The sequence below is a fragment of the Lactuca sativa genome, chromosome 2 (assembly GCF_002870075.4).
Source record: "Lactuca sativa cultivar Salinas chromosome 2, Lsat_Salinas_v11, whole genome shotgun sequence".
Classification (NCBI taxonomy): domain Eukaryota; kingdom Viridiplantae; phylum Streptophyta; class Magnoliopsida; order Asterales; family Asteraceae; genus Lactuca; species Lactuca sativa.
Window position 1 is genome coordinate 234,521,919 of NC_056624.2, and position 144,179 is coordinate 234,666,097.

Below are 144,179 nucleotides of genomic sequence, written 5' to 3' on the forward strand. Positions count from 1 at the left end.
TACGACTAATGTAATTTGTGAGTCTCTATAAATAGAGCTCATTCTTTCTCATTTATAACAATCAACTGAAAAAAAAACACACTGCATCTTGCAATTCATATCTTGTGTTATTTCTATCATCTCTTTCTTATCTTCAAAGTTTATCTTAATACAACTGAACATCATCTCTCTTTGGAGCAAGTCACTAGTGACTTATTCACTAAGTTTGATCTCACTTACTAACTTGGTTTGAATGCATTCCTTGTTAAGAATCAACTTAAGTGTATACTTGATGTAATACCTGCTGTCTTTTATATTTCCTTTACATTTCCGCACCTAACTTACTAATTATCTAATTCTAACTTACTATTATTGTTGAGATTTTTAGATCCTTTGAGATAAACTATTCCGCAACTATACTTGTTCTAACGTTTGTTCAAGTCTGTCTCAAGTTTTTCTCTCAGCATGATTGATCAGTAACTGCAGGTGTAGATCCAGATGATCCAAGAGTTTGAACATTCGATGGAGGTAAAGCGATTCCTATAATGTAGCTCCAGAGTTCCTTGTCCAATCCTTTCAAGTAATCCTCCATTAGATCAACCCACTGATCATAGTACTCAGGAATCAACATAAGAATTTTCGTAGAAGATCCTAACAGATGAGAAAATGAAGTCATCATGTTCATGTTGAAATTCGCCATTATCGTACAGATGAGATTTTTCAGAAAAACTTGAAGAAATCTGAAATTGAATGAATGGATTGATCAGAAACTCAAAATCAATTACTCGATTACACAATTCAAACGCAAAAGATCAGAGATGATTTTCAGAATCAAACAGTGCAGAAACTTTTGAGACAAACTAGCGACTCAAAAACTAGAGATTCAATTGAAAATCAGATCTACGCAGTATTGATTCCTGCTCTGATACCAATTGTAGAAGAGTTTAATCGAGTATAAGAATCATATCAGAGTAAAACGATGTAATATGAACACACGAAGTAAATAAGATCTGTTTTAGCTCATATTACTTTCAATGAACATGAGTACAAAACTGATAGTAAAAATGGGATAACTCTACTATCAACTCTAAGTTCAGCTCCTATTTATAGGAGGCTGAAAGTACAAAAAATACTAAGGCTAGACATTATGCTTCGCTAAAATGATGCCTTAGCAAATACATATAAAACATACAAATTGACAAATACACAAACTTCGACATATTACAAGATATTTTGACTCTACATTTTCAGCGAGAATATGAGATTACTTAGGATTGGATTGATAATGGGCACACATTATGGTAGCAAAAATAATGTCAAGACGACTGGCAGTTAGATAGAGTAATGATCCTATCATTCCTCGATAAAGAGTTGCATTCCAATCAGCGCCAATGGAAGCTGATGAGGACATTGGAGTCTTTGTCGGCTTGCAATCAGAAAAACCAAACTTCTTCAACATATCTGCAATGTATTTAGCATGACAAACAAAAAATCCATCAATTAGTTGTTTAACTTGCAAACCTAAAAAGAATTTTAGTTCACCCATTAGCTCTTTTCAAACTTCTTATCCAGGATCTCACCGAATTCTAGGCTTACTTTCTCATCAGTGGATCCAAAAATGATATCATTAACATACACTTGAGCAAGAATGATGTGAGATCCTGAATGCTTGATGAACAAAGTGTTGTTAATATTTCCTCTTTTGTATCCACTTGCAAGAAGATAGCGTGCTTTCTTTAAACCATAGACCGCTTTATCAAGACGATATGCATGGTTTGGAAACTCTTCACTTTCAAACCCTAGAGGTTGCTTTAGATAGAATTCTTCTTGAAGAAATCCATGTAAGAAATCAATCTTAATGCCAATTTGATAGACTTAGAAGTTCTTAAATGAAGCAAAAGCAAGAAACAAACAAATTGCTTCAAGCCTAGCAAAAGGAGAAAATGTATCATCATAGTCTAATCCTTCTAGTTGACAAAAACCTTGAGCTACAAGTCTTGCTCTATTTCTTATGATAATCCCATCTTTATCTATCTTGTTCTTGACTACCCAGCGACTGCCAATGATAGTTTTTCCTTGTAGCTTGGGAACAAGAGTCCGCACACGGTGACATTCAAATTCGTTCAACTCATCCTGCAAAGTCTTGATCCATTCAGCTTCTTTCAGGGTGTCAACGACATTATTTTGTTCAATAATCGAGAGAGAGTTTAAAAAAATGCAGAAGTTTTTGCTGACTCTTCTATGAGTGAGAATCCAAGAATTTACATTTCTAATGATTTGAGATTCAGGATGATCTCGCATAATTATAGGATTAGAAAATTCATCCATATTATTTGGAACAAAATATTCTTGATTAGATGGCTCAACTTCTTCAGAGATGACATGCTGATTTTCAGAGTTAGGTTGGGAACTGATAATTTGATCAACATTGGGAACAAAAGGCTCAGTGTCATTTGGCAATAAATCAGGAACAAGTTCTGAAGGACTATAAGTAACTTCATTCAGTATTGATGAAGGATGATCAATCCAATCATGAATGAATGAGTCTTCATATAAAGTGAATACTATGAAAGCCTTGGATACACTAGAGTAACCTAGAAACTGATGGGTTTTAGTCCTAAGAACATCCTATGTGCTCATACAAACCCTAATGCTTGGATCTAGGTTTCTCTATTGTACATGCAAGTTATCCAAGACTATAAACCCTTATTCTAACATTTAAGTAATCATATTAACATGAGAATAGGTTTAAGATGTTACCTTGATTGGTATGTAGCAATACAATTTCTTAGATGTGATGTCTCTCACTCAAAGTACATTCCTTTGAACATCCTTTTGCATAAAAGTTTCTAATCTAGTCATAGATTTTCAATATTCAATTCCCAATATGGACACGTTTCCATATTTTCCATATGACAACTCATTCTTGATAGAATCTTATCTATTCATAATAATGTCGATATGGTCCATCTAATACCATGCTTCCAACTACTCACAAGCAACCAATCATCGTCGAACTTTGGATTTTCCTTTGATAGTTGTTTAATTATTTTAGTCAAAACCGATTCTAGTCTCTTTTCCCTCTAAATGCGCTAGACATTTGGAAAATTTTAGAATGGTCAAACATTAAATCATTTGCAATCGATCCTATACCCGAAGCGTATGGGATACGACACACAATATTTTATTTGCTATGTTCTCAAAATTCGAATTGTGAAGAGGAATGCCGTAATCATAATCGAAATTTTAAGAACACACTATGTACCTTTGGCTAAATTTATTAACATTTCTCAACCTAATCCTTTAGATTTGAAATGAAGCATAATATTCTCTCCCTTAATTATAGCAAAACAACTTTACAACCCTTACGACTTTGCAAGGTATAACTCTTGTTTTCTATAATTAATATTGCCAACTTGCAATACTTTCCTTAATAATCATACAATCATAACATTTATGCTCCCACTATCATGATGATTATTATAAACATGACACTTTTTCTCCCACTAGCTTTGACATGTATTCAGAAACAACTTAACTTTCAGAAAAACAATGCTTATTGAATATCTTAAGTTCATGTTTCTAATACTTAGTGCTTTGATAATCTTTTATCAAGGCTTCTTGAACTTATACACCTTTGCCTCAGATAGTTCATATGTGTGTGTAAACAATTGTCAAACCTCACAATTCAAATTACGGAAAGGGATACCGTAACCATAATCGAATTCGAGAATGCAATTTTACAATCACTATCTTCTTAAAATCTTTCTTAGTGAAAGCATTTCCTCACAATCATTTTCATGAAGGAGGAAATCTTATGACACTTAGATTTAAACGGTGTATTTGTTCCTATCCATGTGAATTTGTCAAAACCAAAGTTTACGACAAATTCAACCTCATATGGATCGAACTTTCTTGATCTCGATTTCTTGCCTTTATGGTAGCACAACTGCCCACCATGTCTTCCAAGTAGTTAAGCAGCTCACCTTTTCTTATCAATGTACTTTCCATTGATCAAGGTCCTTGCCTTTTATGCATTCAAATGAGAACTCATAGGACTCATATGCATAATTAACTCGATTGGATTGGCACAAAAACAAAATAATGTCAACACGATAGGTTGTAAACCTCAACTCGTGTGCTAGTGATGATTGATAAGGTTTATTTGATTTTTTCTTGAAACCTTTCAAGACCATTTAGACTCCCACTGACTCCTTGACACATAAGATTCTCTTGTCAAAACATTTCTTGACAAACAAATATTCAAGAGTTAGTGTAGCTTTTATCAAAAACTCTTCATAAATTGGTCCTAGTTGGTCTTTGACTTATCCAAGACATCACAACTTTCCACATTTTATGAATGTTACAAACCTTCTTAATACTTTTCACTCAATGTCACAATCTTAACTTTACGACTTGTTTTGGAACGAAGTATGATTGACTTCTTGATTTAACCATTTCTTCAATTCTTGATTCCTCTTCTTAGACATACAATTGTACTAAGACTCACTTAGAGGATCAATTGAGATATGGTTCTTAATCATTAAGACCTATCATAAAGCATAAAAGCTACTCTCCCTTCTTCTTAGAATGGAGAAACTTTTGTCTTTCTGCCTACTTGATTCTTCTTATTTGTTCTGCTATTGATTTAAACTTTTTCAATCAATTCAAAATTACACTTAATCTTGTAAGTATAATCATATTTACTAAACCTTTAGTAAATCATGAAAAATATATTTGTTACTCTTATGGTGGACTTGATCAACACGCAACTTTGTATATTCGATCTCCAAGTCCTTCACTTGACACTTTGTCAATGAATTAGTCTAATTTCCAAATATGAAATTTCTCATTCATCGTGCAACCAAGTTGCATGATTCCAAGTTTCTGTCCAATTGAAACTTGGGCGATGAGAAACTCTCCCTATTTGGTAAATTCTTGACTTTCCATAAATAACATAATAAGAACCAAATCCATTATTGCTAATAATAGAAACATTCAAACATCAATTTTTCATATACGCCATTGCAAGGATAAATAAATAATATAAAATCAAAATTTATTTTATTGCGGAAAAATTTGTCCTTACAATGCAATTCATTGAAAAACTATGCTAATACATCTTTCTTAGCAATCTAATTCTAACTCTAAGTAGTAGCTCAAGAATCTAATCTTCGAGAAATGCGATCGAAATCCATTCCTTCATGGTTAGATTTTGCTCACTTCTTCCCTTAAGCTTCCTTTCTTTTCTTCGATCCTACAAAACATCAATTGTAATCTTACCACATTATGTATTAAGAATCTAGAATAGAAGCTTAAAAGAGTTAGTTAATGGATTTTACCTATATTAGAGCCATACGTTTCGACTCTCCCATCTCTTAGATCTCTTAGGTAAATGGGGCAGCTTTGTTTCCAATGCCCCTTCTCTTGGCAATAAAGGCAAATAGGCTCTTTTGGAACATGACATGGAACTACTTCAGACATTGCCTTTATCTTATGATCAAACTTTTCGATCATAGCATGCCTTTCGTTGCCATTGTGTATATCCATAGAGGTCTTGAAGGCAGACTCACCAATCAACTTTGCTTTTCTATTGCGCCAAACCATTTCTGATTCAGCAGCAATAAGCATATAGGTGAGATCTATAAGGGTCACGTTGCGGTTAATTATATAGTACTCTCTTACGAACTCACTATATGAATTAGAAAGTGACTGAAGAACCCAATCAACAGCCATTTTCTCACAGACAATGGATCCCAACATTCTTAACCTATCAATGTGTGACTTCATCCCTAGGACGTGTGAATACACCGACTTTCCTTCTTTATGTTTACTTGCCAAAAGGGCTTGAGTGATTTTGAACTTTTCAAGCCTTTGAACTTTTGGGTTAGGGAGAACAATTGGAGGAGGAGGAAGAAGTGAAGCATGATTTCTTGTTCCTCGATCGAATCGTGGAATATCATCTTCATGTGGAATGCTTGTTCCACGGGATTTGGGAAGACCATAGTTGTCAAACTTTGACATCTACAAAACGGGAGAAAACAAATTCAAGTTAGTTGATTGATTGAGTCCTTAGTAAATCACCCAAATGAGATACTAAGGCTAGGACCCAACACAATATTCCACAACTCGGGAGAGGGATGCCGTAACCGTTATTGCAGAATATTTGAAGGTAAGTGAATGACGATTCACGAATTTCCACCATGAAAAACGAAAAAGAAATTTAAGTTTTAAATCTATGAAAACTCCTAGATCCTTTGAGATTCATTGAACATTTCAATGGCATGTTTAAATCTCGATATGCCCCTTTAGTTTGTGACTGGGATGCCGAGGATCACAAAGCGGGTGTGAATAACCATGCAAACTTACATGGTGCCCTCACATGTTACAGTCACCTATTCGATGTGCCGGTAAACCACACACGCTCCACCGAAGTATGACAATCATTGAGTCACCCTTTGCTACCTTTGCTTAGAACCATTTAGTGTGCCGGTAAACCACACACGCTCCACTAACGTCTTCGCAAGGGCACAAAGTGTAATTTCATGGAATTGCATCAATTCACTTTTTCCTAAGTAACTAAGATTGGGAATTTTATGAAAACATTTAGTTACTTTAATAATTCATTATACTTATAATGGAGGGTTTCGTCGTATCCTACCCGTTCGGCTAACGACCCTCCACTAGTTAAGAGTGGATACCCATTCAATCGCCATTTTATAGGCAATTTCCTTAAACACCCCTTATAGACCAGCTTCGTGAATGAGGCCTACTAACGGTAAGACAGACTTTTACTCATACATATATATAATGTTAGACTTTTAATGCTATATATATATATATATATATAGTATAGGGTGTATTTTACACTTTTAAAATACTAGGTGGTTTAATTTAACAATTATACTTTTAATTCAATTAAATTTTAAACCTAAACTTTTATGGATTTGTTAAACCTCTTTTAATTATACACCTTAATTAATTAATAAAACCATAAGGGTGTGATTTGAACCTTTTCAAAACATAACTAGGGTTTTAGAATTTAACATTCCTAATTAAACTTTTAATCAACTTTTAAATTCCAAAACTTGAGGGCAAGCTTTGAAACATTTCAAAACATTAGGGTTTAGAATTTAAATATACATCAAAATTAAACAATTAATCAAAATTTAAATTCCAAAACTTGAGGGCAAGTTTTGAAACCTTTTTTCAAAACATTAGGGTTTCAACTATTTAAATTTCAAAACAACAATACTTTTGAGCTCAAATTTAAACTATAAAACCTAAAGGGGAAAATATGAAACATTTCATAACACAAGGATCAAATAACAAATAATCAATTAATCACATAATTATCCATATTTGATTTATTTAATGATTTCTTGCAAAACAATTTATCAATTAAGTCAAAATAATTAATCAATTATCACATAAGGAAACAATTATCTTATTAATTGATAAATATCTTCAATTAGATCAAGAATATAGTCAAATATATCATAAAATCGGATTTATATTGATCTAATATGATAAGGTAACTATCCCAAAGCAAAAACAGCAAGAAATCCCGATATATGCTCCATCTGACGAGTTGACACGTCGAGTCTGCATGGACTCGGCGAGTCCAGCCTCCAAAAACCAAAAAATCAAAATTTTCAAACATATCAAGCATCAATACAATAGAAACCAGTCTAGGCTCTGATACCACTGATGGGTTTTAGTCCTAAGAACATCCTATGTGCTCATACAAACCCTAATGCTTGGATCTAGGTTTCTCTATTGTACATGCAGGTTATCCAAGACTATAAACCCTTATTCTAACATTCAAGTAATCATATTAACATGAGAATAGGTTTAAGATGTTACCTTGATTGTTATGTAGCAATAACAATCCCAAATCTCCTTGTATTGACTTTGGAAGGCTTAGAGTCACAAGTGTCACTCCTCTAATGGTTCACAAACACCATAAGCAAGAGAATGAAGAGGAGAGAGGATGGAGGCTGCCCAAAACCATCTACAAACCCTAGAGAAGTCTTAGACATGTTTCTGGTCATAAGGGATCTCTTTATATAGGAGGCAATTAGGGTTATCTAACAAGGAAACCCTAATTTGGATGCTTAAGCCCTAAGCAACCCATGGAGCCCTTTCCTTAAGGCCTTGGAAGATTTCATATGGGCTTCCCCCATAGAATTCGTCCACCTTATAATAAAAGGCAATCCATGGCCCAAATTGCAATTATCTGATAATTACAATTCCAGTCCCTTAAGTTTAATTAATCTCTTTTAGTCACAAAACTAATTACCAATTAATTCTTGACTAATATTAATTAAACAATATGATTTCTCCTTTAATATATTATTCCCATAATATATTAATAAATCATATTTAATCCTTTCTCTCCATAATTCATCCTATCAGGTTGCTTTGGTGAAGGCAACCCAAAAGGACTAAGCGATACACAAGGAAAAGCTACTAATGCAAGTAAACTATCTCTAAAAGGAATGAGTAGCAACACTTAGAAGTGAATCTCTGTAAGGAATTTGACTCTAGTAAAATACTCTTATAGTATTTTGTGTTTTGTTATATCGATATCTTGTTGTATGGATACCTTGTAAGTTTTAGGCCTGCTGTAACACCACATTCACTCCAAAGCACATGTTGGTCATGTCTCGAATGAATATAGTTGATCAGGCTATATTGACCCTAGACAAGATTACATAACTGCCCAGGTTTAACCGCAATGTCCAACATCCAAATACTTTTGTTTTGTTCTACTCATGATTACTATTTCTGGTGCGTAGGTATACTTGTATAATTCTTGTAAAAATACTTATATTTTAAAAGTATACTTTTAGTTCAGAGCGCTTCGGCCCCTGTTGGGTCTAAAATTATGGTTTATACTTTGCTTTTCTAGACAACTGTATTTTTGGGCTTTGTAATAGTGTTTGTAGCTTGTTGTGTGGCTGTACACTCGTGTACTGATGGAGGTCCTATAAATAGAGGAGTGTAAGGCTAGACAAGAGAGAGAAGGAGTGGAGCATATTGTAGAGAGAGAAAGTTAGAGAGAAGAATAGTGTGTGAGAGAGAATCTTATGTGTTGGAGCATAACTCATATCTTTGAATACATCATAGATTCAAGTTATTCTTCTTCTCCTTCTCTTCTATTTTGATCTGGCATCATCCGTTTGATTGGGATTTCGCACCATCAAACGGATCTGATTGATACACAAGCAAATTGGGGACTTACAATTGGTATCAGAGCTTGGATTGTATCAATCAATTTTGTCAGATCTGGAGCTTATTTGATCTTATTTTGAAAGGATTTTTGCGTTTTTGGATAGATTGGGGCAAAATAAGGGGGGGGGGGGGGGTTGTTCTTTGCATTTTTCCTAAAAACGTGTTTTTGATCGAGTTTTGGAGCAAAAAGGATGAAAAACGTCGTTTTTCGCGAGCTGTTGAAGGTGTACGACTGGTTGAAGGGGTGCGGCTCGGAGTGTACGGCAATCTCGTTCATTAAAAAAATATGGGGGAGTTTTGGGGTTGCCAGGGATTGAACCCGGGTCCCCAGGTTTATAATCCAAGCGCCTTACCAGTTGATCTAGCTTGCTAGACGGTACAAGCCTTCGACATTTAAGTGAAATATTAATCTTTCGCTGCCCCACTTTCGCATTTTTGACATTTTTAACCCCAAAATCAATTTCTTTTATTTTTAAGCTACATTTTCTTCCAAAATTTTAGTTTTTAAAATTTGACTTTTATTTTCGACTTTTTACTTAAAATTTTGACTTTGACTTTTAAAATTTGACCTTTGACTTTAAACTTTGACTTTCTCATTTAAATTTTAAATTTTCAAATTTAGGTTTTCGATTTGACTTTAAGTTTGACTTTTGAGTTTGACTTTTTAAATTTGACTTTTAAGGTTGGCTTTTGAGGTTTTAAGTTAAAGGGCATTTTTGGTAAACAATGAGTTCTTCAAATATCAATATCAATGAAATTTCCTTGGGAAAACTTACGCGAACACTATAAATTACTACGAAGAGAAAATGAGGACCTGAAATATGAATGATATCAACTTAGGAAAGGACAGAAACCCCTGAAGGGTGAATTAGAAGCAAAAACCAAAGACTTTAGGAAGCTTCAGGAAGAGTATAGCGCTAAGTGTGCGCATTATAGATATGTGACAGAACAAGTTGTTGAGGTAACTACCGAACTTGATGCATTAAAAGCAAAATATAAAGATGTTGAATTCAACTTTAAGAAGTTTGATGTATCAAGTGAGGTAGTCGTGTCCATGATTGACAACTGCTTAAAATTTAAAGATAACCAACAAAAGGGTCTAGGGTATGATAAAGTGCCTCTTCCTTTTAATCACACCTATCAGTATAACCCTTTGACCAAAGAAGAAATGAACAGAGAGGCACATCTCGTTTATGGCAAACCAGCTGCAATTGTGTCAGGAGGTATTCAGGTTGAAAATACTAATGTTTCCACTTCCTATGCAGATCAACCACTAAGCCAATCCAAGCAAGCAGCTGAAGAGAGTGTGTCTGATAGTAAAATTGTGTCAAAGTCTGATGACTTAAATTTTCTAGATATATTTGATGATATCTTTGATAATTCTGTCGTGGTTGTGCCAGAAAGTGTTGAGCTGAACGATTCTAATACTTCTACTTCATGTGCAGGTAAAGTAGCAGAAGATGAGAACAAGGAGAAAACTATTGAACAATCCAATGACTCCTTGAACTCTGAATCTGTTGCTTCTAACTCAGTTGCTTCTGATCAACCTGTTGTTGAGAAGTACAGGCCTCCAAATCAAGTGAAACAACCAGCCTGCTGCAAGTGTGCGTGTGGGAACAATAAGGAACAAGGCAAGGATACGCCACCAGGGGAAGGAAGAAACAATTTCACAGTGAAGAAAAAGACTTGCTTTCGCTGTGGAACACCTGGACACATTGCCAAAAATTGTCCTAATCGCGCATACGTTCCCTACTACATACAAGGGTGGTAGAACGCGCCAAGAGGGAAATTTTCCAAAAGAAACCCCTCAAGGTCACGTTTAGACAATGGCGACTGGAATGCCATGAATGGAAAGAGTTCAACTCCCAAGGACAAGAATCAAAATGCCAAGGGCAAGAAGGGAATGTCGGCCCAGAATTCAAGTCCAAGAGATGCTCCTTTGAAGCCAAGACCGGTTAGGTCAAAGTCATCTCGGCGATTGGCTTCAAGTTCTGAAACAAGTCCGGGGCACCCATAGGATCAAAAAATAAATGGGTTAAACCCAACTACATATGGGTTCTTAAGGTTCACTCTCCCAAATCTCCTAATGCTTCTAATATTTCTACATCTTATGTTTGTGATAAGCAGAATATGTCGTGGGAGAGAGTTCTGTGTGTTGATGACAAAGGTCAACCCAATTTCAAAATGGATTGGGTTCCAAAGACCAACTGATCCCACTCTGTGTCGAAGCAGCTATGGAGGCATATCATCAGACTTCGGTTTGTTGATAGTGGTTGTTCCAAGCACATGATAGGAGGAATCTCTCAACTGTACAACACTCATAACATTTTTTGAGAGTATGTGTCCTTTGCGGGAAGGGAAGAAAGGAAGTGATCACTCATGGGATTTGTGCTTAATGACATGAAGAATTTTCGGATATGTTCTGAGATTATGCGTGCTGTTCTCATACCTTCTGGATGCAAATTCAATTGGTGACTTACGGTTTGGGTTTTCTTCTCTATACTCCTGAGCTTATCTTAAACTAATTCGTTCTCAAAGACAATCTTTTCTTTCTTATAGTTTTTCATTTGTAGGGGTTGTTTTGGGAAGTGATATCAAGAAAGCGATAACGGGCAATATAAAACATGTGTAAGCGACTGAATCTAAATTGTCTAGACTCTGTGTTCAATGTATTGGTAGGCACGAAAGATTTGATAGTGTGGATTTAGATAGAATTGTTTGGACAGACCATACGATGCTCGGGTAGATTGAGCAATGAGATAAACACGGGAACCCATGGGATACACTAAATTAATACGCATCTAGAACAATGGTTCAACTTTTCTTTGATGTACGGACTTATATCCTTAATTCTGGTTTTGATAGGGCGACCGGGGGGCTTTTATAAAGTAGGTCTGTAGGAAATTATTTTCTTGCTTTCTATCTATCAGTCATATGGTACTTCCTCTGCGTGATTGGAAGAGATCCGACCTGGAATGCAACATATGCAACTCTATTTCTACGTACCTCCTTATCTATGAAATTCTTTCTATCTGTTAGTCATATGCTGTCTCATCTGCATGATTGAAATGATCCGACCTGGAATACAACATATGAAATATTCTACCTCTCAATCCCTCTATGCTAGTTAGCCATATGTTGTCCGCTCTGCGTGATTGAAAGAGATCCGACCTGGGACACAACATAGGCACCCATTTCTAAATCCGAATTCCTCCTTAATAATTGTCTATTCACCTAAAGTAAGGAGTTCTTTGGAAGTTCTTGATAATCAGGGTATATCAAGAGGTAGGGAACACGTTCTAGTGCAACTAAAATTGAACCATTTAGAGGTTGCCTATGGATCTCACTGCTTAATATAAGTGGACAACAATACCCGTGGTCGTCATCAGCTAAATGGTATATTTGGAAAAGTTTGTCAATATCCTTTGTGTTTAAGTGGACCACAATACCGGCCATTGACCAGATCTATTCATGAAGGTGAAGGTACTGATAAACAAAGTTAAGAATGTCTCACAACTTTGATCCCAAATATTTTTGTTTTTGTTAAATTTGTTCATAGCTTTTCCTATTCACAAATTTAGGGGGAGAATTAAATAAAATCAAACAAAAATTAGAAAGATTAAAAATCCAAAAATAGTGTTATTTTTGTTTTATTTCTTGTTCAGAAAAATCATAAAATCCAAAAATATTTTTGTTTTTGTTTTATTTTTTTTTTCCAGAAAATATGAAAAATCCAAAAATATTGTGTGCTAAGTTTTCTTTTAGCTTTTGCTTTGTCTTGAAAAGTAAATTCAGATGTAGATGAAACTCATGGAGTTTGTGTAGAAAATTTTCTGAGCCAAGGCTTCATCCGTGAGCATTGAAGAATTCTCATTCGAAGGAGCAAGAAATGAATATTATTTTTCCAACATTCAATCTTTCAACCCCAGAAGCAAGGTGAAGCTGCACTTCAAGATTATGTGACAAATTGCATTGAAGCCTACTCAATCACTCTGCTTCTATCTATGAAATTGCTGAAGTGATCCAGAAGATTGTTTCTCTCTATTGTTCTCTCTGAGGATTCTCAAGCTAAACGCGCCATATTTCAAGAATCTTTACAAGAAGCCTCCTCACCCAATGTGCGTTAAATGTCAAATTCTGAATAAAATCCCAACTGCTCAAGATGAATTCATTCATTGAAGATTCATCAAGTTCATCTTGATGTTGTGAAGAAATTGAAGATTAATGCTGAAGCCAAGCTCCCAATGAAGATTAACAAGAAAAGCCAGCTACTTTTTAGGGGGAGCTTGTTGGGTCAGTTAGAAAAGAAAGCTATAAACCAAGGGGAGATTGTTGGGTCTAAAATTATGGTTTATACTTTGCTTTTCTAGGCAACTGTATTTTTGGGCTTTGTAATAGTGTTTGTAGCTTGTTGTGTGGCTATACACTCGTGTATTACTGGGGGTCCTATAAATAGAGGAGATCATGTGAGGAGTGTAAGGCTAGACAAGAGAGAAGGAGTGGAGCATATTGTAGAGAGAGAAAGTTATAGAGAAGAATAGTGTGTGAGAGAGAATCTTATGTGTTGGAGCATCACTCATATCTTTGAATACATCGTAGATTCAAGTTATTCTTCTTCTCCTTCTCTTCTATTTTGATATGGCGTCATCCATTTGATTGAGATTCTGCACCATCAAATGGATATGATTGATACACAAGCAAATTGGGGACTTACAGCCCCTTTAGTGTTTATAGTTGTATACCATGTAAGGTTAGGTATACTTAGTTCACTATAAAAAATAGCTCTGATACCAATCTGTCACACCCCCGAACCGTCGGAAATAACAACGGAAACGTCCGGGGGCTGGTGACGTCACGCGTAGTATCACAACAATCGTATCATAGCAATCAAAGTAAACACAACCATTACATTACAATATGAATATTTACATGTATTTGAAAACATAGTTTGTATACATTAGTATAAACAAAAGATAAAGACGAGACTCCAAAATGGTCCGTCTTCTCCAAAAGCTGGCGAAGGTACCTGTCTATCGTTGTCCTGAGAATACAAGCGATTTTTTAAAACGTATCAGCATAAAGTTGGTGAGTTCATAAGCATGTTTTTGTATTGAAAACTAGTCACTGAATTTGTACAAATGATTTCTTTTCATTATAAGTAAAATGTCGTTTGTAGCGAAACCATTATTATCAAGTTTTGAAATATGTATGCATGCTTTCCAAGAAAATCCAATATTTCTAACGTGTTTGTTGATTACTATATGAAAAGTATGTTCCGTTTGAAAACCCTAGCTACCACCAATATGTAGTGTATGTTCTGTTAGTAAACCAAGGCTACCGCCAGTAAGTAAAGTGGTTTATTACTTAAAATAAAACCAAAGATTGTGTCCCTGGAATGCCCTCCAGTAAGTAGATAGGTAGTTTTATTAATTAAAATAAAACAATGGAAGAAAGAAATACTGTAAACAAAGGTTAGTTTATACTATTGTGAGTTCGGATAACCATGCTAATATGACCAATGAACCTCCTTGATGTTTCTTCAGGCGTCTTACGATTACAAAATTTGTCACCCCAGGCGTGCCTACCTAACTGTAGCTAACAGTTCAGGTGCTGGATTGTCAGTCCCGAATAGATCTATTCACCAATTTAACGCTCTCCCTCCAGGAGACTCTAGTTATACTAAAGGTGAGTATTTACTGGTACCCCGAAGGGCATGATGAAGAGAAGGTCTCACAATCCTGTATTAACTAGTTTACGTGTTGTTCTGTTGTTCTTGTATTCGAAATCGTTGTATAAGTTGTAGGGTATAAATAGTTATACACAAAATAATTATTTGATAGGATACTCTTGCTTTCTGTATGTAGTAATGGATAAAGTAAACCTATATTAGTTTATATGTTTGACTTTCTACGTATTTAGAATCTGTAAAACCAGAGTTGAATTTCTGAAACTATACCTATTATAGTTTGACTGGTGAGTTGTGTTCGTGTACTGTTCTGAAAACTATGCAATTACGTTTAGAAAATGTCCCTTATGCTCCACATATTACAAAAGGGATAAATAATCTAAATGTTTAATGTAAGAACTTGTTGTAATTGCATCAGTTTTTAAGTTGTGAAAACCTTTATGTTTAGCTTGTATTCTGTGACAACCCAAAATTTCTATTCTGTACAATATTTCCATTCAATAGAAGTCAGAACAGTTACTATAAATTTTCATACTTTTAGAATAAGTTTGAGTATTTTAGGATTAACACTTTAGGAGATATCAGAAGAGAGGATGCCCTAGGGTTTATTGTGCAACAATAAAGTACCGACACATCCAAATCTCAAACTCTCTCAAGTATCATCCAAGTTTTCTTCAAGATCTTCAATCTAGTAAGTGTTTCTAGCCCTTTCAAGTTAGTATATCACCTAATCTAGTGTTTTAACACACATCCACCCGTGAAAATGTTCCAAAAGGTTGATTCTTCAAGTTTCACAAAGAACACACACTAGCGTTCTTGGAGTTTTAGCTCATTTCAAACTTTTATATTGTAAGTACTTCTATCCTAGAGTATCATAGAGCTTTTTATACTTCTTTACATCAAGAAAACACAAAGAAACACCAAGATCAAAGGTGTTGACGGTGCAAGAACACCTTGGACCGTAAACCCTAATTTAGGGGCCAAAGTGACCCTAGTCCCTTCCTATGCCTTGGTAACTATCATGGATCCCTTCATTGATATGTTAAGGACTTGAAAACATCAAAATACCATGATTCATGAGGGTTTACGACGATAAACCCAAAGGGAAATGGTCTTAGGGCCGTAAACTCCTCAAAGGAGGGAAATGGTGCCCTAACTTCTTCCTTAGGCTTATACATCAAGTAGAAATGCTTCTGGGGACTTATAAACCTTCAAATCAACAAATGGTCAAAAGAGTATGAGCTTACGGCCGTAAACTCATGGGTTTACGACCGTAAACTCAATGAGTTGAGGTCGAAAAACCGTAAACTCAAGAAAGGGGTTCTTTTGAACCCTAAACCCAATAGCTTTGTCCTACAACACTTAGATGCAATCATTGGGACTTATAACACTTATATAAGGTGTTTAACTTCTCTTAGTATGTCTTAACTTTGTTAATTAGTTATTTGAATACTAATTGGACACATATATGTGTATTTATATGTTAACCAGGATCATTGTGTGTGTACAAGTCTTCACTTGACACCTAGCAATCCTATTTCTTTAGTTCATCCAAATCACTCACTACAGGTGAGTTCATACCCCTTAATTAACCTTTTAAATTTTTTTAAATGCTTTTATGGGGGGAATACTAGTTGAACAATTCTAGTTATTATATCAATCACATGTGATTAATAACTACCAAACTAGTGGATTCTTACCTTTCAAACTGTGTTACCAAACTGTTTTACTTCAAACTGTTTTACAAACTCTTTTACTTTTCAAATACTTTTACTTAAACTCTTTCATACTTATATATTGTTAAATGCATGCTTATATATGTATAGTTATATAAGTAATGTTTAAAAGGCTTAGGAAGGCTAGCTCGCTTTAATTCCTTTTCCTTGTTTGTATGTGGCTTTAGGGCATCGGTTATCCGTACGAAAGTCGTTTAAATATTAGTTGTATATCATGTATACATACATAGTCATAAAAGTTCCTTCAATCAGTTCCATACTGATGGGATTAAAAATAACCTTTAATCAATGAAGATCGATTAGATCTTGAACAAGTATGTAAATATAAAGCTGTAAGAACGCAATAATAAGAACAAGACAAGATTGAATCAAACGAGTCGAATGATTAAACAAAATCCTCAGAAGAGCTCGATTAAGAACATCAACTATAGAGGATTGGTAGGTTACAAGAACGATTAAAGAAACCTGTTATGCTCTAGATGAATCGCTATTTCGTTAATCTCTAAATCGTTAACCTAATATGCATGCAAGCATATACTTATATATTAAACATAAAAAGGCTCACGGTTGGACAGGCCCAAACCGGAATACAAAATAACTTATACTATCGAGCCCAAAAGACGCAACATCAAAATAAACTTCAGCCCAACAATCTCCCCCTTTGCGTCAATTTGGAGCGAGACCTTCACTTGTTACTTGGGCCAGCAGCTGAAGCAGGTACCTTCTTTTTCACGGTGTTAAACAGACATTTGGTGATGGAGAGGATGGTCTGCCTACACCGGATGTACCACTGGATCATATCATTGAAGTACTTGATGTCATCAGCCGAATTCTCTTTACACCGTTTGATAATTGATAACACATGCTCTAAACAGGTTGTGGTGTAAAGGTGTTTGTCAGCTAAAGCAAAGAGACATTTCTGTCCTTCTGCTCTAGTGAACATAACCGAGTTGCGTCTCGGATCAATCTTGCCCATTTGCATTTGGTTTAGATCACTGGCCGATCCCACAGGTGCTATCTTCGGTTTCTTCTTGAAAACTGTGGCGACCTCCTAATCCATTAGGGCAACCTCCATGATGTAGCAGGCTAACATCCTTTTGACATGATCTATGATGGGACCATATTCGGTTTCATCAGTCAAAAGGATATTATACAGGACAATCCAATCATGAGGATTTAGATTCGGTAGATCCGCCAGGGAGATAAGATGAGCAGTTCTTGCAGATCCTCGAATGAGCTTGAACTTAACGTTTGTGAACCTCCCTACGGCATAAGGCTTCAGCACCCGAACGTTCACAATCTTCTGGGCGCTCCAGGTAAGGTATTGAGGACGAGGAGCCTCCAGATAGAAGTCAATGAGCTCCCTGTCAAGCTCAGCGTTTGGGTGAGGGACTTCAAATATGTTAGAGAAGGCGTGGAAGATGAACACCTTTCGAGTCAGCGGCATGTCAAACTGCGAGTCGACAGTATTGTTGCAGTCGAATGATATAACCGGCTCGAGCCATAGTATGCTGGGAGTTTCTATGGCCTCTCTAATCATACGCTCCCTGGTCCAGGCAGGGAAGAGAGTCTTTCGGCTCTCAAGGAGATCGTGGGCTTCCTTTTGCTTGCGTTCGGCTTCTTCAGCCTCTCGCGCCACACGACTGGCATCATCGTCAGCATTGCGACTGTTCTTTCGTTTTAACATGTCAGCAATGGTCTCCTTGTCTTCATCTTCATCTTCTTCCTCAGCTAAGTTTTTGCCTTTGTTCTTCTCACCCGAACCCGAAGCATGACCAGTTGGAGGTGGTTCGGTTGTGTGAGTAGCTTTGGAGGAAGGAGGTGGTTTCGATCCAGTCTTCTCATCTCCCCCTTGTTTCAGAATGGACACGAAACTCGGTAGGCCTTCGATTTTGCTGAGAAGGTCCATGGCCGGAGAGAGTTTTTCAGCGAGGGTACGCCTCACCGAATGGTTAAGAATGGGATCGTGTGCTTCGAGGATGTTGGATAATGCTGCGTGGACATCCGAAACACACGTTTTGATCACCTCCCGTTCGGATCGAAGAGCTTCCAGTTGTTCTTGGGAGTTGGATAGTTGCGTGCTCTTGACCTTTAGGGCGGTTGTTTTACTCGCCAGAACGTCCATCAAAGAATTCTCAGCTGCAAGATCCTCTTGTAGCTTAGCTAGGCGGGCATCGATGGAGGCACGAAGTGCCGAGTTGTCGTCGCTTATATTTTGGCGTAGGGTAGCGAACGAAGTCAACTCCGTTGAGACGAACTTGGCCAATTGCTGAACAATCGGTTCCAAAGTTGTCTTGGTGGCGTCGGCGCTTTCCTGCATGGACTTCAGCAGGACAGAAGCGTCGGAGAATAGTTTATCGACTTTTTCGGTCGCAGCCTCACAGGCTCTGGTGGAGGCATCAATCGCAGCAGTTGCTGAGGCCACCGAATCATGTTGAGCCCTGGAGAAGGCGTCAACAATTTTCTGAAGGGCAGCTTCAGAAAGAGAGGACTGCTGGTTGGAAGAGGAGGCGAGAAGTAGGTCAACCTTCGCATTAAGCGCTTTGAGATGCTTCTTCGTTACTGGCACATCATCCTCCTCATCACTCTGAACTTGAAACGGACTATAGTAGAACGAATCAAAGTTCATGTGTTCACCACCAAGGTATTGGTTTTCGCCATCAAAGGCATCTTCTGGAGATGGAGGGGGTGGTGAAGCTGGGGGTGTTGTGGGTTTTGTAGGTTCAGGTTGAGTGGGTGTGGGATTAGTTTCGGGTGGTGGTTAAGTATGGGTAGGTTCGGTTGTATGGGTTTCAGTTTGTGGTGGTTCGGTTACTGGAGGGGTTTCGGTAACTAGTGGTGTTTCGGTTGCGGTTGTGAAAATGGGTGGTGGTATAGGGAAAGATGTTGGGGGAACAGTGGTGTTGGGGATTATGGTCGGAATGGAAGTAGGAATGGTTGGAGGAGGGGAAGGAACTGGGGAATTATGAAGTTCCATGTCTGGGGTAGGGGACCGAGGTGGTGTGTTGCCTCGTTGAGGAGATTCTTCTCCTTGAGAACCTTCAGAATCTGAACTCCCTCCCTCAGAATCGCTTGAAGAAGAGGGAATAACAAGCTTGCGCTTCGGTTGTGTCTTCCTCCTCTTCGGCTGTGAGGACTGTGCAGCCTTCGTTTGTTTCCTCTTTTTGGGAGAAGGTCCCTTTGGAGCTTTGGACGCTTGCTTCCCTTTTTCAGCCTTTTTTCCCCTGTTCGTCGGTTTATCAGCATCATGGATAGACCTGAGCATATCCGGTGTCAGTTCCCTAGGACCAGTTGGCCTAAACTCCTTGATCGTCCGAATCAATCTGCTGTCAGAGGGCATGTCTGCATACATTGTCTCTGGGATGGAGCCAATGAAAGAAAATTTCGATGCATCTGAGACGATGATCTTCTTGGTGTGAAACGTACCCACAGAAGACATCGATGCACCGGCAGCAGTTGGGATTTCAAACTTGTCCATCGCCCATTTTGTAATCAAGATCCAGAACCGGGCCAACGACACCTCAGAGTGTCGGGATGATGAAGAGAGGCTCTGGATGAGCTGTTGCCATAGGACCAACCCATAGTCCAGGTTAATCCCGTTGTAGACCCCGTACATTATTGACAGGAAGAGACGACTTGCACCGTCGGATCCTGAGCTCCGTTCTGACAGGCCTTTGAAAAGAACTGTAAATAGGCCATTCCACTGTGGCGGCAGGCAAGACTTTTTAAACTTAGCGACAAAGGTGAGAACCTCTGTGTATCCCATGTTGTAAAACATGTTATACAGAAAGCCAACCGGAATCGTCTCCGGGTTTATTCTCGATGGGTCAACAGCAAACCCAAGCATGGTGCAGAATCGTGGGCGAGAAAAGGAAGTCTTGTGTTCTGCAATTTCGAAGAACACCCGGTCGACTGCCTTGTCGTAGTAAGCAGTCGCATAAACCTGCGATAGGGCCACCATTGGCACAGATTCAATTCTTGAGAGTGCTGGAGCAAGTTGGGAGTACTTCAAACATTCTATGACCGGTGACATGTAGGAGTCGTACGCCAGTGGGTTAAGGTCAATCACCATACATTGCTGTGGGCGGATGGGGAGGATTTGTGAAGTAGCATGGACAGAAGAAGATTCAGCCATTGTTGAAGTTTTGGAGAAGATGATGAACAGGAGAGCTGTTTGGGAGTATTTGTGCTTTGGAAATTTCGGAGGCAGTAAAGAGGTAAAAGGTATGGTAGACGGCCTTTTATAGTGGGTGATATGAGAGAGGAAAATCATTTCAAATCTTCTATGGAAATAAGAAAAGGTTTCCTCTGTGACAGATGGATGATAGTTGAGGCGTGCGATGATCACGTAGGAGAGAGAGTGTCAGATTCCTAGGATCACGCCGCCCAACAAGCGCCGTTTCAGAGAGAAAACCGTTCCAATTCCTCACGCGCCTTTAATTGCCAAAATGATGACGCTTGGATGTCGCACACGCGTCCAAAATGTCAGTAAAATCAGGGCCGTTTCAAATTCACACGCGCCCCTTTTTACCGTCGTTTGAATTTTAATCCCTTTAACTCCCGCCGAGTCAGCATCCTTTCTTCTTATCCTTTTAAACGGCATGTTTTGAAGTAAATGCCCACGTGGATTGATTTTGACCACAACTCCATAATGAACCACCAAGTAATAATACAGCCTGTAAATAATTAGTAACGGAATCTTGGAAAATCAAGGATTTTCGTGCAAAGAGTGTAAAAGAAAAAGAAATAAAGCAACTCTTTTAGGGATTTTCTGTGATGTCAGTAATGACACGAAACTGATGATCCCGGGCACAAATCTCTTCCTTTAAGGTCAAGAGAGACCTTAAAGTGTTAATGTGGATTCCCGTTGAATTACGATCAAACATTTATTAATAAATGTTGAAAGGCTTCTTTTAATTAGGCTAAATAAGGGTGGCTTTCGCTTTGATTCAGCTATTCTAATCTTGAAATAAGAAAGAAAGTGAACAAAGTACTTGTGAGACCGGTGTAGTCTGTTGAACAAGTAGGTAGGAGTTTTTATTTTAAAGTGGCTTGGATAAATATAAAATCTCAAAAAAAATTAAAAATTGGATCCCAAGGGAAGAAATGTTATGGGGTTTAACAATTTCATAGGAATCACGCAAAAGAGAATTGAGATTTCATGAGGGTACATTCGTTAATTCTTTGGTGAAAGCTTGAGCAAATTAATTGTTCACCGTCAATTCTTTGGTGTTGAATTTTGGGTTTCACTCAGCTCGTAGTGACACGAAACTAAGATCATAAACACAGATGTTTTGTAACCATAAACCTCAGTGGTAATTTCTGAGAGTCTCAAGGGTTACGATGATGAACCGAATGTAATGGAGAAGTGTAATGGGGATGGTGTAAGAAAACATAGTACCTCTGCTGCGAAAATAAGGACCAAGCAGGAAACTCTTAACTCATGTGAGAAGAGAGTGAGGTAGCTCACGATTAGAATAAATGTGTTAGCCTTATTGGGAAGACAAGGTTTGTGTATACCAGGTCATGAAGGCTATTATTCAAAATCTTATGAGGCTTGGGACGCATACAGCAGCATGCTTCTAGGGACACTTAAGTAATTCATCAATAATATCCCCATAAACAAACAAACACACAAGAAAAAGTAAAAGAGAAAAATATTTTTGGGGTTTTTGAGATTTATAAAAGAAATTAAAAAAAATAAAAGAAGTTAAAAAAATTAAGTAGAAAAAAAAAATAAGACTTAAAAAAAACTTTGGAAAAAAAATGAAAAACCGAACCCGAACGTTCGGTTGGTTTCAGTTGGGAAAAAGATGAAAAACCGAACCCGAGCGTTCGGTTGGTCTCGGTTCCAGAAAATTTTGAAAAACCGAACCCGAGCGTTCAGTTGGTTTCGGTTCAGGAAAATTTTGAAAAACCGAACCCGAACCTTCGGTTGATTTCGGTTCAACAAAATTTTGTAAAACCGAACCCGAACCTTCGGTAGGTTTCGGTTTTGGAAAATTTTAAGAAACCAAGGAGTTTAGACATGCAATTTAAAAAAAAAACTTTTTACATAAAGAAAAACAATTTTGTACAAGGAATATACAACAGAGAAAAACTACCTTTGAAGTGATGAGCGAGTCAGATGGTTTAACCGAACTCGAACGTTCGGTTGTTTTCGCTTCTTACGTTTGAGGTGGAGAGGTAGTGTGAGGTACTGACTCTGATTCCATCATACCTAGCCCTTGCAATATTTTGTTGAAAGATGCTTTAGGAAGAGCTTTGGTAAAGACGTCAGCCAGTTGATCAGTGGTTCTTACGAAGTGAACTTCGACATTTCCATCTTCCACATGATCTTTGATGAGGTGATACCTCAGTGCTATGTGTTTGGTTTTAGAGTGTTGCACTGGGTTATGACAGATCCTAATTGCACTTTCAGAGTCACAATATAGTGGGATCTTCTTCATATTGAGTCCATAGTCTCGAAGTTGACTTTGGATCCAAATCACTTGTGATGTGCAGGATGCAGCGGCAATGTATTCCGCTTCGGCAGTAGACAACAACACACACGTTTGTTTCTTGGATTGCCAGCTGACCAACTTCCCGTCAAGGAATTGACAGCCACCAGTTGTGCTTTTTCTGTCGAGTCCACATCCTCCAAGGTCAGCATCAAAATAGGCTTGAACGAAGAAGCCTGAGTTGGATGGATACCATAGACCTAAAGAGGTGGTTCGCTTGAGATAGCGTAAGATGTTCTTCACTGCCAGCATGTGAGGTTCGCGAGGGTTTGCCTGAAATCGAGCACAATAACACACATAAAACATGATATCAGGCATGCTAGCAGTAAGATACATTAGTGAGCCTATCATTTGACGATAGAGCATGATATCGACAGCCGGTTTGTCTAGAGATGGGGTAAGCTTGGTGCCGAATGCCATTGGGACTTTGACTTTGGAGTCTCCCATCATGCCAAACTTTGCTAGGAGAGTCTTCGTGTAAGCTTCCTGATTGATAAAGATGCCTTCGGGTCCCTGTCTTATATTTAAACCAAGGAAAAATTTAATAGGACCCATTGAGCTCATTTCAAACTTAGTCTCCATCAACTTTCTGAATTTAGCTGTTAAGCCGGGATTCGTGGAGCCAAAGATGATGTCATCGACATAAATTTGAACTATCATAAGGTGGTTACCTTCCTTTTTGCGAAAGAAGGTTGGGTCAACCGAACCTTGTTTAAATTTAGACATCTTTAAAAATTTTGTAAGCGTTTCATACCAGGCTCTCGGAGCTTGTTTGAGGCCGTACACAGCTTTATCCAGAATATAGCAATGATTTGGATACTTTTCGTTTACGAACCCAGGAGGTTGCTCCACATACACAGTTTCTTCGAGTTCTCCATTGAGAAATGCACACTTGACGTCCATTTGGAAAACTTCAAAGTTTTTGTGAGCAGCATAATCCAGAAATATTCTAACAGATTCTTGCCTAGCTACTGGAGCGAACATCTCTTCATAATCTATCCCTTCCTCCTGACAGTATCCCTTTACAACCAGACGAGCCTTGTTCCTTATTACATTACCTTCCTTGTCCATTTTGTTCCTGAAAACCCATTTGAGACCAACAACCGAAGCATCTGGAGGAGTTGGAATGAGGCGCCAGACTTTGTTCCTTTCAAATTCGTTCAGTTCGTCTTGCATTGCTTGAACCCAATCAGAGTGATCGAGGGCAGTGTTAACTGTCTTCGGTTCAACTTTTGATACGAATGAGTTAAACATACAAAACTCGACCTTTGAAAATAAGGATGTCTGTTTGGCCTTCAGTTGTGATCGGGTCAGAACCTTTTCAGATACATCACCAACTACTTGAGAGATAGGATGATCTCTGGTCCATTTTGTAAGAGGAGGGTAATTCGGATCAAAGGTTGGATCTAGTTCAGCATTGATCATTTTTTCTGGTTCAGATTGGCTATCGTAATCAAGCGTCATATCAGCATGCTCCCCCTCAATTGATGAGCTTTGAGTAACTTGAGGTTCAGGGGTTTCTTGTGGTGCTGGACTTTCAGACTTTGAAGCACCTTCGGTTGGAGAGACACCTTCGGTTGGTGAAGGGCCTTCGGTTGGAGAAGCACCTTCGGTTGGTGAAGGACCTTCGGTTGAAGTTGTAGAACTTGGCTCCCCCTGGACTTGTGAGCTTGATTCCCCCTCGTCACGAGAGCTTGGCTCCCCCTCGACTGAAGAATTGTTGGATGGAGAGTCATCAGTGGGCGATTCTCCTTCATGCATTCTTCTTGCAGCATCTTCGACAATCCGCTTCATATGATCAACTTTGTTGTCAGCTGCACCTGCTTCTGAGAGAGAAGCTTTCTCTGGTTCGTCAAAGAGTTCCAGAAATTTATCATATAAGTTAGCGATCGAGACTGTGACTTGGCCAGTTTGAGGAAAGATTTCCCCAGCGGTGTCTTCTGTGGCCTGTAGCTTTTTGACATAGCTATCGTCAAAGGTCACGTAGTATGTCTCTTCAATCCTTCTCGAACGCTTGTTTAGGACCCTGTATGCCTTGGATGTGAGCGAGTATCCCAGAAAAATTCCCTCGTCGGCTTTGACGTCGAACTTGTTGCGGTGTTCTTTAGAATTAAAGATGAAACACCTTGAGCCGAACACGTGGAAAAATTTCACATTAGGCTTTCTGTTATTGAGAATCTCGTATGGTGTGAGCGTGAATCGTTTGTTGAGGTAAGACCTGTTCTGTGTAAAACAAGCAGTAGAAATAACATCAGCCCAAAAATAAAGAGGTAAGGAAGCGAAACTTAGCATAGTTCGGGCAGCTTCACACAGAGATCGGTTTCGTCTTTCGACAATTCCGTTCTGCTATGGTGTGTAAGGAGCTGAGAAATTGTGACTAATTCCCTTTTCTGCAAGAAACTCTTCAAACTCCCTGTTCTTGAATTCAAGACCATTGTCGCTCCTGATGCTGCGAACAACCTTCTTGAGTTGTACTTCAATTTGCTTGATAAACACTTTCAGCTTTTGAGTCGCTTCAGATTTGAGCTTTAGAAAGAACACCCATGTAAATCGTGAAAAGTCATCAACAATAACAAGAATATACTTGCTACCACCGATGCTTTCGATAGATGAAGGACCACACAAATCGATATGAAGTAATTCGAGTGGTTCAACAACTTTTGTGTTGATTACAGATGGGTGACTTTGACGACTCTGCTTCCCCATTTCGCATGCAGCACACAAATGCTCTCTGTCGAACTTGAGCAATGGAAGACCCCTAACATGACCTCCAGTGACAAGTCGGTTGATATCTTTAAAGTTGAGATGAGAGAGTCTTCGGTGCCACAACCAGCTTTCGTCAGATTGAGCTTTTGATAACAGGCATATGGCTGGGTTTCCTTTGATGGGTTTCATGTTTAGAGGAAACATTTCACCCTTTCGCTCTGACTTGAGAATCACTTTCTTTGTCTTTTTCTCTATGATTTCAGAACCTTCATCATCGAATGAGACTTTGAGACATGTACCTCCAACAAGCTGAGATACACTGATGAGGTTGTGTTGTAGTCCTTCCACATAGGCAACCTTCCTTATAGTAAAGTCACCATTTGTTATCATCCCGTATCCCTTTATGGTGCCGAAAGAATTATTTCTAAACTTGACGTTGCCACCATTTGCAAGAGATCTATATTCCCTGAGCTCCTCTTTCCTCCCTATCATGTGACGTGAGCAGCCACTATCGATGTACCATTCTTCGTCGAACTGCTCGTCACTTATAACCTGCAAAAATTAAGCAGATTTAGGAACCCAAAGTTTCTTGGGTCCTCGTGAGCTTTTCATGGGAACAGGAACAGTAAGAGAGATGTCAACTAGATATGTTCGTTTTATGAGAGTTGTTTCATCTTTCTTTTTAATGGTAAACACTTTTATCTTATTAGGATTGGATGTGTTCGGTTTGGACCCTGGTTTAGATTCATTGACCTTCTGTTTGCCCTTTTGTTCAGCGGATGGATGAGATTTTTGAGAACGAACGGAATTAGCTTTAGAGCAAGATGGAGATGAATTGGTGGAAGTAGAAGAATTAGAAGAAGTAGAAGAAGTTGGTTCAGTAGAAGAATTGGAAGTAGTGGAAGAAATGGGTTTAGATGGAGAGAAGTTCTTGGCTGCAGACTCTAGGTGATCCTTTTGCTTTTGATCATTTGAAGGACAGACCTTAGAGTTTTGATCTCTTTTAACTTCAGGACCGAACCTTTGCTTTCGGTTGAAATCGTCTTGTGAACCGAACCTTGGCTTTCGGTTGAAGTCTTTCTCAGAACCGAACGTTTGTTTTCGGTTGGTGTTATCTTGTGAACTGAACCTTGGCTTTTGGTTATTGTGACTCTCAGGCTTTCCAACAGGATTGTTTTCATACTTCAGATTCTTATCTTGATGTGAGAAGTATGCATTCTGGGATTGCCAGAATTGTCTCCTTTCAGAGAGATTCTTCCTGTATCTTTGGTTCCTTTCTCTCTTCTTATTCCTCATCTGCTTTGGTTGATGATGAACATTAGCTTTCGTTTTCGGTTTCTCCTTGGCTGGTTCCTTTTGAACTGTAGGAATTTTACTTTGAGCCGAGGGAGCAGAGGGAGTGTCTGAAGGAGTTTCACTTTGAGTTGAGGGAGTAGAGGGAGCGTCTTCTTTTGTCGAACTTTCATCCTCCTGAGGAATGTCTTTCGTACCACTGGTGCTAGGCTCATTGAAATTATCCGGCTTATTCATGGGTTCAGGTATGTATCTTCCTTTACTCATCCAGGAGGTTCTTTCAGATAAGCCAACAGTTTCGTTTGCATTATCTATTGGAGCTTCCCAGAAGTACTCATCACAGCCATCAGCATTGTCTTCGTTCACAATAGTTGTGAGTTCAGCTGTTTGATGTTCGGTTACTCCAGTTACCTTGTATACTTGATTCGGAGTGGTCCTGACCTTTTGATACACAACTGCTTTCTCTGCTAATTTCGGGGACTTTTGTTGGGACAATCGAACGAACTCCACAGAATTTTCAGAAATAAGATTTTTGTGGTTTTCAGGTTCGCTTTTAACAAATTCTGAGCAGTCAACCGTGTCCTCTACAGAAATTTCACTCATGTTGTCGTCCTCGTTAAGCTCAGATGCATTTTCAACATCAATTTTGTTTTCTAAGCTTACGTTGGCGTTTAAAGAGTCAAATTTTTGTATGGTTTCGGTTCTCAGTTTAAGTCTATCATTTTCATCCAAAAGATTTTTGAGCATGTCCTTGTGGTCCTTGGATTTAATGAAGGACTCAATTTTGTCCAGTCCATACATGTAGGTCGGATTGATATCATCAGACGATATCACACTCTCACAATTGTAGGCTTCGGCATCGATTTCATCCTCCTTAAACTCTAGGAAGGGCAAAATCATGCGATGGATCTTTTGGCCTATTTCACAGTCTAGGTGAAGCTGAGTAATATTAGAATATAGACGTTTTGCAATTAAACAAAAAACATTCCGCTGTTTTAACAATTTTAAATTATCTCTTTGCAAGTAAATGTTTTCATCTTTAACTTTAACTAATTCAGACTCCTTCAACTCGATCCACATTCTCCGCTCCTCACTCTTCGACGCCACCCTGCTTAATTGATCAGTTAGGTTAGAATTGGTGACTCGAGTTTGAGTTAAGCTACTATCTAGATGAGAAATTCTTGTATTAACGTTTTTTAGTTCTTTCTCATTTGAGGATGGTGGTACTTTAGATGAAATAAAAACAGATTGTACCTTCTTTATCAGTTCATCGAGCTCATTGAACTGCTGGCTGAGTGGTTTGGCCGTAAAGCACATGTCCTCCTGCACCTTCGGTCCATCGCTTCCACCATCGGTGTTGTATCCCCTCATTTGAGATATGTCAGTCACCATGAAGCATCTTCCTCCACTGCTTTCCTCCTTAGCCACATAAGCCTTTCCATGGGTAGGCTTCCTCACTTCATCGTCTTCTGAGTCGGTAGACCAAACTTCTGTGCTACCGAACTCGTCATCATTAACCGAACCCTGCACAATAAGAGCATTAACAGAAGGGTTAGCGGTAGACTTCTTCTTTCTCAACTCATCCAGTCTCTTCTGCAACACAGCTTCCTCATCATTTCCATCATCCTTTTTAGCCATCTTCTTAAGAACACAGTCCTTAGCATAGTGGTTTTTCCCACCACAGTAGAAACAGCTTACTCCGGAATCGCCATCCACCTTCGGTTCCTTCTTGGGCTCCTCAGCCTTCGGTTCATTGTTCACCTTTTCAGAGCTGTAACTCCCCTGCCAGTTTCGATTTTTGTTGCTGGGGAATCTCTTCTTTATGAACCTCTTAGGATTGGACACCATCATGGCATAATCCTCAGACGTGAGGTCATATTCCTCCAAGTTGAGGTCTTCATCCTCCATCACAGCTTTACTTTTAAATAAGAGGGCCAACGAACCAAGACTCAAAACGACGTTCTTCTCTTGCAGCACAATCTTTTCTTGGGACTTGAGAATACCCACCAGTTTCGCCAAAGAGTATGATTTAAACTGCTCATGGGCTTTGACTGTGGAAACCACTGCTCTCCATTCTGACCTCAGTCCATTCAAGAAAGTAACCTTCTGTTCGATAAGCTTCCTTTCAATATCGTGTTTGATCATCTTGCTGAGAAGATGATTGAAGCGATCAAACGTCTGGGTCACCGTTTCTTCGGCCCCTTGCCTGAATTCTCCAAACTCAGATAAAAGCAAAGTTTGGATAGAATGTTCAAGATCCTCGTCTGTAGAATACAGTTCACGAAGTCTATCCCAAACTTCCTTTGCTGTCGTGCATGAGCTGACTAATCTGAATGTGTCGGACTGAAGGGCAAATTTGATCAACCTTAACGCCTTAATATTGCACTGGAATTTGTCCTTTTCATCTTGTGCAATATCCTTCACGTCCTTTAGCAGATCATTGTACTCCTTTTGTGTCTTAATGATTCTGGACGTTGCAGAATGAGAAAACGGTCCATTGATGATGGCTTCCCATATGAGGTACCCATTATCCTCTGATCCAATCACGTAGTCTTCAAAGTGATGCGCCCATACTTCATAGTCATGGGTGTATAAGATTGGAATCTTTGTCGTCGAACCGATGCTGTTGGAAATATTAATAGGGTTTGATTGCGTCGCGTCCATTATGATCGTAAAAACCTGTTCAAAGATCAGACTTGTAATAAAGCATATTAGGGCAAAACAATAAATATCAAGATACATCAATAAAGAGATGACGGCTCAATAAATATCGATAGTTGCGGAAAAACCCTAATGGAAATCTTTTTCACAGAAAAGATGTGTATCAATTACACAGCCTCCTGCTCTGATACCAATTGATGGGATTAAAAATAACCTTTAATCAATGAAGATCGATTAGATCTTGAACAAGTATGTAAATATAAAACTGTAAGAACGCAATAATAAGAACAAGACAAGATTGAATCAAACGAGTCGAATGATTAAACAAAATCCTCAGAAGAGCTCGATTAAGAACATCAACTGTAGAGGATTGGTAGGTTACAAGAACGATTAAAGAAACCTGTTATGCTCTAGATGAATCGCTATTTCGTTAATCTGTAAATCGTTAACCTAATATGCATGCAAGCATATACTTATATATTAAACATAAAAAGGCTCACGGTTGGACATGCCCAAACTGGAATACAAAATAACTTATACTATCGAGCCCAAAAGACGCAACATCAAAATAAACTTCAGCCCAACACATCCCTTTGGGTAGCAAGGGTATAAAAACATGATCATACATTACTAGTAAGCTACTATAGGGGTAGTTTAGGAAGACACTAAACTATTACTAGAACAATGAAAGATACAATGAGTCAGTTCATTCATGAGTCAATACCTACTAGATAGAGAAAGAACACACAATACAGGTAGTACATACAGAATATTACAATACATGCTAGATAGAGAGAGAACACACATTACAGCTAGTACATGCAGAACATTACAGTACATACAGACTAGACAGAGAAAGAACACACAATACAACTAGCACATACATTACATATACATTCATGCAGTTATGTGAGCCATTAAACGGGGCATGGCACTACCTGCCATGACCATTTTTGTATCAAGAATCTCCTTAATTGAGGAGCGTATGAGTTTTCATATAGATCTATGCTGGATTGACTATCCTACACCTTGCTGCTCGCTACAGTGGGACTTGCAAGTCTACGGGTGCCAAATGTCATTTCTTACGGCATCTTACATCGTCGTTTTACTAGAATCGGTAGCAGGATATAGCCCGATCACATGTTACTTTAAATTACAATTGGTTTAAGGTAGTTAGTACAACATTAGTTACTTATTACAATACTACAGTACTATATTATTTCCCCATTACATTCACTTCATGAACATTCACACGATGCATGGTAATGTAAAAACTATATTTTTTGTTAATGATAGTCAGACTTGGGAAAATACACACTCTTACAAGAGACACACATACATATACTAGATGCCTTGGTAGAAGGCTACTTTTGGTAGGAAACATAGGGTTTTCTAGGATAGTACAAAACATCTTACACATACTTTCATACAAATACAGAAACTAATATACTTATGATCTCACCAGCTTTAAAGCTGATACACGCTTTCAAAATAACTTGTATTCTCAGGTCACCAGTAGACAGGTACAGGTGCCAGGTTTTTGAGAAGATGGAGTTCGTTCAAAACTCGTCTTTTATTTTGATATGTATTTTGGTGTCTATATAACTTGAAAAAACACACTTGTATGAAATTATATTATTAATGCAATGGATGATGTTGTTGCTTGTTTACTACTATTCATTGTTGTGATATTGTACATGACGTCCTCCACCCCAGAACGTTTCCGCCGTTCATGGTTTTGGGGTGTGACAGATTGGTATCAGAGCATTGTTTATAGTGAATTGAGTATATCAACCCATAAAAGATATACTAACAATAAATACAATGGGATAAAAATACTCTGACCAAGTGTTTATACTTTAAATATTAAAATATTTAATTAACTATACGTGCCTGCATTCATACTAAAATCAGTGTCACTAAGACAGTACAAAAGTATTACGATTGTTGGGCAGCACAAGTAGACTTAGAGACATGTAGTCAAAACTGGGAAGATATAGCATGATCAACTATATTATCCGGGGGTTGACTAGCATGTGTCTAAGTATGGTTGTGAGATTTCAACAAGTCTAAAAACTTACCCACAATACCACAATGAGAACAATAGAACCTAAACTTAAAATACTATAGGAGTATTTTGTGTTACTACAAGCTACTTATGTACTAGATTCTTATACCTCTCTTCACGTGTAGATTTAATGGCTGAATTCCACCTTCCCGGAGACCTGTACTACCCCAACCACGGCAATGCAGGATGGCTGGAAGAAGAACCAGAAGATGATTACCCAATCCCTTTGGATGATCATGAAGGTGAGGGATTTTCTGATGGTTCTGACTCAGAGCCAGAAGTCAATAACCTACCTCCAGCTGATCAAAACCCAAACCCTCGTCTAGCATTTCACGGACCCATACCTCTGTGGGCCACGAACTTGAATAGATGGAGTCAGGAACAAGGACAACCTATCCCTACAATGGAGACAAAAGCTTCTACAACCTTATTGAGGGAGGTTCCGCTGACAGAGTCCTATCCATCATAGTTTGTAGGATTGCTCGGAACACGGAGCAGGGTCGAGCGGCTATCAGCCGAGTCGTGGAGATTGACGCCAACTCTGTCGTTAACACAGTCCGCATTCGCCAGCTAGAGTCTGCTCATGAAAGGACTCTAGTCCACAATGTATCTCTTCAGAGGGAACTTGCTGAAACCCAAGCTGAAGTCAGGGAACTTCAAGCTCAGCAAGCAAGATTTGATAGGCGCGTGAGGGACATAGAACGTCTTCTGTCGGGATCAAGAACTCACTCTGGTAGTTCTCGTCGCCGATAGATTCTCATCAACTTCTCTCTTTTGGATATAACCTAGTTATGTAAAACTCTGGTCTAATTCCATATCCTTGTAAATAATAGGCCAGTTAGGTCTTGGTTAGGTTGTAATTATGTGAAAATTTTCCCATTTTGGTTGATGTAAGGTCTCTTTTTGTTGGCCGTTTTTCCCGAACTTGTTATATCTGTAATTCCAGTAATATTGATAGGTACCTAATCTTATAGGAATTATTATCCAAATGTGATCATCTATTAGTTCTAGATCTACATTCAATCGTACTGTTGGGCTATGAAGAGTTAGTCCATGAGTCATTCTCATCAATTCTTCCATTAAATTCTTATCAATGTTTTTGTATTCATAAACTTATACATCAAAGATGCCGCCTCACAGAAATCCAAGGCAAAACCCTAATAATGAACAACGATACTACCACCTCAGCCACCTACTCCTCAGTTCGACACGACAACCTTAAATGCTGCTGTAGCTGCAGCTGTGGCTACAGCCACAACTCAATATCATTCATCTGGTTCCACTGGAGGAGGAACCCCTGTCCTGTCTACTCATGGTGAAATCCTTGTGCGCTTAAAATAGTGCTCTTACAAGGACTTCACCAACTGAAAGCCCTTGTCCTTCAAAGGGACTAGCGGAGTCATTGCCCTCTCGCAATGGTTCGAGAAAACCGAATCGGTTTTCGATATCTGCTCCTGTCTGGAGGAGACCAAGGTCAAGTTTGCTGCTTGCACCTTTGAAACAAAAGCTCTAACATGGTGGAATAGCCATGTTAAGTCACTATCTCTCATAGTGGCTAATTCTATGGGCTGGGAAACCTTGAAAGACCTCATGATTGAGGAGTACTGCCGAGGGGCGAGATCCAGAAGCTAGAGGAAGATACTAAAACTATTACTAGAACAATGAAACATACAATGAGTCAGTTCATTCATGATTCAATACCTGCTAGATAGAGAGAGAACACACAATACAGCTAGTACATACAGAACATTACAAAACCTACTAGAGAGTGAGAGAACACACAATACAGCTAGTACATACAGAACATTACAATACATGCTAGATAGAGAGAGAACACACATTACAGCTACTACACGCAGAACATTATAGTACAAACAGGCTAAAGAGAGAAAGAACACAGCTAGCACATACATTACATATACATTCATGCAGTTATGTGAGCCATTAAATGGGGCATGGCACTACCTGCCATGACCGTTTTTGTATCAAGAATCTCCTTAATTGGGGAGCATATGAGTTTGCTTCTAGATCTACACTGGATTGACTATCCTACACCTTGTTGCTCGCTACAATGGGATTTGTAAGTCTACGGGTGCCAAATGTCATTTTTTACGGCGTCTTACATCGTCGTTTTATTAGATTCGGTAGCAGGATACAGGACGATCACATGTTAATTTAAATTACAATTGGTTTAAGGTAGTTAGTACAACAGTAGTTACTTATTACAATACTACATTCACTTCGTGAACATTCACACGATGCACGGTAATGTAAAAACTATATTTTTGGTTAATGATAGTCAGACTTGTGAAAATACACACTCTTACAAGAGACACACATACATATACTAGATGCCTTGGTAGAAGGCTACTTTTGATAGGAAACATAGGGTTTTCTAGGATAGTACAAAACATCTTACAAATACTTTCATACAAATACACACACTAATATACTTATGATCTCACTAGCTTTAAAGCTGATACTCACTTTCAAAATAACTTGTATTCTCAGGTCACCAGTAGACAGATACAAGTTCCAGGTTTTTGAGAAGATGGAGTTCGTTCAAGACTCGTCTTTTATTTTGATATGTATTTTGGTGTCTATATAACTTGCCAGAACATACTTGTATGAAATTATATTATTAATGCAATGGATGATGTTGTTGCTTGTTTACTACTATTCATTGTTGTGATATTGTACATGATGTCCTCCGCCCCAGAACGTTTCTGCCGTTAATGGTTTTGGGGTATGACATATTCCCCCTGAAAACGTTTAAAAAACTTTAAAAGCATAGGGGTATGAACTCACAGTTTAACGTAGGATCCGAATGTACGATTGGTATGATTGATGAGTGTCAATTGACGTTTTGTAAGCAAGTGGATCCTATTAATATATAGTAACACATATATGTATTAGATTAAGGTATTCCATGACTAAACATGACAGGAAACCACTCTAAGGACCTGGAAATGCTTGAATTAAGTTTCGGAACCATAAATGATTAAACGAGGGAGTTGTATGGCCACCCTAAGGGTGTGTACAGCCATGGGTGTATGGCCCACGAGAGTACGGACGTACACTCATGATGGGAAGTGCTTTTGAGGCATTTCCAATGTTCTACAAGCATCCAAGGAGTGTTCTAGGTCCCATACTTAGTGGTTTTGCAAGTTTCAGGCCAAATATGAGCATTAAAGTGGGTGTAAGGCCATAAGCGTGTGTGTGCGACCGTACATAGGAGTGTGCGGTTGTACAGGGTGTGTGTGCGGCCGTACATAGGGGTGTGTAGCCGTACACTCTTCATCACAGCCCAAAATGTCGATTTTCAGGTGATTCAGGTTTAATACCAAGTCCAAGCTACTAGATGAGGGCCAAACTCTCACTTTAGAGAGTCTGTTAGGTGTGTACTGCCACCTTATGAAGGTGTGCGATCGTACACCTTCAAAGAATGAAGTACATGATGAATTTAGGCTTAGATCAAGATGTCTTACAAGTAAATCAAGTTAGATGTTGGAATACTTCATGTTTTTGAGGCCTTTGGAGTGTTCTTGAATGAAGATTCTAGAGAGAGAAAGTAGAGTGCAGCCAAGGAGGGAAAAGAGTGAATGAAGGGGTATCCCCCTATTTATAGAGGTGAGTGTGCGGCTGGGGGGGGGGGGGGTGGGTGTGCGGCCGCACACTCGTGTGTTCGGCCGTACACACCTCCCAAGAGGGTGTATCGCCTGATTGTGTCCCTATACGACTTGTTGACTCATTCCTAATCTCATTCCCGGTTGTACTCAAGCTTTGAACACTTAAACGAACCCTTAAACGGTGTTAAAAGGTAATGGAATCGAGTTTAATATTGATTGAATTGACCAATCTTTACAGAATAAAAGTTTCGGGTTGTCACAGACACTTACCGTTTGAAGATTTGTCATCTGATAGGTTTTACTTGTCACAAGTAGATGACAGTATTATCATCATCTCTTGAGCAGTTGAGTAGTTTTAAGCCAAACAATAGACATAATAAGGAAGTGTGTTTCCAATAGTAACTCTCTCCATTACATCGAGATTCAACATCCTTTTCTCTTCCTTGTCGTATCACGACACACATTTCTTCTTTAGCTTACTATTAGATGCACCATCATTGGATGAATGATGCATAACGAAGATGGGACCTTTGTTGATGATGTCGAGCATGTTGAAGTGCATGATCTCAAGAGCATCCATGGCCTTTGATTTCCATGAAGTGAAGTTGAGTTCATCAAACAGAGGAATCTTATTTCAAGAAGTTGATTTAGGATTATAAGAAGTTGACATGATTACTTGAGTGTATCAAAAACCTGCTCTGATACCAATTGAATGTTTGTATCAATCAGATACACTTCAAGTATAATAAATAAGAACACACTAACTAATCAAATAAAAAAAAGAAAAAGTAAAGAACACGAAATATTCACCAAATTGTCTGTCACCAAGAAAGGATTTGTTTTCACCAAGAAAACGAGTTGTTATAAAGATGGTCAGCAAGATTTAAACTAGGGTTTCACCCTAATATTTTATATATACTAACTTATATTAGTATATCCCTTGATTGAAGGGATTGTATCTAACTTATACTAAGAACCGATCCTTATCACAAGGATATATCTATTCTATACATATGTGTATAAGTACCTAATATACAAAGATTACATTAGATTATTTAACTACACGATGATGCAGATCTTCATGCTAACACTGATAATGTCTTGAAATGTTGGTGCTGATGTAGGCGTTCGCACTGGTGGTCAATGTATACCTTTCAATTAATGTCCATATTGGATCAAAATTTAAATAATAATGAACCTACACTTCAATGATGATTAACACTTAAACATTACTGAACAGTTCAACAAAATTTTCTTCTACTCTTGAAATCGATTTAGATGATCTAGATGGTTCTACTATAGGAATCGATTCATGGAGCATGTTTGATTAAAATCAGTTATCAAGAAGAAATCATTTTTATCAATTTCAACATCATACAAATGAACTTCACTATAAATATTTTTCGTATTATAAGTTGTCAATTGATCAAAGACTCAAGAATTGTCCAAAATTTTGTTTGCACAAACTAAAGTTAAAAAATAATATCTTACCAACATACTTCTTTCTTATCTCATCCATTTGTGGTGTTTGTTCATTTGAATCCCATTTGTAATTGGGATTAAGATAATCATATATGCCACGATTATAACTTCCATATGACTCATGAGAAACATATCATTCTTAACATACTTACCACAGACACACACACACATATGTTTATCTGAAGAAAGGAACCATTGATCATTGTTATAAACAAATACATCGGTACTTGTCACACACACACACACACACACACACACACATATATATATATATATATATATATATATATATATATATATAATAACACACCAAGAAAGAAATGAATATTCACATGGTATAGTTTCTTTGAGACATTAAATCGAACACCTAGCAAGCATCCTTGTGTTCAAATTCACTTTCCTTATTTTATATAATTTCTCTACCAAAAAGTATTTTCAAAACTCAAAAACCTAAGCAAATTAGTCTTAGAATTCATTCCCAGAAAGCTTAAATTAGCAAGAAGATGGATCAAGTTCAAACATGAGAATACTAGATAAACATAAATAACAACAAAATATCTAACAAAAATGATAAATCGGTCCCAAAATATAACGTATCAAACAAGAAAATGAAATCCTCAAAACTAGGGTTTTTAAAGACCAAAAGATATTGTAGTTATAGCTAGAACCTAAATCAAATAATAACCTAACAAAACTAAATAATAACTTCCTGAAACTAGGGTTGCTAACACCACGATGAATACTAGAATTAAACCTCACTATTTTAACATAAAAGTAACAAAACAAACTGTGACATCCCCATTTTCACAGACAAAAAGACCGATTTTAGTTATGCTTATTTGATTTAAGAGTATCTTTTTTAAAGAATTATAATGCAAAATTTGTTCCCAATAATTTGATAATATTATTACCAAGCATTTTCAAAGAAATGTGTTTCATTAATAAAATTTTGGGATGTGATTGTCAATACAGAAACATAAGCATAACGAAAGTATTAAAGGCCTTACGATATGTAATGGACAATATTTCATTTATTCTCTCATCATATCCAAACATCAAGTACCTTTGTATCGATACCCGTGATACAAAGAAAGTGAGTGGGTCACATTGGGAAACCTAGTCAGTACATAAGGATTTCAATCCTACAATGTTATATTATATACATCTTAAAACCTACAAGATCATTAATGAAAATATATCGCATATAAGCAATCTAACCCATCTCGTCGATCCTCACATCTGAATCCTATAAAATGAAATAATCCATACTGTCGGATTTGGAAATGAATGACTTTACCAAATCCATACTCTCGAATCAGGAATAAATGATTATATCTAATCCTTACTCTTGGATCTAGAATGAATAAATGAGTCTAATCCATACTCATAGATTAGTGATGAATAACTATGCCTAATCCATACTCTCGAACAAGGGATGTCATAATTCTAATCTCCTTTCATGTATCGTATGTACTCTTAAGATGATGCTACCCATTACACGTAAGCCTCTTTTGCAGGTCAGTTTGGGCCAAGATCCTGGAATTACATTCAGGATCCTCAAACATCAGGATCCTCAAGAATACTTCAGGGTCCTGACTATTATCGTGTATTCTCCTAACGTTTTTGCCAGTAACATGCTTTGTTATTTTTCTCACATGTGCTTAAATAATTAGCTAAAGACTTATTCTCAACGAATAATCATCGTGACCATGCAAAAGACCCAGAAGACCAAGTCAAGTAACGTCTATAAGTTGATCTCGGAGTATCCTGGATTGTCGGAGTTCTTGTTATTAGCTTTAGACAATAAAAAAACACATGTATTCATCACACTATGTGTGACACATAGAAGAACAACATGTGACATCCCCAATTTCTTGGCCAGAAAAGACCAATTTGTTTACGCTTTGTTTTATAAATCAGACTAATCGTTTAAAGAAAACTGTTGCGGAATTTGTTCCCAAAAACAAAAATATGATAACCATTTATCCAAACATTTCTCAAAGAGAATGTATTTTCATTAAATAATAAAACCTTGAGATGTCATGTTCGATACAGACCAAAAGCATAAACAATATAAAATAGACCTTACAATAGTTATTTATAACTACTGATCTATAATCCAAAATCTCTCGTCAAGTCCGCCAACTTATACCCTTGTGCCATTACCTGTAATGAAAAGAAAACTGAGTGGGTCAGGCTTGGGAGCCTGGTGAGCATATAGGGTTTTCAACCCACAATAATATAATTATTATATTTAATCAGCAAACAATCAACCCAATTACCCATCCCCATTATCTTCTTAAGGTTTTACCCTAAGAATCAACTATCCTTCATTCATTTATTCGTAAGGAATTGGCACGAATTCCATTGCTGCCAAAGTTTATTTATCAAGTACTAAATCCATAGTTATCAGGTGCTAACTCCATAGTCACCAAGGTTCACTTAACAAGCGCTAACTCCACAGTCGCCAAGGCTTACTCAACAAGTGCTAACTCCATAGTCGCCAAGGCTTACTCAACAAGCGCTAACTCCATAGTCGCCAAGGTTTACTCAACAAGCGCTAACTCCATAGTCGCCAAGGTTTATCAAATAGGCACGAAGTCACATCGTCGCCAAGGTTTATACAATAGGTGCTAACTCCATAGTCACCAACTATCCCATCTACCCAAGTTCTACCCAACATTTTCGTAGATATAAATACTTACACAGTTTAAATCATTTAACACTTGTGTAAAACATCAATTCCACGCCCATCTCAAATAGACAAATAATATATAAACACATAGCACGTATTTCATAGCAAATACTTCATATTTATGTGTTAGAAGAAAGTAACTACACACTCACGCATATAAACAACAATATACTTAATACACTCAAACCATACTTGTATTATTATCGTGTTTATGAAAGGTAGTATACACTCACTTGATTAGAAGATGATCGAACAGCACTACGGCTTGTAGAAGTAGTATTCTTCGGTAGATCTGGAAGATCTCCACAAAAATCAAACTTCCCGCGGGCAGAGCTTCGGCTTGGGAATCACGCTCTTCGGGATTCTTGGGGCTTCAGATCTTGCTTCGGGACTCGCGATTGATACTGGGGCTTCGGGACACTTCGGGCATGCAAAACAATGCAAAACGGGAGAGAGAAGAGAGAAAAAGAGCAAATGAGCCGACTTCCCTTGGATCCTATTTATAGGAGGCTGGAGCCTCGGAGTACGCGGGGCGTACAGGCGTACGCGTCCTAAACGTCACTGCATGCGTCATCCGAAGAACTCGAGTGCGAAGGTCGTCATGCTTCGCTGTATGCCGGGCGTACACTAGTACACGGGGTGTACTTCGGATGAGTCCGATGACTCGTCTTCGGATAATACCGGGATTTAATAATTAAATTTAATTATTAATTATTTAATAAACTTCGAAAATTCATATCTTCTTCATACAAACTCCGTTTTCGACGTTCTTTATATCCACGCGTATGTGAGACTACACTCTACGACTTTTGTTTAGACTCCGTCTGCTAATTTTGACTTTTATTTTAATTAATTATTTTTAGTAGGCCGGGACAGAAAACTTCGTTATAAAATCATAACTTCTTCATCCGACGTCCGTTTTCGCCTATCTTTTTATAGTTTTACTACAATTAATCAGATCTTCAATTCTTATTTAGATTGTTTCGGCTAAAAACCGCTCGGTCTCAAATCGAGCATTCGGGCTGCATACCGCTAAGTCGAAACTTCGAAAAATCATAACTTCCTCATACGAAGTCAGATTTGGGCGTTCTTTTTATGCACGCTCATGGTTTAATGTATTATACGACTTTCATTTAGATTTCTATGGCTAAATATCACTCTAACGTAAATTCACTTTTTACGTCGCGTTGTGTCGTGCCGGTTCTGTCGCGAAACTTCGACAGGTCATAACTTCTTCGTTATAACTCAGATTTCGGCGTTCTTTATATGCACGGAAACCTTGTAACATATACTATAACTTAGTTAAGATTATTGATTCTAAATAATCTTTCATCAGAAATTCATTTTTGACGCCTATCGTCTATAAATTGACTAGCCCTGATCTACGGGCGTTACACAACATCACTTCTAATTATATTCTAAAAATTTTCTATGTAATCGACCTTTTCAATCAAAAAAATCATCAGGGCATGTGATCATTATCACCTCCCAAGGTTTTATGTCGGAGATCGTATCAAGGATCAAGTGCTTTCCTTGTAAACAATCGATGTTACATTGCTAAGCATTTTATACTCGCATTATTCTGAACATCACAGCCTCTCATACACTTTTTGTAACATCTGAAATCTTGAAGAGAAATTGTTGAGAATAACCCTATTTCTAGGTAAACTTGACGAGTTGGAGGGACCAACTCTCCATGTTGAAGATGGAAGAATCGCGGGAATTAAAAGAACCAACTCGACGAGTCGGGGAGCCTCAACTCGATGAGTTGGCATCTGGGAAGGAAACCCTAATTTTTAGGGTCTTGCACCCTATTTAAAGGCCTTAAGTCCTTTTTTTTATCCTCCTTATCAGCCTCCATTGTTATCCAAACCCTAAAACAAGTTGTAGCCTCCATTGTCAAGTTTTTGAGCCTTAGAAGGAGGTTTGGTGTTCATTTTATGCAATGTGAAGGAATTAAGAAGATCTTGAAGTTTCAAGCTTTGTAAGGTCCTGAAAACGGATATTTACCAATAATCAATCAATCACACAATCAAATAGAGTAAGAAACAATGTAGAAATAGAATTGGAACAAGCTTGCACACACATATATTGTATAAAACATCTGGTACAACTTGCTCTCTATGACCATGAACTATTGTGGCATCAACAACCATTAATGACCTACACAACCCCTATATATAATGGACTTGGGTCGGACACCGGGTTTACGGCCGTAAATAGGCTTACAGCCGTAAACTCACTACTTGGTCGTAAACTAACAAACAACCTACAAAAATTGCATAAAGACTCAAAAGAACTTATTACAATAAAAGCCTAGACGAAACCACTAATTAGACCCTACAATATCCCCCTTGGTTTGGTGCTAGCTTGAGCTCAATCTTTTTCAACCACCGGCACATCTGACTTCCCCGTTGCTCTGTTCCATATCCGTTTGTCAATGATCTCCACAACCGTAGCTGTAAACTCTTTGGTAGTTGGCTCAAAGATGTCTTCTGCAACTTTAATCTAATGATGGCTTAGCTGATGTATATCCCACTTTCCAAATTGAAGCAGGTCTCTTTTGTCGTACAAGCGGATGCACCCCTTCTCAAGCTTGATGACAACAGTTGCAGTGGTTTCATCAAACACCCAGTACTCCATTGTTCGTAGAGATCCATCTGGATGATCCTGAAGGATAGGAATCTGCTTCACTTGTTTAGTAGCTGGCCACATCATAGCTCGAAGAGGTTGATTAGTTTTACGATCAATTATGTTTGGGTATATATTAATGATTGACTCTGCAGTCTTCATGGAAGGAAAACCCTTGAGTACTTGATCCTCCAAGAAATGCTTGAACTGTGTAGCCTGGGGTTTTTGAGAGGGATTGGCAAAAGAAGCCCGTGACAACACTGAAAGATCAACCCTGGTCCAAGAGTTTAAGTCATGAGCATCTTCATATAGTTCAGTGGTCCCACTCTTACGTCTCACGAGCCACATGTTTAAGGTGTCGGGAAATCCCCACAAGATGATCCATGACCTATCACCATATATTTCTTTAAAACGATTCTCTCCAAGATCTGTAAAGGTGATGGTGGGCTGATCCGCAGGAGCATTCTGATCTGAGCTCCTTTTAAACAAGTATTGACCTTTCTCAGTACATTTAGCCAGTTTGGCACGTTTTAAGGCTACAACACTTGGAGCTTGAGCTGGCTCTTCTTCAAACCTATCAACAATACGTGATGTTGGAGCAGATGTTACAATGGGATGAGCTTGGATGTGCAGATTGATCCCAGACTCATCAACGGATGTCTTGAACTTGTCATCAAGTTCCTCTTCTAACTTCTTCTTCAAATCAAAGTAACTTGAAGTGAGGAGATTAAAGTGCTTTTGTAGGTCAGAAATCTGCTTGGTCTTCAGAGCTTTATCCTCTTGACGATCAGAAACTTGAATCTTCAGATTTACATTCTCGCTCAACAGATCATTAACTTGAATATTGAGCTCTATGTTCTTTTGATATGTACATTTACTCTCTTTTGAAGCTCATCAATAACTAAATCATCTTCTCCTGAATGACCTTCTCTAAAAGATATTCCTTTAGCTCTAGAAGAAGGTGTTAAGAGAAAAACTTGGAGACACACTTGAACAAACGTTAGAACAAGTAAGTTGCGGAATAGTTAATCTCTAAGGATCTAAAAGCTCAACAATAATAAAGTTAGATAGTTAGATAGTTAGTTGCGGAAAGTAAAGAAAGATAAATGACAAAAGTTATATCAAAAATACACTTAAACTGATTCATAACAAGGAATGCAGTCACTCTAAGTTAGTAAGCGAGATCAAGTTTAGTGATTAAGTCTAGAAGACTTGCTCCGAAGAGAGGTTACGTTCCAGTAGTTGTTTGAGTGTGAAGAGTAAGAAGATTGATAACAGATGAAGATAAGAAAGTTGATTGAATGAGAAATCTTGTGTATTGAGAAGTTAAGAGTTTTCACACTAACATATATCACCAGTACATAATACATAAGAAAGAGTCTCTATTTATAGAGTTTAGAAAGGAAATACTCTATGAGCAGCCGTGCAAGGCATGCTGGACAATAGAGCGAATTACATAGTAAAAAGAATAACTAAGACTGCAGATAGGAAAGACTTGAAGACTCCGGATGCTGATATGGTTGTTGATGGAGAATGATTGCGGTTGCAGTTGTAGAGATTGACTCCGGGTGCTGTATTTGCTGTCAGTACTGAACCGTTGCGGTAGTTAAGTTCAAGAGGGTCACTTTTATGTTTCAACAATTTCCCCCTAAGTGACCTCTTTAACTTTGGTTCAGTTGTCAAGTTTGAGAAACTTGATCAAAATCCACCAAAATTTTCTAACATTTTCCAGCCACATGATTCTTCTGGAGATCTCAAACTTGACTTCAGCAGTTGTGTGCTTTGATTTTTCTACTGCGGTCTTGCAGATGTCAAGTTGCTTCTTGGGCAGGCGATGCATGGCATTCATCGGAATGAAGTATTTGACATTGTCTGTCTTCCGTTTGAATATGATTCCAAGTTCTGGGAAGTTGGTTGCACCTAGAGATCTTTCTTCAAAACCTTCTGTAAGCATTGACACTGGTTCAAGTGGTGGAAGGTCAAATTTCTTGATGATGGTGGGGTGGATGTCCGCATCAATCTTCGCAAAATCACAGACAGTGTCCTTAATGAAGGACTTGACTTTGTCGAGAGCTATTTGCATCTTAGGATGTGTCTCCACCTTGTTCTGAAAAACTCTGGAACTGAGAAATATTTCTTCAGGGTTCATGCAGGGGAAGTCTGCCTGGGTGCGGATGAAATCATGCTTTCTTCTGGTCAGAGTGAATTGAGCAAAGTTTGCTTTCATAAACTTCCGCATCTTGTAGTTCTTCACTGCGGATGGTCTATCGGTAGACCAAATATTTTCAACTGAAGAGCCATGCTACGCATAGAAGCGAGTCAGTCTTTTGAATTCCATTGGCAGACGCTTGTGATCAGGAAGACTGCGGTCGAAAGAGTCAAAAACAACAAAATACTTGGCATTGGGAGAAATTGGAATATCCCAATAACCATCGGATGGTGGTTCAACATATGTGAGGTGGGGAGTGTAGTCTTCATCAAGTAGCCTGCAAAGAGGATTGACCCATGAGTTGATCAGTGATTCATCAATCATAGTGTCAAAACCGCATTCTCTCCATATAATTTCGGCTAACTTGGCTGCTTTCCAATCATGTTTCCTTTGGGCAGTAGCAGGAGAGTCTGTAGAGCTTTCTGAAGACATATGATCCTCAAGATTCTTTAGGTGAGGAGGAGTCTCAGGTCTGTTTAGGGTGTTTTTTGGTGATGAGTGGGGAGATGGAATATTTTGAGATGGTGGAGGAGAGGGTTGCGGAGTGGGAATTTTGTTTGTGGTGATTGGAGGACTTTGACGTATGGTTGTGTTTGAGCGATCGCCTTCTTTATCACTCCCCCCTCTTGAGGAATGCAACCCTGGTGCTTCCTTAAGCCATTGTTTGAGTCCATCAACTTTGGCACAAACCTCAGCAAAGTGTGCTTTCATGGATTCGACCAGTTGGGAGTTGTTTGGAATGGCAAAGTTGAAGAGCAGCTTGTGAATATCCTTTGTGAGCTGAAGTATCTCTAGGCCATGAAAGTTTGATGTGAGGGATTTCTGCATGCGGGCGATTGTCGCATGAAGGACAGAAATCGTGGACTGATAGGCAGTATGAGTTTCGTCTATTACCCTTTGGGACTGGGCAGCTTGATCCGCAATGGCTGTTTGTAAGCCTTGTTTGATTGCGGTTACCTCAGTGATGAGGCGTTCCGCTGCGGCCATAAAATCTTGATGGTCGGCCCTGCGGTTGTTGTCGAGAGATCGAATCCCCATCTCGACTTTGAGAGAGATGCGCTCAGCGGCCATACACTCTCTCGTTTCAAGTCATTAGATGCGCTCAATTAGGGATTGCGGACCTGGGATATCTTCTGGTGGAGGTTGGGTAGGCTTAACCGTTGCCAAAATTTGATCAACTTTTGCCTGAAGATTGAGGAATTCTTTGCGAGTGACAACATCTTTCTTCTTTTTATTCTTCTTTTCTTTAGGCTTTGAAGTGGAGTGCTGAGAACCGCTGAATTCTTCTTCTTCCTCAAACATCATAAGGTCGTTATCTAAAGGATTCAGTTTGTTGACCTCTTGGATGTCTTTATCGTCAAAACCGAAGGTTGGGGCCGAGCTGAGTTCAATAGCTGGCTCTTCGTCTTGAGATGGATTGACTACGGTACGTGGAACAGGAGTTGAAGTAGGAGGAACATTAGATGTACCTGCGGCTGCGGTTGAGGCTTTAGCTTTCAGCACAGTTTCAGCCATTTGGTCCATCCAGGTCTGAACCTTTAGGATTGTGGCAGCAGTGTGGGTGTTGCTGATGGCATTTGCCCAGTACCTGGCCACTGACAGAATTTCTTGTTCCTTCTGCAGTTGTTGCTTGACCTGCTACTCCTTGCGGGCTTGGAATGCCCTTTTGAAAGCTGCATACTTCTTGATTTCAGCATCAGTGGTTGGTTGATACCGACTCCAAGAGTCATTTGAGTCTTCATCGTCAATTCCTTTTTGTCGCACCAAGGTGTCCCTTGGGTTCACGGATCCTTGCACATTAGTGCTCACCGTTCCTAAACCACCTGATACAGATGTAAGCAGAGTAGGATTTCCTGGGCTTCCTTGGTCTCCTTGACCCATGGCCAAGTTTGGCCTCGGCCCAGTTCTGGCATGGGCGAAAGAGATGCCCTGCGGATGGAGTTGTGTTTGTAGTGTTAGGGATACTTGAAAGAGGATGGAGTCTAACTCCTCAGAGGAAAAGATGTGCAGCCAGGAAGCCCTGGAAACCTTAGGGCGATTACCAATTCTATCAACTTGTGATACAACTGGGGGGCTGTCTCCACGTTCAGAAGAAGATGATGATGAAACAATCTCATAAGATGAGGTTGAGTGGTATTCGATAGTGGCATTGAATGGATGTGCGGCCATCCCAAGGACTACCGGAGCCTGTTGAGAGGCTTCAGTATCAGTCCGGTCACGCATATGGCTAGTGGTTTCAGTTGTTTTTCTTTTCTTAAGGATAGATATGGGTAGTCTATCTTCCTCAGAGTCACTGCTCGATACAGTGGTGGTTTTGGTTTTGCGTTTCTTGGAGGGTGCGGTTTGTTTTGGGGCTTTCTTTTTGGGTGTTGTAGCTTTCTTTTTAGAAGCTATAGATTTTCTCCGTTGAGAAGTGTTAGAAAGTGTAGTGGCAGAGGGGGCTGCGGTAACCTCAGGAAGAATAGTTGAAGAAGGAAGAGGTGGGGTAGAAGGGTATGGGATAATACCCTCCATGGCCTCAATATGATCTGAGACATCAGCAGTCTCAAGACCAAGCAGTGAAAGAATGTGTGTGGGGAGCCTGAGGATAGGTCCAAAAATAGTTTGATCAGAGGAAGGAGTATACCTTTTGAGATCCTTAGTGACAAAGAAATTGATGCCACTTCCCATGTCGAGACCAGCATCCGCATGCAGATCAGAAATACACAGAGACCAAAAGCGAGCAAAAGTGAGCAAGGTTGGATTTTCCTTTGGTTGTTTTCACACCCCCAAACCAAGGATGGCGGAAACGTCAGGGGGGTGGAGGACTTCATGTACAGTATCACAACAACATGTATAATAGTGCTCAAAGTAAATACAACCATCATAAATATAATTGAAAAAGTTACACCAAAGTATATGTTTACATGTTTCAAAATCAATTACATTATGATGACAAAAATAAATTGTTGACGGTTTAACGTCCCATCCTCAAAGCGCTGAAGTTTTCCTGTTTCACTGATTTCTTGAGAATACAAATAGTTTTGAAAGAGTGTCAACAATTAAGTTGGTGAGTTCATTAGAGTTTTGTTTGGTGTAGAAACCGTTTTCCTTATAAAATCGATAGAGTTGATTTCCAGAAAATCCAATATTTTCTTAGTTAACTGTAAACAACATATTCCTATATGATTTATTAATGAACCCTAGATTGACCCATAGATTTCCCCTATAATCATCCAGCGTATATAAGTTATAGAAGAATTAAGTTAGATAAAACGTTGAATATAGTGGGTCTGCCCTAGGTCCACAACCCAACGAGGAACAGGAGATGAGGCGGGCACCACCAATTCTAAGCCAATCCAGACTAAATTCTTGTATGACTCAAGCATATACGCTCAACGATTATAGTTGAAGTCTAACAATGCGAAAATTTAATGTGGACTTAAATCCAAAAACCGGAACCAAACCCTAGTGTAGTGTATGAAATAGTAGTAGTGACTGTGAACATAAACTATACATATCATAGTTCATCGGATAGTGATAGTGACTAGTGAACATGAACTATGCATATTATAGTTTACCAAAAGTGGTGGTGATGGTGAATATAACATATACATATCATAGTTCATCAAATAGTGATAGTGACTAGTGAACATGAACTATGCATATTATAGTTTACCAAAAGTGGTGGTGATGGTGAATTCCTTACTTGTAATTAAGTTCATAGGGTAGATGAAACATAAACTATACCTATTATAGTTTATCACTTTGTTTGTAATATATATATGCCATAACTATACCGATTATAACTAGCGTGTTCGTTTGTGGGGGTATAATGGCTTAACTATACTTATTATAGTTTATCATAATTATCCATAGTGGTAATAACTCTTTTGTATGTGTAAAACCTTTAATCATGTGTTTGTTATGTAAAATAACCCTAAACTATACCTATTATAGTTTATTAATTATTTGTGTGGGTAGTGAGCATAAGCCTTACTTGTCATAATTTACCAATGTTTATATTTTAATGGATATAGCCTTGTAATATCATTTATATATTTACCATACTTGTGGAGGTATAAATCCATTTGTTTTCTGATGTATGTCTATATAAGAATACAAAATTGTCATATATTGCAACAACACATAATCACATAATGATGTATACCTTGCTCAACATGTTACAAGGTGAAATGAAATTTATAGTGTTTTTCTGTTAATAACATTTTCTGTAACTGTTATTGGTAAATTTGTAGAAAAATCATAAAAGGTCCAAATCAAGTTCTGTAACTTCTGAGAGTTTGAAAAATGAGTCCAGTCTGTTCATAATTTTTATTATAATTTTTAATGACCTCTTACTTGTGTGAAAAAGTCCATAATCACAGACTGGTCCGGATTGATGTTTGAAATGATAGGCAGTTTTGTAAAAATCACCATAAATTGTAGAAACATCGTATGGAGATGTGCAAGTAGTCATTTTAAAGCTAAGAAGTGGAACTACATGCACCTAAAACAGTTTTGAAAACAAAAATGTTTAAGTTGTCCAAAACAGTCCGTGAATGAAGTTGAACTTTTCTGATGAAGGCTGTTAGAAAAGTTTAGTTATGTTCTTGGTGTTTTAACTTGTACTCCCCCCCCCCCCCTAAAAACTTGAGAAAACATGAAAATGTAGGGGTATGAACTCACCTTGAGTGATTTCAGTAGATAAGTGTTGAAGAAGAGAAGTGTTCACCCCAAGAACACTTGAAGAATCCCTTGAAGATTCGAAGCTCTAACACAAATATAATGGAATTTGTGTAAGATATCCATGATTTGAGTGGAAATAATTGAGATAATCATAAAGAGAATGGATTATGCTTACCAAATATGGAGGAAAAACTCAAGATCAGCCCTGGAAATCTCGAATTTCTAGAGAGAGAAAGTGAGAGAGAAAAGAGTTTGATCTTCTTGTGAAATGAGAGCAAATGAGAGAAGTGAGGAGAGAGGATGAATATTCAGCTCTCAAAAACGTGGGAAAGAGTGATGATTGAGTGGAAAGGACATTGATGTGACCTAGGTAAGGTGGGGAGGTGTGGCTGGTCATAGAGTGGGTGTGGGAGTGGTTGCTTGTGTCATAAGGTAAAGCAAAGTCAACACTCCACCTCTTTATACTTTACCCACTTGCTTTTATTATTTAAATAAAGATTTTTATGAAAATATGATTAAATTGTGAATATTTACGGTTTATTATGTTAAAATATGATTTTGGGTGAAAATCCCGCGTTAAAATAATTAAAAACGGGCCTTAAACGCAAAACTACGCGAAAACCGGGAGAAAATGAGTTCCCAGCGAGACCTCTCGGTCCTAGGCCGAGGTTCGGTCCCTAGGCCGAGGCTCGGTCCATGCTGAGGATTGTAGCCGGAAACGAACAGAGGGAAACGAAGGGGCGGGGAGCTCGGTCCGAAGTCAGAAGCGAGGGCTTGGTCCTCAGTCCTCAGAAGGGAAGGTTCGGCAAGCCATCAGAAGGGAGGGTTCGGTTAGTCATCAGAAGAGGAAATGGTCAGAACCGAAAGGTGCCGAACGTTCGGGTTCGGTTGAGCAGCCTTTGGCTCAGAAGGGTTCGGTTCTTATAGTGAGGTTCGGTTCGGTTCAGCAGCCTTCTTCATCAGGAGGGTTCGGTTCCTAAGAGGACTTTCGGTTCCTAAGAGGACTTTAGGGTCCTAAGAGGGGTTTCAGTTCCTCATGCCCGTTTTTCGCATAGACTTCCGTTTTTGGGCTGTTCTCGCCAAATTCGAGGGTCGGGATGCCCCGAGTGATTATAGAGAGTTGGGAGAGATTTCGAGAGAGATTTGAGAGAGATTCCACATACTCAGAGAGATTTGGGAGAGATTTGACATACTTGGGGAGATTTCACATTCAAAGAGATATTTGGGAGAGATTTCACATTCTTAGAGAGATTTGGGAGAGATTTGACATTCTTGGAGAGATTTCTCATTCAGAGAGAGATTTGGGAGAGATTTCACATACTTAGAGAGATTTGGGAGAGATTTGACATTTTTGGAGAGATTTGTCGTACAAGGAGAGATTTGGGAGAGATTTCACATACTTAGAGAGATTTGGGAGAGATTTGACATTCTTGGAGAGATTTCTCATTCAGAGAGAGATTTGGGAGAGATTTCACATACTTAGAGAGATTTGGGAGAGATTTGACATTCTTGGAGAGATTTCTCATACAAAGAGAGATTTGGGAGAGATTTCACATACTTAGAGAGATTTGGGAGAGATTTGACATTCTTGGAGAGATTTCTCATACAAAGAGAGATTTGGGAGAGATTTCACATACTTAGAGAGATTTCTGATAAGAAGAGATGGAGTGAACACGATTGAGAGAGGTTTCATTGGTGACCTTTTTGAGTGTTCGGCTTCGCAATGTAGGGTCCATAAGCCCCGTTAAGCCTTGTTTAAGGATCTTGCATACTCCCGATGAGTATGCAACATTGTTTTATCGGTTTGGCTCGCCATGTACCACAATTTTAGGTTAAGGAGATCTAGATGTACGCACTTTTCAATTTATGATTTCTCATTAGAATGGAGAGTTGTTTAGAAATTACATAACGTAAACTCTAATACTCACGGTAAATTGAGTTGACCGGTTTGACTTGTTGACTTTAGTTGACTTTGACTTAACCGAAAATTGACGGTTGTCACATCATCCCCCCGTTAGAGGGAATTTCGTCCCGAAATTTGAAATCAGGCAAGGAGTTTGTGAATGACTAAGGTCGGCTCTACATTATTTTGATTCTGACTAAGAGATGAGTTATTATACATGAAAACTTAGCTTATATACATTATGATATAACCAATACTGGGCGGATAGTAAAATGTGTGATTCTACTTCAGTTTCACATCCCAACGAGGAAAAGAAACTAAGTCAGAATTCTCACATTCTATTATCTACCAGGTATTCGTTATATATAACTGGGGAATGTATAAGTGAGGAAATCATAACAAATAACATTCTTAGTAATCCTTCTTAATGAATTAGAGTTCCTAGTCAGGGCTATCATTGAACCTAGATGTATTTCAACCGTTCACCTATAGAGTAGAAGTATGTTCTCGAAGGTTTGACCTACATCCCTATGATGCAGTCCCATTACGGAGTCGAAGTAAATTCATAGAATGGTCTCATGACGGCCTTGGAATTTCTTATTGTTTATGATCTCAGTTTAATCCTTGGCATTACTACTATGCATGCTTTAATCGATGCTAGACTTAATCAAATAAAGAAATTTGGAATTTAGTCGTCGATGTTAGAAACACATACTGATGTTTGCAGGCAGTTCCGGGGTGGTCTCTCCTTCGGTGATCGCAAGCACCCTTCCACCACCACTGGCATCTCTTGCACTTGGGCAGTTCCTTTTAAAGTGTCCTGTTTCTCCACACTTGTAACAGGCTGGGCTTACTCCAAAGTCGGGGAACTGGTTGATGGGTCGTGCCGGTGCCCTACAGAAACGGGTAGTGTGCCTTTTCCTATTACAGTTCATGCAATGCAATTCTCTACAAGCCCCAGTGTGATGGAAGCTACACTTGTTACATTTCGGAAGGGTTCCAGCATATTGTTTCATGGGAGTTGGCGTGGTGAGGGTTGTGGCAGCATGAACAGCAAAATTGGCGTGGTTGTCGTAGTGTCATGGCTGGCACGATGGTCGATGAGTTGTTGTGCCAACTCCTTGGCGCTGTCGAAGGTAGTTGGTCTGGAGGCCAATACACTATCATGAATCTGGGATGATAGCCCCCAAAGGTATCGTTCTACCTTTTTCTCCTCTAGGGCGACCATTGCAGGACAGAGGAGTGCTAGGTCATTGAATCGGGCGGTATAAGCTTCGAGATCCGTCCCCGACATTTTGAGGTTCCAGAGTTCCTCTTCTAGTTTTTGCACTTCGCCTCTTGGGCAATATTCTTTCAGCATTAAAGCTTTTAGATCCTCCCAGCTTATAGAGTTAGCCACTACAGGAGTAAGCGACTTAACTCTGCCGTTCCACCAAGTAAGAGCTTTTCTTGTGAAGGTGAATGCCGCATACTTGACCTTGCTTGCTTCGGGACAAGCACAAATTTCGAAGACTGCTTCGGTCCTTTCGAACCATTGCATCAGTGTGATGACGCCCCCGCTTCCGTCGAAAGGATCGGGTTTGCCATTCGTGAAGTCTTTGTAAGAACACTCCTTAGTACGCCCTGTGCTGTCCCCCTGATTCGAGTTAGTATTCCCGGATCCGAAGCCGCCGGAACCATTTGTACCCATTTGCGACATTGCTGCCGCCACGGCTGCTGTTACGGCAGCTTGAAACATTATGGGATCAAACTGCGGAGGGGGCGGTGCTGTGCTTCCGGAGGGTCTGGACTTTTTCTTTGGCAGCATAGTCCTGTCATAAGTTGGTAGAGACGAACAACGATAAGTTTTTAATAGTAGTGACAAGTCAGATGTTATCAAGCCAGACTTGTCTGTATTATGTTCTGACTTAAAAGTATTTTGTATGTAATTCATAACAAAGCCCCTATGAATGAATTTTAGTGGTAGCGACTCAAATGCAACTTGTGATTTGTTTCGTGCCTGATCCCCTCCTAAAATCACTTGGTATATATTAAGAATTTCGTGGAGTTACCATATGTAAATTGTTTGTAATATAGGGTTCGAGGAAAATAGGTCTACACCTCAATAACGTAAGGAAAATCTTGGGCAATGCTACGGTTCCCTTGAATAGTGTAGTCTCCGGATTATGAAGGATTCGAATGTCTCCATTTAACAGCCTAGGTTGGTCGTGTTCTTCGCTCCAGGTTTCCAAGCACTCTACCCAAGGAGGCGTTGGGCCTTGAAAAAAAAAACCGGACGAGGGATAGGATTCGGAACAAGAGCCATCAGGGTAGGTTCTCCACTTCAGGGTTGGAGTCAGAACCATCAGCAAAGCCTTCAACTTAGTGACCATCCAAAGGGATTCAGTAATCATTCTCTGGCTCCTCTCCGAGCCATTCAGTATTGTCGTGGTTAGGGTAGTACGGGTTGTCGTGGGGATGGAATTCAGCCATGATATCTTCTCGAGAAATGGGGATATAAGAAATAACTAAGTAGACATACTAATTAGATAATGATAAGATGATCTTTATCAGGTACTTCAATATATTGTTTAGTGCATACTAGTCATATGTATTTGGGACAGGATAGACCTTCGAATAAGCGATCCTAACTCTAAATCCCCAATCCAACGAGAACAGGAAGTAAAGCAAAGATCCACAGATTCTAAGTCTATGACGTCCTGGATACATATAATTTTAATGTATCCACTAGGCAATTATTGACCTATTGATAAAAATCTATTTAGTTCTCAAATAAGTAATTATAATAACACCAAATACCCCTATGGTATTTCATTGTGGTAGTGTTAGTAAGTTTTAGACTTGTTGCAACACCTACGACCATTCCTGGGCATATGCTAATCACTTTTGGGTGAGACATAGTTGATCAGGCTATGTCATTCCCAGACCTGACTATACATCCCCAAGCCTACTCGTATTGTTCAACAATCACCACTTTTGTCCCATCCCACCATGATACTGACCCTAGTGTGTGTGCACATGCTCCTACTTTTACCGAGAAATTATTTGTTTCTAAAAGTATAGTTGCTTTGAAAACTTTAAATCAGAGACTTTCAGTCCCAATGTATTTATAGTTTGTATATCTTATGTGGTTCGATATACTGAGTTCACTATAAACAATGCTCTGATACCAATCTGTCACACCCCCAAACCAAGGATGGCGGAAACGTCATGGGGTGGAGGACTTCATGTACAGTATCACAACAACGTGTATAATAGTGCTCAAAGTAAATACAACAATCATAAATATAATTGAAAAAGTTACACCAAAGTATATGTTTACATGTTTCAAAATCAATTACATTATGATGACAAAAATAAATTGTTGACGGTTTAACGTCCCATCCTCAAAGCGCTGAAGTTTTCCTGTTTCACTGATTTCCTGAGAATACAAATAGTTTTGAAAGAGTGTCAACAATTAAGTTGGTGAGTTCATAAGAGTTTTGTTTGGAGTAGAAACCGTTTTCCTTATAAAATCGATAGAGTTGATTTCCAGAAAATCCAATATTTTCTTAGTTAAGTGTAAACAACATATTCCTATATGATTTATTAATGAACCCTAGATTGACCCGTAGATTTCCCCTATAATCGTCCAGCGTATATAAGTTATAGAAGAATTAAGTTAGATAAAACGTTGAATATAGTGGGTCTGCCCTAGGTCCACAACCCAACGAGGAACAGGAGATGAGGCGGGCACCACCAATTCTAAGCCAATCCAGACTAAATTCTTGTATGACTCAAGCATATACGCTCAATGATTATAGTTGAAGTCTAACAATGCGAAAATTTAATGTGGACTTAAATCCAAAAACCGGAACCAAACCCTAGTGTAGTGTATGAAATAGTAGTAGTGACTGTGAACATAAACTATACATATCATAGTTCATCGGATAGTGATAGTGACTAGTGAACATGAACTATGCATATTATAGTTTACCAAAAGTGGTGGTGATGGTGAATATAACATATACATATCATAGTTCATCAAATAGTGATAGTGACTAGTGAACATGAACTATGCATATTATAGTTTACCAAAAGTGGTGGTGATGGTGAATTCCTTACTTGTAATTAAGTTCATAGGGTAGATGAAACATAAACTATACCTATTATAGTTTATCACTTTGTTTGTAATATATATATGCCATAACTATACCGATTATAACTAGCGTGTTCGTTTGTGGGGGTATAATGGCTTAACTATACTTATTATAGTTTATCATAATTATCCATAGTGGTAATAACTCTTTTGTATGTGTAAAACCTTTAAACATGTGTTTGTTATGTAAAATAACCCTAAACTATACCTATTATAGTTTATTAATTATTTGTGTGGGTAGTGAGCATAAGCCTTACTTGTCATAATTTACCAATGTTTATATTTTAATGGATATAGCCTTGTAATATCATTTATATATTTACCATACTTGTGGAGGTATAAATCCATTTGTTTTCTGATGTATGTCTATATAAGAATACAAAATTGTCATATATTGCAACAACACATAATCACATAATGATGTATACCTTGCTCAACATGTTACAAGGTGAAATGAAATTTATAGTGTTTTTCTGTTAATAACATTTTCTGTAACTGTTATTGGTAAATTTGTAGAAAAATCATAAAAGGTCCAAATCAAGTTCTGTAACTTCTGAGAGTTTGAAAAATGAGTCTAGTTTGTTCATAATTTTTATTATAATTTTTAATGACCTCTTACTTGTGTGAAAAAGTCCATAATCACAGACTGGTCCGGATTGATGTTTGAAATGATAGGCAGTTTTGTAAAAATCACCATAAATTGTAGAAACATCGTATAGAGATGTGCAAGTAGTCATTTTAAAGCTAAGAAGTGGAACTACATGCACCTAAAACCGTTTTGAAAACAAAAATGTTTAAGTTGTCCAAAACAGTCCGTGAATGAAGTTGAACTTTTCTGATAAAGGCTATTAGAAAAGTTTAGTTATGTTCTTGGTGTTTTAACTTGTATTCCCCCCCCCCCCCCCCCCCACCTAAAAACTTGAGAAAACATGAAAATGTAGGGGTATGAACTCACCTTGAGTGATTTCAGTAGATAAGTGTTGAAGAAGAGAAGTGTTCAACCCAAGAACACTTGAAGAATCCCTTGAAGATTCGAAGCTCTAACACAAATATAATGGAGTTTGTGTAAGATATCCATGATTTGAGTGGAAATAATTGAGATAATCATAAAGAGAATGGATTATGCTTACCAAATGTAGAGGAAAAACTCAAGATCAGCCTTGGAAATCTCGAATTTCTAGAGAGAGAAAGTGAGAGAGAAAAGAGTTTGATCTTCTTGTGAAATGAGAGCAAATGAGAGAAGTGAGGAGAGAGGATGAATATTCAGCTCTCAAAAACATGGGAAAGAGTGATGATTGAGTGGAAAAGACATTGATGTGACCTAGGTAAGGTGGGGAGGTATGGCTGGTCATAGAGTGGGTGTGGGAGTGGTTGCTTGTGTCATAAGGTAAAGCAAAGTCAACACTCCACCTCTTTGTACTTTACCCACTTGCTTTTATTATTTAAATAAAGATTTTTATGAAAATATGATTAAATTGTGAATATTTACGGTTTATTATGTTAAAATATGATTTTGGGTGAAAATCCCGCGTTAAAATAATTAAAAACGGGCCTTAAACGCAAAACTACGCGAAAACCGGGAGAAAATGAGTTCCCAGCGAGACCTCTCGGTCCTAGGCCGAGGTTCGGTCCCTAGGCCGAGGATCGGTCCATGCTGAGGATTGTAGTCGGAAACAAACAGAGGGAAACGAAGGGGCGGGGAGCTCGGTCAGAAGTCAGAAGCGAGGGCTCGGTCCTCGGTCCTCAGAAGGGAAGGTTCGGCAAGCCATCAGAAGGGAGGGTTCGGTTAGTCATCAGAAGAGGAAATGGTCAGAACCGAAAGGTGCCGAACGTTCGGGTTCGGTTGAGCCGCCTTCGGCTCAGAAGGGTTCGGTTCTTAGAGTGAGGTTCGGTTCGGTTCAGCAGCCTTCTTCATCAGGAGGGTTCGGTTCCTAAGGGGACTTTCGGTTCCTAAGAGGACTTTCGGGTCCTAAGAGGGGTTTCGGTTCCTCATGCCCGTTTTTCGTGTAGACTTCCATTTTTGGGCTGTTCTCGCCAAATTCGAGGGTCGGGATGCCCCAAGTGATTATAGAGAGTTGGGAGAGATTTCGAGAGAGATTTGAGAGAGATTCCACATACTCAGAGAGATTTGACATACTTGGGGAGATTTCACATTCAAAGAGATATTTGGGAGAGATTTCACATTCTTAGAGAGATTTGGGAGAGATTTGACATTCTTGGAGAGATTTCTCATTCAGAGAGATATTTGGGAGAGATTTCACATACTTAGAGAGATTTGGGAGAGATTTGACATTTTTGGAGAGATTTCTCGTACAAGGAGAGATTTGGGAGAGATTTCACATACTTAGAGAGATTTGGGAGAGATTTGACATTTTTGGAGAGATTTCTCATTCAGAGAAAGATTTGGGAGAGATTTCACATACTTAGAGAGATTTGGGAGAGATTTGACATTCTTGGAGAGATTTCTCATACAAAGAGAGATTTGGGAGAGATTTCACATACTTAGAGAGATTTGGGAGAGATTTAACATTCTTGGAGAGATTTCACATACAAAGAGAGATTTGGGAGAGATTTCACATACTTAGAGAGATTTCTGATAAGAAGAGATGGAGTGAACACGATTGAGAGAGGTTTCATTGGTGACCTTTTTGAGTGTTCGGCTTCGCAATGTAGGGTCCGTAAGCCCCGTTAGGCCTTGTTTAAGGATCTTGCATACTCCCGATGAGTATGCAACATTGTTTTATCGGTTTGGCTCGCCACGTACCACAGTTTTAGGTTAAGGAGATCTAGATGTACGCACTTTTCAATTTATGATTTCTCATTAGAATAGAGAGTTGTTTAGAAATTACATAACGTAAACTCTAATACTCACGGTAAATTGAGTTGACCGGTTTGACTTGTTGACTTTAGTTGACTTTGACTTGACCGAAAATTGACGGTTGTCACAGTTGTTCTTTCGGAATGTACTGGAGGAAATCATTCCAAAGAATTTGACCGTAGTTGACATCATGGCCAGTGAAGATGCTCCATACAAGTTCAAGGAGCTTGAGTCCCATGTTGTCAATGCCTCTGGTTCTGCCAGACAAACAACGGATGACAAAGTGGCATACAAATTTCCAAACCTCAGGCAACTGATTCTTCTTAAACTCACCAATCCCTCAGATTGGTTTCTGGTAACCCATTTGGTAGAGTGCAGTAGTGATATCGGATAAGGATGGAGTGAAGATTTTGATGGAGGAATGGATTAACAGGTTAATGGAGGTTAAGAATTTTTCTTTGGTCAAGATGACTAGGGAATCGTTGATGAGGTTCAAATGCACTTCTTGGGGGTTTTCCTGCGGTCTGTATGCAGACAGAGCACACTTAAAGAGTGTAGAAACGGGAACAACATCAGTGAATGCGTCGAACGGTCCAAATAAGATGTGGTTCTTGAGATGCTTGATCATCAGTTTTTTTGGAGCATTGTAAGATGGATGATCGTCAAACACAACTCTGAAGTTGCTTGAAGCGATTGTTGGTGATGTGGAACCGGTTTGATTCATCGAGCTTGAAGCCTTGGATTGCTTCTTTGACGCACCAGATTTCGCCATTGAGAGTTGTGAGAGCTTTTGTGAGATTGAAGCTCTTGAGAGCTTTTGTGAGTTCTGGGAGAGTTGAGAGAGTAATCGATTAACAGAGAGCATAAACGATTATAGAGAAGAAGGAGGGTTTATACATGGGGTAAAAGGATTTTAACCCTAGGTAAAAGATAAAAGGGGGTAAGAAGTTGAATGGGGTTTTGGGGGGAATCAATGATTCTGGGATTGAATCTCAACCACACGATTATGAAACGGGTTTTGAAGAGATTTGAGAAATCTTTAAAGGGGTTTTGCATTTAATGGTGGAGTGGACGCATGGTAATACGTCAGGTAATCGTGGGTTGATGAGAGAGAATGTTGTAACTGATTGGACTTGTTTGGGAGAGGAAAGGACAAGTTGAGAAAGGATTGATTTGGGAATCGTTCTTTTTTTCATCATTCCTAAAATAGGTCTGATATGGGGTTTATTAAGAAAAGGTAAAGTGATAGTTTCTAAAGGGAATGTTTGTATTTTATTTAATGAAGGATCATTAAATAGCACACAAAGATTCAATAGTTAATGCATCTTTTGGAATTTATTTAAGATGATTGCAGATGAATTCATCAATGCGGTTGAGAAACTCCGTCGCGGATGAGCAAAGAAAGATTTAAGAGAATCTGTGAGACACACTTATACAAAAAATTAGAAACAAAGGAACATTAAGACCCATGAGAAGTACGTATGACATATGGTTGTGGTACCTAGATTGTGGTATCAAAACCATCTATCATATGTAATTCTCAGTTAGAACCGCAATGGAGACCAATGATGGTCTGCGGTAGCTAACACTTCAAAAAGAACTGCAGGTCCGGATTCATCATTTCCAACATTTGTAAGAATGCATTGAGTTTTGTAGAGTCAAGAGCTTTTGTAAAAACATCAGCAATCTCTTCATGAGTAGGAACAAAGATGAGTTCAATATTACCTTTCAGAATATGATCTTTTATGAAATGGTACCGTAACTCAATGTGTTTCGTCTTGGAGTGCTGAATTGGATTATGAGAGATAGCTATAGCACTTTCAGAGTCACAGTAAATTGGTATCCGCAGCATTCTGTACTCGTAGACTAGTAATTGTGTCTTCATCCAATGAACTTGGGAACAGCAGCTGGCTGCGGCCAAATATTCTGCTTCTGCGGTAGATAGAGATACACACATTTGTTTTCTTGAAGAGCAGCTTACAAGTCTTCCTCCTAGAAACTGACATTCTCCTGAGGTACTTTTTCTATCGAGCTTACAACCTGCATGATCCGCATTGGTGAGGGCTTGAAGACTGAAGTCGTTGCCTGCAGGATACCATAAACCCATAGATTTGCTTCCTTTAAGATACCGAAAAATATGTTTGGCTGCGGTCATGTGAGACACTTTTGGATCAGCCTGGTATCTTGCACATACACCAGTTGCAAAGACAATGTCTGGTCTGCTTGCGGTGAGGTACATTAGCGAACCAATGATGCCTCTATAAGTCTTGTGATCCACAGATTCACCAGAGGGATCAGCTGAGATCTTATATCCGAAGGCCATAGGGACTTTAGCAGAAGAGCAGTTATCCATTGAGTATTTCTTCAGAAGTTCTGTGGTGTATTTTTCTTGATGAATGAAAATTCCTTGCTGAATTTGTTTGACTTGAAGACCTAAAAAGAAGTTGATCTCTCTATTCATGCTCATTTTGAATTTGTTGGTCATGAGCTTTGCAAATTCATCTACCATATCTTGATCAGTAGACCCAAAAATGATATCATCCACATATATTTGTACCATCATAAGGTGGTCACCATTTGCTTTTCTGAATAACGTGGGATCAATCACTCCTCTTTTGTACCCGGATGAGACAAGAAAATTAGAGAGTGTCTCATACCAAGCCCTTGGAGCTTGTTTTAGGCCATAAACTTCTTTTTCGAGCTTATAGCAGTGGTCTAGAAATTCATCATTTTCAAATCCTGGAGGTTGCTGAAGATAAACTTCTTCTTTTAGTTCACCATTGATAAAAGCACTATTAACGTCCATTTGGTGTACCTTGACATTTTTGTGGGCTGCGTATGCTAGAAAGATCCGGATTGCTTCCATTCGTGCTACCGGAGCATACGTTTCATCGTAGTCAGTGCCTTCAAGTTGACTATAACCCTTGGCAACAAGTCTTGCCTTGTTTCGGATGACTGAGCCATATTCGTCTAGCTTGTTTTTGAAAACCCATCTTGTACCAAAAATAGTATGACCTTGTGGAAGAGGAACAAGTTGCCATACTTTATTTCTTTCAAATTCTTCAAATTCTTCTTGCATTGCAGCTATCCAGTCTGGTTCAAGCAAAGCTTCTTTGATCATTCTAGGTTCAACCGAAGACATAAATGCTGCATAATGGCAGTGATCAGATAAGTCCTTGGAAGACCGAATCTGGATACCTGCGGATGGATTGCCAATAATTTGACCTGGTGGATGGTCTCTTGTCCATACATGAAGACGTGGCATTAGATGATCAGCAGCTGCTGTAGAAGGAACATCTTGGATGTCAAATGAATCTGCGGTTGGAGATGGTAGTTCCCCCTGGATTTGAGAGCATCCTGCTGAAACATCTTGATCTATTGAAGCATAATTTTCTTGAGGAATGGGCAGAGGTTGAGGTTCCCCCTAGATTGCGGATGGGAGTTCCTCTGGAACCTGAGAAGGTTCCCCCTCGAGTGCAGAAGAAAGAGTGATAATTCTAGGATTGGATCTTGTGTCAATATTCTCTATGACTTCGTCATCTGAGTCCTCCGAAGGTTCGTTTGATGATGAGGCTTTACTTCGGGCAGGAATGTAAGCAGCATCAGGTACTGGAACCTCGACGGTTGCAACAATATCCGGAGTAGAGTTTTCCTCCTCAACCGGAGAGGTGGAAGTATTGAGCGATACTACTTCAGATAGAGACGGTCCAGATACGTCGGCATGTTGTTGTTGAGCTGCCGATGACACTAGGACTTCAGATAGTTTCACCGTTTCAATGGGATCAAACAGATCATCATAGTTGATTTCAACTAGATTTAGAGGTCCAGAAGTGGCTGGAATGTCACTTTCCATGATTGCAGTTGTTTCGGTAGACGGAGGTGCACTGCGGATGTGAGAGTCATCAAATTTCACATCAAAGCTTTCAATGATCAACCTTGTTCTTCTGATGAGCACTCGATATGCAACCTTGTTAGTGGAATAACCAAGGAAGATACCTTCTTCAAACTTCGGTGCAAACTTGTTGAGTTGATCTCTATTGTTGATCACGAAGCATCTAGATCCAAAGATATGAAAGAAACGAACATTGGGTGTGCGATTGTTGAGCCCTTCATATGGTGTTTTATTGAGACGCTTGCACACAATACTTCGGTTTTGAACAAAGCATGCGGTTGCTACTGGTTCGGCCTAGAAATAGAGAGGAAGTTGGGCGAAGTTAATCATGGATCTGGTTGCTTCAACAAGTGTGCGATTTCTTCTCTCTACTACACCATTTTGTTGCGGTGTATAGGGTGCTGAAAAATTGTGAGAGATGCCTTTGGAAACTAGGAAACTGTTCAGAAGATGATTAGTGAATTCAGTTCCATTGTCACTGCGGATGTGTATGACTGGAAGCTTGATTTGAAGTTTGATTTCTTTGATGAAGTTAATGAAGATTTGCGATGTCTCTGATTTGAGTCTGAGAAAGAAGACCCATGTGAAGCGGGTATAGTCATCAACAATAACCGATATATATTTTTTGTGGTGAAGACTGGCTACGGTTGAAGGACCGCAGAGATCGATGTGCAACAGCTCCAGTAGTTCAGAGATAGAAGAATCCATTATCAGAGGATGACTCACTTTTGATTGTTTACCACATTTGCACGCTGGACAAAGAGTATCGTTGTTGAATTTGAGAATGGGGAGACCACGGACTAGTTCTCCTATGACGAGGTTGTTGATGTAGCGAAAGTTGAGATGAGCTAGCTTGCGGTGCCATAGCCAGCAGACTTCAGATACAGCTTTAGACAGAAAGCACAGTTGCGGTTTACCAATGATGAGAGAAACATCTAGAGGATACATTGTGCCTTCGGAGCGAGATTTGATTAAGCAAGTGCTGCGATCACTCGTCATTATGTAACAGAATTGATTGTTAAATTCAACTCGATTTCATGCTTTACATAGTTGTCCAACACTGATAAGATTGTGTTTAAGACCTTCTACATAAGCAACCTTCTGAATGGAAAATTCCCCGTAGTGAGAACACCGTAACCTCGGATGACACCGTTCGCATTGTTGCCAAACGTGAAATTTCCACCATTGCATATAGGCCTGAAATCCCGAAGGTACTCTAACCTTCCGGTCATGTGCAAGGAGCAGGTACTGTCAATTAACCATTCTTCTTCTTGTTCCTCCTTGCACAAAGCCTGAGAATTAAATGGTTAGTTTATGCATCCAAACAAGTTTGGAGCCAGGGACGATTAATGTATTCTTAAATGATGCATGGTCCGAGGTTGCATGGACAGGTCTTTTGTCATCTTTCAAACCAAGTCCTGGGTGTTTGTTCAGATTTTGATTGTTACGAGTTTTTTGAAAAGTACGAGATTTCTGACTTTGATTTGACTTGACATGAGATAAAAACTTTTGACAGTTGCACTGACATTTGCAAAAAGAAGGTTTGTCATTGAATCTGACATTGTGCTTGGTCAGCGGCTTATGGGGTGAGTTGGACTTGATATTGGTCCGAGGTGGGTAACTTTTGAAAGATTTGACGTTTGAGTTCTGAAAAGTTTGTTTTGAACGAGGTTTCACATGTGTAGATCTTTGAGTTGCTCTAGGTGGATTTGATAAAATTCCTTTCCATTTGTTTTGATTTGGTTTTAAAAGTGTTGGAGTGGGTAAAATTACTTTCCACTTCGGGTCATTTGAAGAGTAGACTTGAAAAACATAGTTTCTAACAAGTTTGACACCTTTTTGGGTTGTGTCAGAAGTAGCAGGAGTGACTTGTGAAACTGAACTTTCTTTTATGTTTATTTTCATGAAAGAAGAATTTTTTGAAATGTAATTTGTGAAAACAAATTTTTCTGGACTTCTGGATTTTGGAATTCTCATAGGTTTCTTATTTTTTAAGAAACTTGGTCTACTTTTGTTTCGAGATCTAATTTCTTCTTTGAAAGCTGTTTTTGCCAAAAATTTTGGTGAACCGCAGTCATTGTTATTCAACTGCGGTTTCCTAGAACCTTTTGAACGATTTTGAAAACGTGGGCTAGAATCATCAGAACTTGAAGATTTTGAAACTTGAGAGCCTTGGCCTACTTCAAAATTTTCTATTGGTAATTCGTGAAAAATTGGTTGAAGAGTTGTAGTTCGTTGAACTGAAGAGTTGCAGTCATTGTTATTTAACTGCAGTGAAGATGATTTAACTACAGCAGAGTAGGTTTTAGATGAGACTGCGGTGGGACACTTCTGGGACAATTGACTATAGTCTGACGACAAAGATGGAAAGTCCTCTGAGACTTCGAGGCTTTCAACAACAATTTCCTCATCAACTTCGGATGAAGCTTGAGAATTTGAGTGAGTTGTGCCACTGATGGGAGTTTGATCACATGTGTGACTAGAATCCTCAGGCACAATTTCTTCAATGACACAATTATTGCTCAAATTGTGTAATCTACCGAAGTGAGTTTTGATATCTTCGGGAAAAGTCTTGTCATTGACAGGGAAATGAAATTCTCTATCAGGAGGGACATACACTATGTCTTTGTTGAACCGGGGTGAGGAATCCATTGCGGTAGGATATCCATTTGACCAACCCCAATTATATGTATTGTCTACGGTTCCATTGTTTACCAAATTTTCAATAGCCTCACTTTCATTAAATAGTTTTTCAATGAAAAGATTCAAGTGTACAATTTCTCTCTGAGTTAAATCTTTTTGATTTAAGACTATTTCTAATTGGGTTTCACTTAACATTCTAGCATCTTTCTCTAACTCTATATCCCTCTCTAACATTGCCATCTTAAGTCTTTTGTTATCCAGTCTTCCTCTCACGTGGAACATCTCTTGGGACGCAATGTTCTTCTCATCTAAGGCTTTGTTATAGTCTGAAAGGACGGCAGCACAAGTGTCATTAAGATCATCTATGTAGGGTTAACAATCATGAATGCTATAATTTAAAGTTTGGATCATGAGTTTTACCTGTTCAACGATGCTTAGAGTCCCATCTTTCGCCACGTAGCAGTAGTTTTTGTTCAACATTGCAGACCCATCATCATCCGCAGTGGCCAGCATGCAGATTTTCCCTTTTCTTGTAACACTGCTGATGGTCTCTTCTTCATCTCCTGATGACCAAACTTGATGGTCTCGTTTAACTTGAGCCACATATGCCCTTGCCTTTTCTTTTTCTTCTAACTCTTGATCCATTCGAAGATAGAATGCTCTATCCTTGACTACATTTGCCTTACAATATTTTACGAAGTGATTTTCTTTGTTGCATTTGTGACAAATTACAACATCAGTCTTGTCTTCTGATTGAGTACCAGAGTCATTGTTTTGAGGAGACTGTGGTACCTCCTTGGGTGGATTGTTCTGAGAGACTTTAGGATACCGAGAGTTGTTGCTCTGAGGACCGAAGTTACGGTTGAATGGTGGATTGTTGAATTGTTGATTCTTGCGAAAAGAGGAAGGTGGTATGCGGTTGAACTGTTGGCTAACTAGAGCAATAGCCTTCTGAAAATCTTCTTCATCATCATACTTAGAATCTGCTTCGTATGACTGAGGTGGGGTGTCATACGATGAAGAGTAAGGTGACTACGGTGGGGCTTGGGCTATGAAAGCAAGCGGTCCTTTGAAGTCAGCACAGTCTTTGAGTACAGTAGAATCTTGTGCTTGAAGTTCTCCATAAAGTTTGTAAAGTGATAAAGAGTGAATCTTTCTGACACCTTGGACTATCATTTGGCCGTAGTCCAATGTCTTCCTAAACCATTAAGGAACTGGAGATTGGTTTCATGGTTGCTGCGGATGGTACCAACATTTGATAACTTCATGACTATTAGGTTGAATCTTTTGAAGGAGTCTTCCAAACTTTCACCAGCATGAGCTTTGAAGTTGTTGAATTCGTTGAGTGCGGTTGTGAGCTTCTTATCTTATGCTTGTTCTGAGCCTTCGTATAGGTTTTTGAGTACATCCCAGATCTCTTTTGCTGACTTGCAGTTTATGATAATATCAAAATTGTCAGGAGCAACACCACACGAAATTTCATAAAAAGCAACAGCATCATTTTCCATCTTATCGAGATCATCTTTGGTAGGACGGCTCATAGTTGGTTGACCTCCTCCTAGTCTGGTTGCAGCGCCGTCGGTTTGGATTGGTGTGAGAACTGGAACATGTGGTCCTTCTTCCAAGGATCTCTACCCAATCTTCTTAAGTACCTCTCTATTCTTTGTGACCAGTGATGATATTCATTTGCTACTAGTATTGGGGCTCGATTAGAACCACCAACACTATTGGAGACATTCAGAGATAATGATTGTGCCATTTTTTTGTGGAGAAATGAGCTTTAGTGGTATAGAAGGCTTAATGAGAAAATCAGAGTTCCGATATCCAAAAAGCAACCACTTTGGCTCTGAAACAAATTGTTGAGAGAAAAACTTGGAGACACACTTTAACAAACGTTAGAACAAGTAAGTTGCGGAATAGTTAATCTCTAAGGATCTAAAAGCTCAACAATAATAAAGTTAGATAGTTAGATAGTTAGATAGTTAGTTGCGGAAAGTAAAGAAAGATAAATGACAAAAGTTATATCAAGAATACACTTAAACTGATTCATAACAAGGAATGCAGTCACTCCAAGTTAGTAAGCGAGATCAAGTTTAGTGATTAAGTCTAGAAGACTTGCTCCGAAGAGAGGTTATGTTCCAGTCGCAATTTGAGTGTGAAGAGTAATAAGATTGATAACAGATGAAGATAAGAAAGAATGAGTGGCAGCCACCACCTCAAGATGGTGGTGGTGGGCTGCCCTTCGTCTCCTGGATAAATAGCACGCAAATAACCCCAAAGAAATACCCTTACAGTGTGCGAATACTCAACACAAGATACCTGGCCATCTCCCAAATGGCTAATGTCGCCGGAAAATGCAGTTATGGCGGCCAACGGGCGGCGGCAGCCACAGCCGATACACCCGTCGCCAAACCACTAGAAAGACGAAAGAAAGGGATAGTTGAGTGCTAAATTCGCTTACCGAGAGCTCTTTATTCGTTCACGAATCGCACAGTGCCGCACCACGCTCCAGCCGTCGGTCTAGGTGGGTTTTCCAGCGTCTCGCTACGTCTCCAGCAGCATGGCGTGTTGTGGCGTCGCTCAACAGTGGGTCAACAGCGGCACAAACTCGGTGATGCAGCGGCGGTTAGGGAGCTTCCTCAGGGTGGTGGCTGTAAAATCGATTCCACGATTTAGGGTTCGTATGCTCCAATGAGAGAGGAAATGGATTCACCGTCCAATCCCGTGTCCATCCAAAGTTTTTATGATTTTGACATTTCCAGTCCCTTCCACCCGTAACTTTTCAAGGCAGATCCTTAATTTACCATATATACCCTGCCTTCTGGAATCCTATTCCAATCAAGTCCAGAAGTTCCTCTTTTAACCCCCAAAATCCAAAATTATGACAGTTGGCTCCCCAACACCAACATCCCGCTAAATATTGTTTACTTTAGGATCATTATTGACATTAACCCTTATCTTATTTATTTTTTTAATACACGGGATGTTACAATTCTCCCCCACTTAAATTAGATTTCGTCCTCGAAATCTTTCCTCCGCATCCCTTACACGCCCGACAACTTGAACGGCATGGCTATAAGCCCGAGTATAACCCCAACCGTTCGATCCAATAAAGTTTTCTCAACCAATTACGTGTATAGACCACTAAGCTCACTTTACTCCAACTAATTAATGCTACAACCGATCTATTGTCACACATCATTTCCGACCTCTGTCGTCTAACACTCACTAACTCTATGGACACTGTGATTCGTCTCAAACCAAGCGAATCGACCCTCCCAGGTCTCGAACATCAGATGCAACCCAAAACCCCTACAAATGAAAACCATCAAGAATCTGATATCTCTACTCATCTATCCTCTACACAGATAGGGCCAAACTCAAGCTCGAGAGTCTGTCTCGACAAAAAAATTAGAATCAATCATATCACATCCAATACTCAACTCACGACCTCTCATCTACGAATCTATGCATACATTACTCTCCAGTTCCTTCCGAATTTACGACAACATCTCCCCTATTTGAGATATAATGTATCCCGACCATCATGGAGACCCCAGTCTCAATCCTGGTCTAGCCACCAAGTTCCCAAAGGCTCAGTCGTCAAGGCTACTTAAGCCTAAGAGCTCCTCTGTTTCATGCTCTAACCAGGGAATACTACGGATTCCCGTAGTCCTACGATACTCTCACACTAACTCGTGAAGGCTACAACTCCCCGCAGGCTTACGTCACCTATTTACTCACTCGTGAATGCTACGGCTCCCTGCAGACTTACATCACCGACTTACTCACTCGTGAATGCTACGGCTCCCCGCAGACTTACATCACCTACTTACTCACTTGTGAATGCTACGGATCCCCGCAGAATTACATCACCTACTTATTCACTCGCCATGGGCTCTCCCCATGGTTTTCCCTATCATTACAAAGTGATTACTCCCATCTGGATCCTTCCACTCTCTTACCATCTCACAATCTCATCATGGAATCCACACCATATTGCGCTCGTTCAACTCATGCTCCATGATCCATCACAAACAGGTGCACCCACCTACTCCTAGCAGTAATTGTCACAACAGCGCACTTCCTATCAATACGATTCGCATTCCTGAACCATCCCCGTCCGAACAATCAGTTGATGGGTTCCCAGTGGAACAATAATTATTCGATACTCCACTTATCATATCATAAACTCGAGTCTCAATGTAACCCAACAACTTAGGGCATCATACTCGGATACCCTCATACACCATCATCGAATCACACAATGTCTTGCTACGACCATTGATCTTCTTCTCGCACAACTTATAACATCATAATACTCCACTCACAAATTGAAACACGAAGAAATCGTCAATGACTGAGATCACGTTAACGATCATCCGGAACCCCATCCTATTACTGATCAACACCCATGCGAAGCTACTCATAACAACTCTGAAACTAATCGACAAAATCAAATGCTGCTCCTCGCTGAGTATAGATACAATCTATACATCAAACTATCAAATCTCGACAACCGAAACTAGACCTTAATGAACCAACTGCTTTGAACTCAACCATTACAAACCTGAAGAATCCATGACAATAATAAGATCTCTGCCCAACGGCTAATTGTCGTGGATACACGTCCTGTATGCATCATCTCGCTCTGCCCCTTGCCTCATCCACCAATAAACCCAAGACTCAATGTCTGTACTGCAAATCCCATGACCAAACCTTTTAACCGCTACTAGAATAGATTGTTTACCCTCTCAACAAGATACTCCGTTCTCCCCCACTCATGGTTCGAACCATCTCCAATTGGCATACCAACAGTCTACTCCACATACTGTTTCTCCAGGTATATCACACTTGACTCTTGGAACGTACCACATAATTACTCAATGATTGTCCTGATGGATACCAAACAACTCCAAATATCATGTAACTCAGGCAAAATCTCAAAATCCTCCCAAACTGACTGCCTCTAATCATCCCGAAGCCTCAAACCGACACACCGCCGGATGGCCCAACTGTTTTGAATTAGTCCCTACTCTCAATCCAGAAATAGTGCACTATCACGTACCTCGTCTCTTATCCCTCGATCATCCTCCTACCATGGGAATCATTATAAAAGTAAGAGGCCCCACTCTCATAGTCGATACGCAACGTAGACAACGAGGGCCACCGCCCCGACATACTCCTCTTAATCATCTAGAACTTGATGTTAAAGGTATGCCTCCCTCAATAAGGCACATCCTTGTTCTCTTCCATCTTAGTCCCCACTGATGATTCCTTCAGGGTATATATAATAAATATACCTCACAACAGACACATTGCCCAAATACACTGGTGAAAAGGTCACCATCATATGCTACCCCAAGGGGTTTACTTTCAATTCTGAAATCGGAATATCGTTATCTCCTCTGCTCCTCCCAGGAAAACGGGAACAGTGCAACTCTTGTCACATGAAGTGACGTCTCATCTATATGTCGATTGCTCAACTCGGATCACGATCTCCCAATAAGCATCATCTCTACTCATCCCTGAATCCTGCGACTCCAACTGGCATCTCACCAAAATCTCTCGAAAACTAACTCGATTCACTTCTAAAGGTACGCTCCATTGAAACTTATTTGACATGGCCCTCTAGCCCCACACTCAATCACATATGATCTCAATCTAATCAATCACAATGGAATAACTGGTAAAACCATAAGCACTAGCCGTCACGAATCATGGTACTCGAACCACGTAATCACTTCTCAATCTTCTACGAATCATGGTACTCGAACCATGTGATCGCCTCTCAGTTTGCTACTTAGAACCTCTGGAATTTTCCATGTTTCGAGTATGGATCCTCTGCTTTCAGTAGTACGGGCCCATACTACCTGCCACATCTACCCATACTTTCTACACGGATCATCCCAGATTTCCTAAGAAGATGTTCATCCTCCTCAATCACCAATTCGTCATACCTGGTCACTCTCCTATGAATCCTCTCCTCTATCAGCATACTCATCTGACAAAGGTCACTCCTTAGGCTCTTCCTAAGTTCTCACACTTCTTTGCCATCAGCTGCTGAAGAACTCCTTATGATGCCAACCATCTACCTCCTGAATATCGTCATATTCATTTAGTAGCTGACTCCCATCATCAAGAGTCCAACAAAGCACGAAGCAAACAACATTCGGGCATCGAATAGTCCCCACCAGCATGCAGAACCACTCTAGGTTACCACTTCACTTGCTCTATTCACACTCAAAAGGTATCACCAAACTCAAGCATCCCTACCCCTCACGGGTATCTAACTAGTCCCTCAGTAGGCTCCTCCAATGCTCATTTGGGTATCTCTCGTAGATTACTCCTCTACTCAAAGTTCTCTCTAAAGGATTCATGTTGGACACTCTTACTCCGTACATACTCAAAGCACATCACAGATAACAACAACTCCTAGGCTAAGGCGTCACAAATCAGGCGACTCTAGCCCTAATATATGAAATACATAGCCAATATTCTAGCATTCATCATTAATATCTCAATAATAAATAATAACACGAATAAGTAAGGGTATTTTAGGAAATCATCGTTCGGGCTTTGGCTGATTGTACACACTGCTCTTTCTCGTTTTTCTCTTAGAAACTCATGCTCGTTTTTTTTTGAAAAATCGTTTCTTTTGAAATTTCTCTCAAATCCTCAGTCTGAGTCCAGACATACCCGAAGGTGCATCCGAATCCCTCAAACCAAGGCTCTAATACCAACTTGTAATACCATGAATTTTTCAAACAAATTTTTCATTTTTGAATCACAAAAATTGCTCATAATACATTTCACAAAAATCCCAATTATCAAATTAACCAAACATAAACTCATAATTGTTTAATTAATGATCCAGGATCCACCAAAACATAACTCTTTGTCCCGTGTGTACAATCGAGCCGTCGCCTTTCCGTGAACCTCAGAAGTACCTGAAACACATAACACATAACACGGTAAGCACGAAGCTTAGTGAGTTCCCCGAAATACCACACACAGCTCATTAGCCACTCGAGACTATAACTCAATACGACCCTATGGTCAATGTGTCTCAGTGGACCCCCCAAGTCCCACAACTCTGATGGACCCTTTTGGTCCTAACTCTGTGGACCCTCCGGTCCTAACTCTATGGACCATCCGGTCCTAACTTTGTAACTCACAGTAATACATGGCGAAATTCACACAATGCAGGATATCACTTAACTTAACATAAGCACATAAGATAAACATATACATAGAATAATATAACGGCATAAGTCACAAAGACAATATGCACGATAACACATATCACACTATAACAATTAAGACCCTCCGGTCAATAATGTAGTAAGACCCTCCGGCCAATAACACGAATAAGACCCTCTAGTCACACATAAATTACCATACAGGTGAGTATAGTGAGAAGACTCACCTCGGATGGCGGATAGATCCTACAAATGTCGTTGCTGTACTCCGGAATCCAACCTCTAACACTAAGTCAAACCCACAATTAACCTCATTAGGATTTACGATCAACCTTCACATTATTAGGTCTAAATATAGTCCACCAACCCGGCCCATAAATAACCCAAGCCCATTAGGCGCACCAAGGCCCAATAACACATGGATCCACAAAAGCCCACTAATGGTCCAACTGTGGCCCAATTTTTGAAATTGGGCCCAATCCCTCATTTGGGCCTTGCCCTAAAGCCCATCTACATATTCTAGTCATCAAAGGCCAATAGAAAGGCCCAACTCAGGCCCAAGCAAAATTAGGGTTTTCACATGAAATGAAGATTAGGGTTAAGTGTTCTCACTTAACCCATTAAGTCCATCACTCCACTAGGCCATTCACACAATGAAGTTCGAAATAATTCATAGTATCAATCTAACAGTCCAACAGCGGGTCCCGATAAAATCCAACTAACAAACCCAAAATTAGGGTTTTCTAAACCCTAATTAGGCTTTCTATCCCAATCACAAAGCAACCCAGTCCAAATTAAGTGCTTAGGACCATTAAGGTTCCACTAGATCGGGCACCACCCACCGCCACCTCGGGCAGCGGTGATCGGCAGCGGCTCATTGCGGCGGGCGGCGGCAGCCACCATTTCCAATGGTGGTGGTGGTGGTGGTTCCGGCCCAAAATCACACATACCAATTTACACATCATAAACACACACCCACAGCCACCTCCCATGGTGGTTGGTGGCAGCGGAGGGTGGCAGAAAACAAGAATGAGTGGCAGCCACCATGTCACGGTGGTGGTGGTGGGCTGCCCTTCTTCTCCTGGCTAAATATCATGCAAATAACCCCAAAGAAATACCTTTATAGTGTGAGAATACTCAACACAAGATGCTTGGCCATCTCCCAAATGGCTAATGTCGCCGGAAAATGTAGTTATGGCGGCCAGCGGCCGACAGCAGCCACAGCCGATACACCCGTCGCCAAACCCCCAGAAAGGCGAAAGAAAGGGATAGTTGAGTGCTGAATTCGCTTACCGGGAGCTCTTTCTTCGTTCATGAATCGCACAGTGGTGCACCACGCTCCAGCAGTCGGTCTTGGTGGGTTTTCCGGTGTCTCGCTACGTCTCCAGCAGCATGGCGTGCTGTGGCGTCACTCAACGGTGGGTCAGCGGCGGTACAAACTCGATGATGCAGCGGCAGTTCGGGAGCTTCCTCAGGGTGGCGGTTGTAAAATAGAGTCCCCGATTTAGGGTTCGTATGCTCTAGTGAGAGAGGAAAAGGAGTCACCATCCAATCCCGTGTCCATCCAAAGTTTTTATGATTTTGACATTTCCAGTCCCTCCCACCCATAACTTTTCAAGGCAGATCCTTAATTTACCATATATACCCTGCCTTCTGGAATCCTTTTCCAATCAAGTCCAGAAGTTGCTCTTTTAACCCCCAAAATCCAAAATTATGACAATTGGCTCCCCAACACCAACATCCCGCTAAATATTGTTTACTTTAGGATCATTATTCACATTAACCCTTATCTTATTTATTTATTTTATACACGGGATGTTACATATGATGTGTATTAAACATGACATCCCGAGTCTTTTTAATGAAATACATTTCTATGGAAATGATTTTGATAAATCATCATATTCTGTTTTCAAACAAATTCCGCAACACTTTTATTTAAAATGTTACTCTAATTTTCAAACAAAGCATAAACCAAATCGGTCTTTTCTGGCCGTGAAAATGGGGATGTCACACATACTCCTGGACGCGTTGAAAAGAATGAACATCCTGGATTCTGAGATAGTTTCAAGATCCTCGGTGCTAATTGGATTCAGCGGCGAAACCAAGCACACCGTAAGCGAAATAAAGCTACCTATCTACATAGAGGGGGTAAACTCTATAGAACGTTTTTGAGTAATTGATATGTAATTGATACTAGGTAAACCATGGATCCATGAAATGAAGGTCGTTCCATCAACATATCATCATTACGTAAAGATTCCCACCCCATGGGGGATAATGAAGACAGTAGGAGACCAACAAGAATCTAAGGAATTCTACAAGACCTCAGTGAAATCTTCAACAATACCATGACAAGCATAGCAATTAAAGCACAGGCATGAGATGTGCTAGATGCAAGAGAGCAAGATATAAAAGAAGTACCCTTGAACCTTGAGGATCCTAAAGCCAAAGTTCTCATAGGATCCTCAATGCCTACATTATTTTATAAAGTTCCTCAAAGCTAGATGCAAGACGTTTGCATGGAAGCATGAGGAGATGACAAGTATTGATAAAAACATAATAACCCATAAACTTAACACTGATCCATCTTTCAGACCGGTACACCAAAAGAGAAGGAAATTTGCACCAGAAAGAAACCAAGTGATACAAAAAGAAGTAGAAAAACTTTTCAAAACTGGGATGATCAAGGAGGTAAAATTCCTAAGATAGCTAACTAAGTGGTCATGGTTCAAAAGAAGAACAGAAAAATGGAGAGCGTGTGTAGATTACAAGGATCTTAAAAAGGCTTGTCCAAAGGACCCTTTCCCTCTACCATTCATAGACTCCATGATAGATGCAATAGTGTTTCATGAGTTACTAACATTCATGGATGCATCAGCAAGATTCCAACAGATCCACATGGAACCCTCGACCAAGAGGACACGGCGTTTATAACTCTAACAGGTATCTATTGTTATATTGCCATGCTATTTGGTCTTAAAAATGCAGGTGCAACATACCAAAGACTGGTCAACAAGATGTTCAAATAGAAATTGGGGGACACCATGGAAGTCTACATCGATGACATGGTGGTCAAGTCCAAAAAATATAAGGATCACCTCAAGGATATCGAAGAAGCCTTTGACATCCTGGATCAGTATAACATGGAGCTGAATCCCTCCAAATGCCACTTTGGAATGAGATCATGTAAGTTCTGAGGATACATGGTAACTAAAAGAGGAATTGAAGCAAGTCCAGAACAAATCAAGGCCATTCATGATCTAAGATCACCATCCTCTACAAAAGATATTTAGAGACTAATAGGAAGAGTGGCAGGCCTAAATAGGTTCATCTCAAGATCCTCAGAAAGATGCAAGCCTTTCTATGACATTTTGAACAAAAACAAAAGATTTGAATGGAACCAGGAACATGAAGATGCTTTTCAGGAACTTAAAAGATATTTAAGTTCACCACCCCTATTGGTAAAATCATTAGATGAGGAGCCACTCCTTCTCTACCACTCAGTGTCCTCAAATGCGGTGAGTGCGGTATTAGCTAAGGATCGTAATGGGGACCAACATCCCATCTACTATGTAAGTAAAAGCTTCTTGGATCCTGAGACCATGTACGCCCACCTTGATAAACTTATACTTGTAGTAGTAACTGCTTTTACTAAATTAAAACATTATTTTGAAACACACTCTATAACTGTAAGGACTAACTATCCCATTAAGAATGTCATGAGTAAACCAGAAATGTCAGAAAGGATGGCAAAGTGGTACGTGAAGCAAAGCACATACGACATAAAATATGAGCCAAGATCTGCAATAAAGTCTCAAGCATTGTCAAAATTTGTGTCCGACTTTAATGATGATCTAAGAGCCGAAGTGGAAATAGAAGCCAAACAATTTTTAGAAAAAGAGAACATGGGAAGATGGATGTTATTCAATGATGGAGCATCAAACCAAACAAGAACTGGCTTGGGGATCATACTAAAATCGCCACAAGGGGGCATCCTACCCTAAGCAATCAGTTGTGAATTCAATGAAACCAACAATGAAGCAGAATATGAGGCACTAATCATGAGATTACAGCTAGCCAAAGATCTTCAAATCAAGGATCTTCAGGTATTCTTCGATTAGTTATTATTAACTAACCATCTTAATGGATCCTATGTAGTAAAAAGAGAGAAGTCAACACTATATCTCCAGATCCTCAAAAACATGGCCTTAGAATTAGAAACATTTAGCCTAAACTAGGTTCCTAGAGAAGAAAATGTTAAAGAAGATGCTTCAGCTAATCTAGGATCCTCTCTTAGGATCCCACCAGAATCCCGATCACCCACCTATTGATACCAGCGATTGAGGATCCTGTCAATAGACTGAAGGATCCCGAAGATCATGTGGGAATTGCTAACATTGCTACAATCAAAGATCCCGTTTCAACATCCCTATATCAGGATCCTAACATCAAGGATCCCTCTCCAACCTCAGGATCTTGAATCCAATCCATTATGGAATACCTTTAGAATGGCACGATCCTTAAAGAAGAAAAAAGTGAAAAGGAATTCGAAACAAGGATCGCAAGGTTTTTTATAATCCAAGGTAAGTTATACAAAAAAAATCTATGGCATGGCCATACCTTAGATGTTTAGAAGATCATGAAGTTGTAGAAGTCCTAAGAGACATATATGAAGGAGACTGTGGCAACCACACTGGGGGCAGATCCTTATGCTCCAAAGTGTTGAGGACAGGATACTACTAGCCAACCATAAAGAAAGATTCATTCCTTCATGCTCAGAAATGTGATTCTTATCAAAGACAGAGCAACATCTTACATCAACCAACAAAACCTCTACATCCTATCGTTTCCCCTTGGTTATTCATGAAATGGGGAATGGATATAGTGGGTAAATTTCCAGTAGCCCATGGAGGAAAGGTCTTCATACCAGTGATGACTGACTACTTCTCAAAATGGATAGAAGTTGAAGCTTTCGTCTAGGTAAGAGATAAAGAGGTAGTTTCCTTCATCAAACGTAACATTTTGACGGGATCCCTGCCAAAATTATATACGACAATGGATCCTAGTTCATAACAAACGGAAAAGAGACTTTTGCACAAGTTAGGGAATCAAGATGGTAATGTCCACTCCTGTCCACCCTCAAACCAACGGTCAAGCAGAGTCCAACAATAAAATCATAGTCAACAACTTGAAGAAAAGGTTGGATAAGAAGAAAGGAAGATGGGCAGAAGAACTTCCTTTCATATTATGGGTAGATAGGACCATTTCCAAGGTAGCTAAAGGCCAAAACCCATACTCCTTAGTGTTTGGAACGAAAGCAATGATTCCCACTGAAGTGGTGATCCCAAAAGCAAGATACATACTTCAAAACCAAGAGAACAACAACATGATCCTGGGCCAAGATCTCGATACTATAGACAAACTCAGGGATCTTGCCAAGATCCGTGTCACTGCTCATCAACAGAGGATCACCAAGGCATACAAAAAATATAAGGGTCACAAGGTTCAAAACAGGAGACTTGGTACTAAGGAAAACTTTCCAAAATACCAAGGATCCTAATGCATGTAAACTGCCAACCAAACACTCAAACACAGTTAGCTTCTACAAAACTACACACAAAAGAATCAATTCCATACTCAACCAAAAAGCTACACACAATTCATTCTCATTAACTATAAAACGATTATAAAAAATGAGTTAAGATACAAAACACAATTTCTTCTTCATCTCGTTTAAGAATACCTTCATTGGATGTGTTGTTCTTGAGAAATAAAACCAGACGACCTAGCTATCTAGTTTTTGTTATTTGCTTACCTGTTTAAGGCAACTACTATACTATTATTATCTGTAAGAACCCTATTCAAACTTAATGATGAAATACAAATGATGTTTTGTTCATCGTTGTACTTGTGCTATATATTCAGTTTATCTATGATCCATGAAATTAGTCTCACTCCCGGCATGTTCCACCTCAGCAGGGGGTGTGACATAATCATCGCTTCTTATTCTAAGTTTAAGTATGGAAATCCGCAAATATTCCTAGTTCGCTTAAACTAATACTTTGATACCAACTTTGACATCCCTATTTTCACGTCAAGAAAAGACCGATTCTAATTATTCTTATTTTATTTCAGAGTATCCTTTTTAAATAATTATAATGGGAAATTTGTTCCCAATAATGTGATAATGTTATTACCAGCCATTTCCGAAGAAATGTGTTTCGTTAACAAATTTTGGGATGTCATCAACTATACAGAAACATAAGCATAACGAAAGTATTATAGGCCTTACAATATCTAATGGCCTATATTTCCTTTATTCTCTCATCAGATACAAGCATCAAGTACTTTCGTCGATACCTGTGATACAAAGAAACTGAGTTGGTCAGGTTAGGAAACCTGGTAAGTACATAGATTTCCATCCCACAATGTTATATTAGGTATCTTAAAACCTGCAAGATAATTAATGCAAGTATATTGCATATAAGCAATCTAACCGATCCCATCGATCCTCGTATTTCAATCCTATACAATGACATAAACCATAATCTCAGATTTGGAAATCAATGACCTTACCTAATCCATACTCTCGGATCAGGAATAAATGATTATATCTAATCTATACTCTTGAATCTGGAATGAATAACTAAGTCTAATCCATACTTACGAAATAGTGACGAATAATTATGCCTAATCCAGACTCTTGAACCAGGGATGTCAGAATTCTACTCTTTGTTCCTGTCTCGTATGTACTCTTAAGATGATGCTACCCATTACACTAAAGCCTCTTTTGTGTGTCTTTATCTTATCTCTTAGTAATACTAAAATGCTTAACTCCTAGTACCAACTCTGCTTAGGCAACACTATCCTACTTTAGTCTAAACATCGTATTTAGGTAATAATAAAATTTTATCCTTCTCTCTAATGATGCTATTATTATTATTATAATGAAATAATAGATATACATCTTAACACATGTTGAACCATACTTGGTTTGCATATCATATAATATCAAATATGTTCTTAACACATATTTCAGACACTAAGCATAATCATATATATACTCTTTAACATATACTTAATACATTAATTAATACTTGTACTAAAATATTGTTCATGAAAGGGACTATGCACTCACTTAAAGAAGTGGTGACAGAAAATTAGGCAGCGCTTCGCTTCAGTACTTGGCTTTTCCTTTGAATAGTCTAGATTCCTCAATAATCTCAATGTCTACTGATCTATAGCCGATAAGAGACAACCAAGTAGGATCATATTGGAGGTAGGGTCTGTTTGGTATACAAGGTATACTGTTTGGAAATTCTACATAATCACCTCACTAAATCAAACCTACACATCATCCCATAAGTAGATCAATCAGTAATGTGATAATGGAATCGCTGACAAATCTTATTTATATATTCATAACAATGACTATGAATTTTAGATATAAATTACACTAAAATAATGTACGGTGTAGTTTTAACTTATACACATTCACTACACAAAAGTCCGAAAATTGCACTAAGAGAGCTTCTACTCAAAGACTACTACTTTTTGGGTTCTAAGGGATCGCATGGCTTAGTCAGTATACTAGAAAGTAAGGTAAAATGGATATAATTCGAATAATATCGAGATAGAGGGCGTGTAGGGGTGAGATATGAGAAGCATATACAGAGGCGAGTATTTATAGCCCTCAAAAGCAATATGCGTCGTGCATACTATCGGTGTGCTCCCTGCACTATGTCGGAGGTGGTGACATGGCATTCATCTTATGGTGACACGTGTCGTAATTGTTTGCTAAGGTGTTTACTTCCATAACTTTATTTGGAATATACTTGACCCGACCCGGCATAGTCCATTTGGGTTGCACTTCACCTGAACTATTTATGATTAAACCTTTGAGAATTGTATGTTTATGATTTGTTAATATATTATAAGTTATAATATATTAATATGAAATCATATTATTTTCATTAGTATTGATTATAAATTAATTTAGAATTAATTTGGTGATAAAAAAAGGTGACTAATTAAAGATGGGCTGTTGTATTTATATAAGTGTGGACTAATACTCATTTGGAATGGGCTTGGCATGAATGGGAGTCCATGGAGCTTTTCACACATGGATCCTTGGAAAGGAAGAGTCATGGGTATTAGGGTTCACATGGATGTAACCCTAATCCTCCACACTATATAAAGGAGGTTGTGATGCTTGAAACGGCACTAGTTGTGTGTGTGCAAAGAGGTGGCCGATTTCTATAAGCAAGCATACATTCTCATAAGGTTTTTCCAAGTTTGTGGTGATTTGTGATTTCCATTTGAGGCATCCACATTATTGGTGCTAGGCTCTCAAACTTCAAGGAATCAACTCACAAATTGAAAGGTAAGTAACTCTTCTCGCCATTATGTTTAATGCTCCCCATGCCATGCTAGATAGGTTATGAACCTTGGAAAAATCAAAGTTGCATGTATTCATAGTAAAATATAGATCCAAGGTTTTAGGGTTGCATAAACACCTTAGGAGTATTAGTTTTCTGATAACCCAACAGTAATCTCGTGGGTTGTCGATGCGCGCCAAGCATCTTGTCTATGCGCGCAACTGCTCATGGATTTTTATAAAATCTTAGAAAACTCATATCTTCTTAATAAGAGCTCCTTTTTCGACAAGTTTTAAAGTTATATTTTAAAAAGGCTTAGATTGTTAAAGTTTGTTAAAACCATAACTCTCTTGTCCGACGTCCGTTCTCGATTGTCTTTTTCACGACAGGATCCTATTAACGAGATCGTCAATTCTTTTGATTGGTTCTCCTATAATCGACCGATTTTAATTGAAGTTTCTGAGCCGTATACTATTACGCTGAAACTTCAAAAAATTATGACTTCTCTCATTAAGTTAGATTTGAACGTTCTTTATATGTACGCTCTCGGTTTAACGATTACTACGACTTTTGTTTAGATCTCTTAGACTAAAAAGTAATTCATCAAAAAATTCAATTTTTACAATACACAGAGAGTGCCAGTTTAATCGCAAAACTTCGAAGAAGCATAACTTCTTTATACGAAGTCAGATTTCAGTGTTCTTTATATATACGAAATCCTTGTCACATATACTATAACTTTGTTTAAGATTATTTATCCTAAATAACTTGCTATCAAAAAATCATTTTCAACGCTTAATATTAATTGACTAACCCGGATTTACGGGTGTTACTCAAAATTTACCTGATCCCGTTTGCATGAAAGACAGAAATCAAAGTGAATATTAGAAGAAATCGAAAGATTCATTGATAGTTCAATGTTGGAAGATTTCAAAAGATTTAAACCAATAAAAATTGAAAGAAAACAAGGTTGAGGCTTCGATTGGCTGTAATTTTCGATTGAATGTGAAACGACAAGAGCAAATTTGAAGAATAATGACAGAAGTGGAGGAAACCCATCAATGAAGGGCTAAGAGTCGGGTGAAAGAGATACGCTCTTATACCTTAGTGAATTAGAAAAGCAAAATGACTAGATGACCCTCATATATTTTGCCCATACTAGGAGAAGTAGACAAGCTTCCATTTAATCACAAGTATGCCACCGCAAATTCAAAAAAAAATTAAATTAATCACGACCACATAATTAATCAAATGAATGGTTAAGATTTGTCTTCGCAGTCCTCACCAGATTTTGAGTACTCACTCGATCATATATATATATATATATATATATATATATATATATATATATATATATATACACACACACACACACACACATATATATATATATATATATATATATATATATATATATATATATATATATGAGGAAGATTCAAAATATAACCAAATAACATTGTATAACAATATAACCAATTTACAAGCCTTATATTGTTTTATTAAGCGATCAGATTAAACGAGTAAATTGTTCCACTTATACATGTTGTGTAGGGAATCCTTTACTCCTAAGGACATAACAGGTAAATCGACATCATCATCTCATTCCCCTTCCGACAAAAATTGATTTCATAATCAACACAATGATCTCCATCTTCATTCTGATGAACTCGAACGAAATCAATTTCTTATTCCTTTTTCCCTTCTTAATTCTGGTCATAACCCATCATTTTCATCTCATTCTCAAACATAGCCTCCAAAATATCACTGTTGTTATTTCCATTTTATGATATGAGGCCAAAGCTCAAACATACTACACCGCAATCTTTATTATCATGATTGTAACATCATGTTTCTAGAAGTTACTAATTCTAAGATTATCGACAATAAATGGATCAATTAAAGGAATTGGGCTTCAAGGGAATGGGGTGTCAACCTTATTGGATGACGATAATGTTGGATAAGGGATTAAAGCCTTGGTTTGAGTCTTGGAGTCAAAGGGTAAAAGGGGAAAAGTAATTTTTCATACTTCTTTTATGAATTAAGGATTTTAGTTCGATGTGTTTTAAGTCAAAACTAACTATATAGGGTTGTGGGTCTAGTTAATACCTTTCCATGCATATAAAGAACGCCAAAAACAGAGTTGAAACGAAGAAGTTATCTTTGAAATTGGAGTGAAATTGGGTGAAAAACCATTCTCAAGGGGTGAGAAGTAATTCTCACAATGTGAGAATCCTCATAAGGTGAGAATATATTCTCATGGCATGAAAACTGTGCAGCCCAAAGCCCATGAAAATTTTAAGGTTTTCAAGGTATTCAAAGGTAAGGATTCATGTTTTAGGATATTTTCTTAGCCTCCATAATATTTAGAACCTCTTGGGAGAAACCCTAGTCTCTATTTTCAAGATTTTAGCCTCCCTTCTCATCTCTCAATCAGTTTTGGAGTTTTTGGTGGTTTTGGAGCAATGTTTTCATGCAAGAATGATCCTTTAAGCTTGGCAGTTGAAGATATCAACTTTCATCTACCTTCTAGACCTTTTTAAGTTATAAAGTTCCAAGTTTTATTGCATTTCATCTTTGGATCTAAGTATATTTGGTGTTTTGGTCCATTTGAATGAGTTTTGAATGATTTTGGGTCTAAGTTTATTTGGTGTTTTGGTCCATTTTAATGAGTTTTAAGTGAGAGTTGGGAATAAAGTTTGCAACTTTATTACTCTCCAAGGTCCCACGAATATTTTATGTTTTAGATGTGGACTCCAACACCTATTTATTAGTTTAGAATGTTTTCTTGGACCTCATGGACTAGGAAAGTTTTGATCTTTTGCCTTCCCTTTCAGCCATGCAAGTTATTTGGTCATTTAGGCCATTTTTTTGCATTAAAGTTTAGATCTTGAAATCTTGAGACAATATTATGGATAAAGTTGGAAACTTTATCCATCTAAGCATCAAGTTGATTCAGATATGAAGGTTGAAGACTTGGAATTAATGGAGTAAGTTGAGAAAGATGCACTTTCGGGTCCCTTTGAGATTTCAAATATAGATCTTGGTGATTTGGAGCTTCCTAATGGATAAAGTTGGAAACTTTAACCATTAATACCTTGGAACATATCAGATTTGAGCTTTAGATCTCTTGAAATCAGAGAAAAATGGATTAAGCTCGTTTAAGTTGTTCACACCGGTCCTCACAACATAGCCTTAGGCGGCCACGACGTGACGACTGGGGGATTAGCGTCTGTTTTGGCATTTTGTGCCCACGGCGTGGCCAAGGAAGGCCACGACATGAAGGGCCGCTGATTAGAAATTTTAACTTTGACTTTGACCGTTGAGTTTTTAACATGTTTGACTTTTGGTTAAACTTGAGTAGAATTTCGCATTTGGTTAAGGATTTATTTTGGTTTGGCGTTAGGAGGCTTGGGTTGGATGTTCTGTTGTTGTGGTACCTATTGGGCTTCTGTTGAATAGTTCAGGTGAGTCTCTTCACTATATTCGTGGGTCGAAGGCACCAATGCCGACCCACTAGATTATGTTTGAAGGATGATAGTTGTCTTTGTGACACTTACTGTTATGTCTTTATGTGCTTTTTGTCTTTGTGACTCTTGTTAATATGATTGTATGCTTAGCTGTAAGGGTGAAATAGACCTAATACCAGTTAATAGAGATTGAATGGGGGTGAAATAGACCCAATACCGGTTGAAAGAGGCCGAAGGGGTGAAATAGACCCAATACCGGTTGAAAGAGACCGAAGGAGGCTGAAATAGACCCAATTTAGTTTTGAAATGTCGTGTATGTATGGTATGGGGTATTTTGAGGAACTCACTAAGCTTTATGCTTAAGGTTTATGTTTAAAATGTTTTCAGGTACTACTGGTTTCAAAAGAAAGGGCTCAGCTTGATCGCACAACATCCCATGAAGATTTATTCTCCACTGAATGTTTATGAATTAATCTGATGTTTTTTGAATACTTGACTCTGATCATTTTTGGAACAATAAATGAATGCTTTTAACTTATTTAAAATTTAAATTTTTACTTGGTATTTTTGGTACATTACAATGATCTCGTCATCTCGTCTTCTGCATCACCATCTTTCCTTCCTTTTGATCCTTGATTTCAAAACTTCTTCACTATATTGGAGTTTCATATCTGTTCGTCAATCTGTTATGGTTGTAGATTTGATCGTGTTTAGAATAGATTTCTACTTCTTGACTTTAGATTCTTTTCAGAGTTCTTCGTGGTTCAAGTGTTCGAGGTTTCATTTTCTAATCTGAAGATATGCATGGTTGCTTAGCTTACATTTTCCTATCCATCCTTAACATCACTTTGCTTGAATATTGAAGATAATGGGATTCTCACACTCATGTGCTGAACTTGAATGTTTATCTCTTTTAAATGCTGATTATCTCAATACATATATGTTTTTATCCAATTCTTCTATTTCTTCTATCCGTTGCATGATCATCTTCAAGCTTCCACCAATTTCTTCAAATATAGATTCAAACCTTTATGTATTTGATTCAAGGCTTCCTTCCTCCCAGGGTACGATCTCTTTTATGTACTTTACCAGATCCAATTTTATTACCATTATGTTGTTATATTCAATCTATGTTTGTTTATTGTGTTCAGTTAGTTGTGTTTTATTTACTTTTTCATTTGATTAAGACTATTCAAAACCTTTTCAAATCGTACAAAATTAGAAAGTTTTTGTTGTTAAGTTATAGTAGAGAGTACAAAAAATCACTTTTCGTTTCAAAATTAGTGAATGTTTTCATTGACTCATTGTATGTGATGTATTGCTTAAAACTATTAACCGAATAAGGTCAAATTATTCTTTAAATGTTTGGTTGATTGTATGTAATGCATCATTTTAGTTTTTTAGAACTAAATAATTTTGCATTCCTTGTTTTTACAAATACTATTTCAAAGCATTATAATATTCATCTAGACATTAGGACTAACCATAAAAAAAATTAGTCTACATTCTGATATGAATGTGTAGTTACATATGTTCATATATGAACATATGTTCTTGAAATGAAGATATGTTCATAAATGAACATTTGTTCATTTATGAACACTGATGTATTTCATCAAAAAATGAATCCTATTTTATATACAATGAAAGTTTTTTTTCAAAGCATAACCTATATATATATATATATATATATATATATATATATATATATATATATATATATATATATATATATATATATGATGAAACCTATTTCTTATTTATTTGTTCACATAAAGCAAAAATGTAAGCTTTGAATATATGTTCATTTGTGAACATCGGTGTATTTTATCAACAACTATAAACAACAAGCAATTGTTTTATTTTCGTTGATGAATCTAAAGGTGAAGCTAAACACGATGGTGGGATGCGAACTGGTAATAAATCAATTATATATTCACCCTGTATAAATATGTGTTCAAATGTTCATTTATAATTTTGAATTTGTTGTATTTTCTTTGTTCTTCTTTCAATTGTTTTCTCGTTTGCTAAATATTATCCATACGAATATGTGTTAGTTGATTAGAGAATCTTTAAATATAAATTCAGCATAACCGTTCATATGTTAACATATGTTCATTACTAAGCATATGTTTATTAATGAACATATGTTTATTTTAACATCATGCCCTTAATAACATAATTTAATCCAATGGTTTAGATGGTGGTTATGTGGTGTTATTTTGTTATGTGTTAAACTCATCCCATATATATATATATATATATATATATATATATATATATATATATATATATATATATATATATATCGAGAGAGAGAGAGAGAGAGGTAAGTTCAATTGAGAAAATAAAAAAAGTAGAGAATGAGGGAATCATTCTCAACCCATCATTTATTTTAGCCGCAAAATGCTCTGGCGTACCGGGCAGCCAGAGTTTCAATAATATTCATATAAGAATGTAAATATATGTGTATTCATATATGAAAACACCACCCCCCCCTCCGCCACCAACCACCACCACCACCGCCACTAACCACTACCACATCCACCACCAACAACCGCCACCTCCGCTACCACCTATCATTGCCATATTCGTATATGAATAACTGTGGCAACTAGAAAATTTTGGGTCAAACCAAGTCTAAGGGGTCTTGTGTATAAGTGTATTCACAATGTATATTTATGTAACTTTGATGCAATAATGTTTATTAAAGGACAAGAGGGCACCATTTGTATGATTAAAGATAATATACACTTGGAAATTCATGTGAAAATAAACCTTGAAAAGTCAATACAAGTCAATCAAGAATCAAATGGTTATAACATAAAAACATGTATTAAAGCCATGACCTTGAATTCTCGATTTTTATGGCCACCATCTTTGTGATTCTATTACTTAAGACCAAAAACACATCCATGGGATCACCACAAGACCGATATCTCTAGTTTATGGCCCATTAAGGCCGAAAACTCTTCAATATTGGACCAAAATCACTTATTTGTAGCACTTTAGGACTGAAATCAACAAGTATGGGTGTGTACCAAGGGTTTTCGGTCATACCTAGACTGAAATCATCTTCTTTAAGGCCGAAAACTCCAAGGTGATTCTTCCTAGAGTGATTTAGATGGGATTAAGAAGATAAGGTTTGACATATGATATGATAGTTTCCCCTATATCCAATAAGATAATAGTATCCTAAGTAAACCCCAACGAATAAACTTATTATCTAGCAAGTATCTAAGCAAAGGTCTAATCACTTATTTTCATCGTATTAAAGCCGAAATCACCTACTCCAAACCCTACCATTTCTTCATTTGATTCCTGTGAACTTCTCCTTTCTCTCAAGAATTCCTTACCAAGTTTCAAAGGGTTTTAAGCTCCAAGTTCATCCTTAGATTTTGGTAAGTAATCTTCGTGATAACCTAGTGTTCTTATACCTTTTATGTTAGTATCATCATTCTTACACACATCTAAGAGTTTAGGCTTGGAGATTCTTCTCATCATCACCTCAAGCAACCCATAAAAACCACTCAATGTGAGTTCATACCCCCATATTTTCAAGCTTTTTCATGTTTTAGGGGGGGGGGGGGGGGGGAGGGGGAATACAAGTAAAACTTTGTAATCACACAAATACTTACATGTTTGCATCTTTATGTTAAAAATAAGATATTATTTGCATAAGGTATGATTGTCACTAATTTTATAAAATATTTGTGATATATTAGTTTTGATATGCAAAGTTAACAAAAACATAACTGATTATATATTACAAATATCATAAGGAAAAGAATGATTTGGAAAACTACAATGTTTTGGCAACGTTTACTAGAAGATAGCTTGTCTAGCAAAAATGACTACAATATAGTTATTTACTATTTTGGTGGGTTACAACCCAAAGACATTATATTTTGACTACATATTTCGACACTAGGCAAGAGTACAACTTTATATTTATATAAAGGATTATATAAATAGTCTCAATGAACATATAAGATAAACTATAATTGGTATAGTTTGGAAGTCATAAAACCACACTTCCATTTCAGAAGCACCATATAAATATTCAAAGGTATAATTATTTCATTTTACAAGAAAAATGAGTCATAGTTCACATAAATCAGTTGATGCTCTTGTGAGACGTTCCTTCACCATACCTACCTCGTAACACCTTAAGTCCTGCATTAAAATGAGAGTCTCCTTGAGGGAGAGCGAGATAGTTGTGTATAGATCTATACTGGATTGACAACCCCGCACCTCAGTTGTTCCCTACAGTTAGACCGGCAAGTCTCTGGTTACAAAAGTCTACCAGCTCCGATGCATGAAGAACGTCGTTCAGGCATATCACTCATATTAAGCATGGTTATAATAACTCACATAAGGATTAACGAAACTACTCGTTTTACGGGGTAACTTATACTTCACTAGTTTTATAAGAAGATAAAGTACATACTATTTTTCAGTAAAGCATTTCTTACATTTTTTGTCATAGGGTTTAAGGATACAGTTCACATTTAAGAAAATATTGGATTTTCTGGATACATACACTATCATTTTTCAAGAACGAGATACAAAGGAAATACATACATTCTAGAGTTGAGTATGAAACTTACAACTCGTCTTTAAAGAAAATATCGGATTTTCTAGAAGTATACAAAAATCATTTTACACGAAACAGTTACAAATCCTTCTCATACAAAATGCTTATGAACTCACCAACTTAATAGTTGACACTTTTCAAACTCACTTGTATTCTCAGGAAAACAGTAAAAAGGTATTCAAACCATTTTGAGGCAGGCATTGCTGCATCATGAATTCTAGTTTTCAGTTACTTGTTTTTAACTTTTGAACAAACAACGTTTGTAAACAATGTAAACATGTAATCTCAATGTATTATGTTTTGGGTTGCTATGATTCATTTATATCCAATTGTTATGATACTGTGAAATGAAGTCATCCACCCTCGGACTCCATCGTTCTGGTTTGGGGTTGTGACGGATTGGTATCAGAGCACTGTTTATAGTGAATTAGTATATTAAACCATGCAAAGATATACAACTATAAATACAATGGGGCTAAAACACTCTAACTATAGATATACTTTGAAAAATATAATAATATTTTAAGTAAAGTATAAGTACATACAAGTTAGGGCAGTGTCATAACGAGGGCATAATAAAAGTTGTATGATGAGTTGAAAACTATGCGTAGGCCTCGGGATATGTAATTAGACCTTGAATAAATATATCCTGATCAACTATATTTATCTGAGGTCTAACTAACATATGTTGGGGAATGGTTGTGGTGAACAACGAGTCTAACACTTACCAAAAATCAAGAACTATAGAATCAAACATAGACAATTAAAATACTATAGGAGTATATTAGGATACATACACTTCAAATCTTCATGCATGTTTCACATCTCCATTCTCGCACAGATATCATGGCAAGTTTCACCTACCTGGAGATCCCTACTTCCCTAACCAAGGAAATAGGGTATGGATTGAAGAGGATCCTAAGGAACTAATGGAGGAGGAGCACGAAGAGGATCCCGAAGAGGATCCAAAGGTACAGGAAGAAGAAGAGGAAGAAGAGCCAGAAGAAGATTCAAATGCAGAGTCGGAGGTTATCAACCCTCCTTATGTTGCTAGGGTTCCTGCAAACCGACTTGGTTATCAGGGGCCTACGCCCCGCTGGGCGGAAGATATGGAGATGTGTAGTTGACACCAGCACCAGCGTGCTCTATTCGGCATGGAGCGAGGTTTCTATAACCTCAGCCATGGAGGACCGGCCGACAGGGCCCTCCGTCACGGACCTCGGAGATCAGACTAGGGCGACGGAGAACCGAGTTCTGGAGTTGGGAGCTGTTGCGGAAGTCACGGACGTATGGACTCGAGACCTGGAGAGAGACTACTATCCCATTGACAGACTTATTGAGGACCTTACCACCGCTATGATAGAGGTGAGGGGGTATCAGGAGAGGCATAGTGATCGTAGCTAAGCATCAGATAGCAGAGTTATAAGGCGCTTCGAATTCATCTCAGAGCCCACGAGAGACTACCCGTCATGACTAGGTCATGTACTACTCATTATCTTGTTTTATCTACGAGTAAGCGTTAGTGCTACTCTTTCATGTAGACCTTTTTAAAGGACAATTTTCACTAAAAACTATGTACTAGAACCCTATTATCAGTGAAATAGTTATGCATTTATTATTTCATTGGATGTCACTATTTGCAATTGTTTACTTGTTATAGTAAACTTCATTTGTGAAATTTATAGAATTGATACACATACATAAACAGGGCATTTCAATTCGATAATGCCCGTTTTATAACTCTTCTCGGAAACTTATCATCGTTCCACCTTTAAACTTTATGACAGTAACATGCCACCAAGGAAGTCCAACAGGTAAAAGAACAACACATGAACAGCCCCACCACCACCACCTCCCCTACAAATGGACATTGCAGTCTTCCAAGCTGCAGTGACACATGATGTGGTTGCTGTCGTGGCCCAAATCAGCAGTACAAAAACGGAGATGGAAATGGAACAAACAGTTCCAATCAAAGTGAAAACCAAGGGCACCCAAGGGAATGCACTTATAAAGACTTTTCAAACTGCAAGCGTAACCCCTTCAATGGAAGTGGTGGCGTCATTGCTCTAACGCGGTGGTTCGAGAAGACGGAATCAGTATTTGAAATCTAAGTTGGGTTTTGAGCATTCTAACACTCCTAAGGTGTTCATGCAACCCTAAATACCTTGGATCTATATTTTCACTAATTATACATGCAATGGTGTTTCCAAGGTATTAAGCCTATAACTAGCATACAATGATGTGAACTACACAAGATACTAGTTAGTGTAACATACCTTTTCATATGGTTGGAAGTCTTGATGCATTTGGCCTTAAGAGCTTAGCCCCAATAGTGTGGAAGCCTCAAGTGGAATCACAACACATCAAGGACAAAAGGTGGGACTTGAGAGAGAATCTCCATGCACACTAAAACCTTCATGAACTCGAAAAACATGCACCCACGCACTAGGGTTCACGATTTTTAGGTCATCATATATGTATTTATATGTGTTGAATTCTAAGAGTCATGGGTAAAACCCATACCCATGGGTTTTATGATCCATGGTTCATGTGGCCCAAATCTTTATGTACCCATACATAAACTTGGTCCAACATGGATCATAAGTCCAACACATATAAATATAGCTAATTAACATAATTAGTCCCCATATATTTAATTAGTCTCTTTTTGATCACTAAATCATTTCCAAATTAATTCTTGATCAATACTAATTAAAACCATATGATTTCATATTAATATATTGGTACTTATAATATATTAACAAATCATATATAACCTTCTCTCAAGAGTCCATCCTAACAAATTGTCCTGATGATATGCAACCCAAATGGACCATGCTACTCTCGGGTCAAGTACATTCTAATAATAGTTATGCGCTTAGACATCTAATCCAACAATCTATGCCTGCCCAGAGGAGAGAAAAGTCAAGTTTGCAGCTTGCACTTTTTCTGATAGGGACCTTTCATGATGTAATGGCCACATCAAAACCCTAACACTCCCGGTAGCAAACTCGATGAGCTGGGAGGATCTCAAAATCATGATGCTCGAAGAGTATTGCCCAAGGGTGAGGTACAAAATCTAGAACATGAGCTTTGGAATCTCACTATGAATGGCTCTAACATCGAAGCCTACACTGCTAGATTTAGTGACCTCATAATCCTATGCCCTAGCATGATCACTCCGGAGAGCAAGAAAGTGGAACGTTTCATCTAGGGTTTATCTCCCCAAATTCAGGGGAATGTAATTGCTGCCAACCTAACGACTTTCGACAATGCCAAGCGCCTCGCTCAAAAATTCATTGATCATGGAGTACGACAAGGCATAATTACTCCCATCCCCGAACAGAAAAAGGGGAGTGATAACAAGAGGAAGTTCAGAAACAAGAAGAAGGATCAACCAACCCAGGAGCCCGCAAAGAAACAACAGATCATGGCGGTTCATGTCGCCACCATCCCTGCCGCACAAACACCTACCAAGCCATATGTCGATACCCTCCTAAAGTGTGAAAAATGCAATTTTCACCACAACGGCGCCTGCCGGGAAATGCACTGTACAAACTACAACAGAAAAGGGCACACTACCCGATACTGCAAAACATCCACACAGCAGGCCACCCAACCCGTAAATACTGGGGTGAGCCAACCGTGCTATGGTTGTAGGGAAACGAGGAACTAAAAGAGGAACTGTTCGAAGGCCAACATCAGAAATACTGGGGGAACGGGAAAAGTCCTAGCAATAAGACACGAGGAAGTGATGAAAGACCCTGTAGTGGTCACCGGTACGTTCCTCCTCAATAACATTTATGCATGCATACTATATGAGAGCGGTCCAAAGACAAGCTTTTTGAGTCATAAGTTTAAACATCTACTAAAAAAAACCTCAAACACTAAAGGAAACATTCACCGTAGAAATGGCCAACGGAAAAACTGAAACAACAAATGATGTATACATAGGATGTATGCTAGCTTTGAACAACCACTCCTTCCAAATCGACTTAATGCTGGTTAACATAAAGAGTTTTAATGTTATCATCGGCATGGACTGGCTAAGTCCTCACCATGCCGATATTATGTGTTACGAGAAGGTCGTTCTCCTTCACCTACCAAGTAACGAAACCTTGGTTATACATGATGACAAACCCAGTACGAACCTCTGAATCATCTCATGTATCAAGGCCCAGAAGTACTTACACAAGAAGAACCACACATTTTTAGCTCACATTGTCGATAAGAAGAAATAAGAAAGGAATATTAAGGACATCCCGAAGGTCTGCAACTTCCCCAACATATTTCTCGAAGATCTCCTGGGAGTGCCCCCCGAATGACAAGTTGAATTCAGAATCGACTTGATACCCGGAGCCACACCAATTTCCATGTCGTCATACCACTTAGCCCCTGCGGAGATGCAAGAACTTTCCAGTCAACTGAGTGAACTGCTGAAGAAGGGGTTCATTAGGCCAAGCTTCTCGCCTTGGGTAGCTCCGGTCTTATTCATAAAGAAGAAGGACAGATTGTTCTGCTTGTGCATTGATTACCGAGAACTACACAAACTTATCATCAAAAACCGATACCCTCTTCCCCAAATCGACAACCAATTCTACCAGCTACAAGGATCGAGTTACTTCTTGAAGATAGATCTAAGATCCAAGTACCACCAGCTGCGGGTCTAGGAGGAAGATATCCCCAAGACCGCATTCTGAACTCGCTACGCTCACTATGAATTCGTAGTAATTCCCTTTGGTCTAACAAATGCACCTGCGACATTCATGGACCTAATGAAGCGTGTGTGTCAACCTTACTTGGACAAATTCGTGATTGTATTCATCGATGACATACTCGTCTACTCACGAAGTAAGGAAGAACACAGTCAGCACCTGCAGCAGGTTCTGGAGACATTAAGGGCGGGGAAGTTGTATGTAAAGTTCTCCAAATGAGAATTCTGGATCCGAAATGTGGAATTCCTAGGTCACCTTGTTATCAAGGAAGGGATACATGTGGACCTTCCAAAATCAATGCAATCGAAGGTTGGGCAACCCCAAGAACCCCAACGGAGATCAGACAATTCTTAGGCCTCGTTGGTTACTATAGGAGGTTCATACTTAATTTGTAACACCCGTGTTTCTAGGCTAGGCATTAAGGATGATGTAATAGTCTAGGTTATCCTTTGTAACTCGTTTTGAAATAATAGAAATGTATTATTTGAGTATTATGTGTTTTATGTTTAATTATTGTGACTTAAATGAATTAAGGGTAAAACAAACGTTAAAATAAAATATTAGATGTAACGCCTGTGTTTCCGGGCTTGACATTTTTAGCAATGTAATAGTCTAGGTTAACCTCTATAACCCGTTTTGAAATAATAAAGATTGTATTATTGAAGTATTGTGTGTTTTGTGCTTAATTACTTAATTATGTGGTTTGATTAATTAAGAATAAAAATAAGCGTCAAAATTTAAGTGTAAAATAAACTTAATATCTTTGAATAATGTTGTAGTAGTTGAAACGAGGTTTCCGAATATATATAGAACGCCCAAATCTGACTTCGTATGAGGAAGTTATGATTTATCGAAGTTTCGGCTTAGCGGTGTGCAGCCCGAAATACTCGATTTGAGATCGAGCGGTTTTAGCCAAAGCAATCTAAACGAGGATCGAAGGTCTCATTGTTGGTATTGAAGCGATAAAAAGTTAGGCGAGAACGGACGTCAAACGAAGAAGTTATGAATTTATAACGAAGTTTTTCTGTCACGGCCTATTAAAAATAAATAATAAAAATAAAATCAAAACTAGTCGACGGAGTCTAAACGAAAGTTGTAGAGCGTAGTCTCACCTTCGTGTGGATATAAAGAACGTCGAAAACGGAGTTCGTATGAAGAAGATATGAATTTCCGAAGTTTATTAAATAATTTGTATTTATTTTTAATCTTTAATTCGGAAGCATTATCCGAAGGAGTCACCGGTCTGATCCGAGGTACGCCCAGCGTACTCATGTACGCCCCGCGTACTCCGAAGGTGTCGACACTCGCAGCAAGTGGCTCGGATGACGCATGCAATGACGATTTCAGAAGCAGTACGCGTCGCATACTGCAGTACGCCCCGCGTACTCCGAGGCTCAAGCCTCCTATAAATAAGATTCGAAGGCAGCCGAAGCCTCGGTATCATACTCAAGCCCCGAGGCAAGTCCCGAGATCCCGAAGATCCCGAGAAGTGCGGTTCCCGAGCCGAAGCTCTGCCCGCGAGAAGTTCGATTTTTGTGAAGATCTTCCAGATCTGCTGAGGATTACTACTTCTGCAAGTCGTAGTGCTGTCCGATCATCTTCTGATCAAGTGAGTGTATACTACCTTTCATAAACACGATAATAATACAAGTTTGGTTCGAGTGTATTAAGTATATTGTTGTTTATAGGTGTGAGTGTGTAGTTACCTTCTTCTAACACATAAATATTAAGTATTTTCTATAAAATACGTGCTATGTGTTTGGTATATTGTTGTTTATATGTGTGAATGTGTATTCACTTTCTTCTATCTCATAGATATGATTTATTCTCTATGAGATATGTGTTATGTGTCTGTGTGCCTCATCTGTTATGTGGATTATGTGTTGATTAAAGCATGCTATACAGGTTTTTAAACTATGTATAAAAATGTATATCTTTATCTACTAATATGTTGGGTAGAACATGGGTAGATAGTTGGTGTGTAATAAACAGATGAGAGGCCTCGTTGTTGTTTGATTTAGTCATCTAGCGGAGTTTAGATGACGACCACTGGCTATTCTAGACAGTCTTGTGGAAACATTAGCAGGTTCGCCACATGTAGGTGTTAATGAACTTGGGTGTTCATTCGCTGTACTCCATCCCCCTCATGGTTGCCTTATTTGACTTATATTGTTGAGCTACCCCCGAAGCATGTGTTGTCGCCCCGATGAAATATTCTTAGACTAGGTCCCTTATGTTAGTTGTTTTAGGGACATAAAGTGAGAATAACGGGAATAGGTAATTGGGTTATTGTTGGTTGGTGGAATTAAATATAATTATTTATTGTGGGTTGAAAACCCTATATGCTCACCAGACTCCCAAGCCTGACCCACTCAGTTTTATTTGTATTACAGGAAGTGGCGCAAGGGCATAATATGGACGAACCATCAAGTTGTTTTGTTTACAAGTCTGTATATGTATATATTTGTTGAATGACTTGTAATGTTATCGTTTATGCTTATTGGTCTGTATTGGAACATGACACCCCGAGTTTTGATTATATAATGAAAAATACATTTCTTTTATGAAATGCTTTGGTAAACATTGTTTTATCATGTTTTGTTTTTGGGAACAAATTCCGCAACTCTTTCAAATCAAAAGGATTTACTCTGAAATATTTTAAAAGCATAAATGAAAATCGGTCTTTTCTGGCTGAGATTTTGGGGATGTCACAGTTGGTATCAGAGCATTAGTTTAAGCGAACTAGGAATTTGTAGGATTTCTAGACTTAAACTTAGAATGCTATGTGAAGTTTTGAGATGTGTGTCTGTTATATTTTAGACACGAGCACTGGTTTATTTTAGGAAAGTTGCCTAAAATGCTTTTATGTGCTAAATGTTATATGTTGCCATATATGATATTATTTGTTCGGATCTATGGTCTGTTGCCGACCAGATCTAGAAACTTTATGTGTGTAGGATTCTAAGCGTACGTCTACGATATTAGAACTAGCATGTAAACGTTTCGGAGTGATAAGAAAGAGTTGAATATCTATCATGATTGAGGATCTAATTTCACCTTATTCGGTGTGTAGATCAAAATGGTGAGAACCACAAGTGGAGTTGGAAATGCTGACGAAAACAGGAAGCAACCACCAGTGATTGAACAAGTACCTGTCGTAGCAGCAGCACCTGAGCCAATAACCATGGCTGGTGTGCAAATGATGATTCAGATGATGTTGGATCGTCAGATGGATGAAACTAGACGGTTGGTTCAACAGAATCGTGAAGAACTGTCAATTCATGTGGAAGAGCCTGAATTAAATGAAGGGCACTCGGAAGGGGGAAACTTCAGTGGGTCTTTTGGTCAAGCCAACCCACCGATAGTTAGGCAAGATAACCATGATGGAAGGAATGATGGAATGGGATGCAAGTACAAGGACTTTCTAACTTGCAAACCATCGACCTTCAATGGAAAGGAGGATCCGATTGAGGTTATGGATTGGATCTCCGAAATGGAATTAGCCTTCATGACTTGTGGCTGCAGAGGCAAGTTGCAAACTATCTATGCAGTGCGACAATTCCGAGGTGGAGCCGTTCGTTGGTGGAACACTCTAGGGAAGACGTTGAGCCCTAATGAGCCACTGCAATTGTCATGGGCAGAATTCTTGGTGCAGTTCAAGCGCAAGTTCTGTTCGGCTCAAAAATTGTTGGAGTTGGAGAACAAGTTCCTGACATTGACGAAAGGCAGCATGTCAGTTGATGAATACACCAATAACTTCACCAATAAGATGGAGTTTGCCTTGCGTATCGTCCCAGACGAGTTGACAAAGGTGGACCGGTATGCGAAGGGACTTCCATGGGAGTACGAGGTGCCAGTACGTCAGGCACATACTCTAAAGGCAGCTATCTGGGCTGCCAAGTCTGTTGAGAACATGATTAAGGGAAGAACCACCGTCAAGGTTGAGGTTGGAGAGAAAAGGAAGTTTGAGGGAACATCCGGTTCCGGTAAGAAAAGCAAATTTTTGAAATCTGATTCGAAAAAGTTTGGAGGAAAAGGAGGCGAAGCGAAGTGGTGTGATAAGTGTAAGAAGAAGCACTTTGGGAAATGTAGTGAGGATGTAACCCGCTACAAGTGTTGAATGATTGGACATTTTTCCAATGAATGTCCGAACAACAAAAGGATGTGTTTTGGTTGTAATGAAGAAGGGCATATTTTGAAAGACTGTCCGAAGAAGAAGGAGGCAGCTAGGCCCAAGATTCCACCAAAGCCGAAGGCGAGAGCCTTCCAGATGACACTTGAGGCTGCGAAAGATGAAGCTGATGTCGCTTCAGGTACCTTTCTTGTTAACGAATTACCTGCTCAAATTTTGTTTGATTCTGGAGCCAACTACTCCTTTATTTCGCATGAGTTTGGTAGAAAGCTAGCTTTGCCTGTTGATAGACTAGATAATGATTTATTAGTCAAAGTAGCTAGTGGCAAGTTTGTACCTGTTAGCCATTGTATGAAAAGCATCTTAATTGATCTGAATGGGAATAAGTTTCACGAGGAATTATTGCCTATCGAACTTAATGGTTTCGACATCGTGTTGGGAATGGATTGGCTTAGTGCCAATAATGCTGAAATTTTATGCAAGAAGAAGATAGTTAAAGTAAACCCGCCTGGGAAAGATTCTTTTATGGTGTATGGGGACAAACGCAGAGTAAATTTTGGAATCATTTCTTTAATGAAAGCCAGAAAGTGTTTGACCAAGGGATGTACATCATATTTAGCATTCGTGATCGATGCTAAGAAGGAAAAGAAGGTGATGCAGAGTATTCCAGTGGTGTGTGATTATCCGGAAGTGTTTCCCGAAGATCTTCCTGGATTACCACCTGATAGACAAGTGGAGTTCAGAATTGACTTGTTACCAGGAACCACGCCAATAGCAAAAGCACCTTATCGATTAGCACCGACGGAGATGAAGGAGCTGATGATGCAACTTCAGGAGTTATTGGACAAAGGTTTCATTAGACCTAGTTAATCGCCCTGGGGAGCTCCGGTGTTATTTGTAAAGATGAAAGATGGAAGTATGAGAATGTGCATCGATTACAGAGAGCTGAACAAGGCAACAATAAAGAATAGATATCCGTTGCCGAGGATTGGTGACCTATTTGATCAATTGCAAGGTTCGAGCTAGTTCTCGAAGATCGATCTAAAGTCAGGATATCATCAGCTGAAAGTAAGAGAGCAAGATATCGAGAAGACTGCATTCAGAACTAGATATGGACACTACGAGTTCTTGGTTATGTCGTTTGGACTAACCAATGCTCCGGTAGCATTCATGGATTTGATGAATAGGGTTTGTAACCCTTTCCTTGATAAATCTGTGATAGTGTTCATAGACGACATTCTGATTTACTCGAAAAGCCAGGAGGATCATGGCAGAAACTTGCGAGAAGTGTTGGAAGTTTTGAAGCAGGAGAAGCTGTATGCGAAGTTCTCCAAATGTGATTTTTGGATTCGTGAAGTCCAATGCTTGGGTCACGTGGTCAACCAAGAAGGGATAATGGTTGATCCAGCGAAGATCGAAATTGTGATGAAGTGGGAACAACCGAAAAGTCCCACGGAGGTTCGAAGCTTTTTAGGATTAGCCGGATATTACCGAAGGTTTATCCAAGGCTTTTCTTCGATCGCTAGTCCATTGACAGCTTTGACCCACAAAGGAGCTACTTATGCTTGGAGTGATAAGCATAAAGAAGCATTTGAGCAGCTAAAGAAGAAGCTATGCGAGGCACCGATACTTTCTTTACCCAATGGAGTTGAAGACTTCGCTGTTTATAGCGATGCGTCTGGGGTTGGATTGGGTTGTGTTTTGACCCAAAGAGAAAAGGTGAGAGCATATGCGTCTCGACAGCTGAAAGAGCATGAAAAGAATCACCCGACTCATGATTTGGAGTTGGCAGCGGTAGTTTTCGCTCTGAAAATATGGAGGCATTACCTCTATGGCACGAAGTGCAAACTTTTTACTGATCATAAGAGTCTCCAATATCTCTTTAATCAGAAGGAATTGAATATGAGGCAACGACGCTGGCTAGAATTACTTAAAGACTACGACTGCGAGATACTTTACCACCCCGATAAAGCTAATGTTGTTGCTGATGCTCTCAGTCGGAAAGTCAATCTTGAAAGGAAAAGGCCAAGAGCGTTGAGAATTGAAGTTGTCTCGACTATTTTGGAAAGTATAAAGAAAGCTCAAAGCGAAGCTTCTGAGAAGAATGACCGAAACGAGGAATGTTTGGGCAAAACGTTGGTGTTTGATACTAACGGTCATGGACTGAAGGTATTCCAAGATCGTATTTGGGTACCTAAGTCAGGAGGAATTAGGGATCTTCTGATGGAAGAAGCTCACAAAACCATGTACTCAATTCATCTTGGTAGCACTAAAATGTATAGGGACCTGAAACCCTACTACTGGTGGCCGACGATGAAGCTTGATGTTGTAAAGTATGTGGCCGAGTGTGCGACTTGTGCGAGAGTCAAGACACAACATCAGAAACCTTACGGGAGTTTAGAACCATTTCCTGTGCCTATGGGTAAGTGGGAAGACATTGCTATGGACTTTGTTACTAAACTGCCCAGAACAAAGAACGGTCACGACATGATTTGGGTGGTCGTTGATCGATTCACAAAGAGTGCGCATTTCATAGCAGCCAAGGAGAAATGGTCTATGGAAAAGCTTGCAAATTCTTACGTGAGGGAAATTGTGAGGCTTCACGGTGTTCCATTAACGATTGTATCGGATCGTGATAGCCGTTTCACCTCAAGGTTTTGAAAAAGTCTACAAGAGGAAATGGGTACCAAGTTATGTTTAAGTACAGCTTACCATCCGCAGACTGATGGTCAGAGTGAAAGAACGATACAAACACTTGAAGATATGCTGAGAGCATGTACCTTGGAATTCCTAGGTAATTGGGATGAACATTTACCATTGGTAGAATTTTCCTACAATAATAGTTTCCACTCGAGCATTAAGATGGCACCTTATCAAGCTTTGTATGGACAGAAGTGTCGTACGCCGTCTTGTTGGCTTGAGGCTGGGGAAAAGCAGTTTATGGGACCGGAGATGGTTCATCAAACTGCTGAAAAGTTGAAAATAATTAGGGAAAGAATGTTAGCAGCTCAGGATCGTCAAAAGAGCTATGCTGACAAGAAGCGAAGACCGATGACTTTTGAAATTGGAGATTCGGTTTTGCTTAAAGTCTTGCCGTGGAAGGGACTTATAAGAGTTGGTAAAAGGGGAAAGTTGAGTCCAAGGTTTATTGGACCGTTTAAAGTTCTTCAGAGGATTGGTAACCAAGCTTACAAGCTTGAACTACCAGAGGAACTGAATGGAATTCACAACACTTTTCATGTGTGTTATTTGAGGAAGTTCACGGGAGAAGTTCCCGATATAATTCCAATTTCTGAATTGAGAATTGACGAGAACAAAAGGTTGATTGAAGAACCAGAGGCAATTGTTGACCGAAAGACTAAGAAGTTGCGACGCAAAATGGTTGGGTTAGTGCTTGTCCGATGGAAACACACAAATGGGCCGAATCTCACCTGGGAGACGGAGAGTGACATGTTGAGTCGCTATCCGCATTTGTTTGTTGATGTGTGATTCCGGGGACGGAATCATTCTAAGGTGGAGAGAATTGTAATGCCTGTGTTTCCAGGCTTGCCATTTTTAGCAATGTAATAGTCTAGGTTAACCTCTATAACCCGTTTTGAAATAATAAAGATTGTATTATTTAAGTATTGTGTGTTTTGTGCTTAATTGCTTAATTATGTTGTTTGATTAATTAAGAATAAAAATAAGCGTCAAAATTCAAGTGTAAAATAAACTTAATATCTTTGAATAATGTTGTAGTAGTTGAAACGAGGTTTCCGAATATATATAGAACTCCCAAATCTGACTTCGTATGAGGAAGTTATGATTTATCGAAGTTTCGGCTTAGCGGTGTGCAGCCCGAAATACTCGATTTGAGATCGAGTGGTTTTAGCCAAAGCAATCTAAACGAGGATCGAAGGTCTCGTTGTTGGTATTGAAGCGATAAAAAGTTAGGCGAGAACGGACGTCAAACGAAGAAGTTATGAATTTATAACGAAGTTTTTCTGTCGCAGCCTATTAAAAATAAATAATAAAAATAAAGTCAAAATTAGCCGACGGAATCTAAACGAAAGTTGTAGAGCGTAGTCTCACCTTTGTGTGGATATAAAGAACGTCGAAAACGGAGTTCGTATGAAGAAGATATGAATTTCCGAAGTTTATTAAATAATTTGTATTTATTTTTAATCTTTAATTCGGAAGCATTATCCGAAGGAGTCACCGATCTGATCCGAGGTACGCCCCGCGTACTCCGAAGGTGTCGACACTCGCAGCAAGTGGCTCAGATGACGCATGCAATGACGATTTCGGAAGCAGTACGCGCCGCATACTGCAGTACGCCCCGCGTACTCCGAGGCTCCAGCCTCCTATAAATAGGATCCGAAGGCAGCCGAGTCTTTTGTTCATTTTCTCTCTTCTCTCTCCCGTTTTGCATCGTTTTGCGTGCCAGAAATATCCCGAAGCCCCGGTATCATACTCAAGCCCCGAGGCAAGTCCCGAGATCCCGAAGATCCCGAGAAGTGCGGTTCCCGAGCCGAAGCTCTGCCCGCGAGAAGTTCGATTTTTGTGAAGATCTTCCAGATCTGCTGAGGATTACTACTTCTGCAAGTCGTAGTGCTGTCCGATCATCTTCTGATCAAGTGAGTGTATACTACCTTTCATAAACATGATAATAATACAAGTTTGGTTCGAGTGTATTAAGTATATTGTTGTTTATAGGTGTGAGTGTGTAGTTACCTTCTTCTAACACATAAATATTAAGTATTTTCTATAAAATACGTGCTATGTGTTTGGTATATTGTTGTTTATATGTGTGAATGTGTATTCACTTTCTTCTATCTCATAGATATGATTTATTCTCTATGAGATATGTGTTATGTGTGTGTGTGCCTCATCTGTTATGTGGATTATGTGTTGATTAAAGCATGCTATACAGGTTTTTAAACTATGTATAAAAATGTATATCTTTATCTACTAATATGTTGGGTAGAACATGGGTAGATAGTTGGTGTGTAATAAACAGATGAGAGGCCTCGTTGTTGTTTGATTTAGTCATCTAGCGGAGTTTAGATGACGACCACTGGCTATTCTAGACAGTCTTGTGGAAACATTAGCAGGTTCGCCACATGTAGGTGTTAATGAACTTGGGTGTTCATTCGCTGTACTCCATCCCCCTCATGGTTGCCTTATTTGACTTATATTGCTGAGCTACCCCCGAAGCATGTGTTGTCGCCCCGATGAAATATTCTTAGACTAGGTCCCTTATGTTAGTTGTTTTAGGGACATAAAGTGAGAATAACGGGAATAGGTAATTGGGTTATTGTTGGTTGGTGGAATTAAATATAATTATTTATTGTGGGTTGAAAACCCTATATGCTCACCAGGCTCCCAAGCCTGACCCACTCAGTTTTATTTGTATTACAGGAAGTGGCGCAAGGGCATAATATGGACGAACCATCAAGTTGTTTTGTTTACAAGTCTGTATATGTATATATTTGTTGAATGACTTGTAATGTTATCGTTTATGCTTATTGGTCTGTATTGGAACATGACACCCCGAGTTTTGATTATATAATGAAAAATACATTTCTTTTATGAAATGCTTTGGTAAACATTGTTTTATCATGTTTTGTTTTTGGGAACAAATTCCGCAACTCTTTCAAATCAAAAGGATTTACTCTGAAAATATTTTAAAAGCATAAATGAAAATCGGTCTTTTCTGGCCGAGATTTTGCGGATGTCACATTAGATGAGCCCAATATCTGTACATAAAGAGGTAGTGGTCGTGACAAGGATTCCAAATATATAAAGAATGTCGAAATCTGAGTTACAACGAAGAAGTTATGACCAGTCGAAGTTTCGCGACAGAACCGGTACGACACTGCGTGATGTAAATAGCGAACTTAAGATAGAGCGATTTTTAGCCTTAGCGATCTAAACGAAAGTCGTAGAGTTCATTAAACTGAGAGCGTGCCCGAAGAGAACGTCCAAATCCGACTTTGTATGAGGAAGTTGTGATTTTTCGAAGTTTCAGCTTAGCAGTATGCGGCCCAAAGTTCGAATATAAGATCCAATGATTTCTAGCCGAAACAATCTAAACGAGAATCGAAAATCTCGTCGATAGCAGTGCAACGGTGAAGAGACAGATGAAAACAGATGTTGGATGAAGAAGTTATGAATTTCAAACAGAGTTTTCTTGTCCCGGCCTACTAAAAATAAATTCAAAATTAGCCAACAGAGTCTAAATGAGACTTGTAGAGCATAATATCACCTATGCGTGGATATAAAGAACGTCAAAAACAGAACTCATATGCAAAAGATATGAATTTTTGAAGTTTTTAAATAAAAATAAATAAAAATTGGAAGCTGGTCCTAAGGGGGAACACCCTGCGTTCAGAATGGGAACGCCCCGTGTTTAGAAGGAGAACGCCCTGCGTTCATTTGATATTCCTCGGATGGGCCACATCGATGCTAACTCAACTGGATAACGGATTGAGGCCAAACCCGCTCCTACGCGCAACGTTCTGGGAACATGCTACGTAGCGAGGGTCAGGCTCCTCCTATAAATAGGATGCAAGACCTCTGGGTTTTGTTGCTCAAATTCTATCCTTTCACCCTTAAACTTTCTTTCAACTTGCGAGAAATACCCCCTGAAGCCCTAGTATCATCTCGACACTCGAAGCAAGTCCCAAAGCACAGAAGATCTCGAGAAGAAAAGAGTTTCAAGCCGAAGCTCTGCCGCGAGAAGCCCAGTTTTTGGAAGATATCCCGATTTCATCGAAGATTATTATTTAAAGAGACGAAGCGTTGTCCGATAATCATCTTATCAAGTGAGTGTATATTCATTTTCTTCTAACACATAGATACGAAGTATTCTCAATAAAATACGTGATATGTGTTTCTACATTATTTGTTTATTTAATATTAGTGTTGAATGAGTGTTTTATACACGTTTTAAGTTGTATATGTATTTTTATCTACACATATGTTGGGTGAAACATGGGTAGATAGTTGATGTGTGATTAAATATATTGATGAGAGGCGTCGATGTTGTTGTTGATTCAGTCATCTAGCGGAGTTTACATGAAGACCACAGACTCTTCTATACAGTCTAGTGGAACGTTGGCAGGCTCGCCACCTGTAGGTGTTATTGAACTTAGGTGTTCAATTTTTGTACTCCATCCCCCGCATGGTTGCCTTATTTGACATAAATTGTTGGGAAACCCCTAAAGGAGTGTTGTCACCCCGATGAAAATTCTTAGACTAGGTCCCTTGTGATAGCTGTTTTAGGGACGTAAAGTGAGGATAACAGGAATGGGTAATTGGGTTATTGTTGGTTGATGAAATTAATATAATTATTTATTGTGGATTGAAAACCCTATATGCTCACCAGGCTCCCAAGCCTGACCCACTAAGTTTTCTTTATATTACAGGTAGTGGCACCAAAGTATAAGTTGGATGACTTATCAAGATATTTTGGATTATAGACCAGTAGTTGTAAATAACTGTTGTAAGGTCTATTTTGTACTGTTTATGCTTTTGGTCTGTATCGGAACATGACATCCCGAGATTTTTGTTATTTAATGAAAATGCATTTCTTTAAGAAATGCTTTGATAAATTTTTATCATATTTTGTTTTGCGAAAAAATTTTGCAACTCTTTTAATCAAAGGATTACTCTGAATTATTTTAAAAGCAGAAATTAAATCGGCCTTTTCTGGCCTTGAATTTGGGGATGTCATAGTTGGTATCAAAGCATTAGTTTTAGCGAACTAGGAGTTTGTAGGATTTCTAGACTTAAACTTAGAATGCTAAGTGAAGATTGTGAGATAAGTGTCTGTTATATTTTAGACACGAGCACTAGTTTATTTTAGGAAAGATGCCTAAAATGCTTTTATGTGCTAAATGTTATATGTTTTCCATATATGATATTATTTGTTCAGATCTACGGTTTCTTGCCATCCGGATCTAGAGACCTTATGTGTTTGGGATTCTAAGCATATGATGACGGTATTAGAACTAGCATGTAAACGTTTCGGAGTGATATAGATGATTTAAATATCTATCGTGAATGAGGATCTAAATTCACCTTATTCGGTGTATAGATCAAAAATGTTAAGAACCAGAAGTGAAGTTGGAAACGTGAACGAAAATAGGAATCAACCACCTGTGATTGAACAAGTAGCTGTTGTAGCAGCAACACCTGAGCCGATGACAATGGCTGAAGTACAATTAATGATTAAAATGATGTTGGATCGTCAGATGGAAGAAACTAAACGTCTCCTTCGGCAGAATCGTGAATAACTTTCAATACCCATAGAAGAGCCCAAAGTGAATGGATGGCAGTCAGAAGAAGGTAACTTCAGTGGGGTTATTGGTCAAGCCGTCCCACCAGTTAATAGATGAAACAACCAAGATGGAGGAAATGATGGACTTAGATGCAAGTACAAAGACTTTTTGACTTGCAAACCATCGACCATCACTGGAAAGGAGGATCCGATCAGAGTCATGGATTGGATCTTGGAAATGGAGCTAGCCTTCATGACATGTGGTTGTAGAGGCAAGTTGCAGACCACGTTCGTCATACGTCAGTTCAGAGGTGGAGTTGTTCATTGGTGGAACACTATGGGGAAGACTTTGAGCCCTAATGAACCACTGTAACTGACTTGGGCAGAGTTCTTAGTGAAAATCAAGCGCAAGTTCTGCTCGAGCCAAAATCTGCTAGAGTTGGAGAACAAATTTTTGACATTGAAGAAAGACAGCATGTCAGTTGATGAATACACTAATGCCTTCACAGATAAGATGGAGTTTTCTTTGCGCATCGTCCCAGATGAGCTGACAGAAGTTGACCGGTACTCAAAGAGACTCCCATGGAAGTATGAAGTTCCAGTACGTCAGGCACCTACTCTAGAGGCAGCAATTTGGGCTGCAAAGTCTGTTGAGGATATAATCAAGGGGACAACCGCCAACAAGGTTGAAGTTGGCGAAAAGAGAAAGTTTGAAGGAACTTCATAAAATTAAATTTTCAAAGTCAAATTCGAAGAAGTTTGGAGGAGGAGGAAGAGGCGAAGCGAAATGGTGTGAAAAGTGCAAGAAAAAGCACTCTGGGAAATTTAGTGAGTAAGTAACTTGCTACAAGTGTAGGAAAACTGGGTATTATGCCAACGAGTGTCCGTCCAACAAGAGGATGTGCTTTGGATGTAACGAAGAAGGGCACATTTTGAAACACTGTCCAAAGAGAAGGAGGCAGCAAAACCCAACATTCCACCAAAACCGAAGGTGAGAGCCTTTCAGATGACACTTGAAGTTGCGAAAGATGAAGCTGATGTCGCTTCAGGTACCTTTCTCGTAAACGAATTGCCTGCCCAAATTTTGTTTGATTTTGGAGCCAACTACTCTTTTATTTCACATGAATTTGGAAAGTTTATACCTGTTAGCCATCTTATAAAAAACATCTTCATCGACTTGAATGGGAATAATTTCCACGAGGAATTATTGCCTATTGAGCTAAATGGTTTCGTCATCGTGCTAGGAATGGATTGGCATATAGCCAACGATGCCAAGACAATATGCCGAAAGAAGATAGTAAGGGTGAATCCCCCTGGAAAGAAGTCATTTATGGTGTATAGGGACAAACGTAGAGTGAATTCTGGAATCATCTCCTTAATGAAAGCCATAAAATGTTTGTGCAAAGGATGTGCATCATATTTGGCATTCGTGATTGATGCAAAGAAGGAGAAAAAGGAGATGTAGAGCATTCATGTGGTGTGTGATTATCCAGAAGTATTTCCCGAATATCTTCCTGGATTACCGCCTGATCGACAAGTAGAATTCTGTATCGACTTGTTTCCAGGAACCACGCGAATAGCAAAACCACCGTACCAACTAGCGCCAACAGAGATGAAGGAACTTATGACACAACTTCAGGAATTATTGGACAAAGTTTTCATTAGACCTAGTTCATCACCCTGGGGAGCTCCGGTGTTGTTTGTAAAGAAAAAGGACGGGAGTATGAGAATGTGTATTGATTACATAGAGCTGAATATGGCAACGATAAATAATAGATATCCATTGCCAAGGATTGATGACCTGTTCGATCAACTACAAGGTTCAATATATTTTTCAAAGATCGACCTAAGGTCAGGATATCATCAGCTGAAGGTAAGAGAGCAGGATAGTGAGAAGACTGCATTCAGAACACGATATGGACATTACGAGTTTTTGGTTATGTCGTTTGGACTAACCAATGCTCCAACAACATTCATGAATTTGATGAACAGGGTTTGTAAACCATTCCTAGATAAATCCATGATAGTGTTTATAGATGACATTCTGATTTACTCGAAAAGCCAAGAGGAGCATGGCAGACACTTTCAAGAAGTGTTAGAAGTCTTGAAGAAGGAGAAGTTGTATGTAAAGTTCTCCAAATGTGATTTTTGGATTCGAGAAGTCTAATTCTTGGGTCACGTGGTCAACCAAGAAGGGATAATGGTTGATCCAGAAAAGATTAAAGCTGTGATGAAGTAGGAGAAACTGAAACCTCCCATGGAGATCCGAAGCTTTCTGGGATTAGCCGGATATTACCGAAGGTTTATCCAAGTTTTTTCTTCAATCGTTACTCCATTGACAGATTTGACTCACAAAGGAGCTACTTAAACCTGGAGTGATAAGAACAAAGAAGCATTCGAGTTGCTAAAGAAGAAGCTATGTGAGGCACAGACTCTTTCTCTACCCGATGGATTTGAAGACTCCGTTGTCTATAGCGATGCGTCTGGTGTTGGTTTGGGTTGTGTTCTGGCCTAAAGAGAAAAGGTGATCGTGTATGCATCTCGACAGTTGAAAGAGCACGAAATGAACTACCCCACTCATGATTGGGAGTTGGTAGCGGTATTATTTGCTCTAAAGATTTGGAGGTATTACCTATATGGCATGAAGTGCAAAATTTTCACTGATGATAAGAGTCTCCAATATCTCTTTTGTCAGAAAGAATTGAATATGAGGCAAAGACGCTGGCTAGAGTTACTCAAGGACTATGACTGTGAAATACTTTACCACCCCGGTAGAGCTAATGTTGTCACTGATGCTCTCAGTCGGATATTCAATCTTGAAAGAAAAAGGCCAAGATCTTTCAGAATAGAAGTTATCTCAACAATTATGGAGAGTATAAAGAAAGCTCAATAAGAAGCTTTAGAAAAGAATGACCGAAAGGAAGAACGTTTGGGTAAAATGTTAGTGTTCGGTATAAATAGTCACGGACTGAAGGTATTCAAAGATCGGATTTGGGTACCTAAGACAGGAGGAATAAGAGATCTTCTAATGGAAGAAGCTCACAAAACCATGTACTTGATTCATCTCGGTAGCACTAAAATGTATAGGGATCTCAAACCCTATTACTGGTGGCCAACGATGAAGCTCGATATTGCAAAGTATGTGGCTGAGTGTGTGACATGTGCTAGAGTTAAGGAACAACATCAAAAACCATATGGGAGTTTAGAATCTTTACCTGTACCTATGGGTAAATAGGAGAACATTGCTATGGAGTTTATCACTAAACTTCCCAGAACAAAGAACGGTCAAGACATGATTTGGGTCGTCGTTGATCGCTTCACTAAGAGTGCGCACTTCATAGCAGCCACTAAGAAATGGTCTATGGATAAGCTCGGGAATTCTTACGTGAAGGAAATTGTGAGGATTCACGGTGTTCCATTAACGATTGTATCAGATCGTGACAACCGTTTCACCTCAATGTTTTGGAAAACTGATATTGCCATATTTATACCTATTTTTAGGCAATATTTAAGTATATTTTTATTAATAAGTTGGTAATTTGTTTAGAATAATGGTACTTATGAGCTTAAATGTTATTTGCAGCCAAAAAGAAGACATTTTGAAGAAAAGGGACTAAAAGCATTAAAGAAAGAAAATTTGGGAATTAAAAGATTAAAAGAGAAGAAAATCTAGAAAAAGCGTTCTCACGTCGTGGGAACTTGAAGATTCACGACGTGAGAGTTGGTTCTAGAAGATATGTATGCGGGTGAAGGAATCCTTGACGGGCACGGTTATCTGAAACTCAAGACGTGAATATCTTATTATTCACGACGCGAATTTGTGAAAATCGGCAACTATATAAATCCTTGACCATTATGAATAGAGGGGACTTTTGGCTAGAGAGAGGAGTTCCAGAAGGCGATTTTGAGCAGAGAAAAGTTCTGGGAAGAAGCTTTCAACACCAAAAGAGTGAAGGTCCATAATTTAGATTATTTAATCGATAATTAGGAACATGTTTTATTACACTTTGATTTGTGTTAGTATGTTAGTTGCTATGATGAGCAGCTGAATCTAGCTACTCTTGTTTAGCTAGATGAAGCTTTTAACTTATGAGTAGCTTAATTTTTATTGATTTATTTAGTTGGTAAAATTGCTTGTGTTTGATTTGTTTTACCTAGCATGCTTGTGTTTGTTTCTCTAATTGCTTGATTGCATGTTTTGTGTAGCTTAGTGACCATTAACTGCATGAACTTGTTTACCTAATGATTTAGTGAACATTGAATTGTTAGAGCTAGGACTGACCAATCTTAGTTAGTAATTTGAATAAATAAACTTAGCTGTGCTAGAGAATGTGGATTGTGACTATAATTGTGTTTATATAATAAATCTTACATAGCATATGTATATTCATAATTAGTTCTGTGTTTAATTGTGTGTGAACATACATAGTTTGACATGAATTAGTTAATTATTGGTAAAGTTAGAACTAAATTACTAATACAATTAAAACCAACTAGATAATCCATAATCATTAGCTAGCCATAAGGAAGAAGTGGATTCAAACTAAACAAGAGTGTGTTTTTTTTTAATTATTAAATTTGATTCAAGTTCATCTGATCTTGTAAAATCAAATAAAACCCCCGTTTAAACTTGATAATAATTAGGTTAATTTAATAGTAAGTAGATTAATTAGTAACACTGTTCCCTGTGATTGACACCCGACTTACCCAAGTTATACTGTAATCCGACTGGGTACACTGCCTATAAGTGCATAGTTAGTTTAAGTTTGTTAGGTTATAAATATTAAAATTAATGGGTACTTTTGTGCATATCAAGTTTTTGGCGCCGTTGCCGGGGAAAAGTAGGATCTCTAACATTGTCATGAAATGTGACCGTGGAAAAGAACTCCACGCATAGCTCCTTGTACACACGCTCCTGGATGTTAAAAAGGTTGAACAGCCCTTTGCATACGAATTGGAATCCGTCCCCCAAAAAGATTTTCTTGAGATATTGGGACATCCTGTCAACCAAGCCGACCTCCCTCAACCTTGCCCACTGAATAGTGGGCGCAACAGCAAATTCTCGATTGTAGAGCCATCCCAACCGGGTATTCCATCGCGTGTAAATTTCACGGGGGGTAGTGCTTGGAAACTCGTAAAACGGGTGTAAGCTTTAAATTCCAAGAGGTACGTCTCGTCTCGGTGCCATTTCTGCAAAAACAAAGAACAAGCACAGCCAAAACAACAATCCACAATTTAGACATAAAGGAAAAAGAAAACTGTTCAGCCCCAGGATTCACGTCGTGAATCCTTTAAGATTCACGTCGTGAATTCGCACTCTCAGTAAGCAAAATCGTAAAAATGGGGGGGGGGGGGGGTAAATCCAGTCAAAATATCAATGGCTTTTACTCCTATACCACTTCCAAACACATAGCATAAACATTCAAAGGTTATTACGAACTTTGAAGAATTAATTTCGTCATTTCACTCAATTAACGAACCCTAACCCCAAGTTCATCTACTAGAGCAAAAACTAAACTTAAGAATCAATAATTATTACCTTTGTTGGAAGTATTACATACGCACAAGAAGATTAGTATAGTTGTCGGAAAAAATCGGAGCAATGGGGACCAAGGGGGACCATATTTTCGCTTCCACTTCGTGAAGAATAAAGAAAGTGAGGGTTTACTGGTTTCTAGGGCTTTGTTCTGTGGTCCCATGTTTTCAAAAATTCACGTCGTGAATTGCATCTGGGCTAAAATTGGGCCATGTACTCATGGACTGATCTTGGGCCTGTTAGTCTAATGAGCTAAACTATATCATGGAGTATTTATCCGGTCCATTCACGATTCACGTCGTGAATTTCTAAACTTCACGTCGTGAATAAAGTCTGGAAGAGAAAATTTATACTAATTCAATTTTGCTTTAAACTAAATTCTCAATTATTACTACTTCCATTTTAAGGTCCCTATATTCAGTGCTTAATTATGTTCTAATTGAGTTGGATGACATGATCTAAGTTTTTAAAACTAAAATGCAAAAAGAAAAAGAACAGAAAAAAAAAATTGCAAACCAAACTCGGGTTGCCTCCAGAGAAGCGCTTCTTTTTCTTGGAGTCTTGATCTGGACTCCGTGCCTCCTACGTTGAGTCCTCGGAAGAATCCACCACTAGGATCTTTTGTTCCTTGAATTGCCTCTTCTAAGCTTGAACTCGCCTTTTGTATGCCTTCTTTGAATTCTCCTTTTTAGCTTTGACCTCTTCTTCAAGCTTGCGTTTGGTCCCTTTAGTTTCTTCCTTGCACTCCATAGCATCCTCCTCCTCTTTCACCACCGGCTTTGTCACTCTTAAAGTGACCTCCTCTTCATCACTTGTCATCTCCTCATCCTTGCTTACCTAAGAAGGTGGACTCTTGTAAGCTATGACTTCAACCAATAATGGAACAGATGCTCTTGGTTTTGTTCTTTTGACTTGATGAACTGCCTTGATCTCTTCTTCCATAAGCATTTCTAGTTCTTCTAGTTCATTATCTTCATTGATTGTGAACACTTCTTCTTGAACATGTTCCTTTGGAAAGCCATCTTCTATCCCAAAAACTTCTTTTTCATCACTAACCCTCAAGGTGAGCTTAGACTCGCGAATATCAACCAAAGCTCCAACAGTGTTAAGCAATGGACGACCAAGGATAATTGGAACATCGGGATCTTCCTTCATATCCAAAACTACAAAATCTATTGGAAATTTTTTTTTCCAATTTTCACCAAAATATCCTCCACGATGCCCCGGGGTTGTGTCACTGAATGGTTCACCATCTGAATAGTCATTCTTGTAGCCTTCATCTTCTGAATTTCTAACTTCTGATAAAATGAATAAGGCATCAAATTAATGCTAGCCCCAGAATCGGCTAAAGCATTAACCTTCATTTTGTTGCCAAATTCACACGGAAGAGTGAGGCGTCCAGGATCTCCCATCTTCTTCAGTGTCTCTCCCAACACAACTTCTGAGCTTTGTTCACTTAGAACCACCTTAGAATGCTTCTTAAATTGCTTGCGAGTGTCTATCAAATCTTGCAGTAATTTCTGATGCTCGGGAATTTTGGATAAGGACTCGAAAAAGGGAGTATTAATCGGGATCCCCTTCACATGCTTGACAAACTCTCTATGCTCTCTTTCCAGTGGACTAAGGGTAGCTTGGGAAGGAAAAGGCAAAGGTGGCTGATAAACCAAACCAACTACATAATTTTTCTGTTCATGACGGGCCCTTGACATATTAGTATTCCATGGGTTTATACTATTCTTCTTGTCATTATTCTGGAGATTATTTTGGCTCATTTTTACTACCATACAATGTGGCGTATGCTTTCCCACATTGTCCATTCTATTTTGGAGATTTACACCACATTTGAAGACGATTGAAGGCTCGATTTCATGTTTTGCCAGTACATTCCTTATTTCGCGAGTTCTAGATCCAAGTTTCTATTTTCGGAGTCCATATTCAAGATGCCCGTTTTCCACACTTTTGGAGATGTTTACGCCTATCCCATGGGAGTCTGTTCCTTTTTCTCCTTTTTCTTTAGTTTTGATTCATTTTATGCATACAATGAGGGAATTGTATGAAATAAGTGTGGGGTAGGGGTAGAAAAAGTAAATTGCTAGATAATGATAGAATTTGATAGTAAAAGTTTAAATTTTGAAAATTGAAATTTTTAATAATTGAATCTAGTAATAATAATTTGAACTGTAGTTGCTAGTGTTATGTGGGATGATCCGATAAAAGTTCAAATGTTTAGTTGAGCCAATACACGTTATAGTGCATTTGTGGCCTCCCTTATTTTAGTGAAATCATGGAACAAAAACATGACCCCACTTGGTTTGAGGGATGCAATATGTTTAGCAGCCTAAACCTGATATGTATCCAGGAAAATTATTATCATTAACCAATAAAGGTTGAGGTTGAGCGCCTCTGCTTAAGCATGTAGGTTTTGAGTGAAAAAAGTGAGGTACATGTAATGTAAAAAAAAAAAGAGAGAATTGCAAGAAAAGTTTGAAGAATTTTGGAGCAATTTAAGTGAAGATCAAAAGATCAAAATTCCAAGAAATTCAAAAAGTTGAAGATACCATAAAATAAATCAAACAAGGTGGTGAATTCAAAGAAATCAAAGATCAAATTATCAAGGAAGTGAAGAATTCCAAAAGAGCTCCATAGTGGTATCATAGATTGTAATTCTAGATTATGTATGCTTAGGTTGCTCAACTAAAAATACCTTGAGGATAGGAGGTTTTCTGCGGATGGATTCGGAGGGTTGCATAAAATGAGCATTGTTCAGAAAAAGTGGGCGAGTGTTTATGAAGATTGTGAGTATTTAAAGTATGGGGGTATTTTAGGAAAATTTCAGACACAAATGCATGCGTTGAGGTCTTGGCATAATGGCTGAGCTGGAGTCAGATTGTTCTATGTGATGTTAGTAATCAAGGGTTAAGTTTAAATTTGCTTGAGGGCAAGCAAAGTCTAAGTGTGGGGTATTTTGATATTGCCATATTTATACCTATTTTTAGGCAATATTTAAGTATATTTTTATTAATAAGTTGCCAATTTGTTTAGAATAATGGTACTTATGAGCTTAAAGGTTATTCGCAGCCAAAAAGAAGACATTTTGAAGAAAAGGGACTAAAAGCGTTAAAGAAATAAACTTTAGGAATTAAAAGATTAAAACAGAAGAAAATCAGGAAAAAGCGTTCTCACATCGTGGGAACTTGAAGATTCACGACGTGAGAGTTGGTTCTAGAAGATATGTACGCGGGTGAAGGAATCCTTGACGGGTACGGTTATCTGAAACTCACGACGTGAATATCTTATTATTCACGATGTGAATTTGTGAAAATCAGCAACTATATAAATCCTTGACCATTACGAATAGAAGGGACTTTTGGCTAGAGAGAGGAGTTCTAGAAGGCGATTTTGAGCAGAGAAAAGTTCTGGGAAGAAGCTTTCAACACCAAAAGAGTGAAGGTTCATAATTTAGATTATTTAATCGATAATTAGGAACATGTTTTATTACACTTTGATTTGTGTTAGTATGTTAGTTGCTATGATGAGCAACTAAATCTAGCTACTCTTGTTTAGCTAGATGAAGCTTTTAACTTATGAATAGCTTAATTTTTATGGATTTATTTAGTTGGTAAAATTGCTTGTGTTTGATTTGTTTTACCTAGCATGCTTGTGTTTGTTTCTCTAATTGCTTGATTGCATGTTCTGTGTAGCTTAGTGACCATTAACTGCATGAACTTGTTTACCTAATGATTTAGTGAACATTGAATTGTTAGAGCTAGGATTGACCAATCTTAGTTAGTAATTAGAATAAATAAATTTAGTTGTGCTATTGTTGGGTCAAAATATGGTTTATACTTTGCTTTTCTGGGCAATTATATTTTTGTGTAATATTTTATGAGCTTACAGTCCAGTTTACAGTCAGGTCATGTTTACGGTTGAGTTTACGACCGTAAACCCATTTACGGCCCATGTTATCCGGCCCATGTTCTCCAAGTATAAATATAGGTGTTAGGGTGAGGAGTAGAGATTGATGAACCCTAAGGAGTTTACGGCGAGAGAGAAATGAACGTTTGTGTGTGTGAATCTTGTGTAAGGAACTTAATTCATATTATCAATACATTCAAGATTCATATTATTCTTCTTCTCCTTCTCTTCTATTTGATCTGACATCATCCGTTTTATTGGGATTCCGCACCATTAAACGGATCTGATTGATACACGGGCAAATTAGGGACTTACAATTGGTATCAGAGCCAAGTTGTATCAGTCAATTTTGTCAGATCTGGGGCATTATTTGGTCTTAATTTTGAAATATTTTTGCGTTTTTGGATAGATCTCGCAAAAATAAGGGGGGTTTGTTCTTCGTGTGTTTCATAAAAAAAGGTTTTTGATCGAGTTTTGGATCAAAAAAGGGCAAAAATCACTGTTTTTGGTCGTAATCAGCGAGGGGGTGGCGGCCAGCAGCTAGGGTTTCCGAAGTGTTTGCGGCCGGTGTTTGCGGTCTAAGGGGTTCACGGCCTCAGTTTGCAGCCTCGGAGTTTACGTCCAGTCTGAGGTTGCGGTCAGCAGCGTGTCCGAAGTCCTCGCACACAGCTTCGCTTCGCATATTAAAAAGAGGGGAACTGATTTGGGGCTGCAAAGGATCGAACACGAAAAAGTCCAAGTTTGACCTTTGACTTTAAACATTGACTTTTTCGTTTAATTTTTTAAATTTTCTAATTTAACTTTTCGGTTTGACTTTCAAGTTTGATTTTTTATTTGACTTTTAAGTTTTATTTTAGCTTCTAGTTGTGTTTTTTAATTGATTTTAAGGTCTACGAGGGACTTGAAAACATGAAAGAGAGTCGTCAGGATATGTTAAGACAATTTCAACATTTTTGATTATATCCCTGGAGAAACCCTCGAAACTCAGTTGCAGCGATTTACTACACTTATTACCGAGATGAATATAGCTGGGATCTTCTTGTCTAAATCTGAGATAAACAAAAAGCTATTGAATTCACTTCCAAAATCGTGGGATAAGGACGTGGCTGACATCAAGAAGACAAAAGATCTCAATCGTCTTAGTCTGGCTGATATAATTGAAGAACTTAACGCTTTGAATTGTCGAAAAACAATGAGTTCAGCAAACCTTCCGGTCAATGAAGTGTCGTGTTCTCATTCATGTGAAGTTTCCTGTTCTCAATCATGGGAAGATACGATTAAATTTCTTCGGGAACAAATTGATTTATTAAAACGGGAAGTTGAGGACCTGAGATATAAAGGATATCAACTCAGGAAAGGACAGAAACCCCTGAAGGTTGAATTAGAAGCAAAAACCAAGGACTTTAGGAAACTTCAAGAAGAGTATAGCAACAAGTGTGAAAATTATGATTATATTAAGAGACAACTTGCTGCTGTAACTGAAGAACTTGACGCTTTAAAAATTAAATATGGAAAAACAGATGTCGGTTTCAAAAATTATACTACGTCAAGTCAGACAGTCGAGTCTTTATATGAAACCCAATCAAAATTCAAAGAAAATCAAAACAAGGTTCAAGGCTATGATAGTGTTCCTCCTCCTTATAATCATAACTACACATCCATCCCTATGACTCAGGACGAAACTGGTAGGGAGGCACATCTTCAATATGGCAAACGAGCTGGATTTGTGTCAGGAGGAGTTATTAATATTGAAGATACTAATGTTGCTACTTCATGTGCAGGTAAAGTAGTAGAAGATGAGAACAAGGAGAAAACCATTGCACAAACCAACGTCTCCTTGAACTCTGAATCTGTTGCTTCGAACTCAACTGCTTCTGATCAACCTGCCGTTGAGAAATACAGGCCACTAATTCCAACGAAACAGAGTTCTTGTGGCAAGTGTGCATGTGAGAACAAGAAGAGACAAGGCAAGGATACGCCACCAGGGGCAGGAAGAAATAACTTCACAGTGAAGAAAAAGACTTGTTTTCATTGTGGAACACCTGGACACATTGCCAGAAATTGTCCTAATCGCGCATACGTTCTCTACTATGCACAAGGGTGGCAGAACGCCACAAGAGGGAGATACTCCAAAAGACACCCCTTAAGGTCACGTTCAGACAATGCTGATTGGAACACGCAGAAGGCCAAGAATCAATCTTCCAAGGCCAAAATCAAAATCCCAAGGGCAAGATGGGAATGCCGACCAAGAAGTCCAATCCAAGAGATGCCCCAACAAAACCAAGACCGGCTAGGTCAAAGTCATCTCGGCAATTGGCTTCAAGTTCCAAAGCAAGTACCAAGGCACCCATCGGATCGAACAAGAGATGGGTTAAACCCGAATATAGATGGGTACCAAAGGTGATAAATCCAAAATCTCCTAATGCTTCTAACGTTTCTACATCTTCTGTTTGTGATAAGCAGGATATGTCATGGGAGAGAGTATCGTGCATTGATGACAAAAGTCGACCCAGTTTCAAAATGGACTGGGTTCCAAATACCAACTGATCCCGCTCTGTGTCGTAGCAGCTATCGAGGCATATCATCAGACTTCGGTTTGTTGGTAGTGGCTGTTCCAGGCACATGGTATGGGACATCTCTCAAATGTACAACATTTTGACCTTTGCTTGAGAGTATGTGTCCTTTGCGGGAAAGGAAGAAAGGAAAAGATCACAAATGGGGTTAGTACGTAACGATGTGATGAATTTTTGGATCTGTTCTGAGATTATGCTTGCTGTTCTCAGACCTTCTAAATACAGATTCAATCGGTGAATTACGGTTTGCGTTTTCTTCTCTATACTTTTGTGTTTTTCTTAAGCTGATTCGCTTTAAAGACGAATTTTTGTTTTAGGATAGTTTAAATTTACGCATTTACTTTCGTTTCTCTCCTATGCACAAATTTAGGGGGAGAAATAAAAACAAAACAAAAATTTTAAAATTTTAAAAAAATCCAAAAACATTACAAAATCAGAAAATCCAAAAAAATATATGGTGTAAAAGAAATGTGCTTGAGGGAGATGTTTTGGGAAGTGATATTATCAAGTGATAATAGGCAACCTGAGTCTGCGTAACGTACCCAAAGTTGAAGGGTCTATGCTCTAGTTTGATGCATCGGTAGGCACGAAAAATTTTAAATGGACTTGACTAAGGAGATTTGAACTAGGGAAATTTATAGACTTGACAAATCTTGACCTAGTTAGATCCATTCAACCTTACAATACGACGCTCGGATAGGTTGAGCAGGGAGATACATATATGGGAATCTACTCGTCACATTAAATGAACCCGTACTTGGAACCGTGGTTTAACTTTTCCTCGATGTGCGGATTCTGTCCTTAATTCCGGTTGGATGGGGCGACTGGTAAATTCCGATAAATTAGGTCTGTAGAATATCATTTTCTTTCTTTCCGTCTGTTAGTCATATGTTGTCTCCTTAGCGTGACTTCCAATCCGACCTAGTAGACAACATATGCAACTCTATTTCTCTGCAGGCTATATATGTGAAATACTTCTTATCTGTTAGCCATATGATGTCTCCTTTGCGCGACTTCTAATCCGACCTGGTACACAGCATATGCAACCTTCTTCTTCTCAACCCCTCTGAAGTAGTAAGTAATAGAATTCTAAATCTCTCCTCTCTCTCTGAATGGTTGTCTGCTCACCCGGTGTAAGGAGTACTCTGGAAGTTCTTGATGGTTGGGGCATATCAGGAAGCGGGAAACACGTTCTAGTACACTTAAAATTGAGCTCATACAATTTTTCTATAGATCTCGCTGCTCAATTTAGGTGGACAACCATATCCCTGGTCGTCGTCAGATGAATGGTCCTTAAGATATAATATCTAAGAAATTAGGATCAGATATAATTTTTTAGGAACTTAAGTTCACCTGTCTTGTAACAAATAGTATGTCCTAAATTTTTCACAATTTTTCGTGTTTAAGTGGACAACAATATCGACGATCAACCAGACAAAGATGTGAATATGAAAGGTACCGACAAGTGGATAAAGGCTGTCTAAAAACTTTAATCCCAAATCATTCTTAAAGTTAGATATCATTTTATTTTTGTTAAGTTTGTTCTTAGTGTTCTTCTAATTTAAATATCAGGGGAGAATTAAAATATAAAAAATTCAAAAAAAATTAAATTCAAAAAAATTCAAAATCAAAAATAGTGTTATTTCTATTTTACTTTTTGTTCTAAGTTTTCTTTTAGTTTTGTTTTGTCTTGAAAAGTGATTTCAGGTATAGATAAGACTCATGAAGTTTGTGTTGAAGATTTCTGAGCCAAAGCCTCGTCCGTGAGCATCGAAGAATTCTCATTCGAAGGAGCAAGAAATGAAGATTATTCTTTCAAATTCAACCTTTCAACCCCAGAAGCAAGGTGATGCTGAAATTGAAGATTATGTGACGGATTGCATTGAAGCCTCCTCAATCAGTCTGCTGCTATCTATGAACCTGCTGAAATAATCCAGAAGATTATTTCTCTCTGAAGTTCTCTCTGAAGATTCTCAAGCTGAAAGCATCGTCTTTCAAGAATCAGTACGTCAAGGCTCCTCACCCAATGTGCGCTCAATGCCAAATTCTAAATAAAACCTCAAGTGCTCAAGATGAAGTCATTCATTGAAGATTCATATATTCAACCTGATGCTGTGAAGAAATCGAAGATTAAAGCTGAAGCCAAAGCTCCCATTAAATATTAACAAGAAAAGTCAGCTACTTTTTAGGGGGAGCATGTTGGGTCATTAAGAAAAGAAAGCTATAAACCAAGGGGGAGATTTTTCGGTCAAAATATGGTTTATACTTTGCTTTTCTGGGCAATTATATTTTTGTGTAATATTTTATGAGCTTACAGTCCAGTTTACGGTCAGGTCGTGTTTACGGTTAAGTTTACGGTCGTAAACACCTTACAGCCGTAAACCCATTTACGGCCCATGTTATCCGGCCCATGTTCTCCAAGTATAAATATAGGTGATAGGGTGAGGAGTAGAGATTGATGAACCCTAAGGAGTTTACGGCCAGAAAGAAAGAAACGTTTGTGTGTGTGAATCTTGTGTAAGGAACTTAATTCATATTATCAATACATTCAAGATTCATATTATTCTTCTTCTCCTTCTCTAATATTTGATCTAACATCATCCGTTTGATTGGGATTCTGCACCATCAAACGGATCTGATTGATACACGGTCAAATTAGGGACTTACAGCTAGAGAATGTGGATTGTGACTATAATTGCGTTTATATAATAAATCTTACATAGCATATTTATATTCAAAATTAGTTCTGTGTTTAATTGTGTGTGAACATACATAGTTTGACATGAATTAATTAATTATTGGTAAAGTTAGAACTAAATTACTAATACAATTAAAACCAACTAGATAATCCATAATCATTAGCTAGCCATAAGGAATAAGTGGATTCAAACTAAACAAGAGTGTGCTTTTTTTACTTATTGAATTTGATTCAAGTTCATCTGATCTTGTAAAATCAGATAAAACCCCCGTTTAAACTTGATAATAATTAGGTTAATTTAATAGTAAGTAGATTAATTAGTAACACCGTTCCTTGTGATCGACACCCGACTTACCCCAGCTATACTGTAATCCGACTAGGTACACTGCCTATAAGTGCATAGTTAGGTTAAGTTTGTAAGGTTATAAATATTAAAATTAATGGGTACTTTTGTGCACATCAAAAACTCTACAAGAGGAATTGGGTACCAAGTTGTGTTTTGAGTATAGCTTACCATCCAAAGACTGACGGTCAGAGCGAACGAAGGTTACAAACACTTGAAGATATGCTCAGAGCATGTACCCTGGAATTCCAAGGTAACTGGGATGAACATTTACCTTTAGTAGAATTTTCCTACAATAATAGTTTCCAGTCGAGCATAAATATGGCACCATATCAAGCTTTGTACGGACAAGAGTGTCGTACGCCGTCTTGTTGACTTGAGGCTGGGGAAAAGCAGTTTATAGGACCCGAGATAGTCCATCAGTCTGCTGAAAAGCTGAAAATAATTAGGGCGAGAATGTTAGCGGCTCAAGATTGTCAAAAGAGCTATGCTGACAAAAAACGAAGACCGATGACATTTGAAGTTGGGGATTTGGTTTTTCTTAAAGTCTGACCATGGAAGGGACTTATAAGATTTGGTAAAAGGGGAAAGGTAAGTCCTACATTTATTGGTCCGTTTAAAGTTCTTCAGAGGATTGGGAACCAAGCTTACAAGCTCGAATTACCCGAAGAACTAAATGGTATTCATCACACTTTCCATTTGTATTATTTAAGGAAGTTTACGGGAGGAGTTCCTGACATAATTACCATTTCTGAGTTAAGGATTGATGAAAACAATAGATTGGCTGAAGTATTAGAGGCAATCGTTGACCGTAAGACTATGAAGTTGCGAAGCAAGATGATCAAATTAGTGCTTGTCCGTTGGAAACACGCGAATGGGCCAAATCTCACATGGGAGACGGAAAATGACATGATGAGTCGCTGTCTGTATTTGTTTGTGTATGTATGATTCCGGGGATGGAATCATCCTAAGAGGGAGAGAATTGTAACGCCTGTGGTTCTAGGCTAGGCATTAAGGATGATGTAATAGTCTAGGTTATCCTTTGTAACTCGTTTTGAAATAATAGAAATGTATTATTTGAGTATTATGTGTTTTATGCTTAATTACTGCGACTTAAATAAATTAAGGGTAAAATAAGAGTTAAAATAAAATATTAGATAAGCCCAATATCTATACATAAAGAGGTAGTAGTCGTGACAAGGATTTCGAATATATAAAGAATGCCAAAATCCGAGTTATAACGAAGAAGTTATGACCTGTCGAAGTTCCGCGACAGAACCGGTACGACACTGCGTGACGTAAATAGTGAATTTAAGATAGAGCGATTTTTAGCCTTAGCGATCTAAACGAAAGTCGTAGAGTTCGTTAAACCGAGAGCGTGCATGAAGAGAACGTCCAAATCTGACATTGTATGAGGAAGTTGTGATTTTTCGAAGTTTCAGCTTAGCAGTATGCAACCCAAAGTTCGAATCGAGATCGAGTGATTTCTAGCCGAAACAATCTAAACGAGAATCAAAGATCTCGTCGATAGTAGTGCAACGGTGAAAAGATAGACGAATACGGACGTCGGATGAAGAAGTTATGAATTTCTAACGGAGTTTTCCTGTCTCGGCCTACTAAAAATAATATAATAAAAATAAATTCAAATTTAGCCAACGGAGTCTAAACGAGAGTTGTTGAACATAATCTCACCTACGCGTGGATTTAAAGAACTTCCAAAAACGTTCTCGTATGCAAAAGATATGAATTTTTGAATTTTTTAAATAAAAACTCTAAGTTTATCCGAAGGGGGGACGCCCCACGTTCAGAAGGGGAACGCCCCGCATTCATTTGCTAGGCCTCGGATGGGCCACGTCGATGCTGACTCAACTGGATAACGGATTGAGGCCAAACCCACTTCTACGCGCAGCGTTCAGGGAATGCGCAGCGTAGCTGGTGGGAACACGCTGCGTAGCGAGGCTCGGGTCCCTCCTATAAATAGTGCAAGACCCATGGGTTCTGTTGCTAAAATTCTTTCCTTTCACCCTTAAGCTTTCTTTCAACTTGCGAGAAATACCCCCAAAGCCCCGGTATCATCCCGACACTCGAAGCAAGTCCCGAAGCACCGAAGATCCCGAGAAGAAAATAGTTTCAAGCCGAAGCTCTACCCGTGAGAAGCCCGATTTTTAGAAGTATCCCGGTTTCATTGAAGATTATTTTTTTAAGAGAAGATGCGTTGTTCAATAATCGTCTTATCAAGTGATTGTATATTTATTTTCTTCTAACTTATAGATACGAAGTATTCTCTATAAAATATATGCTATGTGTTTATATATTATTTTTTTATTTGAGATATTGAATGAATGTTTTATACACGTTTTAAGTTGTATATGTATTTTTATCTACAAATATGTTGGGTGAAACATGGGTAGATAGTTGATTTGTGATTAAATAAAATGATGAGAGGCCTCGATGTTGTTGATTCAGTCATCTAGCGGAGTTTAGATGATGACCACAGACTCTTCTAGACAGTCAAGTGGAACGCTGGCAGGATCGCCACCTCTAGGTGTTATTGAACTTGGGTGTTCAATTGTTGTACTCCATCCCCACATGGTTGCCTTATTTGACATAAATTGTTGGGAAACCCCCAAAGCAGTGTTGTCGCCCCGGTGAAAATCCTTAGACTAGGTCCCTTGTGATAGTTATATTAGGGACGTAAAGTAAGGATAATGGGAATGGGTAATTGGGTTATTGTTGGTTGATGAAATTAATATAATTATTTATTGTGGGTTGAAAACCCTATATGCTCACCAGACTCCCAAGCCTGACCCACTCAGTTTTCTTTGTATTACAGGTAGTGGCACCAGAGCATAAGTTGGATGACTTATCAAGATATTTTGGATTATAGACCAGTAGTTGTAAATAACTGTTGTAAGGTCTATTTTGTACTATTTATGCTTTTGCTCTGTATCGGAACATGACATCCTGAGATTTTTTTATTTAATGAAAATACATTTCTTTAAGAAATGCTTTGATAAATTTTTATCATATTTTGTTTTGCGAACAAATTCCGCAACTCTTTTAATCAAAGGATTACTTTGAATTATTTTGAAATCATAAATTAAATCGGTCTTTCCTAGCCGTGAATTTGGGGATGTCACATAATTTCACCAAGATCGGTAAGCCACTCACCGTGTTAACCCAGAAGGGTGTAACCTTCAACTGGGAAGAGAAGCAAGAGGCCGCCTTCCAAACCTTGAAATAAGCTCTATGCAGTGCCCCGATCTTGTCCATCCTAGAAGGGAGGGAAGATTTCGTAGTCTATTGTGACATGTCCAAACAAGGTTTAGGTTGCTACTCATGCAGCGAGGAAAGGTCATAGCATGCGCATCAAGAAAACTAAAGAACCATGATGTCAACTACACCACACACGACCTCGAGTTGGGGGCAATAGTGTTTGCTCTAAAGATATGGAGGCACTACCTTTATGGTACAAAGTGCACCATTTTCACAGATCACAAAATCCTCCAACACATTCTCAATCAGAAGGAGCTCAACATGAGACAGCGGTGATGGGTGGAGCTACTGAATGACTACGAACGTGAGATTCGATATCATCCGGGCAAGGCCAATGTAGTAGCAGATTTCTTGAGCCGAACAGAATACCCGGGTCACCGAGTAAAGTCACTAACCTTGACTATCCATTCCCACCTAGAAATCTTTTTAAGAGATGTTGCGGAATTGGTCCCCAAACAACATATGATAAAAGTTTATCAAAACCCTTCATTAAGAAGGTATATATGTTATCCATATATATATTAAAACCTCGGGATGTCATGTTCCGATATAGATCAAATCATAAACAAGACATTATAAGCCTTTCAACAGTTATTTACAACTACTGGCCTAGACTACAATGTCAATATTAATGCCTAGCCTAGAAACACGGGCATTAGAATTCTCTCCCCCTTAGGATGATTCCGTCCTCGGAATCACACAATGACAAACAATTATGGGTAGCGACTCACCATGTCACTTTTCGTTTCCCAGGTGAGATTTGGCCCATTTATAATGTTTCAATGTACAAGCACCAAATCGACTATCTTACGTTAAAACTTCTTAGTCTTACGGTTAACGATTGCCTCAGGTTCTCCAATTAACTTCTTGCTCTCATCCAACCTTTATTCAGAAATGGGAATTATGCCGGGCACACCTCCCGCAAACTACCTCAAATAACACACATGAAAGGTATTGTTAATACCTTCTAGTTCTTTTGGTAATTCTAGCTTGTAAGCTTGATTTTCGATCCTCTGAAGAACTTTTAAATGGTCCAATAAACCTTGGACTCAACTTTCCCCTTCCACCAAACCTTATAAGTCCCTTCCACGACGAGACTTTGAGTAAAACCGAATCTCCAACTTCGAATGATATCGGTTGTCTTTTCTTGTCAAGGTAGCTCTTTTGAGCAGCTAACATCCTTTCCCTAATCACTTACAACTTTTCAGTAGTCTAATGGACTATTTCAAGTCCCATAAACTGTTTTTCCTCAGCTTCCAGCCAACATGACGACATTCAACACTTTTCCCCGTACAAAGCGTGATAAGGTGCCATCTTGATGCTTGAGTTGAAACTATTACCCTAGAAAAATTCTACTAAAGGTAAATGTTCATCCCAGTTACCTTGGAATTCCAGGGTACATGCTCTCAGCATATCCTTCAATGTTTGAATCGTTTATTCGCTCTGACCATCAGTTTGCGGATGGTAACCTGTATCCAAACACAACTTGGTACCCAATTCCTCTTACAGACTCCTCCAGCACCTTGAGGTAAAATGATTGTCACGATCGGATACAATCGTTAACGGAACACCGTATAACCTCACAATTTCCTTCACATAAGAATTTTGCAAGTTTATCCATAGACCATTTCTCATTAGCGGCCATGAAATGCGCATTATTAGTGAAGCGATCAACGACCACCCAAATCATGTCGTGACCGTTCCTTGTTCTGGTCAGTTTAGTCACAAAATCCATAATGATATCTTCCCATTTACCCATGGGTACAGGTAAAGGTTCTAAGCTCCCATACATTTTCTGATGTTGTGCCTTAACCCTAGCACAAGTTACACACACGGCCACATACTTAGCAACATCGAGCTTCATCGTCGGCCACTAGTAATAGGGTTTTAGGTCCCTATACATTTTCGTACTGCTGGGATGAACCGAGTACATGGTCTTGTGAGCTTCTTCCTTCAGAAGATCTCTTACTCATCCCGTCTTAAGTACCCAAATCCTATCTTTGAATACCTTCAATCCCTGACCATTTATATCAAACACCAACGTTTTACTCAAACGTTCCTCCTTCCGGTCATTTTTCTCTAAAGCTTCCTCTTGAGATTTCTTTATACTTTCCACAATTGTAGAGACAACTTCAATTCTCAACGCTCTTGGCCTTTTCTTTTCAAGCTTCACCTTTCGACTAAGAGCATCAACATCAACATTTGCTTTACAAGGGTGGTAAAGTATCTCACAGTCGTAGTCCTTGAGTAACTCTAGCCAACGCCGTTTCCTCATGTTCAATTCCTTCTCCATACCTTTAAGGTGAATACTACCGCTGCCAACTCCAGATCATGAGTGGGGAAGTTCTTTTCATGCTCTTTCAATTGCCTCGATGTATACGCTATCACCTTATCCCTTTGGGTCAGAACACATCCCAACTCCAGAGGCATCACTATAAACTGTGAAGTCATCAACTCCTTCAGGTAACGAAAGAATCTGTGTTTCACACAACTTCTTCTTTAACTTCTCAAAGCTTCCTGTGCTTCTCATTCCAAGTATAGACAGCTCCTTCGTGGGTCAAAGCTGTCCATGGAGTCGCGATCGAAGAAAGGCCTTGGATAAATCAGTGATAATATCCAGCTAATCCTAAAAAGCTTCAGATCTCCATAGGACTTTCAATCGTAACCTTCGAGTTACAAAATAAATCCTTATTGAGGATTCCTTCTTTTTCTTGGAATAAGTACTTTCCTTCATTAATTGTAACAGACCGATGGGTCATGTTCTAATGATCTCTCATTGTATACTGCACTACTTAGACTCAGATCTCCTAGGAACAATTTTCCGGAACAAACTACACCTTCCTTCATGTTCTAATGTGATACAATCAAAGTCTAACATGTATCATTCCTAATTATCAACTTCTTTAACAATGAGTGCGATAATTCTGTTGATCGCTTTAATCATCTTTCACCTCAATCTTCTGGCTTAAGTCAAATGCTACATCGAACTTGGTTCTCTGAGCCACGTAACATACTCATCTTAGTCGGACTCGATTCAATATGGCCTCTAAGGTCGGAATAACAATCATCTTCTTAGTCATTAGCGAAACGATGGTAACGACAGACTAGAATAAAACAGAATCAAATAATAGCTCCTTGGTAACCTTGTGACTATCCCTGATCCAAGTACGAGTCCTGTGCTTCCGGTAGTATAGGCCTCTACTACCATTCACACCTACTCATACTCGTCCCAAGTATTGTCTCGTAGTTCTCCAAATTTCCATACAAGAATTTCACATAGTCATTCAATTCATCATATGACAAAACCAGGGTTTATATTATTTCCTTGAAACGATTACACAAAGGTTCAAGTTTACCCTATACTATGCCTCTAATACGCCTAACCACTTGTTACTATTCACATTACTACTTTATAACTTGATCTTCTTCTTTTGCAGCCTCAAGTGTCATCTGAAAGGCTCTCGCCTTCGGCTTTGGTGGTAGATTGGGCTTTGCAGCATCCCTTCTCTTCGGACAGTCTTTAAAAACATGCCCTTCTTCATGGCACTCAAAACATACCCTCTTGTCGAATTGACACACGTTAACATAATGCCCAGTCTTTCCACATTTGAAGCAAGTCACCTCCTCACTACATTTCCCTGAGTGCTTTTTCTTGCACTTTTCACACCACTTCACTTCACCTCCTCCTCCAAACTTCTTAAACTTAGAAAATTTGCTTTTCTTGCTAGAACCTGAAGTTCCTTCAAATTTTCTCTTTTCACCAACTTCCGCCCTCTCCAGACCCTTCTCTCTGATCTGAACCTCAACGTTCTTAGCAGCCTAGAAGGCGGCTTTCAAAGTGGTTGCTTGCTTGACCATCGAACCAAAGTCCGATGGTAATCCGAGGGCGAACTTGTTGACCTTAGAGAGTTCAGTTGGAACTAGATGAGGAACAAGCTTCATCTTTTTCGTAAAACTAGCAGCGTATTCAGTAACGCTCATCTTTCCCTTTTTTAAATTATGGAACTCATTGTTGATTTCCAGAAGATCCTGCTCAGAGCAGTATTGCAGTTTCAGTTGTAGTACAAAGTCTTCCCAAGACATCTTACTAGCTTCTCCCTTGCGCATCGAATTAGCTAGTAACTTCCACCAGTTCAACACACCAAACTTTAACAGAGGAATTGCAAGTGCGGTCATTTGTTTGTTGCTGCACTCATAACTTTCAAACATCGTCTCCATTTCGGAGATCCAATTCATGACTTCTACCGGTGTCGGACTTCCAGATAGACACGATGGTTTAGATGCAATGAAATCTTTGTATTTGCACTCGCGTCCATCAACTCCTCCATCCTGGTTGTCTTGTCTAACTATCAGTGGGTTGGCTTGACCAAGAGTCCCACTGTAGTTCCCTCCTACTGATTGCCCTTCATTCAATACGGGCTGTTCAACAGGCATCGTAGTCTCTTCCCTATGCTGTTGTAGTAATCGCCTTGTCTCCTCCATCTGTCGATCTAACATCATCTGCATCATTTCTTGTACCCCAGCCATCATCATTAGCTCAGGTGCAGCTCCTACAACAGGTACTTGCTCAACTTCTTGAGGTTGAGGCTGTTGATCCCTGTTTCCGTTTGCATTTGCAACTCCACTACGAGTTCTTTCCATTACAATCTATATACCATAGAAGGCGAATTTAGGTCTTTACCCTCGATAGGTATTTAAATTCCCTTATCCCTCTGAAATGTTTACATGTTAGTTCTAATCTCGTAATCGTACGGTTAGAATCCTACACACATAAGGTTTCCAGATCCGATCAGCAACAGACCATAGATCCGAACAAATAATGGCATATATGGCAAACATGTAACATTTAGCACATAAGGGCATTTTAGGCATCTTTCCTAAATAAACTAGTGCTCGTGTCTAAAATATGGTAGACACTCATCTCACAATCATCACTTAGCATTCTAAGTTTAAGTCTAGAAATTCTATAATTTCTTAGTTCGCTTAAACTAATGCTCTGATACCAACTCTGACATCCCCTAATTTCTCGGCCAGAAAAGACCGATTTAATTTATGCTTTTTAAAATAAAATGATAGAAATCTTTTTAAAAGATGTTGCGGAATTGGTCCCCAAACAAAATATGATAAAAGTTTATCAAAACCCTTCATTAAGAAGGTATATATGTTTTCCATATATATATTAAAACCTTGGGATGTCATGTTCCGATACAGATCAAAAGCATAAACAAGACATTATAAGCCTTTCAACAGTTATTTACAACTATTGGCCTATAATCCAAAAATCTCTCGTCGTCCTCCGACTATGCACGGGGTCCACTACCTTTAACATAAACAACTGAGTGGGTCAGGCTTGGGAGCCTGGTGAGCATATAGGGTTCTCAATCTACAATAATAATAAACTTACTAAGTTCATCAATCAACAATAACCCTGATTACCCGTTCCCGTTATCCTCACATTATGTCCCTAAACACTTTTCACAATGGACCTAGCCTAAAGAATATCATCGGGATGGACACTACTTCTAAGGGGTTTCCTCATCCATACATGTCCCAAAGGCAACCATGAGGGGGATGGAGTACAGCGAATGAACACCCAAGTTCATTAACACCTACAGGTTGCGGACCTGCTAATGTTTCCCACTGGACTGTCTAGAAAGTCTGTGGTCGTCATCCAAACTCCGCTAGATGACTTGATCTAAAAAAACATCGAGGCCTCTCCTCAATTTTATTTTATCACACATCACAATCTACCCATGTTCTACCCAACATATTTGTAGATAAAAATACTTATACAGTTTAAAACTTGTATAAAACATCAACTCAACAGTCACCTCAAATAAACAATTAATATATTTACACATAGCACGTATTATAAGGTAAATACTTCATATCTATGTGAAAAATGAAAGTGACTATACACTCACATGATTTGATGATAATCGGGCAGCAGTTCGTTTCCTAAAATGATCGTTTCTAATAAAATCGGGAGTTTTATTGAGAAACCGGGCTCTGCAAAGATCGGGCTTCGAAACCGAAAAGATAAATTTTTCGGGCTTCTCGGGCACTTTGTGGAGTATTCCGGGCTTTGTAATAAGTACCGGGGCTTCGGAGGATGTGAAAATAGCCATAATAGTGAAAAAGGGGGTTAAAAGTAGCAATTTCTAAATTCTAGCCAGGAGGGTTCGCACCCTCCTATTTATAGGAGCGAGCTTCTGATCGGACGGATGAGAAGCTTCCAGGTGGCAAAGATCCGAAGGATCGCAGGGGAGAGTTCGCACGTGGGCTGCGCATGCGAAGGAGCTGCTAGCATTCTGTGATTGGATTGAAGTCTGGATCCGATGAGGGGGGGGTCGTGGCGTTCTGCTGGCGTTCTGTGATTGGACTAAAGAATCTGCCATTCTAGCCGGGAGGGTTCGCACCCTCCTATTTATAGGAGCGAGCTTCTGATCGGACGGCTGAGAAGCTTCCTGATGAGTTCAAAACTCTTAGATCGTTTAGATCTTTCACAAGTACGATAAAAGAATTCTAACATTTAAGAATAAATTATGAGCGAACACAGAACAGAATCAAATAAGAGCTTATGATTCAAAACTGAGTCACGCCTCAGCAGAGCTCGATGAAGAACTCTCGCTGTAGAGGCAAGCTAGGGTTTTCAAAACAGTGAATACGAAAAACAATGAAAGCCCTTCTTCTAAGCCTGCATGCATGCAACTTAAATACTAAACCCTAATGCAAAATAATGCACGGCTGGACAGGCCTAATACCGGCAACTAAACTAGGCTATGGACCGAGCCCATGACGCAATCCTCTAGACTCAACAATCTCCCCCTTTGCGTCAAATGAGGCGAGAGATTATTTCTTCTGCGCAGGTCTCACCATCTTTATAACTTTGAACAGTTTAGGAATAATGGCGAGAAGAGTCTGTCGGAATAGAATGTACCACCTCAGCATGTCGACGAACAGCTTTTTATCAGCAGCACTGTTCTAGTCGCACCTTTGTATAATCTCCAATATATGCTCGAGACAGGACGTCGAGAAAAGGTCTTTGTCAACAAGATCGAACATGCACTTTTGACCTTCGCCCCTGAGAAACATTACTGTGTGATACTTGGAATCAATCTTCCCCTTGATCATGGAATTAACATTGCCAACTCTGCCCATCGGTTTGATCATTGGTCGCTTGTGTATGGCAGATGCAATTTCCTGGTCCATCTTCGCTACCTCATGTATGTAGCAAACAAGCATACGCTTGACATGATCAATAATTGGCAGATACTCCTGAGGATTTAATAAAAGTATATTGTTGAGGAGTATCTAGTCATGGGGGGTGAGGTTCGGTAGATCAGCAAGGGAAAACTGGTGAACAGAGCCTTCGATTCCTCTAGTCACTCTGAACTTGACATTGATGAATTTCCCTGCTGAATAGGGCTTCATCACCTTGACGGTGGTTGTCTTCTTCGAACTCCATGTCTGGTATTGATGTTGAGCAAACTCCAAGTAAAACTCTAACAGATCCCTATCTAGCTTCGGGTATGGAGATGGAATGGCAGCAGTGGAGTTGAAACAATGGAAAACGAATGCCTTTCTAGTGATCGGCATATTGAACTGAGCATCCCTGGAGTTGCAAGGCTGAATGACATTATTGGTTCGAGCCATAGAGCAGTTGGCTCGTCAATCACATACCTCTGAAGCGATTCTTTAGTCCATTCAGGGAACATGGCCTTTTTCTTTTCAAGGAGCTCCGCCTCCTTTCGCTTCTGTTCTAGCTCAGCCCTCTCCTTCATGGACATTTCTCCAGTTCGTTTTTCTGAAGAATCAACCTTTGGGATAGGCTTCCTAAGAACTTCAACGTAAACATCTTCTTCTTCGTTGTCAATATCATCTTCACCGATTTTCTTCTTTTTCTTCTCCTTATTACTGACTGAAGTTTCATTAACCTTCGGTTCAGCAGCTGGCTTGGAGGTAGACGGAGGAGGTTGATTTGTTTCTTTCTTTTCTTGCTTCAACTCTTTCTCTCCCCCTTGTTGCGGTTGGAAACCAGTCATCGGAACACCCTCGATACGACTGAGGACGTCTAGTGTCGGTCAGAGCTTTTCTACCAAATGCCTTCGGGTGCTGATGGTGACAAGGGGATCATGACCTTCAATTAGATGAAGAAGGATGGAGTGAACATCTGCAGCAGAACTCCTTATAACCTCCCTCTCTGACTTGAGGTCATCAATCTCAGCATGAGCAGTTCGCAGCTTGTGAGTTTGCAATTTAAGTTGATTTGTGCGTCTGGCAAGCTCATCCATAACACCATTTTCCATAGCTAAGTCCGCTTGTAGTTGAGATAAGCGTTCGTTGACATTAGCATGGAACGCGTCATTCGCATGTTCAATAGCAAGGCGTACTGCTTCAACCTTCGAGCATTCAGACTTAAGAGTCTGTTGAAGAGTTTCTACAGAAAAAGTAACTGTATCAGCATTCTTGGCAGCAACAGCCTGCAAAGAGTCTAAAAATATGTGAGCCTAGGAAACTAGTTTATCGACTTTTGCGGTCGCTTCCTTGCACTCCTTTGTAGAGGCATCAACAGCACGAGAGGCCTATTGACACTGAGAAGTGGAGGCTTCAATAGCCTTGGCTGCAACAGTTAAGGAGGCTGAATGTTCAGCAGCAACTGAAGAGAACAGGGCCTTCAATTCAGCATCTGAATAAGCCCCGGAGGAAGAGGAGGAAAGTAGTTGATCTAGCTTGTCGTTTACCGCTCTGAGATGACGTTTGGTGATAGGCTCATCGTCATCATCCTCACTCTGGACGCGATAAGGACTGAAGTATGTAGAGTCAAACTCCAAGTCCTCACCGCCCAAAATTGGGGTTGTTTCTGTAGAAGGTGTAGGAGATAAGGGTTTAGAAGTAGTTGGAGGTTTGGTTGTTGGTGGAGGTTCGGTTGTAAAAGTAGGTTCGGTTACTGGTGGTTTGGGAATAGTGAAGGTAGGTTTTGTAGTGGCGGTAGAGGTTGTATCTGTGAAAATGGGAGTGGGAATAGGTATTGAAGTGAAAGGTGGAGAGGTGGTTGTTTGAGAGATAAGAGGGATAGAAGCAAGAATGGTAACAGGTGGAGGTGAAGGAGGCAATGAACGAACCGGAATTTCTGGAGTGGGGGAGCGAGGTGGAGTATCCCCTCGGCCCGAAGCCTCTTCATCTGAACTTTCATTCTCAGAGTCTGATGATGGAGCTTTCTTCTGGTTAGGAGGAACGTATTATGAATCTGACTCGCTTGAGGATTGAAGAATAAGTCTCCTGGCAAGCTTCTTTTTCTTTTTGGGTTGTGGTTGAGAAGGAGCTGCTTTATCAGTTTTTCTCTTCTTGGGGGTCTGCCCCTTGGATGGTTTTGCTACTGGTCCCTCCTTTTGCGATTCAGGTTTCTTGCCCCTTTTGGCTGGTTTATCAGCTTCTTCAATAGAACGAAGCATTGTAGGAGTACGCTCACGCTGACCAACAGACTTGCGTTTCCGGTACTGCTGAAGAAGATTGCTTGATGCTGAGATAGAATCAAGCATTGTGTCGGGAATGGAGCCGATGTACGAAAACTTTGTGGGGTCAGTGACGATGATCTTCGTCGTATGAAATGTGGCGATTGAATAAAGTAAGGAATCTGCCATTATTAGCATGCGATTGCGATCCATTGCCCACTTGGTGATAATGGTCCAGAAACGCCCACATGAAATTTCTGAGTGCTTTGATGAAGAAAGTAAACTTTGAACCAGCTGCTGCCAAATTATAGACCCATCATCAAGATTGAGCCCGCTGTACAACCCATACAGCACGGTCATGAAGGCCTTGCTAGCACCGTCAGAACCAGCACTTCGCTCAGATAAACCCTTGAACAAGAGTGTAAATAGGCCATTCCATTGAGGAGGAAGGTAGGACTTCTTGAACTTCGTGATGGTTTTTAGGGTTTCGGTATACCCCATCTGATAAAACATGGTGAATAGTTGGCCAATGGTAATGGAGTCAGGGTTTACCAGAGACGGATCTTGTGAGAGACCAATTAGGGCACATAATCGGCTCTTGGAGATAGAGACCTTTTCATCGTGAAGCTCGAAGTGGATACGCTCATTGGCTTTGTCGTAGAACGCCGTGGAGTAGACATGGGATAAGAACGACATTGGCACAATTTCAACCTTTGTCAGTGCATCGACAAGTGGTGAGTATTTGAGACACTCAACCACATAAAGCATATACGGCTCATAAACGAAGGGAGTGAGATCGATGATTAGGTTTTGTTGGGGTTTTATTGTGAGTAGGGGTTGACGAACTGAGGTATCATGAATAGATGAAGAATCTGCCATTGTAGGAGCTTGAGAGTGATGATGAACAGTTGCAGAAAATAGGCGAGTTTCTTGGAGAGCTTTTTGGAAGTGATAAAGGTTGAGAGAGCCCCATGCCAATTCCTTTTATACGTACAAGGAAGAGAGAGAAGAATCCGGCTGAAATCTTGGATTATCTCTAAAATCGCGCCTGAATTGATGTGTGAACAGTTGGAATGCCGAAGATGACGCAGGAAAGAGAAAAACATTTCCCCTTTTTCACGCCTTTTCATAAAATCACCTATTTCAAATCGCCAAAGCGTTTGAATTTCTGCTGATTCAACTACCTTTTCATCCCTATTGTTTCACCTGACGACGCTTGAGTTTTTGTGCCTTGATAATCTGTGTAAAACTTAGAGTTTTGGAAAATTAAAAATTTTCGTGCAAAGGGTGTAAAAGATAAAGAAATAAAACAAATATTTTGGGATTATCTGTGATGTCGTTGTTAGACATAAACCAATTGATTCTGGGCAAAAATCACTTCCTTCAACGGCAAGAGAGACATTGAAGTGCTTGCTTGGTTTCCCATGAAATAACGATCAAAAACTTGTTGAGAAGTTTTGAAAGGAATCTTTTAAAGGTTAAAGTGGGTGGCTTTCGCTTCAATTCATAATTTCGATACATAACATAAGATCAAAAAGAGAATGAAGTACTTGTGAGATTGTTGAGATCTGTTGAACAAGTAGGTGAGAAATAATTTTATAGTGACAAGAGAATTTAAGAAATCTCAAAAAAAAAAATAAACTGGATCTTTTAGGGTTAGAGAGACCTTGGTGAAAGGCAATCTCATAAAGACCACTCAAAAAGAAAAAGAGATTCCATTAGGTAACAAGTAAGATATTGAAATTTTGAATTCACCGTCAATGCATTAGTGGTGTTGAATTTTTGGGTTTCACTTACTACATAGTAGCATGAAACTAAGATCATGAACACAGATTTTGAATAACCATAAACCGCAGTGGTTAAAACTGAGAGTCTTAGGGGTTATAGTGATGAAGCGAAATATAATGGAGAAAGATGATGGAGATGGTATAAGAAGCGAATGTACCTCTTCTTATTAAAGAAAAGATGGTCTAAGCAGACAACTCTAAACTCAGTGTGAGTAGAGTAAGGTAGCTCGTGATTAGAGTGAACTTGATAGCCTGGATTGGGAAAACATGATTGGTGTAGATCATGTTATTAAGGCTTCACTCAGAATCAGTTGAGGCTTGAGTCTACATACAGCATCATGCTTCTAGGGACACCTAACTAACGAAAAAAAACTTTACCTGCCGGAGATGCGTCATCGGGAATCACACTTAGATAGAAAAACGTTAGAAATACGGAAAATAGTAAAAAAACAAAAAATATTTTTGGATTTTTGTGAAAATTGATCAATTGAAAAAATATATTTTTGGGATTTTAGAAATGGAAAGGAAAAAAATTTTACAAAAGAATACATTTGAAACGCCTAAAAAAATAAGGAAGTTCAGAAGGACCGAACCCGAAATAGACCGAACGCTCGGTTCATTTCGGTTCATGGACCAACTTCACTCGAAATAGATCGAACCTGAAATGGACCGAACCCGAAATAGACCGAACGCTCGGTTCATTTCGGTTCATATAGGTTCGCTCTGTTTTGCTTGTTACCTTTATGAGAGCGAAGACGATTTCGGTACTGACTCGGCTTGCATCATTCCTAGGCCTTGTAAGATCTTATTGAAGCTTGCTTCAGGTAAAGCCTTTGTGAATATGTCTTCCAGTTGATCAGTCGTTCTGACGAAGTGAATTTCGACGTTGCCATCTTCGACGTGATCCTTGATGAAATGATATCTCAGTGCGATATGCTTAGTCTTTGAGTGTTGCACTGGATTATGACAAATTCTGATTGCGCTCTCAGAGTCACAGTACAAGGGGATTTTCTTCATGTTTAAGCCATAATCCCGGAGTTGACTCTGTATCCATACGACTTGAGATATACAAGATGTTGCAGCAATGTATTCGGCTTCTGCAGTGGATAACGACATGCAAGTTTGTTTCTTGGATTGCCAACTTACTAATTTTCCATCCAGAAATTGACATCCTCCTGTGGTGCTTTTACGATCTAATCCACAGTCACCTAGATCAGCATCTGAAAAGGCTTGCACGAAAAATCCAGAATTGGGTGGATACCATAAACCGAGATAGGAGGTCCGCTTCAGATAGCGATTCTTCACTGCTTGAAGATGAGGTTCTTGAGGGTTGGCTTGAAATCGAGCATAATAACAAACAGAGAACATGATATCAGGTCTGCTGGCTGTGAGATACATCAAAGACCCGATCATCTGTCGATAAAGCTTTGTATCAGCTGTTGGTTTCTCCAATGATGGTGTGAGTTTCGTTCCAAAAGCCATCGGTACTTTTACCTTGGAGTCTCCTGTCATTCCAAACTTGGTGAGTAAAGTCTTGGTATATGCTTCCTGATTAATAAAAATGCCTTCGGGTCCCTGTCTAATGTTCAATCCAAGAAAGAACTTAATAGGACCCATTAAGCTCATCTCAAACTTAGTTCCCATCAACTTTCGGAATTCAGCTGTTAAGCTAGGATTCGTGGAGCCAAAGATGATGTCATCAACGTAAATTTGGACTATCATAAGGTGGTTACTTTCTCGCTTGCGAAAGAAGTTTGGGTTAACCGAACCTTGTTTGAATTTAGACATCTTTAAGAAACGAGTAAGAGTTTCATACCATGCTCTAGGAGCTTCTTTCAGGCCATAGACAGCTTTTTCGAGGATATAGCAGTGATCAGGATACTTTTCGTTTACAAATCCAGGCAGCTGCTCAACATACACGGTTTCTTCAAGTTCACCGTTGAGGAAGGCACATTTGACATCCATTTGATAGACTTCAAAATTCTTGTGAGCAGCATACGCTAGAAAGATCCTAATAGATTCCAATCTAGCCACTGGAGCGAATGTTTCTTCATAATCGATTCCCTCTTCCTGACAATATCCTTTGACCACCAGCCTTGCTTTATTACAAATGACATTTCCTTCTTTGTCCATCTTGTTTCGGAATACCCATTTGAGACCGACAACCGAAGCATCCTTTGGTGTTGGAATAAGACGTCATACCTTGTTTCTTTCAAACTCATTTAACTCATCCTGCATGGCTTGAACCCATTCTGAATGATCAAGAGCCGAATTAACAGTCTTTGGCTCGATTTTGGACACAAATGAATTGAACATGCAGAACTCGACTTTTGAAAATAGAGCAGCCTGTTTCGCTTTGATTTGAGATCGTGTCAACACCTTTTCAGAGGATTCCCTAATAATTTGAGTCTGAGGATGATCTTTGGTCCATTTCACAAGTGGAGGAAATTTTGGATCATAGATGGGATCCAATTCAACATTAATTTCTTCTTCGAGTTCAGACAAATTGTCATCTTCATTAACTGTTTTCTCCCCCTCGAAGAATGATTCCTGTTCAGGACCAGCATTTGTACCTCCTTCATTTGTTGGAGTTTCAGTGGAGGTGGATGTACTTGTTGATGAGTCCTCCCCCTAGAAAGAAAAACCTTGATCATGATGAGGAGAAGAACCCTACCCCTCTTCAGTAGGATGGTCATCAGAAGATTGGCTTACAGTTGTATCTTCGGTTCTTTTGGATTGTTCATCAGCCATTTTCCTAGCAGCATCATTTATAACTTGTTTCATATTGTCAACTTTGTTGTCTTTAGCAGTTGACTCTTAGTCGATCGCTTTCTGAGGTTCATCAAACAAGAGCATGAATTGGTCAAAAAGATTTGAGATTGAGATAGTAACCTGACCGTTCTTTGGAAATATGTCTTGTGATGCATCTTCGGTTGCCCTTAACTTCTTAACATAACTATCATCAAAAGTGACATAGTATGTTTCTTCAATTTTCTTCGAGCGTTTATTGAGAACTCTATATGCCTTGGAGTTTAGTGAGTAGCCTAAGAAAATTCCTTCATCCGCCTTAGCATCGAACTTATTGCGATTCTCTTTGGAGTTGAAAATGAAGCACCTAGAACCGAACACATGAAAGAATTTCACGTTTGGTTTTCGGTTGTTCAGAATTTTGTAAGGAGTAATGGAGAACCGTTTATTCAAGTAAGATCGATTCTGAGTATAGCATGCAGCCGCAATTGCATTAGCCCAGAAGTATAATGGCAGGGATGCGAAGCAGAACATGGTGCGAGCAGCTTCACACAAGGATCGATTTCTCCTTTCAACAATGTCGTTTTGTTGTGGAGTATAGGGGCCTCAGAAATTGTGAGTTGTCCCCTTTTCAGCAAGAAAACTTTCAAAATCTTTGGTTTTGAATTCCAGGCCATTATCGCTCCTTATATTATGAACAATCTTTATGAGTTTTGTTTCTATCTGTTTAATGAAGAGCTTGAGCTTTATTACAGCTCCTGACTTTTGCTTGAGAAAGAAGGTCCATGTGAACCTTGAGAAATCGTCTACTATAACCAGAATGTATTTGTTTCCTCCAATACTTTCGATGGACGATGGACCACATAAATCAATATGTAGTAATTCCAATGGTTCTATTACCTTAGTGTTGATAATAGAAGAATGGCTCTGCCGACTCTGCTTTCCCATTTCACATGCTGCACAAAGATGTTCTTTATTGAACTTCAGAACTGTCAGCCCTCGAACATGATCACCCAAAACTAATTTGTTGATGTCCTTGAAGTTCGGGTGAGAGAGCCTCCTGTTCCATAGCCATATTTCATCGAAGTGAGCCTTTGTGAGCAAACAGATTGCTGTTTTTCCCTTTATCGGATTGAGGTTCAGTGGATACATTTCTCCTTTTCGCTTGGATCTTAAAAGAACGTTTCTTTACTTTTTCTCGACAATTTCTAAGCCTTCGTCTTCGAAAGATATTGTCAACCCGGTACCAACTACCAGTTGTGATACACTGATGAGATTGTGTTAGAGCCCTTCAACGTATGCTACCTTCCTTATGGAGAATTCGCTGTTAGTGATCATTCTGTAGCCTTTAATAGTTCCAAACGAGTTGTTTCTATACTTTACAATGCTGCCATCTTTTAGAGAGCGAAACTCCCTTAGTTCCTCCTTCCTTCCTGTCATGTGACGCGAGCAGCCACTGTCGATGTACCATTCTTCATCAAACTGCTCGTCACGTATAACCTTTTTGATCAACTCATCACATTCGTTGATCTGAGCACTGACAGGCTTGGCAGTGAAGCATATGTCCTCTCGCTCTCTTTCTTCTTCAACTCCCCCATCAGTTGTGTATCCTCTCATTTGGGACACACCCTCGGTCACTGCAAAGCATCTTCCAATTGACTGCTCTGCTTTTTCCATCATAGCCTTTCCGTGAGTAGGCTTCCTGACTTCATCATCCTCCGAATCTGTGGACCAGACTTCCACACCTCCAAACTCATCACTGTTGGTTGAACCCTGCACAATTAAAGCATTCATAGTAGAGTTATTAATAGCAGACTTTCTTTTCTTTAACTATTCCAATCTTCTTAGGAGGCTCGCTTCCTCATCATCTTCGCCTTTCTTCTCTTCTTTCTTTCTCAGCATGCAGTCTTTGGCAAAATGATTTTTGCCTCCACAATAATGACAATCAAAACATGAGTCTCCTCCAGTCTTAGTCTCCTTCTTTGACTCTTCGGACTTTGATCCCATCTTCGGTTCCTCTTTGACCCGTTCGGCGCTATAACTTCCCTACCAATTTCGGTTTTTGTTGGCTGGGAATTTCTTCTTGATGAATTTTCTTGGGTTTGACACCATCATTGCATATTCTCGCCGGTTAGATCAAAATCAGCAAGATCTAATTCTTCTTCTTCTTCGATCGAACTCTTTCCTTTAGAGACAAGAGCTAAAGAACCAAGACCCAAAACAACATTCGTTTCCTTCGATAAGGCATTCTCATGGGATTTTAAAATACCCACAAGATTTGCCAAAGAGTATGACTTAAACTGTTCATGAGCTTTGACAGTTGACACAACAGCCATCCATTCAGGTCTGAGACCATTCATGAAAGTGACCTTTTGTTCAATCACCTTTCTTTCAATACCATGCTTTATCATCTTGCTCAAAAGATGAGTGAAACGATCGAAAGTTTGGATCAGCTTTTCTTTAGGCTTTTTCTTAAAATCACCAAACTCTGATAACAAGAGGGTTTGGATAGAGTGTTCCAGATCTTCATCTGTGGAATATAATTCCTTCAATCTATCCCAGATATTCTTTGCTGTAGCACAGGAACTAACCAAACGAAATGTATCTGATTGCAGCGTAAACCTTATCATCCTTAGAGCTTTGATGTTGCACTGAAACTTCTCTTTTTCATCCTGAGGAATGTCTTTGACATCATTAATGAGCTGATTGTATTCCTTCTGCGTTTTAACAATCTTTGACGTGCTGGAATGAGCAAATGGGCCTAAAGTGATTGCTTCCCAGATTAGATACCCATTGTCCTCCGATCCAATCACGTAGTCTTCAAAGTGATGCGTCCAGACTTCATATTCTTGCGTATACAAGATCGGTATTCTTGTTGTAGACCCTATGTTGTTGGAGATATTGATCGGATTGGTTTGAGAATCGTCCATAGACATCGTGAATACTTTTGATCGAAAACCTATAAAAGATCAGACTTGTAATTTTTCAATTAGGTTTGGATTAACAATTAATGAGATACGTCAATAAAGAGTGACAGCTCAATAAATATCAATCAATGCGGAATAAAAACCCTACGAACTTCTTCGATAGAAGAGGTGTGTATAGATTACATAGTCTCCTGCTCTGATACCAATTGATGAGTTCAAAAATCTTAGATCGTTTCAAGAGCCTGTCCAAGATGCCAATTACGGGATGAAATTCCCTCTAACAGGAGGATGATGTGACAACTAGAAAATTTTAGGTCAAACCAAGTCTAAGGGGTCTTGTGTATAAGTGTATCCACAATGTGTATCTATGTAACTTTGATGCAATAATGTTTATTGAAGGCCAAGAGGACACCATTTGTATGATTAAAGATAATATACACTTGGAAATTCATGTTAAAATAAACCTTGAAAAGTCAATACTAGTCAAACAAGAATCAAATGGTTTTAACAAAAAAAAAACATGTATTTATGCCATGATCTTGAATTCTCTATTTTTAAGGCCACCATCTTTGTGATTCTATTACTCAAGACCAAAAAACACATCCATGGGATCACCACAAGACCGAAATCTCTAGTTTATGGCCCGTTAAGGCCAAAAACTCTTCAATATAGGACCGAAATCATTTGTTTGTAACAATTTAGGACCGAAACATACAAGTAGGGGTGTGTACCAAGGGATTTCGGTCATACCTAGACTGAAAGCACCTTCTTTAAGACCAAAAACTCCAAGTTGATCCTTTCTAGAGTGATTTAGATGGGATTAAGAAGATAAGGTTTGACTTTATGATAGGATAGTTCCCCCTATTTCCAATAAGATAACAGTATCCCAAGTAAACCCCAACGCATAAACTTATTATCCAGCAAGTATCTAAGCAAAGTTCTAATCACTTATTTTCATCATATTAGGGCTGAAATCACCTTCTCCAAACCCCACCATTTTTTCATTTGCTTCCTGTGAACTTCTATTTTCTCTCAAGAATTCCTTTCCAAGTTTCAAAGGGTTTTAAGCTCCAAGTTTATCCTTAGATTTTGGTAAGTAATCTTCATGATACCCTAGTGTTCTTATACCTTTTATGTTAGTATCATCATTCTTACACACATTTAATATGTGTTAAACACTTAGGATAATAACATTACCAAGAAGTTCATCCACACCATCCAAGAGTTTAGGCTTGGAAATTCTTGTCATCATCACCTCAAGCAACCCACAAAAACCACTCAAGGTGGGTTCATACCCACATATTTTCAAGCTTTTTCATGTTATAGGAGGGAAGGGGAATACAAGTAAAACTTTGTTACCACACAAATACTTACATGTTTGCATATTTATGTTAAAAATAAGATATTATTTGCATAAGGTATGATTATCACTACTTTTATACAATATTTGTGATATATTAGTTTTGATATGCAAAGTTAACAAAAACATAATTCATTATATACTACAAATATCATAAGGAAAAGCATGATTTGGAAAACTACAAGGTTTTGGCAACTTTTACTAAAAGATAGCTTTTCTAGCAAAAATGACTACAATATAGTTATTTACTATTTTGGTTGGTTACAACCCAAAGACGTTATATTTTGACTACATATTTCGACACTGGGCAAGAGTGCAAGTTTATATTTATATAAAGGATTATATAAAGAGTCTCAACGAACATATAAGATAAACTATAATTGGTATAGTTTGGAAGTCATAAAACCACACTTCCATTTCAGAAGAACCATATAATTATTCAAAGGTATAATTATTTCATTTTATAAGAAAAATAAGTTATAGTTCATGTAAATCAGTTGATGATCTTGTGAGATGTTTCTTCACCGTACTTATCTAGTGTACACCTCAACTCCTGCATTATAACCAACGTATCCTTAAGGGAGAGCGAGATAGTTATGTATAGATCTGTATGGGATTGACAACCCCGCACCTCAGCTGTTTGCTACAGTTAGACCAGCAAGTCTCTGATTACAAAAGTCTACCAGCTCCGACGGCTGAAGAATGTCGTTTAGGCATATAATTCATATTAAGCATGGTTATAAAAACTCACATAGGGATTAACGAAACTACTCGTTTTACGGGGTAACTTACACTTCACTAGTTTTATAAGAAGATAAAACTACATACTATTTTTCAGTAAAGTATTTCTTACATTTTTGGTCTTAGGGTTTAAGACTACAGTTCACATTTAAGAAAATATTAGACTTTCTGGAAACGTTCACTATAATTTTTCAAAAAAGAGATACAAAGGAAATACATACATTCTAGACTTGAGTATGAAACTTACAACTCATCTTTAAAGAAAATATCGGATTTTCTAGAAGTGTACAAAAATCATTTTACATGAAACCGTTACAAATCTTTCTCATACAAAATGCTTATGAACTCATCAACTTAATTGTTGACACTTAGCAAAATCACTTGTATTCTCAGGAAACCAGTAAATAGGTATTCAAACCATTTTGAGGGTCGGCGTTGTTGCATCATGAATTTTACTTTCATTTACTTGTATTTGACTTTTGAACAAACAACATAAACATGTAATCTCAATGTATGTTGTTTTGGGTTGCTATGATTCTTTTATATCTAATTGTTATGATACTGTGAAATGACGTCATCCACCCTCGGATGTTTCCGCCGTTTCAGTTCGGGGGTGTGACAATAATCATTTTCGTTATACTTATTCATATATGAATCTACATATTCATTTATGAATAAACGTATTCATATATGAATATGATCTGTTTAGTAGGCCTGGTACGCTAGAGCGCTTAAGCAGCAAATTCAAAATGAAAGACCCGGATTCATTCCCTGGTTCTCAATTTTTTTTCTCAATTGAACCGTCCTCGCTCTCTCTCTCTCTCTCTTTCTCTCTCTCTCCCCTATATATATATATATATATATATATATATATATATATATATATATATGTGTGTGTGTGTGTGTCTATATATATATATATATATATATATATATATATATCTTTATACCTTAATAAGCATTTAGCATGTTTTGCTAAATTTTAAGAGGTACAAACATTAATCTGATATGTATAACCAGTTTGTGCATTACAAAACCATCGAAAAAGTCAAAAAAAAATCATATCGCCGCCTGTTATTAAGGTTATTGTTTTGACCCGGCTCAATCCCTTATCTCACCATTTCCCCATATCTCGGCAATTTTGTTCATTGTTCATATAAAGTTGAAGACACATTCAAATCAGTACCTCTCCATCAATTATTATCGCCTAAACCCCCACCGTCCAGTAAGAAGAAGTCATTTTTGTGTTTGGTTCACCAGGTCTGTTTATTTACCGATTTTGTACTTTTTTTCTTTAGGGCAAACTGAAGCATACCATCTCTCCTCTCTATCTCATTCGATTTATGTATCTTGAAGAACCACCGTACCACCGCCATTCTCTATACAAATATCAGGTAAAACAACTTCTTTTTCATCTTTTATATTGAACAAATTACAAATGAATTTCTTTTTCATCTCTTAAATTGAAGAAATTACAACTAGATTT